A 123036-nucleotide genomic window follows, 5' to 3' on the forward strand; every position below is an offset into this window, starting at 1 on the left:
TCTGTCACCCTCCCGTATATATCCCCCTCCTTATTAACTCATTAATTAAGCTGGCGACCTCCCGTCGCCTCACGCCCGTGGCTTCCGCCGCTATCGCCTCAATCTCCCGTCAACCTAGCGCCTGTTCCCCGCCTGCATTTGCAGCCAGCCAATCACTGCTATGCATCTTCATTGGCCGTCTCCTTTCTGTTGCTCTTGTCGGGGAGGCTGACCCCCGTCCCCTCGCTCATGTGGGATCCACTGCTCCCCTCTTCCGTGTCCTGGGGAGGGTTACTGCTCACCGACCCCCCCCCCCCCCCCCTTCGCTGCGGCCCCTCGGGGCATGATTCGGGCTGGCGCGTAGCCACCAAAATTCGACGCGGCTACCTGCCCGGCGCCGCGCACCGATCGTGCACGCCGCCCGTCTATCTCGCGCACACGTTAAGCAGAGGCGGCACGGGTGATCTCGCGTGCACGATGCCCGTTTACCTTGCGTACACGTTAACTACGAGCTACACGCAGCGGCAAATGCACACACGCGGGTAAAATAGACGCTCGTGCGCAAACACAGGATACCACAACGAGAAGGCTCACCGCACATGCACTCCTCTCCGCACTCGCAGGGATGACACAAGGTTTATTGACTAGTGGCGATTTATTCTTCGCGAATAACGTAGCTAAACTACCCGAGTCAGTGTGGGCCAGCAGGGCAGGTCTAACCTATCTCCCATGGTCTAGGACTCACTCTGTCCCGTCTCTCTCTAATCACTCTCCCTAAGGATATCCCCCTTAATCTCACCTTTCTCCTATGTACTCACAGTTCGACTCCGAGGTGTAGGAAGCCGTGGGAAGGCGAGGCTGCACGTAGTCCTCGCTGGGAACGGGGCCTGGCTGCGCTGCGACTCGTCTCACGGACGATCCAGTAGCAGGCACGATGACTCCTCCAATCCTTGATTCCAGAAGAACCCGACTGCCCTGCCCCTACGTTCCCTGCCCTTTTTATGGTCCCTACATCAAAGATAATGTGCCGCTAATCCGCTGGCCTCTCGTCCAATCAGGAGCCTCGGATTTCCCGCTCCTCGCTAATCCAATCGGTGCCCTCTCCGACGTCCACTTTTTACACACGCTGTGCAAGTGGAGGGCCCCCTGCCTTGCCGCCACTCGCTACTCCGGCCCACCCCCTACCGGCCTGCTGACCCGTGTGTGTTTTGGGTGCTTCCTATCCGCGGTGGCTCAGCAGCCCCGTCGTGACCATGCAACTACAACCCGAGTCACGGTGCCGCGGTGTACGCTAGCCTCGGGGGAGGTCGCCCAATTCCCTGGTCGCAGGAAACCGTGAAGTTTGGTCCCATGAGAGGGCTTCTGGGTGAAAACCTGTCGGTCAGGTGACCTCCCCTCGGGGCTCTATGTGGGTGTGTGTGTGTGTTCATGTGGGGGGTGGTGAGGGAAGAGCAGCGTCGGCCCCGTCGCTCGGAGGTGGCGGCGTCGCGGCCACGGAGTCGGCAGGACGGCTCCGACGGAATCTGTTGGCGTTCGCTGGTTCGCCTTGGAACCCGACGTTGCTTCACGACCGACGAGTCCAGAAAGGCCCTTTCACAGCAACGTTTCGCACGGCCCCTGGATTCCCGTGAAGTGAGGACGGCCGTCGTGTTGCAAACGTCGCCACCGTCCCCTGTGTACCCTCGGTCCATGTTGAGAAGAAGAATGGAGGGAAGCCGCTCCGACGGAGCGGCTTCGCTGCTGTGGCACCACACTCTCTCTCACCACACCTGTTCATCTCGATGCGACCTCACTGTCCGTAACTCGCACATGCATGCACACCGCTTGCAAACCCCCGCGCGCGTTACTCCACTACACACGTGTAGTGGGCCCAACTGAGTCGCAGATGTACTTCTTAGAGGCAACACATTTATTACACCAACACGAATACACAAAGGGGTAGCTGCCCATTTACCAGATAATAGCCTAGGGTGTTGGACCACCCGGCTAACTACACTAACACACTGGGAGTTAGCTAGAATGGACCGGACCCCGGCTCGGGTCCCGGACCACGTGTTGGAGGCTTCTTCTTGACGTAGAACGTAGATCTTCAGATGACGGTAGCAACGATGACCGCAGTCCCTGCGGAGACCCGGCTTATATGCTCCTGGGTTGGGGCGGGCTCCACCCTAGGCCCCACCTACCTTCGAGAGAGTTCTGGCTCTCTCTCGACTTTTCTCGGGACAACCTTCCCCCGGACACGTGACCACCCCTTAGCCCCCATCTGGGGGCCCCCTGTAGACTTTACCAGTCACGTGCCGTCGGGGTCAACCAGAGTCCCATGGCCCAGGGTAACCCTGTCTCTGGGCTGACACTCTCCCACTCCCTCCGGTATGAGACGGCACTGCACGCCAAGTGTGGTGCCACTGCGCTATCCCAGCGCTCACCAAGCCCTCACTAGGGCTGGTACTACACCCACCTACGGGGTGTCTACGATGACGGTGCATCGCACGCTGTGCCTCGCTAGAGCCGGCAATACTCGGTGACATTCACGATGTCGCTACATACGTGATGTCCGCGATGTGAGTACATCGCACGCCGTGCCCCTCTAGGGTCGGCACCACACAGTGACATCTGCGATGTCACTACACACGCAAACAATTCTGGACGAGCTTCGACAGTGTCTCATCAGAAAAGTCAGGCTTGTTTTAACCAATGCTGATATATAAACTCACTGATGTACATCGGCAAGGACCCTCTCTATAAGAAATGGACCCTAATTTTACATGAAACTATACAAGTTTCATTTATTAGGTATAGCCCTGTGAGCCATGCGGCTCTTAAGTCGGGTGCAACCGCAACAAACAAAATATGAACACAGAACATCCCAAAGCGACGACGCGCAACAGAAACATCCTGGAATAAACCAGCAAATATTCCACACACAAAAAAAACTTATCAAAACGCTGTGTGCAAACATCACTGTAATACATAACACGAAATGTTAATTTAGCATATTTGTGGAGAATATTAACTCGTGGTTTGGTAATGTGTGTACATCACCATGCCACGCATACAAGTTATGTGAACACGTATGCATCAACCTGTACAATGAACCCGAAACCAAAATCTGAACCCACTGAGAGCATCAAGCCAATAGAGCATGTAATACAGAGGGATTCATGTCTTGCTCGACGTATTCTGGAAAGCTGCTATGCTGGCTTGGCATGGAGATTATCAAACATTTTAAGACAAGAACAAGGAAGTAAAATGTAAGTACTTATCGTCCTTTACGGCATTTGGAAACCCTAAGTGCTACTCTCGCACGGTACCACCGCAGTATCACGTGAGGACTAAACGAGGCCAGAAAGATGATGTGGGGAGAAAATGTCACTCCCGTCACGGCGATCCGGAAAGTTCTGGCTGAAATTAAGGACTGGCCATAACTGTAACGTGTACAACCCATTTGTCAATCCACTGCTGGATGAGGGCCTTCGTGTGTTGTGCGGGTCATGGGGATTTTTGACCATACTTCACGTTCATCGGCTCCAGTTGGTGAAGGAGAGGAGCATGAACGTGGATTTTGCTGCACTGGTTTTTCCTGAGCTGCAGCGGCAGTCTATAATACCTGTTATTATGCACGGTGGTCGTTCATTCACGCCCTATGCAGGCTTAACGCCTGCATAGGCTTCTGAGATCGGAGGATATCAGGCGCATTCCAGGTGATTTTGTCATAGGGAGAAAGTACAGAAAGTATTCACACCTCCGCTTAGCACGATTGGCTGCGTACTGTGCAAAAAGAGTTCAACATACATATTTACACTTTTGCAGGACAGTAAATCTACACATGCTCATACACGCGGGTGAATGTATGGTCAAATAAATACCCACGACCCGCGGGGTGTGGGGAAGCACTCATTCAACAGTGGATTGACAACGGGCTGTACGTTATTATACGCATACCATGTCGCGGTTAGTGTGTATGGATGTCACCTTCACATGACCCCTCCCTCCCTCTTTGCACTCCACCAAGAGACACGAGAGTGAACAATGCACACAAGTTCATGTTCTGTTTTTGTAACATTGATGGACACCTTGTAGTATGATGCACACTCAAGCGACTTCGTAAACCAAGGACAGTGACGGAGTGACAGCCAAGGAGTGGAATGCGTCAGAGGACACGTCCATCGGGAGAGATGGAGCGATGAAATCATCTCGTGTGGCAGGTGCTTGGTATATTATTACAGGTCACTTCTGAAAAAGAGCTATATAGCTCAGTTGGCCTTACCTGGTAAAAATGTTGTATAGTTTAAATAAAAAAACTAGTTGAACGTTTTACATCGCAGGATCATGAGAGATGGTGGTGGCGACTTGGGGAGGCCTTCGTCCAGCAGTGGATTAACCATGAATGACTATGATGATGGCCCTTTCTGCATCCATAAACAATATGCTTCAAAACAAATAACGGAGCCGGTTTTTCATCGACTGGGTTTGGAATCTAAATAATATTTTCGGGTTATCGGCTGGTTGTATTCCCATGACATGACCTACAAACTTCCCGATTCATAAATGAACACACGTATTTAATGGTACATGCCTGTGATCCAGAGACTTGGAGGTAAGGGTTGGTGGATCATGCAGAGATTAGAGAAACGCCCGATCTCGCTGGTCTGTGAGGAGTGGCCAGGAGATGGCAGTAGAGAAAAGTGGATTCGTGAACCTGTGCGTGTGGACTTTGAGTGTTATCCCCTCGTTTGCATGGGGGGTCTTCTCTGGGAACTCCGATTTGCTCGCACACACAAAGTGCCCCTTGTAAACAGAACTTGTCAAGCAGTGCAATGCAGGACCCTCCTGAAAAAGAGTATTGAAATACAGCGAGGATTTCTAAACATATACATTCCAAATTTTCATTTATAGCTTTCGTGACTGCAGTGATTCATATTCTTGGTTCTTTCGGTAAAGTCACGTTGAAAGGAAACAATAAAATATATATAAAACAATAAAATTCTCACGACGTTTCGACTGCACATATATTTTATTATTTTCTATTAACGTGACTTTACCGAAAGAACCAAGAATATATACATTCCACTATTAATATTCAAATATTACAATCCTGAGTGAATAAAAAACATAATGAATTACCAGCCTAAGTTAGTGCATACAAAAACATATGGAAGCACTGTACTGCACAAATAAAGGTAAAACACGTGTTACCCAGAAGAGAACAATCCTACAAAATCCGTTGTTGGACTGCACTTAAAAACGATGACGCCTATCTATGCTCCCCATCTTCACCAATCCGCATTGACCAACGTGGTGAAGTATGGTGAAGTGACCCCCATCACCTACGTGGCATGCAGAGGCCCTCATCCAGCAGTGTATTGACAATGGGCTGTAAACTATGATTGTTATATAAGTTGACATTATGCGAGCATGTTAACAAGAAATGTTTTACCAATAGATGGCCCAAGTCTCAAGATCTAGTATTGTTTATGAGGGTATGACCATTTCCTTGTGAAATGAAACCAGAGGTACCGCAGAGAACGCACACACACGAGGTGATACACACACACGAGGTGATACACACACACACACGAGGTGATACACACACACACACGAGGTGACACACACACACACGAGGTGATACACACACACACGAGGTGATACACACACACACGAGGTGATACACACACACACACGAGGTTATACACACACACACACACGAGGTTATACACACACACACGAGGTGATACACACACACGAGGTGATACACACACACGAGGTGATACACACACACACGGGGTGATACACACACACACGGGGTAATACACACACGGGGTGATACACACACGAGGTGATACACACACACACGAGGTGATACACACACACACACGAGGTGGTACACACACACACGAGGTGATACACACACACACACGAGGTGATACACACACACACGAGGTGATACACACACACACACGAGGTGATACACACACACACGAGGTGATGCACACACACACGAGGTGATGCACACACACACACGAGGTGATACACACACACACGGGGTGATACACACACACACGGGGTGATACACACACACACGGGGTGATACACACACACACGGGGTGATACACACACACACGGGGTGATACACACACACACGGGGTGATACACACACACACGGGGTGATACACACACACACGGGGTGATACACACACACACGGGGTGATACACACAAGGTCAATGCAGATAGGTACCGCTTGAGCGGACACGTAAAACAAAACAAAAACATTTCTTTATGTTAATAAATTCGTATAACCTCAACTCCAATTACAAAAGTATATTCACTCTGATACAAAATCTATCACACGCTTAGTGGTGATGTTTGTCACGGGTAGCTTGGCATTTCGGACCTTTTGTTCTTGTGCTGAGCAACCATCGTAAAAAAGTGAACCATGCAAGAGGCGCAAAAAACTCGACCTTTAAAAGCGATAGACTGCAACTCACCTGTCACGCAGGGCTATGGCATGCGTACACAAGGAAGTGCGGTGCTATTTTGCAAGTGGAGATTTGAATACCGCATGCAAACGAGGTGCACGGTCGGGTGCATGGAAAGGAATTCAGGTCCAGAGTCCCGTGCTTGCAGCGGCTAAAATTCACACGCGCCTCACCGGCGGCACGCACGGTGCTCTGTGTTTAACACGGCCACGCTCTCCACTTCTCTTAAGATGTTAACTGCCTCGCCTGGTGTACAGGAGGCCTTGGGTTCGATCTCGACCCTGACGCCTGCTGTATATTTGGAGTTTGCGTGTCTCTCTCTCTCTGTGGTCGCGTGGATTTGTCTCCGGGTCCTCCAGTTTTACCTTCCACATTTAGATACATACGTTTAGAGCATTTGGCTGCTATAAATTTACACGTGATAAGCCACTATGTTGAGCTATCATTTGTGAGCTCTATAGCTCCGGAGGACCTTGCCTGCTAAAATAAAAAAATAGTTTACTATACCATGCTAAATAGCAGGGTGGAGTGTTATCGAATAACCTCCACAACCCGCTTGGCTTGGGGTGCCTTTCATCCATCAGTGGATTGACAAAGGGCTGTACATGTACATCAAAGGTTCACGCCTGGGCTACGTGTCATTCGAGGGCGTTCCCCAGACAAGTGGACAAACAGCTATATCGAATAGGGGCAACAAATACTGCAGGTAACTGATTGTGAGGCCGATGCAGGCCGATGACATTTAAATACACGGATACTGTGTGTTGCATTATTTTGCTCTATCATTGCATGATTGTCATGAGCCAAGGTCTATCTACTGCTGGTCAAAGGCCTCCCCATCAAGCTGTTTCCATCTATATATTGTCCCTGGGATGCTACAATCCATCTCGCACCTGTGGGTAAAAATGTTCCATCGTCCACAGTGATCTTATTGTTCCATCTCCCGCAGTGGCTGTCCTTAGCCATGCAGTAACAAAAATATTAACACAATTAAAACTCGGGTTTCATTCTCTTTCCCCAACTATATCCGAACTGTTCTACAACGACTTCTACAGCGCCGTAACATGGCAAGCCATTACAAGGGTGCTGAACAAACAACAAAAATATGAAATATCACTCACTAGTCCATTGCAATGAGAATGAAATTAAGTACTCACCCGTGGCTGTTGGCAGGTGGTTTCGGAGTGAGACTCTGAATGACGACAGCGACTCGGCAGCTCTGACGTGCAGCGGCAGAGCTGTTCCAGACACGTGGGCTGGCGATGCCAGAGTTCCTCTTACAATGAATCGAAGACGTGGGAAGTACAGATGTATTCCATACAAACGTGTCGGACCTGTGTTTGAGAATGGTCCGCAAAGGGAGATATCATAGAGCTGCTTCTGAAATATCTTCACTGTGACCTCTTATCCACCGACCCTGCTGCAAATAGTAATATTTGTGATGCTAATTTTAAATTGTAAATGCGGGAATTAGCCAAATTAAGTGCAGAGCCAAACGCAATGTAGTGGTCTTGTCTGCAGTCATTGGTTAGAGGGGTGCCGCTGTTGCAAGATGTTAACTACCTCGCCTCGTGAACAGGAGGTCGTGGGTTCGATCCCGACGCTGACACTTGTATATTTAGAGTTTGTTGTTCACCCCGTGGCCGTGTAGATTTTTCTCTGGGTCCTTTGTTTTTTTCCCTCCACATTTAGAAACATGCGTTTAGATTATTTGGCTGCTATAAATTTCCACTTGATAAGCCACTTCGTTGGGCTATCATTTGCGGTCACGTCGCTTCTGAAAAAGAGCTATATAGCTCAGTAGCCTTTACCTGGTAAAATAATAAATAGTTTAGTTTAGGAACCTGATTTAGTCACTCCGCTGGAGGTGAACCCAGGTTCTCAGCGATGCCAGCTCAGTGCTTTGAGCTGAGGCATCCGGCCACCTCACAGCATTCTAAATTTAATACAGATACAAATATTGATACAAAGCTTCCTTGTTTTTACGTGCTCATCTCTGTTGGCAGCCCTGAATCAGTTGTAAAAAAAAATTCACATCCCTCTCCAAAGGACATTGGTTGCCGACTTCCCACAGTAGCATTAATTTGAATAATCCGGTGAGATGATCAGCTGATGACCAATTTAACCATGACGCCACCCAGTGACATATTATGTATCTAGAACTTATTTCGTAAGGTACGTAGCCAACCACGCTAACCGGAGGTGCGGGGGTAGGACAAGAAACTAAACACAAAAAGCAGTTCTAAAGAAATGATACAGGTTTTTGGGTTAGATTGCGTAAATATATAAATGTGTCGTTAAACCCGCCACCGCCCGATACAGCCAACTAGTAAGGTTTGTCACGTAAACAGAACATGCCAATTCGTTACTAGTACAGCACAGCGGTGTGTTGGAGAGCAAAGCTACATTTACAATCTGAGTACGATGTTTCAGGTGGTGGCGGGTTTAACGAGACATTTTATGAAAAATAACTTCAATCTAGAAAACTCTAGAAAATACATTTCTTTAAGACTGCTGTTTGTGTTTAGTTTGCCACATCGTCTTGAGACTCATTTTAGGAGGGTCCTGCTTTGAGTTGTTTGGTCATTTCCTGAAGTACTGTACTGTGTTTTTAGAGTGCTGCTTTCGTGGAGGAAACCAACATGCCAAGAGAAAACCACGCACAAGGTAAGGATATGTCATCAACCATTTTCTATCTACTGCTGGATAAAGGCCTCCCCATGTAATTGCCATGCCTGACAGTCCAGTGTCCGCTACCATCCATCTCACTTCTTTGCCTGGGCTAACCTCATCGATCCATCTCCATGATGCACGTACTATTAGGTGCGTTGAAAAACTTGTTCACGCCACTCATATGTATTTAAATTCTTACATTGAGGAAATGTTGCCAAGTTCATTCAATTCATTTACCCACAATACTCTAAAACGGTACTTTAATTGAATACAATATTGCATGTTTGATATGCTTTGGGTCTTTCGGTAAAGTCACGTAGATAGGTTCAAATAATATAACAAAAACTAGGACGTTTCGATCGCAACACAAGCGGTCGTCATCATCTTTTCCTGATGTTGTGATCGAAACGTCGTAGTTTTTTGTTATTTTCTTTCAACCTATCTATGCAACTTTACCGAAAGACCCAAAAAATATGAATTCCTGCAGTCACGAACGCTTTAAGTCAAGATTTTGCTTGTTTGAGTTGAACAGGATGCTTGGACAGGATGAAGTGCTCTTACCAATAACATCTGTTCAGCAGGGTTATTTGAACCTTATGGCGGGACCCCGGGGTCCCGAATAAACGGAAGTCAAAATCGTAATTAATTTATTTTTGGCGACTCCATCCCACCGCGCACATGAACGCCGTGACCCGCCTACGCGGATCGTTCTGTTGTCGTGTCGTGTCCAAGCGCAGCGGCGAGGACGAATGCGCAGAAGAGCTGAACAAGCGAATGCACTCCATGCTTGGGTATGGGCAGGATCATGAGTCTTATCCAAAGCTGCTCAAACTGCCTACACGACTTAAGTCCTTTATTTGTCATAACGGTAAGCATAATACAGTGAAACTGCTCTCTTATCTTCATTATTATTTGTGACCTACCAATGTCTGCAGTCAGGATCAATCGATGACAATCCTATTACCTGCAGATATTTAACAGATGAGATGCGTTGCACCGTTAATTCCTCCTGTTTGATAATACTTCTCTTGTCCGTATGCATCTGTGCAGATAGGTTTTTTTTTGCGGTTAAGCCATAGTCCCCACATACCGCTCGTATCAATGCGGATAAGAGGAGCGGCGACCCACTACTCTGTAGAGTAACATTGGTACAAACGGTTGTTACAATATAAACAGCGCATTGAAAATGCGTAATATGTTATGTACTGTTTACAAAGCGTGTTCACAAATCCACACTGAGAAACACGATGATTGACAGAGGGGTGTAAATTATTTCTTCGATAGTGTATTTAAATAGAGGTACTACAGGTAAGTAGTTTTCAGTTTTAAAGGCATAGTTTAACAAGACGACACTTGCCACCATCCTTCAAAGCCGTTGGTGAAAAAAAGCAAAGTTTTTGTTTACATTATAATGTTTACATTATAATATAATATATAATATAATGTTTACATTATAATATAATGTCTATGCGAGAGCCGGGGGCTTATGGGACCCCGGGTCCCGCCATAAGGTTAATTTGCTGAACGAGCCTTCTGCTGATAAGACCTGAAAGGCAATCAATGGTTCAAAGTTTGCTTGTTTAAACAAATTCTGCTCGGTAATACCGTATTTATCTGGAGATCCAATCGGCTTACCCACTACGATGTAATGTATTCTGTCTGTTCAAGATGGGGCCAGGTGGTTCAGAGGTCAGAACTCTGGGATGGCACTATTAAGACAGTGACTATTTTATTTTTATTTTACCAGATAGGGCCCACTATTTTTCAGAAGTGACCCGGCCACAAATGATAACTCAACGAAATGTATCGCATCAAAATTACTATAAGCAAACCAGGCTCCCAAGTATAGTGCGTTGTGGTCTCGGCCTCGTTACAAGGACTTATTACACGTGCTGTACCAAATACATTTTAGATCTCACATTCACATGTGATTGCACTTAATGTCCTATGGATAGACTCGCCCCCATCATACCAATGTGGAATTCCCACCACTGGCTCGCGGCTGTAAGCATCAGATGAGCATCACCTCAATTCTCATATAAGCAGAAAATTACAACGTTTAGGTTTGCACTGTTTGGACTGTGTTTTTTTTGTCTGTCTCGCCTGTATATTGTCAGTACTGTCTCATTTGTTTTCTTCCGTTCGTTCCGACTGCTGTAATTAGCCCAAATTGCAAAAAAATATTTACAATTTGGAGTAATCGAAACTAATTGATTGTTTTCGTGCAAGGCTCAAAGCACGTTTCATGGGAATCAGACAAACTTGAACCATTTGTAATCCATACGTGCCGATTAGTGGATTCTAGATTTAAAGCTTTCGTGACTGCAAGGATCCATACTCTTTGGTTCTATTCGGTAAAGTCACGTAGGTAAAAAAATAAAACAAAAATCACGACGTTTCGGCCACAACACAAGTAGCCTTCATCAGGTGAAGGGACCAGACTGTCTAATTGAAAATTTGGTACAACATGGACTAGACCCCGATACACCTGCACTGGTTAGGCACTGCCTCAACAATACCTACTTTACTTGGAATAGCACCTTCTACAAACAAAATGAGGGTACCCCCATGGGATCCCCCTTGTCACCAGTGATAGGCAATATTTTCATGGAGAAATAGGAATCAGACGCCATCCAGACTTCTACCCTCAGACCTTCCCTGTGGAAGAGATATGTAGACGACACTTTCGTCATTTGGCCACATGGCCTCCCGGCTTTGAACCTTTTCCTAGACCACATTAATTCCAGACATCCCGCCATCAAATTCACCATGGAAGTGGAGAAAGATGGCAAGCTACCATTCTTGGATGTTCTGTTTGAGAGGAGACCTGATGGCTCACTGGAGCATTCTGTCTACAGGAAACCCACCCACACAGATTCCTACTTGAAACCTGATTCCCACCACCACCCGATGCAAAAGAATTATCTCATCAAAACGTTATACCACAGGGCTCATTGCATTTCGGACCAACAGCACCTGACCAGTGAATTAAAACATGTACATCTGGCCCTAAAAAGGAATGGATACTCTGACCGTACCATCCGCCAAGCTGTTTCTCCCTCCATACAGAAACAACCACTTGATACTCTGATCAAAACGATCACACTACCATATATAGCAGGCGTTACTAAAAAGATCTCCAAAATTCTAAACAAACACAAGATCCTGGTCCGGTTCAACACAGTACACAAAATCCGTGACCTGATCCCTTCCGTGAAGGATGTCATTCCTGACTTACAGTACCCCGGGGTTTACAAATTGAGTTGTACCTGCGGTGACTGCTATATCGGGGAGACGAAACGACATGTCTCTGACCGAATTCGTGAGCACAAATCAGATTTGAAACACGGCAGAACGAATTCTTCTGCCGTAGCTGATCACTGTTACAACACTGTGGGTGATCACGATATAATTTTCTCCGATACCAAGGTTCTTTGCAAACCCACGGGTTTTTATCAGAGATTTGTTCACGAGGCAATTCAGATTTACAAACACAGACACAATTTCAACCGAGAGGATGGTTTCAAATTAAGCAACCATTGGAAAGATGTTCTGAATCAAACCAAACATTAAACTAATTTTCAATGGTACAGTATCTTTTTTCAAAAAGTGGTATCCCAAACTTTCGCAGCTGCTTAAATTCCCTTTTCACACCATCAATATGTAAACTCCCCCCTCCCCTCCCCCCCTCGCCGACCTGCACATGTTCACCCCCTCTACACCGTTCATCATGCTAAGTCCGCCAATTAAATGCTAATTTTTATGCTAATTCCTTTGTCAAGGCGCTCTGTTTCCTCTCACACAGCTTAAAGGTCGCGGTCTGAGCTTGGCTGTGTTCACTCCAGCACTGTCCTCTAGACAGTCTGGTCCCTTCACCTGATGAAGGCCACTTGTGTTGTGGTCGAAACGTCGTGATTTTTGTTGTTTTATTTTTTACCTACGTGACTTTACCGAATAGAACCAAAGCGTATGGAGTAGTGGATTGACATCGTGTAGGTTCATTCAAATACCACTAGAGGTCGCCATACGCCTAATAAACCTGTAGTGGTACCGTATTATATTTATAGTTAACTATTCACACGCCAATTTAAAAACTGGTCATCACAATTTTTAAAAAATGTAATTCTCATGGTGTAAAGTTCAGTCTCCAACTCTTAGCATCCACTCTGTCTCTCTCGCCTCTCTATTTAAGTGATATGAAGAAAGTCCACTTCCCGAAATGTCGCCTGTTCTATATTTCCCTTTAAAGACCACACAGTGAGACATTCCTGACGAATGTGTTGACGTTTGTGCTGGTGCACCACTGCCAAGGCTCCGTGACCCCATACGAGATTAGTCGACGTGGGGCGATTCACCCCCAACCCCACGGCGATTCAAGCCAAAACTTGATTTATTTTGTATTATTAGGATTTATAAAAAACAATTTAGGCCCGTAACAGCGCTGTCGGTGACGTTAAAATGGGACGGGGACAAACTGGGGGCCCTCAGACCGGACGCGACCAGTCTGTATAAGACGGGGGAATGTAACGGGGGTGTATGGGGATGTACAGTACATGTATCGATTTATCTTCTCTTTCACGTAAAGAAATCGCGTCGGGGAGCCGATGCGCTTTAATCTGGGGTGAAGGGATGGCAAGGGAAGAAGGGGGTGGTACATTCAACTTACGGAGTAGTCCCAGGCCCGCAGGGGACGTGAGTCGGGGGTGTAAAAGGAGGGGGAGGGTCGCCTTAAATTATCACCACGAATGCGGTCGTCGTGAACGTCCAAGATTCCCCACCATCTGCCCGAAAGTCGCCCTCGTCGAGACACGGAGGGGTTCATTTCCCCTCCGCTTCGGTTCCTGTCCCAAGACCCCTTGCCTAATTTATTAACTTCAGGTTTTGCGCCAAAGGGAACCGTTTGGCATGAAGCTTATTTTCCTTCCATTTCAGTTAATGACTCACATGTTCTATGCTCGCATGTACAGTGAACATGTTATGCCACTGTTTCCAAGTAGTCAGTATGACATTTCTGGCAATAATGTTAAAAAGTCTGGAGCAATGCATGCTGATGCCTTGTTACCATGCCAGGTTTAAAACCCCAGTCTCCTCACGGATGGGGAGAGGTTCGTGCCGCACAGGCCGTTGAAAAAGCTCGAGATGCCCTGGCAGAGTTTCATAACGTCATGGCAGAGCCTGGAGGCCTGGGAGTAGGTTTGTATTGTGCCCGGGGCACTGGACAGGCTGAAAAATCCTCCAATAAATTTCCCCCTTTTGTAATTCAAGTATGCTCCCTGAATGAATTTAAATTGAATGAGCTTAAGAGTATGGGTTCTTGGGCTGCTTTTAGAGGCCCGCCATATCTGTGCCCAAGTCTGCGGGGGAATCTCGTGATGCACGATCCATTCCCAGAGTTTCTTAGCTGCTGAAGCCCCTTCTCCCTGGAGCCCAAAGGCCTCAGTCTGTAACTGTCCTGAGGTGTCTCTAACCAAGCAATGATGGCGTGAAGAGGTCGGCGATGAGAACAGGACAGTGACACAGTCGTCGTGCACGAATGGGTTACTGGACAAGAATTAACCCTTCACGGGGCGGATACTGACGACGCACCTCCGATGAGCATGGTTGGCTGCGTATGGTGCGAAAGAAATTAAAATTACACACAGAGTCGGGCATGCGGTGCAAAAATTGTTCCCCTCAAAACTACATTTGAAAAAAAAACTCAAAACCTTCGTTTGTCAATAACACAGTATGTTTAGCCTTAAACGGAAATAATAGGCGACGTTTAGGGCAACGGTCCTTCTTTATTGCACAAAAATACACATTATGTAGGTCAAACCTTTTCACACTTGGAAATCACAGTGACAGAGATTGTGTCCACACTATTGTCCACATCAGAGTTGTGGATGTGAAAAGTCCCAAGTCTCATTTCAAGACTATCTAATGGGTAAACTTACTGGTTGTGTAAAAATTACCCAAAACAACAAAAATGCTGGTCGTGTTGGGGTTATTTTTTCTTGTGGGTTGTGAAAGTTTCAGTTGATAATGCTTGCCACATCAACACAAATGTTTGGTTATTTACAAATACCAAGGTATGGTACAAATATCAAGCTCGTGTTTCTTTCTTGGAAGCGATGTGCACATTGCTGTACGGTATTTGTTTAGCACTAATCGCACATCGCAGCTGACACAGCCGTGGATTAACGAATAAATCTTGGAACGTATCGTGACAAGCCTGCTGAAGCAGCGAGGAATGTAAAAAAACATTTAAAAAAAACACTGCGTGGTCCAGATCCGCGTCTGTCACTCATTGTTTATAATTAGTATAGAAGTATAGGAAGTCATAATTCCTCATATCATGTTGTCGAGATGGCGACGTCGTATAGTAGTCTTAGCCTCAGTCAACAATAACTGCACACACACAAAATCGATGCCATTAAATCGAGTGTCGCTCGTAATTTGGATAAATTCCAGGTCTGAAATTGAAAGCATTGGTGTTTAGTGTTCAGCGATGAACAATGTCAACAGCAGACTTTATGGGCCAGTGTGAGTCCTACCGAGTTAAAAACAAAAATTTAAAGCAACTTCAAGTAGTTTTTTCTGGAGAAGTCATGTGGGGGAAAAAAAACTGTTTGGCAACCACGTGTTCTTCAACGAATGGAGCTCACTGCTCTGCGAGATTGCCAAATAGCTTAGGAAGATCGTAATTTAAAGCCAACAGCGCATTTTTTCTCGGCTGGGGAAACAGCCCTAAAAGAGGGGGGAACAATCTCCCGTTTTTACCAAGTTACAGGGTCTAAAGGCGTTTATTGGAAAAAAACACAAAGACTTGCGATCATGGCTTATGATGATGATTAAATATTTATCCAAGCCTTGAGAGCAAATTAATTCCTTAGATTACACATTTCGGGAAGATGCACTCCGAACGTGTCCCCGGGATGAATAAAGTTGTGCATTTTATTTTAAACTAAATTCAACTGAGCTGTACATCTATTTTTCAGAAGCGACCTGGCCACAAATGATAGCTAAACGAAGTGCTTTTTCAAGTGGAAATTTATAGCAGCTAAGTACTATAAATGCATATTTCTAAATGTAGAGGGAAAACCGAAGGACCTGGAGAAGAATCCACGCGACCACAGGGAGAGAGACACGCAAACTCGAAATATACAGCAGGCGTCAGGGTTGGGTTCGAACCCACGACCTCCTGCATACCAGGCGAGGGAGTTAACATCTCACCACGATGGCACGATTATGAATCAAAGCTATACAAGTCTGGTCTCTCGCACCACACGCAGACACTGACCGGATCATAAGGTGCACCAACAACTTTGCTTCATTTTGTTTGCATCATATAAACCATAGAATATGGTAACTCATAGCGCCCCCCCTAAAATATTATAATCAAGTAAACATTAAAATAAACGTTGGTCCACAACACGGAACTCGAGCAGAATGCATGGTAATCAAGAGCAGATCGAAACCGGTCCAGAGTTGACTCACTTAAAATAAATGCTGCTTCATAATATTGAACTGTATTGGTCTGGAGAGCCAATGGACTTGGTGGACTAAGAGATATTATTTATTGACAACAAAATCAGTGTTTGCCGATTACAGTATTTGCTTTTAGTCAATCTGCCTCGTGTCCCTCCCAGTACGTCATATATTCCCCACATCACCGTAACCTCAAAGATTTAATTCATTCGTGCTTAAAAATGTCACTGCTGTGTTAAAGGGTTCGTCCATAAATGACGTCACGCACCTGGGGGGGGGGGGGGGGTCAGACATTTGTGACGATGTGTGACGAGGAGGGGGGTTTGAGAAATGTGACGTCACATCAAAATGCGCAACTTTAAATAAGTATAGACAACACTTTTTACCTAATCAAAGACTTTTTAATTCATATTTTCTCCTACATCAGAGTGCAGCGCCACATTAAATACGCACTATAATGACAATAGTTTAAAGCGATTTGAAGCATGTTTTATTTTCAAAATGGAAACATGGTTTTGGGGGGGGGCAGAGTTTTATGACGTCATATTTGAGGGGGGTCTGACTTTTTGTGACGCCGTGTGATGAGGCGGGGGGGGGGGGTCAAAAATCGTCCCAAATCGCGTGACGTCAATTATGGACGGCCCCACAGCTGTTTTTCAGATTCAGCATAACTTGACCTTGCTTTGAATGATCGTATTGTCATAAAATGTTCCAGTCTTTTTTATATTCAAGAACCCAGAACACGGACATCACAGATTATGAACATGTTTCAAACCCGGAATAATACACCCTCAAATGGGGGGCCGTCTGGAGGCACGTGGTCTCACTGCCTTGTCACAGTAGGAGCAACGAATGGGCGCAGCAGATTAACGGGGTAAGGGGAAGAAGAGCACTTTCCCCAACAGTCTGTTAAGGGGGGTCTTTGTATGACACCAGCGCACACCTTGCTGTGAGAACTTACAATGACGATGGTAACGCACCTCCAATTAGCACGGTTGGCTACGTACGGCGCGAAAGAAGTTCAACATACACACATGCGGGAAGAGGGGGATGAAGTAGACTAACGTAACCAAACAAAACAAGAAATAAAGTAACTTTAAGCGCGATGTCTTGGTTTAACCTTTCTGTTTCCCCCAAGGAGCAACGGTTTTCAAGTGCTTACTGCAGTGTCAGGAGTCCATCTCCTATGTTTCACAGTGGTATTAATACATTTTATTTTAACACAGCTTTTCTGAGCAAAGGCCAAACAGAAAGCCCAGGACGACAAGTGGATAGTAAGCCAGCAGCACGAATCACAAGATGTAAAAGGGCATAACAGGTTTGCTGAATTGAGCGAGGGAAGGTTACACAAGAGCTTGTGCGCAACAACAAGAGAGACAATGATGGGAAGAGGAATTTCAAAGAGGAGCATTGAATACGCAAATGATAAGTGTTGTGACCTGTAGTGTAGTATGCACTATGTTGAACTTCTTTCGCACCGTACGTAGCCAACCGTGCTAACCAGAGGTTCGGGAGAAGGATAACAAACTAAACACGCAATTTAGTTCTAAAGAATTTGTCTTCAATCTAGATTTAAAAGTGCGTAGCTCCAGTGGCTTCCTAATATAGTACCGGAAGGAAGAGCATTCCAGACGGCCGCAGAATGCGCGCGATGCGGTGACCGAGTTGGTGGTTGAACACGGGGCGTGTGAGACGACAGTCCCGTTTGATCCGAGTCCCCAACACGGGTGGAGGATTGTAGACGATGGTTTAACATTACAGTACCATCAACGAGATTGTAAATACTACGTCACTCTACATGTATCAGCTTTTATATATCGCTGGCATTTTAATCTCAACTGAACAAACTAAGTAAAGGACATGGAACTGAAACATGCATATAAACACGCGTGTTCACATTTAAACCATCTTAATCTACACGTACATCGCTTTTGTCAATCCACTGCTGGATGAGGGTCTCCCCCACGCTGTGCGGGTCATGGGAGGTTAGTTGACAATACTTCACCGCGCTGGTCAGTGCAGGTTGGCGAAAAATAGACTGCAAAGAAGCATAAACGTACGGTAGAGCAATGGATCTTGCTGCGCTGCCCTCTGCTGCACAAAATGTAGCCGCTCAGCCACCGAGAGGACCTGTTAATACGAGTCGTGGTAGCCCATCCAAGCACCATCCAGACTCAAGCTTGATTAGCTTCCGAGATCTAAAATGATGGAGCACATTCCGGGTGATATGATCATACTGTGATTCGATGTATATAATTAACGATGGCGAAGTATAATCAACCCGGCCAGGTGATCTCAGCGGTACAGCGAGATGTTCTAGTTCAGATGCCACCTCCCCCCCTTCGCCAGAGGAATGTGGAATTCCCACCACTGACTGCAGTAAACAGGAAATTAGAATTTGGAATGGACAATCCAACATCAATTGAATAATCACATCACTCAGCAATAATCAACAATTGTCGAGGTATATTCATGCTAACAATTATCTTACATGCAGGCTTCGCTATTGAGCCATGTCTGGTAATACTGTAATGTTTGCCACCATGTTTTATGTAATCTCTGATAAGTGGATGTAATATCATGCAATGGTGCTTAATTTGCTGCTAAACTGGCATGACCTGGTTGTCGGGGGCGTGCAGGTGAGGTTTTTCGAATACAAGTGCACCACACGAGCTCACCCAACCAGTTGGTGGTGGCCTCACAGCTTGAACATTGTCAGTTCAGCTCCCGGGTATATCTGGTGGTGGGTGTCTTCGCCTCTCGCTTGGTCGATAGCGATTTCTTTGAAGTTGCAGACATGGACTCAACCCTCTCCTGTTTCTCGTTGCTGCTGGCCATTGTGCTGCTTTCCGATCTACCTGCAGGTAAGTGTTGGTCTGTGGACTAACCTGAGGATCGTGACAAGAGCACACTTATGCGATACCTGTACACCTACAGACCATACCAGCCGTTGTTTTAACTTTGCATGCATCTAATATACAAATACGGAGTGCTCTTGCCAATAACACGTGGGAATGCAGAAACATTTGTTTGAAACCTGTCCAGAGTTAGATTTCTTATACGAATGCTGCTTTGTAATATTGTGCCGGAAAGCCAATAGGCTGATGAACTAAAGATGTTTTTATATACATGTGTCATACCACCACAGGTCGGGTGCCAGCTGGTCAACTTGCTATGCAGACAAGACGTGCTGTAGATAATATATCACATTCTGTGCTGTCCGTACATACAGGACTGCAGACAATCTGTAATTTATACATGCACTGTTTAATGGATGGGTTTATGGAACGTTGGTCGAATGGTTTACGCTTTGTGCTGTGAACCCCACCGTACCAGAGTTTGATTCGCAGTCATGGCTAACATCAGTGGCGAGTATTATCTGAACGCGGCCTGGACACTCCTCTTCTCCCCCTTCACATATTCTTAACCAACACTCGCTCACCTGCGTACTTAAATGCGTCAGCTTCAACGGTATGGGGAGGCCTTCATCCAGTCATCCAGCAGTGGATTGGCAAAGGTGCTGTCTGTACATTGTTAGTGTCCTTAGAATAACGTGGTTGGATGTACCGCGTCTCACATCGAACAGGGTCTTCTTTGGGACCCCTAAAATGTAACTGAATTGAGGGGGATCAGGGGGGAAGTGAAACTCTTATTAGGGATGCTCACAACCTGAGCAGCACGCAGAGCAATGCGGACAGGCCCGCTGCAGTGCTTGAGCGAGTAACATTCGCTGGCTTGTGATTGCTCAAATCCAAATCAAAGTGTATTGGTCGCACACGCAGTTAAGCTGATGTTACAGCGGGTGAAGGTAAATTCTGATTTTCAGCTCCAAACCATTGCAATTGAATGGCTAACAAAGAATGAATCAGAATTTTGAAAAAAAAAGTGTAAAAATATGGAAATATCCGATATATAAATGCACTGTGTATACTCGGTATATAAATTGAAAGTGTCCAGTGTTCAACTTCGTTCTACACAAAGGAGAGCAGCGTTGACTGTTTTTTTGTGTGAGAGACTGCGTGGTGTTTGTGCGAGCACAAAGGCGCTGCGGTGACGTCCCCGTCACTTGGTGGCAAATGGCGAGTATTGGTGTAAACATGTCTCCTTAAGTTTCGATTTAAAGCTTTCGTGACTGCAGGGATTCATATTCTTTGTTCTTTCGGTAAAGTCACGAAAACCACAGCAAGAAAATTTTAAAATGTTCTTGCTGTGGTTTTCACACCTAATGCTGATTTGCTTGTTGCAATCGAAACGTCGTGAGAATTGTGTTGGTCTTGTATTATTTTATGATTTCCCTTCTACGTGACTTTACCGAAAGAACCAAGTATGTCTCCTTAAGGTGCAGGTCCAAGTACAGGGCAGATAGACAATTAGTGATGGCTGTTCAGAAGTCTAATGGCCTGGTGGTAGAAGCTGTCTTGGAGTCTGGTCCTAGACCCGATGCTCCTATACCGTCTGCCAGACGTTAGCAGAGCGTACAGTCCGTAGCTCGGGTGGCGGAGGTCATTAATGAGCTTCTCGGCCTTACGACACCGAACGGTGGAATTGTCCTGGAAGGCAGGCAGCGTGCCCCCTGTGGTACGTTGGGCTAACCGCACCACCCTCTGCAGAGCCTTGCGTTCGAGGGCCGTGCAGTTTCCGTCCCAGGCGGTGGTGCAACCTGACAATGCTCTCAATGGTGCATCTATAGAAGTTCGTCAGGGTCTTAGGGGCCATGCCGAATTTATTCAGCCGCGTGAGATTGCAGAGGCATTTGTGCCTTCACCGCACTTTCGATGTGGTGATGTCAGGGCATTGGTGATATGCATGCCCAGAAATGTTAAGCTTTTGACCCTTCCCACTAGCCCTGTCGATGTAGATGGGGGGGCGTGCTCGTCCCTCTCTCCTGTAGTCCACGATCAGCTCGTTGGTTTTGTTGAGGGAGGTTATTTTTTCTAGGGCTCCAATCTCCTCATTGAAGGCTGCCTCATCGTTGGTGATCGGGCCTACCACTGTCGTGTCGTCAGAACTTAATTGAGTTGGAGTCGTGTGTGGCCACGCAGTTGTGGGTGAACGGGGAGTGCAAGAGGGGGCTGAGCACACGCCCCTGGGGGGGGGCTGTTGATGAGGATCGGCGTGGTGGAGGAGTTGCCTACCCTCGCCACGTGGGGTCTACCTGTCAAAGTCCAGGACCCAGTTGCACAGGAGGAGTTCAGACCCAGTGCCCTGAGCTTAGTGACTGCTTGGAGTATACTATGGTGTTGAATGCGGAGCTACAGTCGATGAACAGCATTCTCACCTAGGTAATCTTCTTGTCCAGGTGGGATAGGGCAGTGTGTAGAGGAATGACGATTGCATTGTTCATAGATCTGATTTTAACTGAGTGCTGCGGGGAGCGGTAGTCATTTTGTTCAGTTACCTTGGCTCCAGGAACGATGGTGGCCCTATTGAAGCACGTGGGGACAACAGACTGGGATAGGCAGAGATTGAATATGTCCGTAAACACGCCAGCCAGCTGATCTACACATGCTCTGAGAACGCGGCCCAGGGATGCCATTCGGGCCGGCATCCTTGCGAGAGTTAACGCGCTTGAAAGACTGACTCACGTCGGCCACAGAGATGGAGAGCCCACAATACTCTTGAGCAGCGAGGGCCCGCATAGGTGGGTTGGTGTTTTCTTGAAGCAATTAAAAAAAGGTGTTCAGCTTGTCTGGGAGTGAAGTGTCGGTGTCCGTAAAGCAGCTGGTTTTCTCTTTGTAATCCGTGATTGTCTCTGCAGTCCTTGCCACATTCGTCTCGTGTCTGAACTGTTGAATTGCGACTCCACTTTGTCCCCTGTGTCTTTTTGCCTCTTTGGTTGCTTTTCGGAGGTCGTAGCTGGCCAGTTTGTTCGTCCATGTTCCCGGTTGTCCTGTGGTTAAAATTGCGGTGGTTTGTACTTCTGGTTGTTTATAAATGTACTAGCAGGAAGTACCCGGCGTTGCCCGGGCGAAAAAGGCAGACACACACATGGACTGACACACAGACATCGACCCACACACATAGAAACACATCGACTTAGACGCACACACAAACATATGGTTAAACCCAGGGTGGATCATTAGCAGACCAGCCTAAATGTTTCCAACCGGCGAAGATGTTCCATTGGGTGGGTGCACGTTTCGCAAGCATACAGAAGGTAGGGGATTACCGTGGCCGAGAAGACCTGGAGCTTCATGTGGAGCGAGAGACCAGGTAGCTTCCACACAGCGTAACGCAGCCGATGAAAAGATAATGGCGCTCAACTGATTTGGAGTGAGACCTCTGGTGTTAAACCGGAACTGGTCATGAGCACACTGGCCAGGTATGGGAATCTCTCCAATCTCTCCACAACTGGCGCATCAGAAATTGTGAGTTGTGGGGGTGGATTGTCCGATGGTACAAAATACCCAGCCAGGTGCTTAGATTTGAAGGGGCTGATGGTAAGGCCCCACCTCTTAGTGCCAAGCTCCAGGATCAGCAGCAGTGCCACCAAGTCCTCCTCTGAGGTGAGCAGGATTCACCAGAGCATCGACATACATTACATGGTTGATCAATAGGGAGCCATCCCTTGACCGTACCCGGGCATCGATCAGCCTCCCATTGTATATGTACCATATGGTAATTCCTCCGGTGCAGCCATTGAAGTCTTCACGAACTACGTGGTCAAAATATGTTAAATAATGTGGGAGCCAGAGGACATCCCTGTCGCACCCCAAGGTGTAGATGGAATGGCTCTGACTGACGGCCACGTAGTTTGACGTGGGGCCGCTCACCATCATGAAGGTCCTTAAGGATCGTGAGCAAAGGGTGAGGGACTGCGAAAGTATGAAGAACAACCCAGAGGCCAGGCCTACTGATGGTATCATAGGCCTTGACCAGGTCAATAAAGCATCCACATTCACTCACACGCACACATGGACCTACAGACACGCAAAGAAATGGACTTACACGGACTCACATGGAGCCACGGACACAACGCGACTAACACGCCCATGGACTGACACACACAGACATATCGACTTGCACACAAACACATGGACTTGCGCGCGCGCGCACACACACACATGGACTGACACACGCATAGACATCCACTTTAGATACACGCACATGGAGTTACACACACATATGGACGTAGACAGATAACAACAACAACAACAACAACCGCCATTCGCCACTAAGTGGCGGTGACGTCACCACGACGCTTGTGCCAGGCTATGTGCACCCTGAGGCCACGTGAAGTGTCGAACGCCCGCTGGCAGGAGGTCACGGGGCAGACCCAGGTGCCACGGGTCGACTGACTGAGATGACTGGCTGATGCACCACCTGTGCCCCCTACTGTGCCAACCTGCTGTGCTTTAGCCACCCGGCGCTCCGCTCGCTGTTGTGAGCGTCGCTCCTCCGCCCTCCGTTGTTGTTGGAGGGCGACTGCCTCCAACTGCCCAGTAGCATCCTTCACGAGCCTCCTCCACAGAGGCCGATCTTGACACCGCTGGTACCAGTCATCGGCAAGTCCACTCAGCTCCACGTCCTCCTGTACCACATCACTCCATCTCTTCTCTAGCCCGTGCCGCGCCCGCTTAGCCCCCTCAATCCGGCCAAACAAAAGCTGTTTCGGCATGCGGTGGCTGGGCATGCGGGCTACATGACCCAGCCATCGCAGCCTTGCCTGCCGGAGGAGCTCACCGATGGGACCCTGCCCAGATCTTTCAAGGATTTGTGAGCTCCTCACACAATCCAGTCTGGTTAAACCCAGGATGGATCGTAGGCAGGCCAGCCTAAATGTTTCTAACCGGCGAAGATGTTCCATTAGGGGGGTCCACGTTTCGCAAGCATAGAGAAGGGAGGGAATGACCGTGGCCGAGAAGACCTGAAGCTTAGTGCGGAGCGACAGACCAGGTAGCTTCCACACAGCGTTACGCAACCGATGAAAAGATATTGCCGCTCGACTGATTCGGAGTGAGACCTCTGCTGTTAAACTGGAGCCAGTCATAAGCACACTGCCCAGGTATGGGAAACTCTCCACTCTCTCCACAACTGCCCCATCACCGATTGGGAGTTGTGGGGGTGGAGTGTCCGATGGTACAAAATACCCAGGCAGGTGCTTAGTTTTGGTGGGGCTGATGGTAAGGCCCCACCTCTTAGTGGCATGCTCCAGTCTCAGCAGCAGCGTCTCCAACTCCTCCTCTGACTGAGCAGCTATTACCAAGTCATCAGCATACATAACGTGGTTGAGCAATAGGGAGCCATCCCTTGACCGCACCCGGGCATCGATTAGCCTCCCATTATATCTGTACCATATGGAGATTCCCCCGGTACAGCTATTGAAGGCTTCACGAACTACGTGGTCAAAATAGATGTTAAATAATGTGGGAGCCAAAGGACATCCCTGTCGCACCCCAAGGTGTACAGGGAATGGCTCTGACTCCCGGCCACGTAGTTTTACCCGGGCCCGCTCACCATCATGAAGGTCCTTAATGATCGTGAGCAGAGGGTCAGGTACTCCAAAAGCACGAAGAACGACCCAGAGCCCAGGCCTACTGATGGTATCATAGGCCTTGACCAGGTCAATAAAGCAGAGATGTAGGTCTTGTTGGAATTCCCTACACCTCTGCTGTAGCAGACGGACAGAAAATATGGCATCTGTGCAGGACCGCCCTTTCCTGAAACCGCATTGGGGCTCCGCAAGCCTCTCCTCAGCGTGCCTGGCAAGGCGATGCTGAATAATCCTTGCCAGGACCTTTCCCGGCACACTGAGGAGTGAGATGCCCCTGTAGTTGTTACAGTCTGTGCGGTCCCCCTTCTTAAAAAGGGGGACCACCAGGGCATCCTTCCAATCCTGCGGAACCCGTCCAGTGGTCCAGACTGTTGTTATGATGTCATATAGGGCAGTCTGTGCACAAACGCCACCCTCCCTCAGCATTTCGCTTGGGAGATCATCTCTGCCCGCTGCCTTTCCTGGTCTCAGACTCCGGATCGCCTTCAATACTTCCTCAGCAGATGGCACCTCAGCCAGCCACTCACAGGGGGTGACTTCATCCAATATTTGAGGCACCGCAGCCTCAGCAGGGTCATCCTCACTTTGTGCCGCGATGTTTTCCTGGCTGAGGGATTTTCCCTCCCCCAGGACCTCACAGAAATGCTCAGCAAATCTGCGAACCTGTTCCTGGGGGTCAGAAATTGGATCACCGTTTTTTCCCCTAATGATGGTAATAGGTGTGGCGCTGCAGGTTACTTTTTTGATGGAGTTAAATAGAGATTTGTGATCACGGGTCACTGAGGCAGACTCCATCTCCTCAGCAACCCGCGACCACCACCCATCCTTGCAGCGCCTCACGGCTCTCCGAACCTCCGAGCGAAGGCTGCGGTAAGCCTCCTCATTCTCTGACGTGGGATTCTGTAGCCGATGACAGTGGGCCTGTCGCTTTTTCTCAACCATCCTGAACAACTCCTCTGTCATCCAGGGTGTCTGGGGAGGTCTGGACCGCGTACCCAAAGCAGCCATTGCAGCTGCATGAGTCACAGTCCTAAACCTCGCCCATTTACCCTCGACATCAGGAGGAGTCGGGGACGATGCCAATCCCAGCCGCAAGCGATGATGAAATTCTCGCTTGCAACTTTCATCAGATAACTGAGACCAGGCCACTTTAGGTTGGAATGGGGTCCTGGGTGTACACCCACCACCGGAGTGGAAGAATGGCAGGCGCATCTTACAGATGACTAGTCGATGGTCAGAGGGCAGATCAGCTCCACGGTAGGTCCTGGTGTCAAGGACATGGGCTCGCATTCGCTGGTCCGTCACTATGTAGTCCAGCAGATGTTCTTGCTTGGACCCGGCATGCATCCATGATGTTGTGTGGATGCGCCGATGCCGGAACAGCGTGTTGGTAATTACAAGCCCATGGGCTGCACAAAAATCTAGCAGCCTCCTACCGTTGTTATTGAGCTGATCTGGCCCATGCCCTCCAATCACTCCAGACCAGGTGCCAGTATCATGACCAACTCGGGCATTGAAGTCACCCAACATGATGACTCTATCCCGAGGGGCCACTTTAGCCAGCACCTGTGACAGGAGGTCATAGAAGGCATCTGACTCATCGGCTTTGCCTGCATCCCTCCACGGATGTTCATCTTCGGTGGGGGCATAAGTAACCACGACCACCATTCCTCGCCTCCGGTTGATGGGAAGGCGAGCCCAAAGTAGCCTGGGGCTTACAGCTTCCCACACCTCACCGCCACGCTCCCACGCCCCCTTCATTCTTTTGTTCAAAAGAAGACCCACACCCTGTTGTTTGGCAGTCTGCTGCCCCGAGTAGAGGACTGTCCACCCCTCATGGTGGCAGGAGCCAGAGCCGGTCCACCGGACCTCCTGAATGCCGCATAGATCCAGGCGGTACCGGTCCAGCTCCCGACAGAGGAGTGGCAGCCTCTCCTCTGCAGTGAGCGTTCGAACATTCCACGTGGCCAACCGTAGTGGCTTTTCGTTGTTTCTGGAGTAGCCCCGAGGGTAGGTATTCAATCTCCTGGCTCCGCCAATTGGGGTTTGGCCAGGAGACGTCATAGACGCCTGGCCCCCCGGGGCCTCCGGCACAAGCTTAGTTGTTACATATTTCATTCGTAGTTTCGTGGTAATTAATTGAAGGTGGAGGGGTTACCAGCCCCTCGCACCCGTCCAGAGCCCCCGTTTAGCCCCTGTGGTGGACACATATGCCATGAGGGGAGGAGCCAATCAAAATTGGATCTCCCCCCACAGCGCTGTCCACGACAGAGTTGCCCGTCCGGCACCGCGAGGAGGTAGGGGGTTGTAGACAGATACAGCGACACACACACACATCGACTCGCACATAAGTGGACTCGCAGAAAGATTGACGTAAACACACATGTACTTGCACACACACATCGACTAAGACACACACATGGACTTACACATACATAGACTGACACACACATTGCCCTACACACACATACACATATGGACTGTGTCACACAGACATCTACTTTAGATACACACATGGATTAACACACACATATCGACTCGCACACACGCATTGACTTACACACACATCGAGTGACACACACACATGTATGGACTTACACACGTAGACTAACAAACACACATCTGGACTGATACACACACATCGACGTACACACACACACACATCGACGTACACACACACATGGACTTACACACACAAAGCGACTGATACACACACACAAATGGACTGACACGCACACTTGGACTGACACACAAACACTTGGACACACACACACATTGGGCGTTGTCCAATCGTAAAAGACAGACACACACATGGGCTTAAACACACATACATCGACTCGCACACACACACACATCGACGTGCACAGCAATCCCCGATGATGGCACAGCTCTCAGTATCGCAGTACTCCGTATGAGCAAATAGCGTGACATGAGCAATGTAAACAATGGAAATGCAATGAAGAAATAAGCAGAAAGCAGTGTAAATTAAAGAGCAGCAGTACGCACAGGTAAGTTGAGAAGTAGGCTACAGTTTAGATTATAGACTGCCAGTACGCCGAAGCAATGACATAAAAAGCTGCCAATACAGGCAGCAGCTGAAAAAGCAGAATACAGTGGACATGAAAGGCTGGGAGTACACTGAGTGAGGTAAAGAAGCAGGCAACAGATTATAGACTGGCATACTCATAATGGTCAAAAGGAAAATTAGCAGTGTAGATAATAGAGTGGCAGTCCACTGACGTTAATTAATCAGCAGGCAGCAGAGCACATGACAGACTGGCAATACACCGTCGCAGCGTGATGAAAGCACAGCGAAAAAAGGGAATATTTATCAACCTAATACAAATTTTTTGTGCACACAAATATGATTGTAATATCTGGCTGTTATTTGTTTCAAAATGGTAAATAATGAACCCGAGTTCTTATCTGCACACAAACATAATTATTGTAATGTGGCAACTTATACGTTTCATAATAGTAAGCAATGAACCAGAGTTCCTATGTGCACACAAATTATTATTGTAATATCTGGCAACGTATTTGTTTAATAATAGTAAACAATGAACCTGAGGTTCTTGGCGTAAGAAGCAAGGAAATTTGTACTTGCCATAGGCTTGGTCAGGCCTAGGCCGGTGCGGAGCCCCCGTCCTGGCCTACATTGCCGAGCCGGGAGAGGTAGCACGTTGGCAGGCAGGGCCACTACCCCCACACCCATCCCCCCGGCCGTGCAATAAAATAATGGTAATTAAGCACTATATTATTATCTACGGACTCTGTAGAAACTGGACGTGTTTTTTTGGGGGGGGGGCGAAGAGGACATGAGACTGTGAAGGAAAATCCGCAGCGTGATGTGTAATATTTATTGCATGTTAAACGCGTAAAATGAAATGTCCCCCGTGAGCTCGACCGAACGCGCATCACTTGGCAGGGTCCGGCCCCCCCCCACGCAATTGTCGTCAGTTGGTACGGTCGATGTGACGCAATAAGTAAATAATAAAAATAAGAATGTCACGAATTTGTTAATTAAACTACTTGAAAGTTTAGGGATGCGAAAACGGAATAGCCTATTCCCACCCCGGGACTTAGGGCGTGCTGCCTGGCGATTTTTTTTGGACGTCAAGCCCACCGTCCGAGAGCCAAATCCCTCGCAAGCGCGCACGCGTGGAGACTTTTATATACGAGATATTAAATCGCATTTTATAGTTTTTTAATGAAACTGTATATATAAAATAAGACCTTTTTTTTACAAACTGTAAATTTGTTAATTATTGACCTGAATTGAAACATGGTTATGGAGTATTTGTCAAATAAAATGGCTATACCGGGCGGGGCACACCAACTATAAATGAGCCTGGTATTTCTAAGACGTCAACAATGTATGGCTGTATTGTGCAAAGGCGACCCTCTCCACCTGCCTAACAACTCTCCACTCCACCACGTTGCCCTTGATCAGCATATGGCGCGGCCGTGAGCGCCACTCGCCTGCGCTGTGGCCGGGGCTGGCTGGAGGTGACGGTGCAGCTGGAGTTGCTGGGCGTGGGGGCCCAGGCGCTGCGACGGGGAGGGTTGTACCTGGGCGAGCCGGCATGTCACGCCACCGGCCAGGAGGAGGGTGGCTCCCTTGTCCTCCTCTACAACCTCAGCGCGTGTGGCACCCAAGCCTCGGTAACATGATTGTTTTCATCCCCCCCCCTGAACACCTCCATCTGGAGTTTTCATGATGGGACTATTTGTAGTTTGTGTAGCTTCCCCCCCCCCCCCCGACCTTGTGCATGGGTTGACGAATGTAAGTTTCACCCCCACTTCCCCCACATCCAAAAAAGGTTGAGACCCATTGATATAGCAAAAGACCGTCTTTTATATAGCAGTGTTCTTCGATGGAAGGCCCACATGCCACTGGCGGCCCCTGGTGGACATCAGTTTGGCCCCCAATAATACATATCTATGCCTCGCTGTGTGCTGCGGTGCACCACTATCCGAATAGTTAACCTCGCATTCAATAAACCTTCAGAGCCAGGGTGAACATCCGACTCCAACGTATATAATGCATAGAACTAGGTGAAACTGATGAACAAACAGCAGGAAATGCAGCATCAGTTAATACTTGCAATATCGATACAAGGAGCATCATAACATTGTCTGAGATGACATGAATCTCAATAGGGCCTGGATGGACCAGCCACTTACATTAGCACTGAATAGCTATACAACAAGAGAATAAGCTACTGTGTTAAATAAGGTCACTTTGTGTAATCACCGTACTGCAGCCTAAATTTACAGTGCTGCATATAACACTGAACCGTGGATGAGATGCATCTTCATCCTTGCTCTCAACGCATTAAAGTTACATGGGCAAAAGTCTGGCTCGACTTATCCAGCTACAAGTAACATTCACAATGCAAGTGGCAAGCTTCGTTGTTAACTAGGCCTTGTATTCATCATTACAATTTAACAGCATCATAAAGGCATTTACAGCATTATAACGGCAATCTTAACATAACAGCATTCCCAGTATTATAAGAACATAAACGAACTTGCAGACAATGCTTCTTAAAGTCCCACAATGAATGGATGCACCTGTCTTCACTGATATGCTATTTGTGCCTCCATTCGGTACTCTGTAATGGCTGACACCCTGTCTCATGAACTAGAGAATCTTAAATCGAAACTTACTGGTCACGTGACCAAACTCGACACCATCAGGAAGTTCCTGTGTAATCAATGCCCCTTATATCTGCCATGAGGCAGAACAATACACATGTAAAAACACCCCCCATCATCGTGGCTGTGCCAAACCCCAATGGTTTAAAATGTGTGGCCCTCATAGTCTTATCAGCTAAAGTGTCTACAAACTAAGTTGCATCTGTGGCAGTAGTTACATTGGGAAAACTAAGCGACTATGTCTCGGACCATGTTTGTAAACATAAGGCAGATCTGAAAAACGGTAGGACCAATACCTCGGCCGTGGCTGATCATTTCTTTAATGCGGTGGGCTTACACGAAATTGAGTTCTCCTAAAACGAAGGTACTTTGCAAATCCACTGGCTATCAACAAAGATTCGTTCATGAAGCCATCCATATATGCAGACACAATTTCAACCTAGAGGATGGGTACAAACTCGGCAATCGTTGGAAGTATGTTATCAACCAGTTCAAGTCATAACTGGCTGTAATGTTTCCATTTTTAAACCTGGTAACCCTTTAATTGATGAAACCCAGCACCATCATTACCCACTACTACCATCACTGCTAGCAGCAACCTCCACCATCAGCAGTGTGGGTGTGTGGAGCGAGGTGCAACGTTTACCTGGTGGCCCTTTGATTGGTGGAGACCCACTGCCGGTGTCGTTTTTTTCTACATTAACATTAGCTGCCCCGCCCATGCTGCTGACACTTGGGCTATGCCCATCTTTAAACCTTTATAAACAGCTTTCCTTTATAGGCTAGCCCCCTTTTCCTGATGACGACTGCTTGTGTTGCAATCGAAACGTCGTAGTTTTTGTTATTTTCTTTTGAACTTATCTATGTGACTTTACCAAAAGATCCAAAGAATAAGAACAGTGTTATAACATGGCTATCATTGTGGATATAACATCTCGTAAGAGGCCTTTTCCAGGTTAACTATTTACTTTTTGGTTCTTTCGATAAAGTCACATAGAAATAAATTAAATAATAGAATACGATGTTTCGATTGCAACACAAGCAACGGCCATCAGGTTGAACTAAATTTGAGAGGGAGACAAAACACAGACACAATATAGACAGACCCAATACCTCTGTCGAGGCCTTAAATAGAGGGGGGGGTGCAGAGAGTGAGGTGGGTCTGCTCGAACAGCTGCTGGAGCAGAGAAATTAGTATGTCAATGAAAGACCCAACAAGACTGGTACATTTTAGAGTTGTGGAAATCCACCTGAAAGTGGCCGGGGGAGAGCGAATGGATCTGAGATCCTGGTAATTTTTAGAAGGAGGAATAGGCCGTTTGAGAAAACAAACTTAGCAAAATAATTTTTGGAAATGCAATGCAACACAGTCGCCTAACACACAGTTAACGCATAGCCTGGTTGATTACGATCACTGCTCCAGCAGACCCACCTCTCTCTCTGCCTCCCCTCTCTCTGCCTCCCCTCTATTTAAGGCCTCGACACAGAGGCATTGGGGTCGTTGTGTCTCTCTGTCTGTCCCTCTCTGCTTGTGTTCTGTCTGTCTCCGTGTCTGTTTTGTTTCTCTCTAAAATGTAGTTCTACCTGATGACGGTTGCTTGTGTTGCAATCGAAACGTCGTATTCGATTTATTTTCTTTCTTCGTGACTTTACCGAAAGAACCAAAGAGTAATTCCTGCAGTCATGAAAGCTTAAAATCAAGTTTAACTATTGAAATATTCGTAATGTGTTAATCTCGGTTTGAGAGTTTACATTGCTTAATTCTAGATTTAAAGTTTTCGTGACTGCTAGGATCCATACTCTTTGGTTCTATTGGGTAAAGTCACGTAGGTGAAAGTAAAATAACAAAAAAAAATAACAAAAAATCACGACGTTTCGGCCACAACACAAGCGGCCTTCATCAGGTGAAGGGACGAGACTGTCAGGAGGACAGCACTGGAGTGGAAGAAGCCACACTCGGATCACGACCTTTAAGCTGTGTGAGAAGAAAAACACCAAGCGCCTTGACAAAGGAATTAGCATATAATTTAGCATTGAAATAGCTGAGTGATTAGCTAGTAACTGGTCACAGAAATAGCTATGTTAAAGTTAGAGCATATACATTCACCGAGGCACCTAGTACTCAAACAGGAGAATTTAGTGAAACACAACCACGCTCAGACAGCGGGGGAAGGGGGGAGGGGGAGTTTACCTATTGAAGGTGTGAGAAGGGAATTTATAAGAGCTGCGAAAGTTTGGGGTACCACTACTTGAAAAATATACTGTACCATTGAAATTAGTTTAATGTTTAGTTCGATTTAGAACATCTTTCCAATGGTTGCTTAACCATTGGAAATCTGAATTGCTTCATAAACAAATCTCTGATAAAAGCCAAGGTTCTTTGCAAACCCACGGGCTTTTATCAGAGATTTGTTCATGAAGCAATTCAGATCTACAAACACAATTTCAACCGAGAGGATGGTTTCAAATTGAGCAACCATTGGAAAGATGTTCTAAATCGAATTAAACATTAAACTAATTTCAATGGTACAGTATATTTTTCAAGTAGTGGTACCCCAAACTTTCGCAGCTCTTATAAATTCCCTTCTCACACCTTCAATAGGTAAACTCCCCCTCCCCCCTTCCCCCGCTGTCTGAGCGTGGTTGTGTTTCGCTAAATTCTCCTGTTTGAGTACTAGGTGCCTCGGTGAATGTATATGCTCTAACTTTAACATAGCTATTTCTGTGACCAGTTACTAGCTAATCACTCGGCTATTTCAATGCTAAATTCTATGCTAATTCCTTTGTCAAGGGGTACCTCTGTGGATGTGTATACTTTAACTTAGCTATTTCAATGAGCCATTTCAATGCTAAATTATATGCTAATTCCTTTGTCAAGGCGCTTGGTGTTTTTCTTCTCACACAGCTTAAAGGTCGTGATCTGAGCGTGGCTTCTTCCACTCCAGTGCTGTCCTCCTGACAGTCTCGTCCCTTCACCTGATGAAGGCCGCTTGTGTTGTGGCCGAAACGTCGTGATTTTTTATTTTTTTGTTATTTTATTTTCACCTACGTGACTTTGCCCAATAGAACCAAAGAGTATAGTTTACATTGCCTTTGCCAAATGAATTGTGCGGTGAATCAACGCATGAGCAGCGGCGAGCTCTGCTTAGCTAGCACTGTGTCCTGGTGCAGTTGCACTGCCTGCGCACTGGACAGCTTCACCGCCTGCTTCGGCAGTATTGTCGTGGTTACTTGGCGTGAGTCTTTGTGCCGAGCCAGAAGAGAACGTACAAACTCGCTACCAAAAGGCGCCCGAGTCGGGAAACAAACCTGGGTCCTTGCTGTGGGGTGCAAGTCTTGCCACTGAGCCACCCAGCCACCAATTGGTCCAAACATTGGATTCATTTCACAAACCATGTAATTAAATGTCACGGGGCTGCAAAATACTACTTTCTGTTTTTTTGTGGTTTATGGGCTAAATATTTACTTCCCAATTGCTTCCATCACTCGCTGCACATGGCACCCATGTACAGACCACGAGAACATTACTTGTTACTGTATGCACGGATCCAGTATTAGCCATGGCCTGGAATGCAACTCAAATTCACTTCCCCTCCCACAGCACTCCCTTAAAAAATGAAAATCTTACCAAACATCCCAGAGCAGAACCTCCTCGTGAGTCGAGACTTGTTGACACTTGGATAAAATGCATTGCTCTGAATTCGAGAACTTGACACGAGATTGGAAAGTGTTTTTTTTACACGAGCCTCCAATTTAATCCGAGCGTTTGATTTCTGAGAGCCGAGCGTGATGTAATTAATTAGTTGTCTCATCACTTGGATCAATTAAAAAAGTGTACTGCTGTAAAGGCACCCTAAGGCTAAATTAGAAATTGTTTTTTTTCCACGACAGATTTTTGCCCTGTTTTAGGTTTTGGAGCACTGTATCGTAATTGTTCACTCTTTACCAACCTAAACTGACCAGCATGGTGAAGTATGGTTCAACAACCCATGTGACCTAAAAGACATCGAAGTCTTCATCAAACAGTAGATTGACAAAGGGCTGTACGTTTTTATTACCACAGCGTTTGCTCATTGGTGGCAAGAGAATGAGTAAAATATTTCATTCCCTTCAAATTAAAAAAAAAACTTTTTTTGGTTGGGCCTCGTAATGATCTGGCCAAATTATTTGTCTTTCACACTCCCAGCCGACACGGCCACAAAAATGTAATTGTTAGTAATAAGTGTTAGCGACCCACCATTACAGTTTCATCTCACCAGTAAGTTGAGCAATTCACTCGACCAAATTATAACAATTCGATATGCAACTAGTCCCTTTTAAACATCATCAGGACAAGATCCAGGAAAGGTTCATTGTGGTGTGGTTGTCTGCGAAGGTATAATTGACGTGTTTTTTTTGTGCTGTATAGAAAGAAAGGCTTGTCGGGCTCAAGCTGCCCATCGTTTGTGGTTGTTGACACTGACTGATTTTGGTATGGTTTCAGGTGGAGAATGATGACATCGTTTACACAAACTACCTGCATTACGAGCCTGCCGCTCGCAGTGACATCGTTAGAGTCCACCGGGCGAGCGTCTTCCTGGAGTGCCGATACCACAGGTCCCTTACCCCAACACTCGCAAATACTGCGTCAAAAATATCTGTCTGTGATGGGGGGGCGACACTAACTCTCGTAGAGAATAAAATAACACGGTTTTAGGATAAAGTTGTGCTGCTAATAGGGAATTGCCTGACAAGATTGGGCAGGTTCATCAAATGGTTACTCAAAATATCTGGACACAAACAAAAATCAAGAACCAAGTCCGGATTTGCAAGCGCAAATATCCAAGTGTGTTCTGCCCTGAAAGTTACCCATTGACTTCCATATGGCTGTTATGAATGATAAATTCGTATTTAGGGAACGTTACGGCATCCATGTGTGGCCGTGAGTTTTCCAAACTGACTTTCAAACGTCTTATTCATTCAACTTGTTTAATCAAGTAAACGGATGGTAAGAATATGGACTAGGGGACAAAATATGAGTAGAAGGAAATAAATGACAACCAAATATGCTGCGCAAAGCAATAGAAGCAGATAATAATATTTATAGAGCTCATTTCGGGTATAATGTTCAAGGCCATTTCAGACGTTAAGATAAAATAACGTTTACAATGTCATCTATTTTATGGCACAAATGAAAGCAAAACGGTAACAATTATTTAATGGCATAATAACATTGAAAGGGGCATTTATAGAAATGGGCCATAAACCTTCATTTCTATAATAGCCACTGGAGGCAAGTCTTCTGACACGATCGGAAGAGTTCTATGGTTGCGAAGTTAAACATATCAGAATTGGAATCTTTACATTGGAGGAATCTAAGCTATTAAGCTCTTTTTAACAGATGTCCAGTAGGGTCGGGTCAAAGTTATAAGAAGCAAAGTCAATTTTATGGTAAAGTTTATTGTGGAAATACGTGGCGCTATTCTGGCACAAATCTGCTACTCAAAGAGCTACCTGTTCCTCTCGAGTGTGTCCCTTGAATGCAGAGCAGGGGCCACGAGTATCAGGTGACCTCCAGTGCGTGGTGAGGCTGATAGGGGGACGATAACTCCGACCGGCCATCTCTTGCCATTTTTACATCTAGGGTAAGAACATCATTATCTAGAGTAACATAAATAATAGAATATTATTTTCTTTCTACGTGATATTACCGAAAGAACCAGGTAATTCCTGCGGTCACAAAAGCTTCAAATCAAGTTTAAAGTAACGTAACTAACTTGATCGAGAGGGGGGGAAATAATCTAAACCTATCTTGAGCTTCCATGCATCCCTAAACGCATGTTATCGTGACATTCAAACTATATTATAAAAAAAAACTTTAGTGTACTTGGGCAGGACACATCACTAGGAGGGAATGATGGCTGATTGTCAACAATAATGATGCAGTGGAAACTAACTAATGGAAAGTGTCTGAGAAGATGGCCAACGAAGAGATGGAGTAATGAAGTTCATGTGCTGGATGGATTGTTGCATTGGACGATCGTGAATGTTGGAGGTAGCTTGGGTTGGTCACGGCTAATGATGACGGATTATTTCATTGTGCTGTAGTATTTGTCAAGGATGCCGAGTAGAGTTGAGTGGCACCCACCGTTGTCCTAACCAGACCCTGTGGTGTTTTCAGGGGGATGCCCCCCCCCCCCCCATGAAGGCTGGGCCCTGTGTCCCCCTTTTATAAATCATTTAAAAATCGAGTACAAATCTCCGCACAAATTAACAATCGGCATCACAGCATTTACTAGTGTAATGACGCTTGCACGTATTCAGAGCCTTCTTTATTAGACAGAGCAACCACAGTAGGGCCCAGCTTCTTCCTCGAGTCTTGAAGCACATCCTTTCCCCGAACATCTCTCCTCCCTCCTGTGCCCTACCCTTGTATACCTATTTGAGCCCCTTTCTCGCACTACTCCTTTCGGCAAATCCTCTTCCTTCACTACGAGTTGTCAACCATTGCCTCAATGCTCAACCTTTGCTTTCTGCCTTTTTCAGGTCAAATCTCTCCTCCAATTCCTTTTGAACCTTGCCTCCCGACCAATCACCTATGGAGGCCATATTTTTTGGGTCTTTCGGTAAAGTTCCATAGATAAAAAAAATGACAATAAAGTGAATAAAAAATATCACGATGTTTCGATCGCTACACAACAATCGTCATTAGGAGAAAGAGGGGGAAAGCTGCTAAGGCAGGCTGTTTTTAAAGGTTTGAAATGGGTGTAGCCCAAGGGTCAAACGAAGTGGGCGGGGCTAGTGATTAAGTGAGAAATTTGCATGTAAAATGTAAGATCGGCGAGCTACACAAGGGCGCAGAGGTGGCTATTGTATTGTGAAAGATTAGCATGTCAATGTAAGATTGCAGAGCCGCCACCACATGGAGGACACGAGCAATGGTGGCTGTGTTAGTGTGAGACATTTAACCTGTTGATGTAAAATCAGTCAAACAACTGCTAACATTGGAAGGTAGGATGGAAACATCACAGCCAATTATGACTTAAACTGGTTAATAACGTCCTTCCAATAATTGCTCGGTTTGTACCCATCTTCTTGGTTGAAATTGCCTATTTATATATCTGGATGGCTTCATGAACGAATCTTTGATAGCCAGTGGGTTTGCAGAGTACCTTTTGTCTTGGAGAAATCAATTTCGTGAGACCACCGCATTAAAACAATGATCAGCCACGGCCGAGGTATTGGTCCTACCTTGTTTCAGATCTGCTTATGTTCACGAACACAGTCCGAGACATGTCGCTTAGTTTCCCCAATGTAACACTGCCGCAGACAGCTTGGTTTGTAGATGCCGGGGTATTGCATGTCAGGGATCACATCCTTCACAGATGGGATAAGATCACGAATGTTATGTACTGTGTTAAATCAGACATATCTTGTTTGCTCATGATTTTGGAAATATTTTTGGTGACCCCCCCCCCCTGCTATGTATGGCAAGGTGGTCGTTTTGATTTGGGTCCTCAGATGGTTCTTTCCCAACAGTTGGTGATAGCTTTACGGATTGTGTAGTCTGAATATCCATTCCTCTTGAGGGCTTGGTGTATGTGTTCCAGTTCACTGGCTAGGTGGTGATGGTTGGGAAATACATCGCGCTCTATGGTGTAGAGTTTTGAGGGACTTCTTCTGTGATGGATGGTGATGGAAGTCAGGTTTTAGGTAGGCATCCATATGGGTGGCTTTCCTGTAGACAGTGTCCCATTGAGCCATCTGGTCTCTTTTTTATTAAAACATCCAAGAATGATAACTTGCCATCCTTTTCCACCTCCATGGTGAATTTGGTTGGGTGTATGGAATTGATGTGGTTGAGGAATTGGTTCAGAGCTGGTAGGCCATGTGGCCTATGTAGGCCTCTGCACCAAAAAGAGGCCTTGGCCTACTTCCTGATAGTCTTTGCCTGCATGTTTGCTTTGGGTGAGTGGTCTGGATTTTCGGTTATTACACTAGTAAACAGGGGATGAGAGCAGAATGTATGATGAGCCAAAGGAGATTGCATTATTACTCATCCAATTTCGTAGCTAATGCACGTTTTGAGGCCTGTTTCCCGTTAACTGCCGTGCCCCACTTCCCCCTTCCAGAGTTCATGTATGCCTCCTCCACTGACCTGTTTGCGCGAACAGCATTCATCATGGTGCCGCATCTCCATCCTGTTCAGTTCTCTGCAGCTGCAGCTAAACACATGATGACATACATTTCTGCAGCTGCATACGAAATAAATTTCACTACGGATAACGACTAAAGCTTATTTGAACGGCCTCCCGGACATGTGAATTACACGATGGGCTGTAATGGGCTTGCGTTTTGTTAAAATTCTATACGTTCTTGAATGGCAAATCGACATGTTCGACGTTGTATTGCATCATGGTTCTGGCATGTACTGGGTTTAAAACTAGTTCGAAATAGGTGCTGATAACCACAAGACATGCTACATGTGCAACATGGAGAGGTGCATGCTTGGGATGCTGCCACATCGGTATATTAACTGGTGCAAACGTTGGTCTACTGGCATGTCGTGTGCAGTGGCGTTAAGTGTGGATGCTTGCACTTCTGCGGCCGTCTGGAATGCTCTTCCTTCAGATACTAGGAAGCCACTGGAGCTATGCACTTTGAAATCTAGACTGAAAACCCATTGCTTTAACTGATTATGGTTTTTAGTTTGTCCTTCCCACACACCTCCGATTAGCAAAATGGACTCTGTATGGTGCGAAAGAATTTCTACATTCATATATATAGTGTCCATTTTTAGTGTTTTTTTTAATTATCGGTATTTGAACCATCCTGTGTTAAGCCACTGACCTATCTGCGCGAACGGCTGTCAACGTTTGGCAGGAAGCACAACGTGACAAGTGGTGACGTTGCTCCAACGTGGCTGCCCTACACCAGCGAGCGCGTGGTCCAGCAGCGGCTGCCCTTCCGCCTGCGAGCCGTGAGCGGTAAGCGAGCAAGCATCCTTGGGCTCCAATGAAGTGGAACGCAACACTACTTCATCTTGCTTAGAGTTTCAGTGATACTGCCAACTCTCCAGACTGCCTCGTAGAGACCTCACATAAAACCGAGATGGTGTGTGTTAGTAAGGTAGATGGCGTAATTGTGTTCTGGGTCAGGTACTACACCTTGCCAGTCCAGAAGCCAGCTTGTTCTGGAATACGTTTTACCTCCAAGATGGGTGACAGCCAGTTCAGGATGAGTCTCTTAGAAAGTTTGCAGAGGTAGCAGAACAAGGAAATTGGTCAAACTAATTGAACATACTGAGGAGCCCATCCCGTGTTGGGAACTCATCACCAAAGTTCTGATTCTGTTCCTGTTAATTTTTATGATTTCCTGCCGTCATATTGTATAAGTGACTGCATGTCTTTCTGGCAGCTAATTGGCTCGTGTAGAGTGGACATGATGACATCCCTAAACTACTGAAATGCAGTCTTACTCCAACACCTGTGACTTCCTTAGATTTTTTTCTGGCATTTGAATCTTATGACAATCCATGTCTACCAGATTTTACGAGCTTCATCTGTAGCCAGAACTCTAGCATTTAATGTTTCTCCTTTGGTTGCTGGCAACAGACGACTGGCTCAGCGATTACAGTGGCCCGTACCGGCAAGGTGATGATGTGCATGTGGAGGCTTCCGTGGACCTTGGCCCCCACCTCGACTTCCTGCTGTTCATCGACGAGTGCTTGGCCATGCCCTTTCTGAGCCCCGACGAACCCAATGCTGAAATGCTCATCCAAAACCACGGGTACAGTCTCCTACCCCTCTTCCATCCCTACAAGTGTGGTTTATTTTTCTCATGAACGTCACTCCACTGTTTAACACGTAGGCTTTCACGACCAATATCATACATAATGTAGGTTTTTTTGGGTTAGATTTGCGTAAATATGAATGTGTCGTTAAACCCGCCACACCAGATACAGCCAATTAGTAAGGTTTGTCACATAAACAAAACATGCCAATTCGTTACTAGTACAGCACACCGGTGTGTTGAAGAGCAAATCTACAACATTTCCAATCTGAGTACGATGTTTTGCCAGTAATTACAACCGGCATCATCAGGCAGCAGCCAGATTGTCCATCCACTAGTACAGCACACACAAATATATTTACGCGGTCACTCCACTGATTCACCTGGCAGTCGGTTGCCTCGTAACTCTTATGTCACTGCTACCATGGCCAGACCACCCACACTTGTGTTATATAGTAGGTGGTAACTAACAGCTCTTGGCTCAGCAGAGTCTATAGACTTTAGCTATACAGGGGATCGTAGCTTTTGTATAAATGTCAGCATGCTTGCTGATACCACCTGCTTCAGCAGTTGTGTGTGTGTGCGCATGTGTATTTAGGTGTCTAAAAATCCAAAATGGGCTCAACCCAGGTCGCTTCCAAGCAAGGCTGAGGCCGGATCAGTTGCGGTTTTCTTTCAAGGCCTTTGGATTCCAGCAAAACTCATCCAGTCAGGTTTCATTGCATCTACTTTGTTATGCACACTCCAGTTTGTCTCTTAATACGAGTTACTCTGCAGTTTTTTTCATTCTTAAATATTTGGGTTAGGCCATAATGATTTGACAATTTTCTAAGGCCCTCCACAACCCGACGCAGCCAAACAAATTAAATTCTCATGCGGTATACAAGTATTTATCGAAGCACCAATTGCTATCGTTTGAGCTTTGCTGGGAAGTTCAATACCAATTCCTTTGAACTGCGCCAAGCACCTTGAGGAAAATCCAGTCAAACCAAATTTAGGAATTGGAGGCTTGGGAAATGTTCAACTCATCAGTAAACTAAAACGGTAGTAATTGACACGTTAAATGCTTTTAAAATTGAATTTGGTTACTATGTTACCAACCCAAAAATGATTCCCAAATCGCGTAATATCAGCTGTGAAAACCGTTGCATTATGTATGCATTATTTTATTTGATAATGTTACACGTCAATTGAAGTCACGCAGGGCAGTTTTAATTCACTGCTGGATGAGGGCCTCCCGCACTGCAGGGTGATGGGGGTTGTTTGACCACACTTGCTTCACTACACTGGTTAGTGTGGGTTGGTAAAGGTGGGTGGCACATGTATGTTGGAGCATTGAAGTAGAGTGCAACATTTTGCTGTATTCCCCTCTTCTGACGATGTAGCTCTTGACCAGCCCCCAAAAATTTTGTGTAATATATAATGGTGCTCGGCCAGCAATGCATTATCCAGCCTAATCTTTGCTTAGATTCTGACATCGAGTGCATTCAAAAGTGACTTGGGGTTTTGTCATAGAAACCACGTGACAAATCAGTACACCAGGGTTTTGTTAATTCCCGAAAGTAGTCAACCTTATCTGTTCATTTGCTTAATTCTTTATTCTTTTAGAGTCTCAAATGCAAATGTCTTTTTCCATCTGGGTCGTGTGTTTTAAACAATCTCGATACCCCAAAGCCAAAACCTGGTACAACATTTGCTTGCTTAAACAAATGCCACCTGGAAAATATAGGTCTGGAAAGCCAGTAAGCTGCTGGACCAAACATACTTGCCCCCTGGTCCTTCAGATTGGAGGGGGTTGGACGTGGAGCTAACAACCCCACCCTGGAAAAAACAGAACTGTTATGGAAACTGCAACAAGAACACATTTAATACCCGGACCCCCCCAGAAGGCAACTAGCCACGGAATTGGCAGTATGACTGTCTCCAATCAAAGCCCTCGGAGGGACGTTGGAAAGGTGAAAGGCGGCCTCCTGGATCCAAAGCACAACATCAAGGTTGGAGCCTGGAACATACATTCCATGTACCAGACATCCAAGATGGCCCAAATTGTCCGAGATATGCTACCAAATTGACATTTTAGGTGTGAACGCGTGTCACTGGACTGGATCGGGTAGGATAATTTCATCATAGAGATGCACCATCCTTGACTGGCAGGAAGGATGACAATCATACAGGGCGTGACCATTGTCATATCCAAGAACCATGACAAATTGCATGTAGAATAGGAACCAGTTCGCGCGAGACTAAGAGCATGCTTCAATTCTACATTATGCAAACTAGCAATCATTCACTTCTCCTGGACACCAACATAACATGCTACTTATTACTGGAGACATGCCAAGTGAGGAATGACAACTTAAACCAGTGGTTCTTAACCTGGGTTCGATCGAACCCCAGGGGTTCGGTGAGTCGATCTCAGGGGTTCGGCAGAGCCCCCGCCACGGAGATCCGGACACACTTGAATTATTGTGTAAATTTGTGATGACACACACGGCCCGCTTGGCCATCACTGGCTGCAGATGATCATGCTACACTGCTTGGCCAATCAGCGCTGCGGGGAATTTAGTGCGTACTCGGTAGTCAACGTGTGACTTGTTGTCGTACGTCGTGTGATTTCTTTAATATTTTATCCATACTAACTATGTCGGGCAAAAGAAGAAAGTGGTCGGACGAATATGTACAACATGGATTCTCATGTATCACGGAACGTGATGGGAGTGAGCGTCCTATCTGCATGATTTGCAACGCCAAGTTGAGCAACTCTAGTCTTGCACCGGCAAAACTAAAGGAACACTTCTTGAAGCTGCATGGAGACGGGGAATACAAGAACACAACACTTGCTGAATTCAGGGTGAAGAGAGCCAGATTAGATGAAAGGGCCACTCTGCCTGCTCTTGGAGTTGTACCTGTTAACAAACCGATCCTGACAGCATCGTACGAAGTTGCTTACCTGATCGCAAAGCAGGGCAAGCCACACACCATTGGTGAAACACTTGTGAAACCAGCTGCATTAAAGATGGCGAATCTGATACTCGGAACAGCGGCCGAAGGTAAATTATCCCAAATTCCCCTTTCAAATGACACCGTCAGTGACAGAATAGAAGACATGAGTAAAGACATCTTGGCTCAAGTAGTCGCGGATCTGATTTCAAGTCCGGCAAAATTCAGCCTTCAACTCGACGAAACCACAGACGTTTCTGATCTAAGCCAGCTTGCTGTTTTTGTACGCTATGTGAAAGACGACATGATAAAAGAAGAGTTTTTTATTTTGTAAGCCTCTTACAACAACAACGAAGGCAGCCGATGTGAAGAAGCTTGTGGATGACTTCTTCAGAGACAACAATCTTTCATGGGATATGGTTTCTGCAGTTTGTACGGACGGAGCTCCAGTCATGCTGGGAAGAAAGTCTGGTTTTGGTGCGCTAGTAAAGGCCGATGCACCACACATCATTGTGACGCATTGTATTCTGCACAGGCATGCGTTGGCAACAAAAACCTTACCTCCAAAAATGGCAGAAGTATTAAAAACTGTGGTGGAATGTGTGAACTATGTGCGAAAAAGTGCTCTGAGGCACCGCATCTTCAGTGAGCTGTGTAAAGAAATGGGCTCTGAATTTGAGGTACTTCTGCTCCATTCTAATATTCGGTGGTTATCCCGGGGACAGGTGCTGAATCGTGTTTTTGCGTGTGGAATTAGCCCTGTTTTTGCAAGAGCACCAACACTGCCATGCAGATTGCTTCAAAAATCCTGAGTTCATTCTCATTTTAGCGTACATGGCTGATATATTCGCAGCTCTCAATCATCTCAATCAGCAGATGCAGGGTGGTGGAGTCAATATCATGGAAGCGGAAGAACACCTGAAGGCTTTTCAAAAAAAGCTACCGTTATGGAAACGACGAACAGAGAACAATAACTTCGCAAACTTCCCGCTTCTGGACGACTGTGCAAGTAAGATCGAAGATGTGTCTGGAATCGGAGATATTTCTGTATCCACGGAACTGAAGCAAACAATTGCCACGCGCTTAGATGAGCTTGCAAAGTCTCTCGACGGATATTTCCCTACAAGAGAGTCATATCCAGCATGGGTGAGACAGCCGTTCACGTTTGCTGTTGAAACAGCAGATGTCAATGATGAATTCCTCGACGAAATCATTGAAATTCAGCAGAGCCAGGTTCAACAGCAACTCTTCAGAACAACAACGCTCTCAACGTTTTGGTGTCGACAAATGAACAAGTATCCAGTTATTGCTAAGAAAGCCCTGGATTTTTTTATACCATTTGTTACAACATATCTTTGTGAGCAATCCTTTTCGAGGATGCTGGACATAAAAACGAAGAAAAGGAACAGACTTTGCTGTGAAAATGACATGAGAGTGGCACTTGCCAAGGTGAAGCCACGCATATCGGAACTGATCTCTCAAAGGCAACAGCAGAAGTCACATTGATTTCCAGGTATGTAATTTGTTGTGAGTTTATGCATTGTGTTGGTTTTATTCTTTGAACAAGGTAATGTTCATGCACGGCTCATTTTGTGTACCAGTAAAAAACATATCTATGTCTTGAATTTGAAAAAAATCACATTTTATTTTTCACTAAAGAGGGGTTTGGTGAATGCGCATATGAAACTGGTGGGGTTCGGTACCTCCAACAAGGTTAAGAACCACTGACTTAAACCAAAAGTGGAGCATGGGCAAATACGGATATGGAAAAATGACTGAAAATGGTAAAACTTGCCAACTTCAGCTCATTTAAACGGCCTGGTGATTGGAGGGACTTTTTTCACAAAAAACATACAAAAGCTAACACGGACATCTCTGAATAGAGATCAAAATTAAATTCATCACTTTCTCATAAATGGCAAGTGGCGGAAGTAATTTTTTGATACGAGAGCAAATAGGGGAGCAGACGTGTATAGTGACCACCATCTCATCATCGCAAGGATCGGACTAAGCTGAAGAAAACACGAGACCCAAAGCCAGGACGAAAATTTACTATCCAAAGACTAAACAAACCCAGAACTAAAACAGAAGTTAAAGCTAGGACTTGGGAACCGGTTCCAAAACTTCAAGATCTCAACACCACTGAAGAATAAATGGGATAATATCAAGAACACCTATAGAGGCAAGCAAGACAATTATAGGTTACAAAAATAACTCAAATGCCATTTGACAGACTCCACCTGCAATGCAATCGAAAGATCGAAGGCTAAAGGAAATCTACTCGACACACAATCTGCGCGGTTAAAGGAAAAGAGGAAAATTGCATACAAATCATTGCACAAAGTAAAAAAGAAAGCAAAGCTTAACTTGCTGAGGAGGCAATGGCTGTAGAGCAAATAAGCAGTCTACAAAATCACAAACTTTGCGGAACAAGAAAACTCCTATTCAAATACAAGGAAGGCAAGACCATTGCCACTAAGAAAGCCTAGGCAGAAAGATGAGTTGAGCATTATAACACCGTCTTAAAAAACCTCAAGCAACTTCATTACAAGATGTTATATATACTCTTTGGGTATTTCGGTAAATTCACGTAGATGGAATTTTTTTTAAAATCACGACGTTTTGATTGCAACACAAGCAATAGTCTTCAGGTGAAAAAATACAGCAGGTGAACTGCTGAGGCAGGAGAAATGTTATCTATATGGCCCACCACTACAGATTAATTCAGACTCCCCCAAACAAAGAAGAGGTCAGCAAGGCCATACCCACAATGAAATCCAGAAAGGCTCCAGGCAATGGCACCATCCATGCTGAGATACTCGAAGCTGTTCGGAGACTGCGGCAAATGCACTTACAGACCTGTTCCAACGCATATGGGAGAGTAACAAAATTCCAATGGACTGGACAAAAGGCCTAATCGTGACTTCCTAAGAAGGGAGATTTTTGAAACTGAAGACAAATGGCAAGGCATTGCACTCCTTTCGCTTCCTCGCAAGGTCTTCTGCAAAGTCCTGTTAAACAGGATTAACAGTGCCCTTGATCGGACCCTGCGGAAAGAAAGCTGGTTTTAGGAAAGGGAGAGGCTGCATGGATCACGTGTTCACTATAAGCAATGTCATAGAGCAGTGCCTGGAATGGCAAGCCCCACTACCTCGATTTAATCGATTTTAAGAGATTTTCATAGCATACAGTCTTTGAACAATCCTACTGACATGGCATCCCACTAAAACTCATTGAGGTGATCAAGAGCTTTACGAGTCTTCTTTGGTTCTTTCGGAAAAGTCACGTGACTTTACCGAAAGAACCAAAGAAGATGAATCCTTGCAGTCACGAAAGCTCTAAATCGAGCTTTATGAATGTAAAATGTGCCATCCTGGTCCACAATACAACCTCGGGCTGGTTCCCCGTCACATCAGGGGTACGCCAAAGATGCATCCTTTAACCAATTAGCTTCCTGGTTGCCATGGACTGGGTTATGAGATGCACCACAAGAGACTTCCCAAGGGGAATCCAGTGGGGAGGGACCCCCTTCTCAGTGCTTGAAGATCTTGATTTCGCAGATGGCATAGCTCTGCTGTCTTTCTAAACAAACCCATATGCAGGAGAAAACAACTCGAGGCAGTTTTACTACGCCTGCAGATAAATGTAGAAAAGACAATGAAAAACAACACAACAATCAAGGAAAAACCACGAACAATTTGTTAGTTTTACATACCTTGGCGCTGTAATAAGCAAAAAAACTCCACCTCCAAAATACATCAAGGCAAGACGCCTTCTTCCAACCTGAGAAACATCTGGAAGTCTGGCCAATACAGTTCAAAGAAAGGTACGAATATGTAACATGTGAAATCGGTATTACTGTACAATAGTAAAGGGTTGGAGAACCACCAAGATAAACGTGAACTCCCTATCGACGTTCCACAACTGCCTGAGGAAAATCTGCATCTTCTGGCTAAACAATATTTCAAACCGGGACCTGTACATCAAGACCAATTCAAGATGTACAAGATGAGACGCACCAGAGGACTCGGGTGGCTGGGACGTGCTTAGAACGGAACCCGAGTCATCATGAAAACTGCTCTACGGTGGACGCCACAAGGGGAGACCACCTGGCGACGCACCGTTCAACACCAACTAAAGACCATGGGCCTGTCTTGGGGTGAAGCAGGGAAAGCTGCTAAAGGCCGTGCGGCATGGTGTGGACTTGTTGCTGCCTTATACTCCATAGGGAGCAAAGAGGCATAAGTAAGTAGTATATGTGGAGGCACATTACGTCGTGCTGCATGTATGTCATTACCCACTTTTTATATGGATGGTGATTTACATTTCAACACTGAATCCAAATTGCCATTGCAAAAAGTGTAACAAGTTAAATCTGAAGGAACTGACTCTGCTCTCAACATTCCTCGTCAAAAACGTAGTTAATGTGAAATTAACTTAACAGAAATTGCAATGGGAACTTTGAGGGAATTAAAATAATATCAGCATTGTCGGGCCCCACTGCTAGATGTCAGCTTTCTGCATGATGCGTTTGGTTCTATGACTCATACTGGTCCATTCGATGTGACGTTAACTCCCTCACCTGGTATGCAGGAGGTTATGTTCAATACCGACCCTAACACCTGTGTATTTGGAGTTTGCATTTTCTCCCTGTGGTCGTGTGGATTTTTCTCCGGGTCCTCTGGTTTTTCCCTCCACATTTAGAAACATGCTTTTAGCCTGTTGGACTGCTATAAATTTCCACATGATAAGCGGCTTTATTGGGCTATCATTTGTGACCAGGTCTCTTCTGAAATATATATATATATAGCTCAGTGGGCCTTACCTGATAAAATACAGTTCAAACAGAATTCACTTTACACCGTGCTTTCATACAAATCAACGGAGAGTCAATATCCTCAGAGTTCATACAAATAAACAGGTTACACAGCCTCCAACACAACGGCCTATTTATAGCACTCATAGTTGTGGCCGATGTAATCGTTTGCATGGCCTTAAAATATCCTTAAGAAGATACGTTTTAGAATATGAACATTGGTCACGCTTCAATTATGCCTTGGCAATAATAACACTGAGCAATGAAGGATTTTTTTTTCGTGGTGTATGTATATGTATTTTTTTCCAGGCAAGGCTCACGAAGCTATATAGCTGTCAGAAGCGACCTGGCCACAAATTATAGCTCCAAAGCCGCTTATCACGTGCAAATTTATAGCAGCTGAATACTCTGAACACGTTTCTAAAATGTGGAGGGGAAAAACCGGAGGACACGGAGAAAAATCCACATGGCCGTTGAGAGACATGCAAACTCCAAATATATACTGGTGTCAGGGTCTGTATCAAACCCACATCCTCCTGTATACCAGGTGAGGTGGTTAATATCTCCCCACCGTGATACCCTTATATAATAATACATTTGAGTAACAATATTATAATGTAGTTAGGAAGGCCAGACTGAATTTCAATGTTTTGGCTCGTAACATTTTATGGGAGTGTACGCACGTAAAACAGAAAAGCAGAGTATTTAGATAAAACCCACATACGAGGGGATTTCGTCGAAAAGGTCCAAGCGGATGCGTTCATGAACACCTTTTGTCTTGCTATCTGGCCACCTCGCAGCACGGCAGGTGGGAGGTTCACAAATTTCTGATCTGACAACCCTTGCTTCTAAAGTGCTGGATCTCAGGTGTCACCACATGCAGTTTCAATAAAACCCAGAGTTGTAACATTTCACCTATGTAAGGCTTAAAGAAGATTTTACTGCACCTCTGCTCTGAAGAAAGATAATTCACTAGAAGTCGGTGTGTAACTAATTTTCATTTAGGGCGGAGTTTTTAACAAATGGTTATTTTATTGCTTGTGCTCTGGCAATGTAGTATCACATAGATGTTTAGCGTGCAAAAATCGCACATGTTACAGTAACTATGCATGTGCACACGACCAACGTTCCTGAAAAATTGCAATGTAATTTAAAGAAATGTAGATAGGGGACGTTTAACGAATCATGACCTGGTCACAATTTTTAATTCGGTACTTTCATTTGCGTAGGTCTCTGACTGCACTAGAGAATTGGAATTTTTTTAATGACCTTTCTCTGACTTGATTCGAAGCTTTCGTGACTGCAGGAATTACTCTGTTTTTTTCAGTAAAGTCACGTATAAATAAGAGAATAAAATAACATAATAGCGTACGACGTTTCGGATCCAACACAAGCAGCCATCATCAGTCACGAAAGCTTCGAATCAAGTCTGAACCATCTCTACGAGGAGGTATTAGGTCTGTGTCTTTGTGTTGTCTCTGCTTGTGTATCTGCCTTTGTGTCTTGGCTTGGATTTGTGTCTCTGTGCTGTCTCTGCCTGTGTGGGCCTTGGTGTTTCCGTGTGTGCTGCTGCACCCCCTTTGCTCCATGCATACCTCATGCTAATTTATCCTATTTTCTCTCAGCCTTACTTTCTCTGCATATTTAAGGCGACTTCACTGTGTGCGTGTCTGTGCTGGTTCGCTCTACTTGGATGTCTGTGTGTGCGGTCTGTATTTGAAATTTCACACTTAACTTACAGTTTAGCAATCTTTGAAATAGCGTAATCAACCAGACTACGTTAATTGAGTTTTGACCGACCGTCTGTGTTGCTTTATATGGTTTCCAAATTTTGCTAAACCCTGTGTTTGGTATGCTTCTCTCTCTGTGTCCCCTGTTGTTATCTGTGTTAGTTCCCCCCCTACTTGGGTGTCTGTATATACATCTGGGGTTGTGTTTTCTCTCTCGTAAATTTAGCTCTTCTGTACCTGATGGCTGCTTGTGTTGCAACCGAAACGTTGTACGCTATTATGTTATTTTATTATCTCATTTATACGTGACTTCACCGAAAAAAACAAAGACCTTTCTCTGCTCATGTGTTTGGGTCGAGCATTGGTTGCTCCACGTCGCAGGACAAACCCGGCAAGCGGTGTTTGTTGCTGGTTATGGCGAACGTCGGCCAGAAGCGGTGTCAGAACCCCTTTCCACCAATCTGCAGAAACGAGCGTGGTTAAATATCGTTAAAAAAAAACCCCAAAAACTGACACTGCTTGGATGATTTGATCCACGTAAGTGCTTGGACTAAGGGCTATGCATGTACATGCATACTCCTCATCACTAGGCAACGCGGATGTGTACATGGGTTCATCCCGCTGGCAGTGACTCGACATGCAAAACTAGAATTTGTAAAGGCGGACAATTCCACAAACATGATTAATTATTGAAGAAAAATCCTTTTTGGGGTGTGGAACAAAAACAGAACTTGGGACGACCTGGCACACTTTTGAAATGAGTTCCGTTTGAGGATTGCGACATAAATGTGGCCTTGGGACAGTTGGGCAAAATGCGCTCGCATTACAAATCCATTCACTGTAATGTAAGTTCTGTGGAGAGGTATTGTGTACTTCCCATGCTGTCAGCTGGTAGTATCCCACGTGTCTATAGGGGGCGGAAGAGTGACTGCCCAGTGTCGAAGGACTATGGCCCAAGGGGCCAACGATAACCCCTATGGGATAGTGGATCCAGGGACGCAGACCCCAGGAGGGGGCTGGGGGATGACGTCTCCCTTCCAGGTCCTGTTAGAAGGTTCTGGGAGGAAGGTGTCTCCAGGGTGGAGGGAGCCACGGACCTGTATAGAAGCCAGACCTCTGAACGGTCCTGGCAGTCATCCACCCGAAGATCAAGCACCTCCTGAAGAGAAGAGCCGTACCCCTGGCAAGGGTCGGCTCTAATCTATACCAGTGAAGACCAAGCTTCACTCAAGAAGGGTTAGAATAGCCAGTGGGCGGCGTATTAGTTTATCGGATGTAAGGGACCGTTACTCCCCTTTTAGGGATTAATTGTTAATAAAAATACGTGTTGCCTCACTCTGGTTATTGACCCACTACATATACAAGCTACCGAGTGACTACTTTCTGGTGCATAATATATAAACTGATTATAAATGTGTGCTTACACATGTAATTTAGATAATTAAATACATGATCTTAACGAGGTGAACCCCAGAAACCAGAATAAGTCCTTTAGAAAATTAACCTGGGGCTACCTAAATGGCACTGATAAAAAGTAAAGTAATTAAATAAATATAAATCCCCCAAAAAGCAAATGCAATACAGGAACAACCGTTAATAAGAAGCCACTGGAGCGATGCACTTTTAAATCTCCGTTCTTTAGAACCGGTTTTTGTTTTGTCCTTCCCCCCCCCCCCCCCCCCCCCGCAGCTCCGATTAGCACGATTGGCTACGTACGGTGCGAAAAAAGTCAAGCATACGTTTATACAATAGTACACAAACTTAAATCAATATCAAACACTTGTATAATAAGCCAGCCCAAATGAAAAACTTTATAAAATTCTTGTACAACAATTTTTTTTTAACTTTAAACCCATTTTAGGTGATTATTGCACGAATAAAATTAGGATTTCTGGAATTGATTGCTTATCAGCATCATGGGCCACGACAATAACGAGCAGCAACATCCTAATAACCCTGAAGGAGACTTTTCAATGCATGTCTGAACTTTTTTCGCACTGTGCGACACCAACTGTGCTCATCGGAGGTGCGGTAATTGTGCATTTAAAAGAACGTGCATATCAAAGAATGTATAATTTGAAGAAGGAACATTCTTCAAAATGTCACGTATTATATACTTTAGTCTTTTAAGGCTGCAGTGTCAATGGTTAATGAGGTTTTTTTCTTTGTCGCATATGGATCAAAATTGTGAACTGATAGAAGAAACAAATGTTACAAAGTGCCAAACAAGCAGAGGGGATGCGAGATTTTAAATTGCAGACAATGGATCACCACGCGGGTTGGAGAACGCTCGCAAAGTTAGACGTCACGTTGACCGTTATGAGACGCAAGGTGGGCTTAGGTGAAGGACATGGTGGGGGGGGGGGGGGGTGCTTTTATGGTTCATCGTGCTGTTAAAATCCCAGTGACCTGATCTTAACGCAATTTGGCATTTGGAATCTGAATCTCGACTGGGCTTTTGTTCAGTCTCAAGTGTTGATGTAAACGCTTTGTGGTATTTGCCCACAAATGGCTCCCCAACCGAAGGAACTCTTACCCCTAGGGGGTTGCACATGACGCACCAGGACGGCACGTCAGATAGTTCGGTGGTGGTCGGCGTGGTATGGCTATGCTGGGTTGCCAAGCATGAGTCGCTGTGCTTATGTGCAAGTGATTTTCTAAAGGCATCTTTTCACCAGTGTGGAATTCCGCGAAGTTGTGCGCTTGGGCACCTTCATTCTTCCTCGTGCTTGGTGCTCCCTAGTTTTTAATGGTAATTTAACATTTGAATAAATTAACGAAAGTAATTATTTTAATGGAATAGTTTTCTGTACATACCCGGTAGGCGGTATGAGGACTTTATAGTTGTGGTGGTGGGGTACACGGCAAGCAAAAAGGTTGACGCACCATAGAGGGCTCTGAAATAAATCTTCATGAGAAACGCAGGAAATTTCCAGGCTGCACCTGTACCTTGTTATGTGCACATCAGATGCTTTTAGCATGTTGTAATTTCCTAAATTACCATTTTGCATAACATTTTGTTATTGTAAAACATGCCTGCAATACAGTACTAAACGTCTTTTTCTTTTGATATAAGATTCTTACTGGAAGTGCAATACATACGAAATGTATGTATGTTGAACTTATTTTGCACCATATGAGGCCAACCATGCTAATCGTCCTAGCCGTATCCGATAGTAGATTTCCACACTAGTCCTGTGGCTTTCCAGACCTCCGTGGTTACTGTGGTGATCAGGCCTTTGCCCAAAGGTCCTGTTCGGCAGCAGGTTTTGGCTATAAACTACTGCTAACAGCATCTATTGAAGCCGATACCACTGCTGATGGACAGACAGCAGAGTTGAAGTTGTCAACCCTGAGGCACAAAAAACCAGAACGTGTAATGGAATTCAAAAAAATGTAGAAATTACATGGACCAAAACCCAGCTCCTTTTAAATATTCATGTTCCAAGAAGACGTGCACATTTTTTCAGGACGGCTACCTCAAGAGGAGGACTCCTGGAAACACCAATCCTACCCCAATCCCATGTGTGAGGAGCACCTCCTGAAAATTCTCGATTTTAATCCTTTTTCACTTTTGACTAACGCATCTTCCCCCAAGATGAATTAATTAGCCTCGGATGGTCTGATTTTTTTTATTATTTTACACAGGTGCACATCGTAATTTCCCTTAATTTTTTACTGCCCCCATGAGGGCCTGTCTTAAAACCTTAAATTATCTGGAAGGTGGTTGGCCAATTAGTTGTATGCTTTGACGAAATTGGTCAGAACCAACTCCCATTAGAGGCTTAAAGAAAAGTGGGCTTGGGAAAATATAAAAAGTATGCCGATTTGATAATGGCAGCCAAAGTAGGAGAAACATGACCACCATGCACATGGAACGTTGAGGTCAGCATGTGCTCAAGTGAGATTTCCTGTCGAATCAAGAGGGATGCTAATGAGATGGGCCTTCATCCAGCAGTGGATAAATCACGGCTGTTGGTATAAATGGACAGTTTGCACGATGCAGCAAGAGATGAAAATAAGCCGGTTTGTGGAACTGGCCCTTTGAATTCTACGGGAAATTGGTAGAGCCTGTTATAGAAATGTCTCAGTCTCGGTTTACCCTTGACTCGGTTTTTCACAATTTTGAGTCTCAGCCGTACAATGGATTCTCATGTTTTTGTTTAACTGAAAATGACTAGGTCCCATTTTTATTGCAGTGACAGCTGCTGCCAATGTTGGTTCTGGTATAAAATGGTTTGTCTTTACCCACAGCCTTTTCAGAAGCAAGCAGAAAACTAATAACTATGCAAGATTATTATGAACGCATTTACTATGGGGGTGTTCACAAAGTGGCATTATATTATTATTTTGCTGCTTTGAAAACTTATTTAGTAACCTCCCTTTTCTCTAAAAGTGGACTCTCCCTTGCCTGAGTGACATTTAAATGTTTCTAGTCCTTGGTTTCTGTTCTTTCTCTCAGTTTCTGGGGTTTCTCTCTCACTTTCGGGGGATTTTCCCAATTTGTTTAATTCCTTTCACTGATTTAATCATTTGGTTTAGGTATGTACCATGTGTCCTAAACGCAATGGTCCAAAATCCAAATCATGAAATGTCGTTGTCCCAGTTTCTAGTGTTGTAAGCGATGACCTCTTCTAATTAACCCTAAGCCTACCACTCATTTCCGCTTCTATGAAATATAATTGTGGAGAGAAGTGTAAAAACAAAAATAATCTCTTAACGTAGGACCTCTTGAACAAGTACTATACTGCCCTTTATCAATCCACTGTTGGATGAGTGCTTTCACACCACTGTTGGTTGTTGGGAGAATGCCCAGTCACTGCAGAGATCTTAGACACTGGAGCATAGCAGTATTGTGCAAGAGTTTGCTGCACCGCGTGCAATGGGCTTGGGGCTGATGTTAAATAAGGGGACTGCATGTGTCGTGTGCGTGGTTTGTGCTAGGTTTATCTGCGATGCAACCTCAAGGTGGCAGAACGAACATCTTCCAATGCTGTTGACAAGGCGTGCACCTACTTCCCCGAGGGGTAATGCCACCGCCCCTCATTGCGCTCAAAGCATTCAGTTGGGGCACTGGCGGCAATGTTAACTACCTCGCCTGGTGGTTCAGGAGGTCGTGAGTTCGATCCTGTACATTTGGAGTTTGCATGTTCTCCCTATGGTCGTGTAGCTTTTTCTCCCCCGGGTCTTCCGGTTTTTCGATTCCACATTTAGAAACAACATGCTTTTCGAGTTTGGCAGCTATAAAATGTTGACAAGCCACTTCCACAGTCTGGTGGGATTGCTGATCAGGTGAAAAGGCAAAAATGGACATACAAGGGCACTTGTGTGAAGGATAGCAGGGGGCATTTGAAGATGCTGAGGTACATCATGTAAGCACGTGTATGTATGCACATCACAACTATCACTTAGTCTGTACCAGTGGTGGGCAGCTTTCCAGCTGAATTTAGCCCAAAACCTCCATTTGATCCTTGGCCACAAGGCCTTGAACTTCAAAACATCCTGCACAAGACATTTCTCCACTAACCTTTTCCAAATGGGTAGAATGTCCTGCTTTCAAGTGTCCTTTAATTGATCTTGCAGATGACGTGAACCCATTGAGACTCTTGAAACGACACTGCCTCTTACAAGCTGAGAATTTTAATAACAATGTTTGAATACATTTAAAGTAACAAATGTGGACTAAATTTGACAACTCAATACAATGTGACGAAGGCTAATTAAGAAGGTAAATTGTAATTAAAATAAATATATGAAATGTGTAAAATATGGCCTTCGGAAATGAAAGTTATTGTAAGCCTCGCCTTCAATGCTGCAGGCAAACTGGCGGTGTATCCTGTCTTGTAAGAGTAATCTTTTGTACGAGTCATCTGGCACGCGTGTGTAGGTTGGATTTTCAGTCGGCTCGCCAAGGGGTTCATTGCACCTCTTGGCGCGATGAACCCAGTCGGCCAAATGATTCCTACTTATGGCCAACATTCGTGATGATTATTTGAACCAGTCATAGGCCTCCCCTAGGTCTACTCCGCCTCAAATGAGTACCTGGTATGATGTGTGAACATCGCCACGAGAGACGAAGGCGACCCAGGCATAGTGCTTGCCACCCAACCACTAGTGTGCTGTGCCGCCCTTCATAAGTGCTCACTAATGATACTTTCCTCAACGTCTGTTTAGGATATACATGACATTTAGCTCGTGTGTTTTGCAGATGGATCTCCCCAGATGGCAATAACCAAGTATGCTCATGCTGCAACAACCTCTGCTCATCGTCTGCCCCTGCCAAGGCTGCACCTCTTCCACTCGGTAATGATTTCCCCAAAGTCATTGTCATCTCAAGTCTGTCAGGTGGTTGGGCAGGTCACGGAGGTTGTGGTTTGCACGAAACTGTTTCAGTTTTCAGTTTCATTTATTAGGCTTTACCCTGAGCCATTCGGCTCTTGATTTGGGTTCAACCGCAACAAACAATATTACAAGATGCACCACCTAAAATGAATTGTACATAAATCTAAACATCACAGACGTAAACAAAATCCTACAGAAAAAGCACAACCCATCCATGCTGCGTACAAGTGCAAAAAAAAACATTTCAACGTTTGATCCCAATAACAATCATAATAGAATAGATTTATTTTTATCTTTATACTAAATAAAAAATCGGGCCAAACCAAGCCCCTCTAAAACTAACTAAAACAATGCTATATAAACAACGTAACAGTTTTCCCAACAAATGTGGTTAAAAGTTAACTAGTGACACAGAACACACCACTAAAACCTAGCATCATTTGCTAGCTGTACAAGTCAATCCATAACAGCCGGATTAACAATAGCAGCAGCGCACTATAATCAAAATAATAATAATTTCATACATCGGTCATCTATAGCTATATTTATGATTTAAGGTCACCGGATAGCAGTGGCAGCTCTGGTTGTACGACTCCTCTAGATAATTTTTGAGTGATCGTCTTGTTGGTAACGATCCAAGCTGGAGTTTATTTGCGATAGCATTCCAGACCCTAAGGGCATGTATAGCAAAAGCCCTTTCTCCAGTATTTGTACGGCAATAAGGAATGCGAAGCTGGGAAATGAGCCAGATCTTGGCTCATATTTGTTTTCTGAAACAATAAGGAGATCCATGAGGTAATCGGTGGATTTTTTTGTAAGTACATAATAAATAAATAAAAATCTGATGCATAAGACGTCGATCATTAAGAGATGTTAAGTTTGACCCAATGTAGAGATCTCAGTGGTGGGTCCTATATGGGCAGTTCAATGCAAATCTTTTAATGTATGAACTTCTTTCACACCGTGCGTAACCAACCACGCTAATCGGTGGTTCTGCTGGTTGGCGCTCGGGCGAAAACATTTCAGAGGATCAGGTTTGGCAGTCTCAGACTCCAAGATTCAGTGTTCTACTCGTCTGAAGAACCTCGGCACCATACTCGACCATAATGTCCTTTGGTCACTACATGCAAAATACAGGCCTGAAATTTTAATATTGATGCTCTACGACACATTCAACCACTTTTGAGTCGTGATGTAGCCAACACGGTGGGATGTAATATAGTATCAACAAGGCTCGATTATTGAACTCCCTACTCTACGGGACGTTTGCACAAAGCATGAGCAAACTACGGCATGTACAAAATTATTTGGCACGTGTTGATGGATACTGCAAGATTCGACCATGTCCATCCAGTGCTCGCCAATCTGCATTGGCTTCGGCTGCCGAACGAATATAGTTGCACTCATTGCACACAAAGTGCTTGCCACAAACGAACCACGATACCTTGCCAATCTCTTCATAGGAGCGTACACCACTATGCAAACTCCGGTCATCCTCGCAGCGGCTTTTGGCTAACCATTGAACAAAGATGGTCACTAAATCCTGTACTTTCAGTTGCCCTTCGGTAGTCATCTGGAATGTTCTTCCTTACAATTTATTAGGAAGTCGGGAGCTATGCACTCTTAAATCTAGATTGAAAACGAATTTCTTTCCAACTTTCATTTATTTTGTTGTCCTTCCCCCGCACCTCCGATTAGCACTTGTACATAATATTTAAACTGGAACTGATAATCCCCAAGGTGAGTAACTGAATAACAAGCGTGTTTGGCATCGGGCATGGTTGGGAAAACGGTAATAGAAAGAGGCCCTCCAACTAACATCCCTATGGCTCAATCTGACCATGTGTGTCAGCACCGAGCCAGTAACTCTTAAGACCCTAGGTTCGAATCTGTTCAACCGCCTGTTATTAAACCAGGTTTATACCTTAAACAAAAAGGAGGTAAACGAGTGTTTAAAAGCCAATTAGTGTGGTTTCACATGAGAGGCTAAGCAGTGGCGTCACGAGGGGGGGGGGGGTGCGGACCACACTGGGTGACACCATCAGAGGGGGTGACACCAAAATTACTCTATACAATTTTTGTGCAGTGTTTCAGCAGAAATTTATTCTTTATTTTAAAAAATATCCCTGTAATAACAAACATTTTTTGTAAGCCCAGCTTATATTGATACAGTACATGTACCTACAAGGCTAAAACTCGTTGCTAATTTACTTTTTAAACCTTCTAATGCGCTCCGGTCAGAGCAGTCATTGTTACCCAACTACAATGGCGCTTTGAATCACGTGGATTCGTCTGCACGCGCTACAAGCACGTGCTGTGGTTAACGTCACTGCTGGTGTTTTATAGTCACTGATTTTGTCATTTTCTGGTTTTAGCTACAATATTGTGGTAATTAGTATTTGTGAACCTATATCAAAAACTTTTTTGAGAATGAAGTAGTAATTTAAGGAAAAGAAGAGAAATCTAAAAAGGCTTCTGCTCTGTTACTGATAATGTTGTAATTCAATGTAGAAAGATTTTGCAAAACAATTGTGTTTAGTGTTAACAATCTATGAAATGTAATCAATTCACAACTATATCACATTATTCTATGATTAAAATTGATAATAAACTTGCATGTATAGCAATTGATTATATAACTAAATGGAGAAATTGACAAGTTGGGGGGAAGTGCTACGTGACCTTGATACATGTTTAGAAATATAACTTAAATCTTAAATTCATTTTTTTTATTTGAGTCTTTTTTAATTGTCTTTAAAAACATCACTGTCTTGCAAATATATCTGATTTTAATGTCGTTCTCAAATGGTTTTTACGTTTTTTTTCAATTCTATTGTTTTCTTACCGAATTTTCACTTTAGCCACATGAAACTATGCAAAAGTAAATACATTTAGCCTTTATGTATGATATTGTAATTTAAAGGTGTAATTTTTTGCGAGTTTGTCACTTGCTATTATATTCAGTGAATTACGATTTACGAGTAACATAAGTACAAAAGACCATTACTAATGATTCCGTATGGTCTGGTACGGGAGGAGGGCCATGGGGGGGAGACACCATGAGTTGCTGCGCTGGGTGACACCAACCCTAGTGATGCCACCGAGGCTAAGTAATGTGAATGGACAGCGCTTTTACCAGTGAGGGCCTATTTATACGGAGCCGATGCTTTGAGTCCCATTGGCAGCATAGTATATTCTGGGTATTTACTGTAGTTTTTGCCATCTGACCGTGGTGTAGTGGTGGTCCGATGGCTCAAATCACAAACCCTTACAATCTTCTTGAATGTCTGTTCTAATCCCACGTTTTGGTCAACCGTGATTTGTATGCATGTTAAACTGCCGCACCGTACGTAGCCAACCATGCCAACTCGATTTTAACTGGATTTCTAAGTGTATGGAGTTGCGTGCATCGACTAGAGGCCTACATTTAAATAGCACTGATATTTTTTAACTACTATACAAAAAATGACGAAACTTCCTCTTAGAAACCCAATAATTTAACCCTGGATTTGAAAGTCGTTGGTCTCAACCCCAAATTTGTTTAAGCACTTAATTTGGTTCTGAGAATAAAAAATAATAATGAAGTGATTCACCACGCAATGAACACTCTTTGCGGAATACAAAGTGCATGTTTCTAGTGTGGGTAAAGGTTTATCGACGTGACTTAAGATGTAGTTCTGCAATGTTATCTTACAAGGCCAATGTGATACAAGAAAGCGTTGTGCACTGCTAGCTGTTTGTGTTCGGAATAAAACAATTTATTTGTTTAATTCTGCTGGCTGCAGGTTGTGGCCTGTGAGAGAGCATTCAGAAATGCGTCCCACTAACCTAGGGTAATGTTTTGCAGTATTTATCCCTTGTCGACAGCAGTTAAAACTCCTTGTGTTTTGTAAAAGCATGTTATAGTAGTTGCCATGCTGTTATGCAGTAGTTAAACTATGATTGCAATTAAAATGTAAGCCTCTTAATGCATACCCTATAAGCCAGCATGAAATATTTTACAGGACCGTTTTTCTGTATTACTCGTGACGTCATGTGTACGAACTTCTTTTGCATGGTGCGTAGCCAACCATACTAACCAATTAAAACATATAGCCCTTTGTCAATCAACTGCTAGATAAAGGGCTCCCCATGCAGGGTCCCCTCAGGGGGTTTTGACTTTACTTCCCCGTTCTTCAGTACGGGTTGGTGAAGGGGTATGGTGGGAGTAGGCGGATGGAGCTGGACTGGTTTGGGTATTTCTCACCACTGTTAGCCGTTGCCGTTGTGCAGAGCCAAGTTTAATTGGGGTGTTTTTTTGCGCAATCAATGCCTGAGGCCATAACCGTTGCACCATGATACATTCCAGCTACATCACAGCAGGCGACTTCAAGCCGACATAACTCAGGATTTCAGTGGCGCTAGTCATTGCAAAACTGCAAATTGTTAGGATGGTCCACGCCCGGCTCTGGGTTCTCCTGGGACCCCACCCTCTTCCCTGAAGGTCCACAGTCGTCTTGCCAGGATGATGGCATGCAGCAACATCCTGGTGAGTGGCCCATTAAGTGCCCCACCGCCTGTCAATTCTGGGTAAAGAATATCATAATTGGTATTTCCAAAAGAGAACCTTTTCCTAAAATATTTCCTTTTTCCTCAAACTTGTAAATGTAATTAAGTCACAACTGATTTCTTTTTAGGCATTGTGCCTATGACCCCTGTTCATGTCAGATCTTGAAAGCTAAGCTGGTTTGAGCCTTGATGCTGCTTGGATGGGCGACTGCCGTGCACACCTGGTGGTGTTGTCGGCTGCATAACTACATTGTCGGCAGCAGTGGAGGACAGTGCAGCAAAGTCTATTGTATTGCGCGTCTATGCACTCTGCCGAAAGTCAATTTGGTAAAAAAAACTCAACGCATTCATCAATACTGTGGCGTTAAAAAGAAAAGTTCTATAGATGTTTAGGGCAGTATCCCTTCGTAGCACTTGAAATTATGCTATGAAGAACCTTCGCTGGGTCGGGTCAGGTAGCCTCCACTTGGGTCCCCTTAGCCCCCCTTAGCCGGAGGGATTGTGAGTGGTCCCATTGATGGGACACGCTAGCCCAGAGGCCATACCTCTCTAAGTATCGGGTAGAGGGGCCGTTACCCCTCTGTTAGGAAACGTGTATTCCACAGTTAGTAAATAAACATGTTGCCTCAAGTACTGCGTCTCCAGTCTCCTGGAACGCACTACATAAATAACCCAACCTGTAATGGATACCTATTGTCCTTTATATGCATTCATTAATTCCCCCCCCCCCACACACATCGCTCAAGAAGTGCTCAAGTGATATCATCACATCTACCCCTTTATTTCAGGAATGAAACAGGAGGATTTCTCCACATATGGCTGTCGCCGGATGAAGCTAGTTGTAATTACTGGCGAAACGTCGTACTCGGTTTTAAATCTCGTGGCTTTGTTCTCCAACACATCAGTGTGTTGTACCAGTAGAGTAACAGCGCTGGATGGCACCATGCTGTAAGTGAAGTGCCGGCCCTACAGGACACGGTGTGTGGGTGCCGACCAAAGGGGAAAGTCGTGCGAGGCCATGGCACTCTAGTTGACCCGCGAGGACACGTGACCGGTTAAGATGACTGGCCCCCAAGAGGAGGCTAGGGGGGGGGTCACGTGATTGGGACCCAGATCCTTCCCAATGGTTTTGGAAGGTGGATGTGGCCAAGGTCAGGGCCGACCATGCTGCAGAGAATATAAGCCCAGTCCCGAGAGGGACCGGGGTTGTTAATCCTGGGAAAAAACCCTTCGTCTACGATCTCCATTCTACGAGTCTTCCAGCACGTGGACACGGGTAAATGCTGTTGGACCCGGGTCCATAGTAACAGTTACGTGGTAACTAGTGTGGTAATTGTGGTAACTAGTGTAGTTAGCCGGGTAGTCACCACCTGATGTTGTTATTCTGTTAGGGGGAAGTTACCCCGTGTGTTGGAACTAAATAAATGCACTACCTCAAGTCTACGTCTGCGACTGTTGAACCCACTACACTAGTAACGCATTGGCATCTTCTGTTTACATGACAAACCTTACTAATTGGCTGTGGCGGGTTTAATGAGACATTTATACGATCTAACCGAAAAAAAAAACAGTGGATGATATTGGTCACGAACGCCTACGTGTTAAACTGACTTATGTTTTTAGTTCGTGTAATTTTTCCATTATATTCTACAGTTATTAATAAACTTGTATATGCCGTCCATTCATTATCAACATAATTTGGCATTCAAACACCGCTATAGGGATGTATGACACAGCATCAACAATACGATGTTGAAGTGCTTCAAGTCCCTTTTTTCTCGTGTAGACTTTACTATTTAACAAACCTCAGATTAAAATCGAATGGTGTTAAGTCGGGTGAACGGGTGGCCTTTTAATGAGATAATGGGGTTTCTCTTGATGCAGAAGATACCAATAAATATTCACAACAAACTACAATTTTAAGTCGAATGCATATATTCATATATGATTTGTAATCATCACGCATGACAATCCAACTCTTCAACTTTCTTTTTGGTATATTCATTTTCAGACACCCTTATTTCTTTGAGGGTCGCGGTGTAAATGACAACCGAGTTTCTCTGCTTGCTCACCACTGCCAACGCAGCAGAAGCATTGGCAAATAAGTCTAATCATTTGGTCGGAGGGAATTTTTGTTGTACTTTTGACTTGATTAACAGACGACCTCGTGGCTGTTGGCTAAGGGCCCCTGACCACACCCACCCAGCTTCGTATCTGTTTAACTTTCTAGGTTATATCTGTTTATCGAGTTTCAGTTGTAAAAATATTTATCATTTTGTCTCCCTTGTTGCGGTTCAAAATACAGCGTGTAAGTCGCTGCATTACAACTAAGTCCTCATTTCTCTGGTGTTAATATGGATTAAGTCATGGCCCTAATTCCGTGTCGAGGTTGCCTGTTCTCCAGGTGCGGCGATTGCCTATGGTGGACACGAGCTCGCGAGAGGCTCGTAGACATCGTGCACGAGATCGATTTCGACTCGACATGTTCCATCGTTGGTCGCGGCGTGCCGAAATAGTGCTCGGGTGATTTGTTTTATTTTCAATTTGTGGAAAAGGCGACGGTTCCTGCTGCTTGTGGGGCCGTGAGCTTCCCAATGGCGAGTTTCTTTGGGTTTTCCACTTTCATCCCACATGGTTAAACACTCGTAATGAAAATGGTTAAATATCCCAATGCAGCACTTTCCTGGCTGAAGCTGGACTTGTTGAGGCTTTCCTGAATATATAGAGCTATTCATGAAAGCCTGACCAACTTTACAAAGCAAGGTTTAAAGAATGAATGCCTTAGCTTTGTCTCAAACGTCTGGGGCACAATAACTCGTACACGATGAACTACTATTGCAATGACGTCATCTCACTCTGGGACTCGCAGCTTTAGAACGGCATAATCGCTAACGTATGTACGTTTACCTTATTGTGTACTGCGAATTAAATCTTGAACTAAATGCTTTCCTGCATACAAATGCTATTTATGGAGTTGTAGGATCCATGCATACCCATGGTTTTTCTTCCTTGTGTTTTTGTGTGTGCAGGCATTGTGGTGAGCGGCTACGTGGGCCTGGGCCCCCTGACCGTGAGCGGGGACCAAACGGATCATCCCGCCATCGACAAGCGCGACCTGCTCCGCTTCGGGAGGGCCCATGACCACGCCGGTGCAGTCCGCACCTCCATCACCCGCGTGGGGGCTATGCAATTTTTTTTTTTATTAAAGCACTTTTAGCAATTTCCTCTTTGCAGCTTTACACACCATGACGGTGCACCTCTGTCAGCCATGCTTTTGGAAAACATCTTTTGGAGCTTGGGCTTTTTCTAGCCTTGGCCCTCTGGTTTGAAACACTTTCTGCCTGTAGAACTGCACCCGACCGCTGCCATTCTCCCATTTGGCAAGAAACTAAAACCTAACTTGTTTTCCTTATTTTATGTAAACTGGAGATATGTGTTTGTGTACATTTTACTGTACATATATATGTTGAATTTCTTTTGCACCGTATGTAGCCAACCGTGCTATTTGGAGATGTGGCAAATCTGAGGTACGGTGTTCTGAAGCCCTTTGAGGTCTACTGTACCTTAAAAAATCCTAAATAATAGTAATACGTTACCGATTTTAGATTCCTTTTTAGAGGAGCCTGAATAATCGGCTCCAATAACGTAGTCAATTCATCAACTGAATTGCTTGATCTGTCCCGTTCTAAGTACGTCATCGATAGTCTTCCAAAGTGAAAACATAGACTGTGACCTCATTAAATCAAATCTGCATATCTTACTGCAGGTCTGCCCACGACCGTAGCAAGTGGAAATTAAAAAAGCCTGGCAACATTGCAGAAACCCTGACCAGCCAATCGAATTTCCATTTGGATTACACCTGGAAATAATCACACCACTGTCAGACTCAGGCCTGCTTGCAGGCCAGGTGCAGAGTTCTTGTTCTGCACATGGACAGCTGCCACTGGGGGTGCCCTTCTAAACGTGAGCCGTTATGAAAGCTGTATCTCGTGTAAAGTGCTCTGACAAGCCCTGGCATTTTGGGTGCCCTTAGGCTACACTCGTTTCAAACCTTTTAAAACAGTGCTTCAGCAGCATACCATGCTTTCCCACCTGATGACGGACGCTTGTGTTGCGCCCGAAACGTCGCGATTTATTTTATACCTACGTGACTTTACCAAAAGAATCAAAGGAGTAAGGATTCGTTCATGAAGCTATCCATATAGACAATTTCAACCGAGAGGAAGGTTATAGACTCGGCAATCATTAGTTGTCATCAACTACTTGGGTCATGACCTGACTTTTGTTTTCTTGTCAATCAACCTCCAGCGTCAGCAGTGTGGTGTGTGGAGCGGGGTGCAGTGATTTCGTGGGGGGCCCTTTTACTGCATTGGCATTGCTGCTGCATTGGCATTGCTGCACGGCCCATGCTGGTGGTGCTGCTGATACACTTGGGCTACACCCATCTCCAAACCGTTATAAACAGTTTGCCTTTAGAGGCTAGCACCTTTTCCTGATGACGACCGCTTGTGTTGCGATCCCAAACGCCGTGATATTTGTATTTACTTTATTTTTATTTTATCTATCCACGTGATTTTACCAAAAGAACCAAATAACATAAAACTTTCGTGACTGCAGGAATTCAAGTCAAAATCAAACCGGTATATCAAGTTTCTCTTGGAGACGTTGCCCTTCCCCTTGCCAAATTGATCGGAACGCTGTTCAAAACTTGGCAATTCAAACTGCGCCAAATGGTTTCGCTGCATGTCACTGGGTCGTGTCTTGTCACGTCGTTAATGCCAATCGAATACCTTAGGAAAAGTGCAATGTTGGATATTGCTCCATAATCCTTGCACCTGCACGATATTTCCTCATTTGGTTGGCTATGATGAAAGCATGTATTACAGCTGCCAATTCACTGCTGGATGGAGGCCTCCCTGCAGTGTGTGGTTATGGGAGCTGTTTGATCGCCTCCTTCCACAGTGGTCGCTGAGAGTGAAGGGTTGGCACTGGACGGGTTCCTGTCTCGATCTCTCACACAGGTGTTCACCGTGACTACCAATTCAACCTCAGCTTTTTTTTTTTACAACTCGGCCATGAATCTGGTGGTGCTGTGGCATTCAGAAGACTGCGAAATTTGCGGGGTTTTTTTTGTCGCCATTCAGACTCGAGCGGTGAGGCGGCTGCGACAACGGCGGCGGTGGTGTTGCCTCTCGCCGTGACGGTGCTCGTGGCTGGCACTCTGGCATGGAGGAGGAGGAAACTCCCACTACCCCGTGCCCTGATCCCAGCGTGCTGGCGAATCTAGCACGGACCGCTGGAACTTTCCACTCGTCCAGAGGCATTCACCAGCAGGCAAAGCACCCCTGCCGCCCTCCCCGTCATGGTTTGGCCGGCACGCGTGTGCCATTGGAGTGTCGAGTTTGGGCTTTTTTGTGGTATTTGCGGGTTTTGTTTTGTGGTGTTACAAAATATGATGGTGCACCTGTCTGTGGTATTTGCCTTGGGAAAAAAAATAAACAAACACACAAATTGGTCTTGTTGCTCTCGCTTTGTAGTTGCTGCAGTAGTACCCGTCAGACGCTTGTTACAATTTATTGGCCTACATTTTTTGAAATCTAAAATAACTTGACCACCTTTGCCTGTCGTTAGACATACTATGCAAACCGGCAAAAAATGTGCATCTGATAGTTTCAGAGGTTTTAAATAGCTGGGAATGTTCCCGTGGACAATGCGGATGTGGCATGCGTGTCTTTTAAGAATAGAAACGCGATCTATGTGCATCCACGTGCCAAAATGATGTAATGTGGTTAATTTGCATTCCAAAAAACCCATCTAATTATAGCCCTTGATCAATCCAAGGATGCCTCTTCGTTTTAGGTATTGTTTGAACATACTTCACCATGCTGGGCAGTGTGGGTTGAAGTGGGGGAGGGAGCTAGAACTGGTTAATATATTAAAATCTTTTTATTTGGCTGGGAAATGAACTCTGGTCACCGGGCCCATACTGGTCCACTTATCACTGCACCACCACTATACCGTATTTGTTAATTATGACAGTGGTAAATTATGTTTCACCCGAGAGTAATTGGATTATAGTCTTTGCTCTATGCAATTAATATCATTCTGCTGCAGTGCAGATGAGTTGCCCAACGTGTATTGTACTTTAAACATCTATAGACATCCCCCCCCCCCCCCCCCCCAATGGGCTTGATGCCAAATGTGAGTGCCGACACTTTCCAACTTGTTATTGTGGTTAACCTAAATATAGTAGCAATGAGGCATATATATGCATACTGATTAGGAGTTTGTTGTATTAGTTGGAATTATTTAAGCTTGCTCTATCGATAGACTGGATATGTATTTGTCTTCATCTTCCGTTTCTGCCTTAAAGCCTCGCCTCTTCTCTCTTGCCCATTCTCATCCTCTTTTTCTCCCCTTGCCCCTCCACTCATTCCCATCTCTCCCCTACCCTTTCGTGATCCCCAAGTACCCCTCAATCGCTGTCACTCATTCCTCAATCCTTGTACCGCCCCTGTCAACTGCATCCTTTCATTCTGTCATTTAAGCTTTGCCAAGCACCTTGAATGAAAGCGCACAAAAAAATAATTCGATTGACCAGTCTGAACATGCATTGTATCCATTAGCGGTGGAACGACGCATCGATTAGAGTAAAATCTGCTCTTAAACATGCGATTACACGAATGGGATCGTTTGTGTATCAATCTTCGCTTGGCATACATGGAAGAACTCTCCTTATCTGTCATGATGTGGGGGACCAGTATCCCAGATTATATTTGCAATTTCACACTAGTTTACGGTGGGTAGGAATTGCAGCTAATTCTGGCTAAAGGAAGAATAGCAGTGTGGATAAGAATAATTTAGTTGTGCTATGTATTCGCTTTTGATTCTGATTCTATGGAATCGGTTTCAGTTTTCAGTTTCATTTATTTGGTATAGCCCTGTGAGCCATTAGGCTCTTAAATCGGGTGCAACCGCAACAAACAAAAAACATGAACAGGAAAAACATCTTAACCGAGCACAGAGCGGCAGCAGACGGCACCTCGAGCCCCCACCGCGCGTCCACGAGAAGTTGCCCGGTCCACGCTCGCGAGGAATTGGCGCGCAACAACCTCAGGACACGTTGCTCCATTTAGAAAGTGTTTCTTGCGTGAACGGTTGAGTAACACTGGCGCGCAAGGGAATAGAACGAGGGAATGGGGCGCCGCGGGTGGGTGAGGTGGGGGGGACAAAGAGTGAAGGAATTTCGAGAGGGCTCGTGTGACCCCTCTTCTCCCCTCGTCCTTCCCTCCCGGTGACGCAGTGCCGAGGCGGGCGGTGGTGGCAGCTCGCGATTGACGTCAGCGCGCGGGGTTTTGTGCGCGAGCTCGGCTCCCCCGAGCTACCCCCCCACCGCGCTGCTCCATCATTCATCACGTCCCCACCATCATCACGCCATTGGCGCTCGTGCTATCAGGCTGCTGTGTATTCGGCCTTAATTGGCAGAAGACGCAACCCTGGGTGGGGGAGGGAGGGGGGAACACAGATCGCGTAGAGAGAGAGAAAAAAAAACAACTCAACACATTGATCAACAGCGCCGTCCTTAAATGGGGTAAATATAAGGGGCGACGTTTCGGGCAATGGGCCTTCTAATTAGCAGGACAAAGTGGCTATGACCTAGTGGTCATTGCCCGGAACGTCGCTTATCACAGTATATTGTAATTCCTATTGAAGAGCGGTGTCAGTGACGAACGTGTTGAGAGGCTATTGTGCTCGTGCGCACGGCCGTTGTGTTTTGGTGAGGCCGCGGAGGGTACGAATGGGGAGGGGAGAGGCAAGGGGAATGGTGACCGTAAAGTTGCGGCCAGCGCCGTCTTCACCGTGGCGATCTAACGCCGTTAAACCCCCAACCCCCTCCCCCCCAGCGTCTCGAGGGAATTTAAATGCATTGACGTCACTGCTGCACTATGACGAAAAGCTCGGCCGGGCAACGCTTTTTACAGTGTGTGCCAATACCATCGTCCTTAAGTGGGGAAAAATACAGTGCATATATAATGGGCGACGTTTCGTGCCAATGGCCCTTCTAAACAAGCCCCCCCCCCCGCCATGGTTTTAAGAGAGCAAATTGTGCGACTGGTCACCACCCACAACAGACCGTGGAACATCCCACGACTCAATGCCCGATTTCCAAATCATGTGACCCCCCCCCCTCTCCAGCCACTAGAGGCTGCTATATTCACCAAAATGTTAAAGAATACATTATGGATGGAGGAGGAATTCATTCTGAAAGTACTCATGCCGTCATCATAATCAAAATAATGGCTCAACTATTGTCGCCTTACATTGTTTTGACAAGTACTGAGCACTGGCCCAAAGACCCAACACGTCAATTAGCCAGAAACAAACTTAACTTCTTGGAGTTAAGGCGTTTATAGACTTGAGACTGGGTGGAAATTCCATGGTCGAGCAGTGCGAGGAAAGAAGGATAAGTGTTTTGCATGGGGCGAAATAATACTTGAGTCGCACGCCATGTCTCTTTGAACAAAGACAACTAAGCGTTCCACTCATTCAAATTTCTTCACGCCCCTAAAGCAAGCACATGATTCTAATAATCTCATTTTTTGTGACATTTTGCTGCAGGGTCTTTGCCAGAATATGGTGTTTTTCTCCGTATTTGATGTACAACCACTTTCAATGTGCGGCATGTTCATGCCCACGCCCATACATTGCATTATCACGATGCAAGTGTGTAGGTCGTGTGAGGTGGATGTTATCATATTTGGAATGTTTGGGGAAACTTAACTTGCATTCCACTTGCAGCCTTTTCAAAAACTGCATTGCTGGGACATGTCTCGTCTTACAGAAGAAAATGCCATTTTTAGTTCGCAAATTTTTTGTTGTTAACAAAATGTCATCCCTCGTATCTGTGCTTTTTTGTTCCTGCTCGCTGGCTTTGAGACGACGTTCGCACGCTCTTTTACCTGAACGTGGAAAATCGTCAACTTTGAATGCTTTTTGAGAGTCGCACGATTTTGGAAACTCTCATGGCTTAGACTGTAACATATACAAATCTTAACAAAATAACTGTCTGATTTAAAAAAAATGCCAGAGGTGGCAGCTGCTTGTTGAAATGGGTGGTGATGGTAATACCAAGCTAGCCTGTACTGTTATGCAGCGCTCACATCTGTGCCGTCCGTCCCTGGGTTTAATTACTCATGGAATATTTTCTTGGATTTCAGTGCTTGATGACAGCTTCGGATGCTTGCTGTGCAGCTGTTACAGATCTTACAGGAGAAGGCAACGGAGTGGGACTTTCGGGAGGGTTTACAATGGATGGACTTGAGGCGGAGTTGAGTACCTAACTGTATTGCATATCATTATTGTCGGATAAGGTGAATCCACTGATGGCTAAACGCCTCCCCAAGTCGCTGCCACCTCTCGAGCCTGAGATGTAATAATCCAAAAATTATATTGCATGGATTATAAACCAAAATTCTGATTTACAGCCTTTATTAAGAATGCCTCAATGCTATGTCAGTCGTTGGGATAGTTTGACCCCACCTTGCCTATCGCCTTGCTTATCACTACCGAAAGTAACAAGTTAATTCAAAATAATAACTGGGGTTATGTTAACCAAGAGAAGCGAAGCATCCGTTTTGGCCAAATGGAAACACTTCCCCAGAAATAAATATTTTTAGTGGGTGGGGTTTGTCAGATAATCAGTGTGGAAAGTGTCGGACTTGAATTTCTGGGTGGCTGGCGATTAATTAGTAATCTGCCTGTGGTAAACATTTTTGAAAGCGTTATTTAAGCCTACGGTTCCCAAACACTCCCTCCGTTTACAAAGGCCACAGTCCGCAGTGAAATTGTCAGTACGGTGCTAGCAAGTATTTTCATACTGGTAGGAACCTCCTGGTTCCACCAGCCCATAGGGGATGATTGTGTCTGTCCGTCGTGCATCCAAAAATGGGAGGTGGGGAGGGGCTGGGTGGGGAAGGTGGCCACGGCACACACGAGGGGGTGGGTGGCCACCAACCACGTCTGGCCATCTTCACGACATTTTTTCCTCCACGTGGAGAATCAACAACATGCGTTTGGAGTACGTGGCTGCTCTCAATCTCTACATTATAAGCCGCCAATTCGTGGGTATTGTACTCAATTTTTTTTAGCAACAGCTTTTTTTTTCTCTCCACCATCCCAGGTCCCCACCCTTCACGCCGGCTTGTGCCGGCCCTCAGTCGGGCATATTTGCGGAATACACCACGTGGTGCCGCCGTTGACCCTGGCCATTGACCGAGCAACCCTACCAGCTCCCTCCGCAGGAATGTGTTTTTGTATGACACCAGAGAGAGCCTCCGTTATGGCGTTGTCTCGCCAATGCTAGGCCAAAGGCCGCCATAAAGTGAGGACAAGGCAAACACCAAAGCTTTCATAGCTCGCATTAAGCTGTTAAAGCTATGGGGCTCTTTCCCCAAAATCAAGACTTTGATAAAAATAAAAAACGGCTTTACCTGTTCATTCCACAGCATACAATATATATTAAATTATATTTCCATTGGATTTCCAGAAGAGTCCGGATGACATTCAATCATGTTATTACAGGGTCTGGGGCCCAAACTCATGTCTTGGCTGAGTTTGCGTGCTAGGCTGCCTAGGGGACAAATCAAATTTGGGGGGAAATTATCTCGGGACAAATCCCAGGTGTGTGTGTGGCGAGGGCGTATTTCTCCTCGCCGATTGATGGTCATGGTATGACATGGTACAATAATGGTTTGGAATCGGGATGTACATGTGTACCCACCCAAAGGGAAGATGTGGAGAAAGGGTCATGGAAGGGAGTATAACTGGGCCAAGGGTCTTGGAAAGGATCCATTTTGTAGCTCCCAGAACCAGCGAGATGGTTAAATTTTGACTTAACTTCCGTGAGTGTACTGGCAGTCTATAACCAAAGAGTATGGATCCTTGCAGTCACGAAAGCTTCAAATCTAGAAGAGAATATATGGATGGCTTCATGAACTAATCTTTGGTGATTGCCAGTAGGCTTGCAAAATACCATTTGTCTTAGAGAAATCAATTTCGTGTGAGCCAGCGGCATTAAAATGATTTGGTTCTACCGTGTTTCAAATCTGCCTTGTGCTCATGAACACGGTCCGAGACATGTCGCTTAGTTTCCCCAATGTAACTGCTGCTGCAGATAGAGCTTAGTTTGTAGACACCGGAATATTGTATGTCAGGAATCTTGTCCTTCACAGATCACGAACTTTATGTAGTGTTAAATCGGACCTGGATCTTGTGTTCATGATTTTGGTTAGCCCTACTATGTATGGCAGGGTGATCGTTTTGATTTGATCCTCAGATGGCTCCCTCCTCACGGTTGGGGAGATGTGGCTTTGCAGATTGTGTAGTCAGAATATCCATTCGCCTTGAGAGCTTGGTGTGCGTGTTTTGAGTTCACTGATTATGTGTTCATGGTCGGAGATACAGTGAGCTCTATGGTGCAGCGTTTTGATGAGGGAATTCTTCTGGGATGGGTGGTGGTGGGAATCAGGTTTTAGGTAGGCGTTGGTATGGGTTACTTTCCTGTAGACAGAATGGCTCGGAGCCATCTGGTCTCTTTTTGATTGGAACATCCAAGAAAGGTAGCATGCCAACCTTTTATACCTCCTTCCCATAAAGAAATTGACTGTCAGCCTTTTACGCCTCAAATAAAAAGAAACGGTATCACTTCATCAGAACCAGGCTACAATCTACATTAGAGACTGCCAGTATGCTCACTGAGGTTAAGAACCAGGCTACAGTCTACATTATAGACTGCCAGTACACTCACCGAACTTAATAACCAGGCTACAGTCTACAGTATAGATTCAATGGCGGAGCCAGGATTTTCAGGTAGGGTTTGGGGGGGGGGGGCAACCCCTCCAGCAATGAAAAAGGATCGGAGTTGTTAAGGACTTGTCCATTGCTTTTTATTCGACGCGTGTGTGGCGATGGCATTGCCATCGATTGAAATCGAATTTGAACCATGTGTGATCGGCATCGTGCTCGCTGAAGGAATTCCTTCAGGGAAGTCGTGTACTGTATACGCAACTGCGCACAATTCTGCGAGTCGCTTATAACTGCTTTGCCGTTACTTATTGCCAATTATGGACTCACACTATTGTCCTATCATCTCATAGAGTCCATGGCACGTAATAATATGCTACACAGTGGCAGTGGGGGTCGCAAAATTCCGATTTATTACTAATGAACCCCAATGATCCGATCGAAATTGCCACCCCACCTCCCCTCACTGGCTCCGCCAATGTATAGATTGCCAGTACGCTCCGATTTAAGAACCAGGCTACAGTATACATTAGTGTTTTTTATTTTATTTTTATTAACTTTTTAAATTATTTCTCTAACAACGTGACTTTACCGAAAGAACCAAAGAATAAGCTGGGTGGTTCCAGAAGGGTGGTGTGGGTGGGGCCGGGCTTCACTGGAAGAATAAAAGGGGGCAAGAGAGGGAGCTTGGGGCTGTCCGTGGGAGTCGGGTCGTCTCGTCATTGTTGCTGTCATCGTCGCCGTGGTCGCTGCCGTCTTTTGTCATCACTCGACGTCACCACTGCTATATAGTTAGCCAGCTATCTAGTCGGTCAGCACCGTCGTTGCTAGGCAGTCGGTGTTGTGTGACGTGCTAGCAAGTGTAAGAGTTATGAGAAATAATAAAGAAGATGCCTCTACAGTTATTGTCTCCGGAGTCGTACATTATACATGTGTACTGGATTATTAATATCTGTGGCACGGTCGTGTGCTTTTAATAGCATTAATAGGTGGCCTGGTATGAAGAATGTGCGCATTCCGATCAGTTTTAATTTTAATGAGTTTTTGGTGATAAATTATTGAGTTTTTTTAAGTAAATGTTTTAAAATGGTCAAAATCATTAACGATGGGTTCATATTAAAGTATCTTGTTTAAGATGGTACTATAAAAATAGGATAATCACAATTGAATAGTACGTGCCATGGGTAAAACGCTAATGGCTAATATCGTTCAGATGAGCACCACTGAGCGTGATATGCAATAGGTGCTATGATAGCTATAACTGCGTGAAGGGTAGTGATGAGGCTGGTTGTCTTCATTAGTAATGTACAGTTGTTGCTGTGGCCATTATGGGAATAATAGCAAGTAGCTTATTGGAAAATGTTGCCGTGTTTATTGCACGTAACTCGGGCTATGTAGTTGTATGGACCAAATGCAGTTCAAGGACTTGCGATACGCTGTTTTGCTGTTGTAATTAGGTTTTCTGGTGATAAAATAAAGACCTTTCTGCTGGAACTATGTTAACGTGGTATAATCGTTAGCGCACTGAACTTGAAATCCGTATCCTGCTGCAACTATGCTTACTCGCAACCATAATCCCGACCGTTCCATTTATATTCTCTTCACTGACTTCCCATCGACCCTTGAATCAAGTTGAAGATCAGACTTCGTGATTTCAAAGTTGTGCATGGACTTGCCCCCTGCTTATCTTTCCCCTCTTACATCTTCATACACCTCGTCCTGAGTTTTTGTCATCCAGGCTGCAGTTGCCGACTAAACCTTGGTTCGCGTGCATTCTCAGTTGAGTCTCCCTTGGTTTGTAATTATATTCCCATAAAAAATTTGGCAGATCAATTCCCTATCATTGAAATCAGGGCTGAGCTCCTCATTGTTTACCTCGGCCTTTAGCTGAAAGATGCTGGTGCTGTATGGGTTGTATTTGGTCTGATGGTTCGGTGCAGAGTGCTACTGCGCCCCACTCCCCCTACTTGCAGCTGTCATTCTGAGGGTTATGGTTGGCGTGCAGAGCTGGGAAGTTCTTCTGGTGTAATGGCCTCTGGGTCTGGGACAGCCACGTGTTCTATTAACATTTTGACTACATCTGTTTATTGGTAAGGGTGACTCTCAGCAGGTGCTAGGTGCGGGGTGGGAGGATCGCTCTTGCTGATCTTGCAAGACTGGCGCTGGTAGAATTCATGTCTGTATTGTTGCCTCCTGGGAGGAAACTCTTGGCTGGAGTACTTATGTGTGTTGGCTACGTACGGTGCGACCGAAGTTCAATCGTGCAAATTGGAGGCGCGAGCGAGGAGCTGGGGAATGCTCCAGCGTTTGCGCTTTGGAGAGCTGTGTGCTCGTCCTCAGAACCCACTCTGATTTCAGGAGCACAAGTGTTGACTGGCGCGGTCATCCCTGCACGAGTGGCTTTTGGCTAGCTATCGAACAAAGACGATCACCGTATCGCGCACTTTCTGATGCGCTTCTGCAGCCGTCTGGAACGCCCTTTCTCCCACAGTTATACTTTAAAATCTCGATTGTAAACTAATTTCTTTAGAACTGTTTTTGTGTTTAGTTTATTGCCCTTCACTCGCACTTCCGATTAGTATGGTTGGCTCGTATAGTGCCAAAGAAGTTCAACGCACATACATGATAAGTGTGCGTGTAACCAGAGCACCCATTGCAAAAAAACACAACACTCTTGTCTTGTTTTATCTCTTTCCTTTTTCCTGTGTCTTCAAGTTTTAAATATATTGGTTAATCTTGGTGGTTTTATAGTTCATATATAGCTTGACATGACCACCACGTGTTTACACCGTGCAATATGGCCATCACATGGCATGCGTATAGGGCTTTATGGGAGTCGTGCCTTCCAGTTTACGTGCGGCACACATCTGTGTGTATGTACGTTGGACTTCTTTTGCACCATACGTAGCCAACCGTGCGAGTCGGACGTGCGGGGGAAGGACAACAAATGATATACAACAAAATCTATTGTGTTGATAAATATAATTGTTTCCAGCCTGCAACGCACGTTTCCATTGTGATGGGGGTTCTCATCATTTGCAGAGAATGTTCTATTTGAGCCTTCGAGGTGGCAACATTGGCTGCACTGTGGGAGTGAGAAAGTGGCGGTACTGTTTATGTTTGTGATGTGTTGGCCTGCTGAGAATTTCTGGAGTGAAGTTAGCCGCTTGATTCTACTGACGTAGCCTCTGCGGGGTTGAAGAGTTTGTGTGGGACCGTCACTGGGGAAAATCGGCTTCACATTGTTTAGCTCACATTTGTTGCTTTTATATAAACAAACTAAAACTTTTATTTCACCAAATAAAGCCCACTGAGCTATTACCTCTTTCAGACACTCCCTGGCCATGAATGAAAGCTCAACGAAGTGGACTATCATGTGGAAATGTATAGCAGCGAAATTATCTAAATACATGTTTCTAAATGTGGAGAGAAAAACCGTAGAACACGGAGGAAAATCCACACGACCACGGAGAGAACATGCAACCTCCAAATATGCAGGTGTCACGGTCGGGATCGGACTCACGACCTCCTGCATACCAGGCGAGGGAGATAACATCTCGCCTCCGTGGCGCACGAATTATGTACATTTGCATGTATGCATATTTTCTTTTTTTTTACAAAAAATAGTATTTTCATTTATAGGATGCTTAAATCCCTTATAACTTCAAAGCGCCTTACATGACATCTCATCTCTGCCATTGGAAGATAATCCTCAGTGGCATCTGTGCCTGCAATAAGGGGTGATGGTTCCTATGTGTAATTCAATAACATTGGGAAAGGAGAATTACAACTTAATGTTTAATTCGAGTTGAGTGTTTTTTCCTTCCGCCACATGTTATTCCAATTTCGATTTCAGTGTCACGTCGTCATGAGACAGTGTCCATTCCAATCTCAGAGCAGTGCAACTGCCTCGAGTTAGAGAATGAATCACAGAAGTAGGTATCAGAGAGCTACTTCTGAGATCCCTTCAAGTGATTTCTGGTCCACTTGGTAGAGCCCAGCACTTTTCCATACATTTTTCCAATGAGATTTATAATAGTTGCATAAAAAAATGTTACTAATATTCGACTCTCAGAGCTGGAATGGAGACGAATTAAATTGGGGGCTGCCTGATTTTAAACCCCAAATCTCAGCAGTGCCATCTCAGTGCTATAAATTCTGACCACTTGGCGAGCCATCTGTATCATCGTGAAGCCCTCTGAACTGCTTTGGGTTGACCCAACATATACATTCATCATGAGACCTTTGCCAGTTAATGGAGACATGATTCCTTGTAAAATGTTTCAGTTTGGGGTTTTAACATCTTAACATCTGTTTTGTTGCCAAAAAAAAGGGGAAAACCTATTTTCATATACATTCACCTTGCACAGTTGCTTATATCTGAAAATGACTGATGGCCATTTGCGCTCAACTTTGTGTACAGAATTTATATTTTGTCTGTAACGCCATAAAGTATTGTTGTTGTTTGACAACATCGTCGTTATGACCTATTTCCTCTTTCTTTATCTGTGTGATGTTGCATTCGTTTTTGATCATATATTCTTTATCTGTGTGATGTTGCATTCGTTGATGATCATATATTTCAAGGTGCTTTTGAGATATCACCGAGTGAATAAATGCAGATCCTTGCTGGTGTGAAGTGAAGAGCAATTCCTTTGGATAAACTGGTCCCGACCATACGAATGTGGAATTTCCATCACTAGCTCAGAGATGCCAACAGCAAGATACACTGACTTTTAGATTAAGATGTTTAAATTTCTTCCCAAACTGAAAAAGTCACTATCATCGTAAATAGCTTGCCACGGTGTTATCTGTACAGTATATTTATGTTAATGTTTAGACTCCAGAGGATATGCACAGTGACGAAAATTGTGGTTCGGAATACAAATGGTTCAAAGCAGCATTGATCCCTCCCTAACAGGGCCCACCTTGTAAAGATGATGGTCTTGCCCACGCTCCTATACCATCTACAAATGGTTCCAACCTGCATCCAAAAGCCCCTATTCAAGACACCCCCACCCCCCCACCTCCTTCGGGCCCATGGTCTTCCCTGAGTGTGAGTTACCTTTCCCTGTCCTCCTTCTCTCTCTCCATACAAATCCTCATGTCCCTATGCGTGGTCCCCGCTTGCCTGAGACAGTGAGTCCGACCCCCCCCCCTCTACGTACGATCCTACCACGCCCAATTCGAGTTTCTGCTCGCGGAATTTGTTCCCTTCCAATGGCGATCGGCGTCATTGTACCGGGCTCGCGTTGTGTCACAATGAAAACATAAAAAAAGACAATCCACTCCCACTGGCGGAGCCAGTGGGGGGGGGGGGGGGGGGGTCTCCTTCGTGCCCCCCAAATGATCCGATAAAAATCCCTAATTTCGATCGGATCATTGTGGTTTATTAGTAATAAATCGGTATTTTGCGACCCCCACTGCCACTGTGTAGCATGTTATTACGTCCATGGACTCTATGAGATAATAAAACAATAGTCTTGAGTCCATAATTGACAATAAGTAACGGCAAAGCAGTTATAAGTGACTCAGAATTGTGCGCAGTTGCGTATCCAGTACACGACTTCCCTGAAGGCAAACACCTTGAGCGAGCGCGATGCCGATCACACACGGTTCGAATTCGACTCACGATCGATGGCTGCGCTATCGCCGCACACGCGTCAAATAAAAAGCAAGGGACAAGTCCTTACTAACAACTCCTATAATTTTTCATTGCTGGAGGGGTTGCCCCCCCTACCTGAAAATCCTGGCTCCGCCATTGTCCACTCCCACATCGCCTCCTTCATATGGAACCACAAATTAGCGTGAATAGGTTACCAATCCCTAACCCTACCTAGGAAAGAAGGCACCTTGCCCTATCGGACTTCTTTAAGTACCACAAAGCAATCACCCTTTGGAACATTAAGCACTGGATCAACCAGTTAAAGCAAGGGGCAACGAAATCATGGGGGGTAGTTTCTGTGAGCCTGTTGTCACTAGCTGGGTTCACCTTATCTCCCACTAAAGATAGAACCCGGGGGATTAACCCTTTATAGACGGTCACTTGCACATTGGGGATATGCAGGGATAGACGAATTGCATTTCCCACCTCTATACATAGGCAATCCCCGCTGTGGGGTAACCCCTCATTGAAAATGGGAGGTTCGGGGATCAACTCGTCTAGCTGGAAAGGGACTGGCCAGGAAAGGATAGATGACCTCATAACCAAGGGAGGGATATTGAGTCATTCGAAGGGCACACCATGACATGCCACAGTCACATTTCTTCAGATGCCTACAGATCGGGGATGCCATTTCCAAAGCCCCGGAAAATAATCTGGATCATTCTGCCCATCCCATCCTGGATTGGCTGGGGGACCGGGTAAGACCCAAAACTAAAAAGATTTGGGAAAGGCTTATTTAATGAGACATTCTTCACCCCCCAGGTCACTGCTGCTGAAACTCGTACAGTTCAAATTCATACATGGGACCGACATGACTACTGACAGTAGAGCCAAATTCTCCAACTTTTCCCCAGACTGCCCTAGATGTCCACAGGGCACGATGCAGACATATCTATTACAACATTGTGGACTACTTTAAGCGAATATGTGGCACAGAGTTGAGCCGTTCAGTGAACTCAACTCTGTGGACCTTAAACTAAAGGGAGCGTCAAAGCACCAGCACGCTCTGCTCCAGACCTTCTACATTGTGGCAAAGAAAACCATCCTGGTCAATTGGAAAGATGATTAATCCTCCTCCCAGGGACTCTGTCATAGAACTCTCCTCGCCGTGCCAAGAATGGCCAATCTTAGCCACATACTAAAGGGGAAGGAAGGGAGTTCAGTACAAGGAATTAATAGCCAGAATAATGGGGGTCAGGGAGAAGGGATGGACTCTGTATACTACACAGCCTCTGTTAATACACGAGAATTGCTGCTCCTGGGAGAAAACAAGAATAACAAAACTTGGGCTTCATGTGTATGTTATTTTATTTCTGGTTCTGTTTAGTTACATTGTTCTCCATTTTCCACATCCTTCCATCTCCTTCCCCCCCCCCCCCATAAATATCCTGCTCCCGACCATTACCCCTACCGCAGGAGGGCAGTGAGCCCAGATGCCCCCGGTCGGTCCCAAATTTTGAGGGAGTGTTGCTCTGGATTTAGGTCATGCTATTTGCTGTTTTAACCCCTCTTTGGAATCTTTTTTGTATTCTGAGTTCTTAATTAGCAATAAAAAAGCAGAAATGCACAGTTAAGGAATGCGTGAATTCCTTAACTGTGCATTTCTGCGTGAATTCCTTAACTGTAATTTATTCAAATATTTGCGATCGAAGATGCAATATTCACTGCGAGTGGTAACATTCCAATGAGGAAATGATGGATATCATTTACTTTTGCATGGACTTGTTTCAGCAACCCATCCATTTTCTGAGAAACTCATTGAATATGTATGCGTCTGATATAACAGTTTCGGCAATATAATATCGATACGATTCGATGTCAAATATAAAAAATGCGATGATGGGCAAGATGCCAGTTTATATTAGCTTCACATTGTTATCGTCCTGTTTTGGTTATTTGATACAGTGAAGGAAAAAAGTATTTGATCGCCTGCTGATTTTGTACGTTTGCCCACTGACAAAGAAATGATCAGTTTAATTTTAATGGTAGGTTTATTTGAACAGTGAGAGACAGAATAACAATAAAAAATCCAGAGAAACGCATGTCAAAAATGTTATAAATTGATTTGCATTTTAATGAGGGAAATAAGTATTTGACCCCCTCTCAAACATAAAGATTTCTGGCTCCCAGGTGTCTTTTATACAGGTAACGAGCTGAGATTAGGAGCACACTCTTAAAGGGAGTGCTCCTAATCTCAGCTTGTTACCTGTATAAAATACTCTTTGGTTCTATTGGGTAAAGTCACGTAGGTGAAAATAAAATAACAAAAAATCACGACGTTTCGGCCACAACACAAGCGGCCTTCATCAGGTGAAGGGACGAGACTGTCTGGAGGACAGCGCTGGAGTGGAATAAGCCACGCTTAGATCACGACCTTTAAGCTGTGTGAGAAGAAAAAGACCACGCGCCTTGTGATCGCGGCATCTTTTGAGGAAGGTCAGCGTCTCGATGAGTTGCGACTTCTTGTCCCGTTGTCTGTTAAAAGCTCTAACAGATAGGTGAAAACCCTCCCCATAAAGGTTATCAATTCTAGATTTAAAGCTTTCCTGACTGCTAGGATCCATACTCTTTGGTAACGCGTGGTCTTTTTCTTCTCACACAGCTTAAAGGTCGTGATCTAAGCGTGGATTCTTCCACTCCAGCACTATCCTCCAGACAGTCTCGTCCCTTCACCTGATGAAGGCCGCTTGTGTTGTGGCCGAAACGTCGTGATTTTTTGTTATTTTATTTTCACCTACGTGACTTTACCAAATAGAACCAAAGAGTATGGATCCTAGCAGTCACGAAAGCTTTAAATCTAGAACTGTATAAAAGACACCTGTCCACAGAAGCAATCAATCAATCAGATTCGAAACTCTCCACCATGGCCAAGACCAAAGAGCTCTCCAAGGATGTCAGGGACAAGATTGTAGACCTACACAAGGCTGGAATGGGCTACAAGACTATTTCCAAGCAGCTTGGTGAGAAGGTGACAACAGTTGGTGCGATTATTCGCAAATGGAAGAAACACAAAAGAACTGTCAATCTCCCTCGGCCTGGGGCTCCATGCAAGATCTCACCTCGTGGAGTTGCAATGATCGGGAGAACGGTGAGGAATCAGCCCAGTACTACACGAGAGGATCTTGTCAATGATCTCAAGGCAGCTGGGGCCATAGTCACCAAGAAAACAATAGGCTAACTCCTCATAGTAGCGCGACTATACACAACGATAGGGAAAGTCCTTAAAAATTTTAGTATTCATACCGGACCGCACTAAAGAAACATGCCCAATGGCCAAAGTGGAAATCAATTAATTAATTGGTAAGATTATACAATTAACGAAATGTCCTGAAACAATAGTGTACATGACCGCCCCTCGCTCCCCCGTCCACCGGTGGCCTCCCTCCAGTATCGTCCGGTCACGTGACAACAGGTCAGCCAGAGTGTCATGCCCCAGAGTGACCCTGGCTGGCTGACGCTCGCTCTCGCTCCCTCACTGGGAGCCGGCACCGCACGCCACTCGCGGTGCCTCCGCGCTAACCACAGCGCTCATCCAACCACCGCTAGGGTTGGTACTGCAGCCCGCAACCCGGGCTGTTCGCAATGACATTACCGGCCGTGGCTTCGCAAGTTTACGGCACCACACAGTGACAAGTACAGTCACTAGACATGTACCGAAAATACCTCAGGTCCCCCAGCAGGGAGGCTGGGTCGGCATGTGTGTGTGTCAAACACACAGCGCTCTCGGCTGCACAGTCAGTCTCTCTCCACTGCTGGGGTGGTTGCTGAGTCAGCACGCTGCCCACGCTTGCGGCGGTACCGTGCTGGCCGGGATGATTGGTCCGGCACCATCTGCGTCGATATGCGCGATGGTCCCATCGCCAGATAGCGCTCGCAGCTCTTCCGCTGGGCTGCAGCGCGTCACCCCCCTTAGCACCAGACACTGTTGATCCTTGCAGACTGTGGAACGGCTTGGAGACAGCACCTGCCGTTTCCCCCCCTCTCCACGAGAGTTATCTGGGAGTTGTCTGTACGACTCGTACACTGTTCAGTGGACACGCTACAGATCAAGCTATATCGTCCCGTGTCAGTCTCTGATCCGACCCTCATCTATCTTTCGCCTGTGGGTTGGCAATTTCCTGGGCACTCTCACGAATAGTGGTTGCTCCAAGTTTTCCCTCGAAGGGGTTGACTTTGATCAGAGCACAATCGGAATGATCGTCACACTATGATCGTATTTGGAGGCTGTTTACAGCGACCTCGCCATCGGGGATAGTCTGGTTCACAACACTCTTCCCCACGTTTTGTATTGTAATGCTGCGAGTACAAGCCTTGGCTTGCAGTCTCTCCAAATTGTGCACGGGTGTGCTTACTATCGCCATGTTTTCCGTTCACGTTTTGAGCAGAGTGTCTCCGTCCTCTCATCACGAGTTGAAAGTTAAAAAAATGCCTTTACACCCCTTTTAGCTTGGTGCAGTACCACTTTTCGCTGTCCTTGACTATGCAAGCGACTCAAAGTAGGTTTGGAGCAGCGTTCGCAGCACTCACGTCGCGGTTTGGAACTCTTGCATGGTATTGATATATTAGGGGGAGACGCCTCCCTCGCATAACAATTTCCTGCTATCACGTGCTATGTTAGCTCCTAGAAGACAGGCAGTTTGCGAGGCTCTGATCCCCTGGAATGCATATTATCTTGGTAGTGCGTGATTGACATTTCGCATTGTATCTCTTCTGAATGACCTTAGGTCTAATATTCTTATAATTATTATTTGGTTTATGCTTAACCAAGATTTGTAGCATACCATCATTGTTCCCAAGGATATCCCGAGGGTCCTATTCACCTTTGTTGCCCGTTGGTATTACCAGGGATCTGCGCTTTTTATTCTCAAGTTATTTTTTTTATATCCCGAGGTTGAATGTAGCTATACTTGGAATTCTACTGTTGAAATGTTAAACCCCAGTCAGTGCGTAATGATTAACCACCCTTGAATGGATTTCCCGTGTTGTTTCCTTTATGGAAGCCTTCCCTTGAAGTCATCTTGGGATTTCCCAGAGAATCTCATGAGCCCTGCATTGGGTTTCCCGTTTTTTTCATGACCTTTTATGACTTCCCAAGCCGGCTTATGAGTAATTAACCTCCAGATGTCTTTTGTGTGGGCGAGGTAGCGGGGGTGGGGGGGATTCACTGCGTGTTTGTGCCACAGCGCTAAATCCCGATCAAAATTATAAAAAAATAGACAGAATCACTCTTAATATACATTTTTGGAAAAGGCATATATCCAACAGTCCCCACTTTTTAAAATTATTAGTGGTCGAGTGGCCACTGGTTTACATTATGAGACCTTTGCCAGTAACAAGATATAGTAATAGGTTTTACCGTTTTAACTGGCACAAAAACTGACACCTTTATTCAAGGCATCATGTTTGCAATAACCACAACACAAGCAGTTAAAATGCAAACAAAAGAGACAACTCTGATAAGAATATGCACTGTCCTTGAATTTGATTGGTCCACACCCGAGACGGCTTTTTTAGAGCCTAGTCTCCACTGGTGTTCGACCAGATGATGCAAAAAGGCGTACAACTCAAAAACAGCGCACTATCAGAGTATTGAGGGCTCGGGGTGAGCATTTACATTATGAGACCTCCTTTGCCAGTAACGAGATATAGTAATAGGTTTTACCCTTTTAACTGGTGTCAGTTTTTTTATGACCACTGGTTATTTTTAAACCAAAACAAAATGCCTTTTCCATTATGAACCAACAATGATCCTAATTAAATTTCGGGACTGCTATTTTTCTTACAACGCATGCGTACTTATCACGAACTTAGCCTAGTTACATTTGAATTGAGCAATGCAATTGTCAAGACATCACAGAGGATGCTGTCATTTTGGTTATTCGTTTGTAGTTCCTGAGGGGTGTTTGTCAGACATTAATTCCTCCTTTGTTCTTGGGCTGGAATGGTATGTGGCCTGTGCCTGCGACCATCTTTTTTAGTTCTGCATTCATCATGGACATGTGGTACGCAAGTGTTAGGATGGCCATCGATAATATGATCATTCCTGTTGCTCCAGTGATTCCAAGTCCCATTTCTTTGTTTTGTTGGTGTCCGGAATCTTCGGATGCCCAGGTGAGGTCCGTTATGTTCAGTTCCGAATTACTGATGGCTAATATTACTTGTGACCTCTGAATATGTTTACTGTTTCTACATCCGCTTGATGTAGGCCCTTGTCCAAATTATATAATACCTTATCCCCTATGTGTAGAAACGTTCCTATTGGTACTGTGACCAGTGTAACGGGACTTGGTATCGGAACGTTCATGGTTACTGAGTGTCGATCTTGGGATCCTTCTTTCCCTCCTCTGTGGATCTAATTTGACATGCTAATTTCCACGTAATCTCTTTCAAACTTTCTGTTTTTTATGGCCTTTCCTGATCATTACCAATATACTGATGGCCAGGCACTTAAGAATAACTCATTACCTTTTCCGACAACATCATCACATCATTCTCCTGGATCATCGTTTTTATGGCTCTGATCAATTGCCTACGGTTTACTGGTTCGTTTTAGTATTTTCTTATGTCACTCTCTTTCCACGTGGCGTGAAATTGTGTTGCACATAACTAGAATCAGCGCACACCACAGTTTTCTGTACTCGACTGTCAGTTGCCACCCCCGGAGCAATATGCGCATTTGTCCACTCGGCGAGTCGATTTGATTTTGTGTCCCGTTGGGTCCCCCTTTGTGCTTTTGAGTGTGCTGGGCTTCAACACAATTCCCGATCTGTCATGAATCTTTCATTCCTCCATTTCAGCACGCCAATCTACATCCATCATCAACGTGTCAGTGCATATTTTTCGTATCCAAAGACCAATGCCTGCTTTCCTCAAGGCGTGTCCCTGTACCACGTTTCTCTGCCCCATCCATAGTACAATCGTGAAAATCCGCGAGACAATGGGCGACTTTTCCAATTGGCCTGCTTGACATGCAGCTCTGTTGTATATATAGGCCTTTTTCCAAAAAATAATATTACAAATAATTCTGCCATTTTTTATAATAATAATAATCGATAATGATGCATTGTTGACCAAAAGTGGCAGTGAGGTTACCCATAACATGGTAAACATGTGGTAAAGCGGTAACATAAGTAAGACAATGCACAACCGTGCTCGAAACCGCTGCCTAGCGTTTCCCAGGAACTAAAACAAAAATCACAGTAACAATAATTGATAAGAACCGATATAACATGTTGCCTTAATATTTTTTCTCTTTTATTATTTCAAATGTAACCATGCTAAATTTGTGACATGTAGACGCGCACTTGAGGACAGTCGATGGTTCATGATGTAAAAAGGCATTTATTTTGTTAAAAAATAACCCGTGGCCATTTGACCACCGATCATTTTTAAAAGGGCGGAATGTTGTATATATAGGCCTTTTTCCAAAAATTAATATTAAAAATAATTCTGCCATTTTTTAAATTATAATAATCAATAAAATAAATAAACACCCTCAAACCCGCTACCTCCCACAAGCACCAAGCATCTGGAGGTCGTAAAAGGCCATTAAATAATCAACTCTGGGGCAAAGGGAGGTTAACAACCATTTGAAAAATCTCCAGATTGCCAAAGGAATGCATGCCATGACCTGCTTGGCGCTTTGGACAGTTCACAAACAAATATCCAGAATCACAGGCACAGACATAGAGCACAGGGCAAACGGACATTATAACTGATATATATATTTTTTGTACGGAAAAAGTTGAAGCTTGGCTATAAGAATAAGTCGACATGATAGACTGCAGTCTATATTAGTGGCTTTATTATTACTTATTTTATTTCACCCGTATTCAACTCATATATTGTTTCTTATTGTATATTTATATCTATGTAACTTCATCAAGAAAACCAAGGAATATGAATTCTGGCAGTCAAGAAAGTGAGGGCTTGGTTATATCTCCAGCCTCAGGATATCTCTGACCTCCGGAATATAAAGCACGGATCCCTGGATGCAGACAGGGAGCAAAAGTTAATAAAACCCTTGAAATACCGGAGGTAACATCTAATGACATTACAAATCTTGGTTAAACATACACCAAATAAGAATCACAAGAGATTAGACCTGGGGTAACTCATTAGAAGTACAAGAAAATGGGTCAAACACACAAGACCAAATAATATGTATTCCATGAAATAAAAGTCTCCCAGGCCACCTTTGTCTTCCAACAATTTGACACAAACACATGGTAGCCATAAATACGTATGAAAGGTGCGTCCCCTCCCTTAGCAGACCCCACGAAGAGAGGGATTGCAAGTGCAAACAAACATCAATTTGATGTAAATTAGCCGCCTGGTGTCACCAAGAGAAGAGGGGAGGGGGGGCAATCAGGCGCGGCCACGGGGGGAGAGCATGATGGAGTAGGCATCTGTTTTTGTCTCTCGCAAGAGACGCGTAGAGGGGAGATTTTTCAGATATAAACAGCAACACGACACACAATTTTGAGCTCGACAAGGGAGCTCGACAAGGGACAGCTCAGCAAGGGATAGCTCGGCGAGTGACAGAAGAGGGCAGCGAGCGGCAGGCTCCGGGGTGAGACTCTGCAATCAACCAGGAATGGGGAGACTTGCAGAGTAGCGATGTGTCACCGAACACGAGTTTAGAGCTGATAGAAGAAGTATCGCTCAAAGTCATTCTATCCTGAGTGCCAGCTCCCACCAGCAGCTACAGCCGAGCAACAGAATAACGAGCAAGGGTGTCTGCCACCAGCGAACGAACTGCACGCACAATCGGGTATCGACAAAGAGCACGGGGCAGGAGGGAGCGCGTGCAATGCAGCTCCTCCGGCAGTGGAAGGAGCCTGCTGCTGTCAGCGGACCAGCGGCGAGCGCGATCGAGCATCTTCAAGAAGAGGGCGCGTGTGGCGCAACTCCTCCAGCAGTGGAAGGAGCCTGCTGCTGCCAGCGGACCAGCGGCAAGCGTGATCGAGCATCTTCAAGGACAAGCAATGTGTCGACGCAGCTTCTCCAGCAGTGGAAAGAGCCTGTATCTGCCTGCGGACGGGCAGCTAAACCGACGCCCCGAGCAAGAAAAAGCAACGAAGCCATTGTAAGACACGCCCACCGTTGTAAGACACGCCCACCGTTGTAAGACACGCCCACCCTCACACCCTCACTGCTCCGCAGGGGACAAACACATATTTGATACAAGGGATGCCCAACCTCGGCGTTTTCTTAACGCAAGAAGATCAACAACACTCACACATTAACACATACAAGAAGACTCATGATAAGTTTGTCAATTATTATCTGATAACAAAAACATTGCGGCCCATTGAGTTACATGGATACAGTCATTTAGACGTATTTTAGTCGTATTTTGTCTTCTTCTTCTCTTTCTTTTTAATTGCATAACTATTACCAATGAATTCATTGATGAAACTAAACGTTTGTAAACCTATGTTACGAATCTACACTCACAGGGAGAATATTGTGTTGAAATCGTTCTTTTGATCACAGAATCTTGCCCGCAAACTAATTGAAGCCTCAGCCATTGCTGAAGCAGGCACACCATTGTTCCAAGACATTTCGTAATTACATAATCTTCCCAATGAATTCATTGCCGTATACCTTTGCCTTCGGGAAATGTTTCTTTATTGCCCTTCGTATGAATATCGTTGTATGAATTTTAAGGACTTTTTCCTATCACCGTATATGCTCGCGTTACTCTAAGGAATTAATCAATTATTCTGTTACCCAGTTTAACAACGTGATCATTGAGGGTTAAGTGTATTGATCGATGAGGAGAACATCTCCAGGAGTACTGTGTTGAAAATTCCAAGCATAAGAGTTCGCATATTAGAGTGTTATGTATTTGTTTAGAAATTAAAATTGCTTAACCCAGAAGTGTTTGTGTGGTACCTTCCTAAGGTCATGCATAATAATCTTAATTATAAGAACTGTATCCTGTGATGAGATTTGAATTTGGAGACATGATATAAAGACACTAAGACATAATCAGGAAATGTTGAAGCAAGAATAATTGTATTATACCGATTGATAATAGGAACCTAGACAACGAAGCCGAGCTTAATCTAACATACTTACAGCACACCTGCATAACTTCATACAATTCATTGTATGATCCCGATTGATACTACCCTCGTCAGCGAGGCAGGGCCTAATTATCATAACGGCTTTCATCAGCATAATCGCACACACTCTTTGGTTCTATTCGGTAAAGTCACGTAGGTAAAAAATAATAAAACAACAAAAATCATGACGTTTCGGCCACAACACAAGCGGCCTTCATCAGGTGAAGGGATCAGGCTGTCTCGAGGACAGCGCTGGAGTGAAACACAGCCACGCTCAGACCGCGACCTTTAAGCTGTGTCCGAGGAAACAAGGTGCCTTGACAAAAGAATTAGCATAAAAATTAGCATTTGATTGGCCGACTTAGCATGATGAACGGTGTAGAGGTGGTGTACATGCGGGTGAACATGCCGGTTGGCGCGGGGGGGAGGGGGAGTTTACCTATTGATGGTGTGAAAAGGGAATTTTTAAGAGCTGCGAAAGTTTGGGGTACCACTACTTGAAAAATATACTGTACCATTGAAAATTTGTTTAATGTTTGGTTCGATTTAGAACATCTTTCCAAAGGTTGCTTAATTTGAAACCATCTTCTCGGTTGAAATTGTGTCTGTGTTTGTAGATCTGAATTGCCTCGTGAACAAATCTCTGATAAAAACCCGTGGGTTTGCAAAGAACCTTGGTCCGCGGTCTGAGCTTGGCTCTGTTTCACTCCAACACAGTCTTCGAGACAGTCTGGTCCCTTCACCTGATGAAGGCCGCTAGTGTTGTGGCCGAAACGTCATGATTTTTGTTGTTTTATTTTTTACCTACGTGACTTTACCGAATAGAACCAAAGAGTATGGATCCTTGCAGTCACGAAAGCTTTAAATCTAGAATAATCGCACACATTCGCATAAATAAATACGATCATCTCTCTAATTTGCATAATTTATGCACATAATTACATCGATTAACATATTTGCAGATAATTATGCATTTTTCCAATTTCATTCAATTTTTATTATTTTTATTCAATTTTCAATACCGGGCATATACAACAGCTCCCATCCTCACGGTGCTGTGTGTGTGTTGGGGAATGTTTTTGTGTTTCAACTCACGCTCATCATGTTTTCTGTGCGTATTGTGTGAGTTATGTTTTCCTTTGAACTCATGCTCATCATGTTCTGTGTATGTGTTGTGTGAGTTAATTTATTTTGTGTTTTGCATCCCTCTGGCGATCAGATTTTACTCCCACTCCCTGCTGTTTGTCATCATCCAATGTTGGATCACACATCAATGCAGTTATTTTTTTACGCTCAATAGGTGTGTCAATTACTGGAGTGATGCTTGCGTTCTCTGCCACGTTATCTGAAATGATACCCGATGTATTTAAAGTTTCCCAATCATTGCTATCCTTCGGGCTTGCCTTGCCACTAGCAGCCTGCAAATATTCTCCAAGGGGGCTGTCATTTTGCAGTAATTCAGTGGGTAGTGCTTTCACTGGCAGCTCATTCTCAATTAATGTGGGTGATTCACCACGTGTTTGTGTCACATTTGGGATCTCAGTTGAGCCAATTTTTGTTTCTTTATTTCCTGTTTCTCTACTCCCTCATGGTATATGTTGAAGTGTGCTTCGAGGCACCGTGCGACTTTGAGCGAAGACAGGTCGTCGTCCTCCGTGGCTGGCATGACACCCGCAGCTGTAAACTCCTGGACGAAAGGAAGCCTTTTCTTCAAAGCGCGGTCTTGAGACAGCGCTTTTGGCGGGAGGTCCGTTATGGCAGGATTTATGTCCCGCGCGTTCGGTGAAATGGCGGGCTCTAGCGCGGCTCGCGCCTCTCCGGTTTCCCGTGTGCGGGAAGCGGCAGTGGTGAAGGTTCTGGGACGTGGCTTGGGTGTCCTGTTTTTGTCCTCCTGCTTGAGAACGGCGGCCAGAGCTGCGACGGTGGCCAGGAGGTCGCCGAGGAAGTAGTTTCTTGTTCGGTGCTCCCTCCCTGGTGGTGGCAGCGTGACAAGATCCGGGTCCCCCCGCTGCATCGTCGACAGGTCCTCTCCTCGCTCCATCTCCGGGGCTTTGGCACCCGGAGCTGTCTGGGGAATCAAGCCATCGCCGTCTTCCTCGTCCGAAGACGACTTGGTGAGTATCTTACACTTTGTTAACATCTGTACGCTAAGCTATCACCTAACTAATATCTTCTTTGGTTCTAATAATTTACACTTCTGACTCCAGTTGTGGTTTACATGGAGACACACACTCTGGAGTTGGAGGCAACACATTTATTAACAACTTCCCTGACGAGGTAACTCTAAACGTAGCTGGTTCTATAGTTAGGTGTAGCTACCCTGTCAACTATGTGAGTTGCGGGTTAACTATTACGAATGGGTCAGTCAGCTTACACGCTGCCTGATCCATGATGCTGAGTGAAGACCGAGACCGAAGACGACGAGACGCGGGACCTCAGGATGATTCCACAGACGAGCCCCGATCGCTGTCCGGGGCTTTCCCTTTATCCCCGTGGCCTCGCTCTGCCTCTGGCCACGCCCCCCTCTCGCATCCTCCAGAAGGCTCACGGCTCCCCATCACGTGTTCTCGAGCCCCCTTCCAGACCCCCTTGCTACTCTGTCTCCAGGACTACGCCCCCTAGGGCCTGCTCGCATGCCACACTCACTACAGCCCCCTAGATAGGTTCGAGGCGCCTAGCAGCACTCCTGTGATAGTGCCTGGCGCTAACACTATAGTGACACATTTAACGTCACTACACATTTACAGAGATACTACTCAAAGGTATACAGACAATGATTGACACACACACTGCAATGAAATGACATAGTGCAATGCTATTTACCTTATATTCTTAGTTTTTTCGGTAAAGTCACGTTGAAGAGAAACAACAAAATAACAAAATATATATAAAACAATAAAAAATTCTCACGACGTTTCGGCCAAAACACAAGTGGCCTTCATCAGGTGAAGGGACTGGACTGTTCAGGGGACAGCGTTGGAGTGGAGACAGCCAAGCCCAGGTCGCGTCATTTAAGCTTAGAGTCGCGACATCTCTTCAGAAAGGTGAGAGACTCGATTAGTTGAGCCTACTTATCCCGGAGTCTGTTGAATGATCTTAAGGTTGTGTGGAATCCCTCCCCATAGAGGCGGTTAAATTTCGATTTAAAGCTTTCGTGACTGCAAGGATTCATCTTCTTTGGTTCTTTCGGTAAAGTCACGTAGGATGCTGCAGCATGGAGGCAGCGAGTGGGCAGCTCAAATGTGCCACTGTGCCAGCACGAGAAATGGCGGAGTTCCAGTCCGCGTGGGCGGCCATCACTTTGCCCGCCGTGAGCGGGGCGCTAAAATCGCCCACCATTTTGCCGCCCGGGCGGGAAACGCTTCCCGCCAAATTTGAGTTACTGTCGGCGCCCCGGGCGGAGGTGCCTTCTCTTCAAAAGCGGCTGCCTTTTGTCAAGGAGTTTGTGGCTGTGAGGAGCGACTGGAAAGCTTTCCAGTGCCGTTTTGCTGCTGCTTGCACCCTGGCAGGGTGGTCTGGCGAGGAAGCGCTGCGGGTTTTGCCCACCACGTTGGACGACGACTCCTTGACGGCATTCGAGGCCATCCCCGCAGTGGACCGAGTGACGCTGCCTTGAGCATGCGCCAAGATGGCTGCTATTTTCAACCCGCCATCCAATGCGCGTCAAAAATTCGTGCTGCGAAGGCGGAGGGAACCTGAGACACCTCTTGCCTTCCGCAGTGCGTTGCTGTCCTTGGGCCACGCAGCATATCCGCGGATGGAGCAGATGGCGCTGGACTCTCTGGCGCTGGAGAAATTGCTGTCGCTGGCCCAGGAGCTGGGCATCTCTCTGCCTGCCATGGAAGAGGACGACTTATCATCTCTGAAGGTAGCCCGCTGCATCCAGGTCCATGTCAACTTGCAGCGGTGGCCCGTGGTGGCCGCCTGCGTAGGATTCCTGGAGGACGAGGACAAGCTGGAGCGTCAAGAACTAGAGTGAGCCTGCGCTTCATTTAGGGCGAGCAGGTATGGAGGTTGTGCCTCAGCAGAATTTCGTTGTTTCACCTGCAGGATCCCAGCGCCTGATCCCCGCAGACTGACCGACGGCACCTTCTACAGATGGACCGGGGGTGACGGAACGGCCGTCATCTTCTTCTTCCTCGTCTTCTTCTCGGGAGGGGCCGTGTTCATTAGGCCATGTACGCATCGTCCCAGGGGTCCCCAGGAAGTAAATTCTTGTCCTACCTGGGGGCCCAACGAAGAGGACCCGCTCCAAAACTCCAAAAGTGTTAGGTTTCGATAACTCGCCCCTTTTTAATCCCTGGGGTATGAGTTCATTACTGTGGGTTCTCGCCGGAAATTGTTAATTCTCCCTGTCGGTTTTATATTGTTCTTGAAGCTCCCCACTACGTGGTTGAGTGATATCACCCAGGATGACTAATTCTACTTTCACGGGGTGGGGGGGGGGGGTGATGTATTGACATAGAACTGGTCACGTAGCAGCATAGCGCTGGTTGCTGGCAGGGAAGGGGATCTGCAGCTTACAGCAGCCCTGACTGACAGCAGGCCAGGTAATAAAGCAGAGAGGGATCTAGGGGAAGGGTCACAGAAGGGGCACACCAAAAACCCGATAGTAGGTTCCAGAAGGGGGCGTGGCCGGGGGCGTAGCCAGGCCACGCTGACAGTATAAGAGGGGCCCGGGAGGGGACCTCAGGGCTGTCATCTAGAGTGGGATCCCGTTGTGCTGCTGGAGTCTTCACTGTCGTCTCTGTCTTCACCATCTCGGCGTCGCAAGTCAGGGAGTTTACCAGCTGTCCTGACTGGGAACTGTAGTTACTAAGTGTTACTGTCAGGCTGTGTTAATAAACAGAGTAACTCATATTCTTAGTGTCTCTGAGTCAGTCATTACACATGTGATCAATCACCCCCAATGTGCTGTGATGACCACATTCAGTTACATCCTGATGACGCCAAGTGTAAAGTTCAGTCATTCCGTTGAGAGGCCCAAATTCCAGTTAAGGAATTTCATGAATGCGTGTTTCCAGAGAAAAAGTATTTTTATAGCATACCTCTACTTCCGTTTCTTCTAAAACATGTTGACAAACTCATTAAGTAGAGTCACGGTTAAAGTCTTAATAGCTGAACGCACCTATGACAAAACGCCCAGAATGCACCCCATTCCTTCAAATCTTGTAAGCTAAGAAGGAAACATTTTCTTGGCTCGTGTTTGGATAGGCGACCACAATGCATAACCAGGTGTCATAGGATTCAGCGTTACGTTGTGTGAGCAGGGGAGGGCAGTGCAGCCAAATCAGTTGTATTGCACTACTACGATCCCCGCCTTCATCAAACCCGTGCTGACAGCATGGTGAAGTATGGTGAAATAACCTTCACTCTCCCACCCACGATTTGCACAGCATGGAGAGGCTCAAATCCAAAAATGTAATGACAAAGGGCTCTTACACGCACACATTGCGTTACAAATGTAGTGACTCTCGGACAACTTGCACTGTAGAGGTATATTTATTTATTATTTAGGGGGCTTCACGCAGGTAACTTGAACTTGAGCAGGGATAACGCACAGATCACGTGGGTCAGGGATAACGCACAGATAACTTGGGCTAGGGATGGGACGCAAGTAGCGGCAGTCCGAAGACAGCGATGGCGTGAAAACAGTCGACCCCAATCCCATGGCTGCCTCGAACCTTGCCTTTCGCCTCCCTTTTATTCCAGGCGTGGCCCTCATCCCGCCCCTGGCCACGCCCCCTTTCTCGAACTCCCTAGACCATTCCCAAACTTCCCGTATGGCTCCCCTTCCGTGATTATCCATTGTGACCACTGGGCCACATACTGTTCCTGCACCCGCACTGTCTCCACACACGCACTGTCTCTACACAAATCCAATTTCCTTCTACCAGTGTCTTGTGGAATGCAATGTATGCTGCACGCTTCACATTATAAGGTGGAGCTTTTTTCCTCTGTTTAATTTTCCACAAAGATTTGAGGTGTTTCTTATAATCCAGGAAGTGTGTGTATATGTGTGTGTATGTATGGGGAGCGGTAGTGTAGTGGTTAGCGCGCTGCGCTATAAACCTGGCGACCCGGGTTCGATTCCCGCTCACGGCCAACACCAGTGACAATTATCTAAACCGGTCCCGAGCCTCCCCTAGGTCGACTCAGCCTCAAATGAGTACCTGGTGCGATGTGTAAACATCGCCACTAGGGAGACAAAGGCGGCCGGGCGTTGTGTTGGCCACCCACCCCCTCGTGTGCCGTGCTGGCCTTCATAGGTGCTTGCTAACAGCACTTGCCCCTACAGTCTGTTAAGGCTATATGGGGGATCTTTGTCTTCGTATGGGGAGCGGTAGTGTAGTGGTTGGCGCGCTGCGCTACGTTTCCGGTGACCCAAGTTTGATTCCCGCTCACGGCCAACACCAGTGACAATTATCTGAACCGGTCATGGGCCTTCCCTATGCCGACTCAGCCTCAAGTGAGTACCTGGTATGGTGTATAAACATCACCACTGGGAAGACAAAGGCAGCTGGGTGTGGTATTGACCACCCACCCCCTCGTGTGCAGTGCCGGCCTTCATAGATGCTCGTAAATAGTACTCGCTCTTACAATCTGTCAAGGCTATACAGGGGATCATTGTCTTAATATGGGTGGACACCTACTCAACAGTCTTCATAGACTAACCAAGGCATTCTGAAAATCTAAAGATTGTTTTGTAAATTATTTAGGCGGTATAAAATGAAGCGTAAAGCTGGGATATCTTTTGATTTAAAGCTTTTGTGACTGCAGGGATTCATATTCTTGGTTCTTTCGGTAAAGTCACATAGAATGGAAACAATACAATGAAAAATATAAAACAATGAAATTCTCACGACGTTTCGACTGCAACACAAGCAATCATCATCAAGTGTGAAAACCACAACAAGAAAATTCTAAAAAGTGGCGTTTTTTTAACGTTAGCACCACGGATAGCGACTTTTCAGTATGTTCAGATGGACGAGTCCATCTATGTTCGAAAAAGAGGAGGGGGGAGACGAAAAATAATAAATGCGGTCTGAAAGCCACCTTAAGCGTGATCAATTAATTAAGACCCGAAATGGTTTATCAAATCCTTCCAATGATTGCTAAGCCAGAATCCATCTTCTCGGTTGAAATTGTCTCTGTGTTTGTATATGTGGATAGCCTCATGAACGAATCTCTCATGGTAGCCAGATGGTTTGCAAATAATCTCTGTCTTGGAGAAGTCAGTCATGTGAACCTACTGAATTATAACAGTGATCTGCCACGGCCGAGGTGTCGGTCCTACCATGTTTCAGGTCTGCTTTGTGTTCACGAATGCGATCCAAGACATGTCGTTTGGTTTCTCCAATGTAACTACTACCACAGAGGCAACTTAGTTTGTAGACGCCAGGGAACTGTATGTCCGGAATCACATCTTTTACAGAAGGAACTAGATCACAGATTTTACGTAATGTGTTGAATCGGACCTGGATCTTGTGTTTATTCAAGATTTTGGAGATCTTTTTTGTGATCCCTGCAATGTAAGGTAAAGTGATGGTTTTGAAAGACTCCTCAAGAGGGTCCTTCTTCATGGTTGGAGTGATAGCTTTGCTGATTGTGTAGTCGGAATAACCATTAGCCTTAAGAGCTTGGTGTACGTACTTGAGTTCACTGGCTATGTGTTCCTGGTCGGATATGCATTGGGCTCTATGGTGCAGTCTTGATGAGGGAATTCTTCTGGGTTAGATGGTGGTGGGAATCCGGTTTCAGGTAAGCATCCGTATGGGTAGCTTTCCTGTAGACAGAGTGGCTCATTGAACCATCAGGTCTCTTTTTAATTAGAACATCCAAAAAAGGTAGCTTGCCATCTTTTTCGACTTCCATGGTAAATCTGATGGCTGGGTGTATGGAATTGATGTGGTCGAAGAATTGGTCGAGAGCAGGCCGGCCATGTTGCCAGATGACAAGAGTGAAATCGCTGCAACCCTTAAAAACGCTAAGATGTTAGCTAGCAAACCTCAGCAAAGATGAGCGTTTTGAATTAGATAAATTAAAAAAGAGGGATGACATTGTCATCCTCTCAGCCGACAAGGGCAATGCCACGGTCATCATGGAAAAAATAGAATATAACAACAAAATTCAAGAATTACTCAACGATGGCAGCTATACAAAAATAAAAAGAGATCCCACCAACAGCCTCGTCATAAAAACGAAGAAAATCATTTCTGATTCAACCGCATTAATTGATCAAACCAAACAGTTCTCGTTGAAACCTTCTGCTGCCAGGCCACCAAGATTATACGGCTTACCAAAAATACATAAAGTAGATACACCCCTTCGTCCCATCGTCTCTACTATCAACTCCCCCACCTACATACTGGCTCGTTGTCTGTCTGAAATCCTGCGGCCTTTCACTGGAAAAACCACCTCTGCGGTACAAAATTCTACTCACCTGGTATCGACAATCAAGGGTATTTCCCTGTCCCCAGACGACCTGCTTGTCAGTTTTTATGTAGTTCCCTTATTCACCAAAGTTCCTGTACCTGACACCATCGCAATCATTGAAGACTTTGTTAATCAAGGACTAAACACTGAGGTACCCCCCCTGGTAAGACACTGCTTAACCAATTCATACTTCACTTGGAATGGAACTTTCTACAAACAAACTGAGGGCACCCCAATGGGCTCCCCCATATCTCCGGTTGTAGCCAACATTTTCATGGTGAAATTTGAGACTGACGTCATCCAGACTGCCACTCTTGCCCCAACCTTATGGAAGAGGTACGTGAATGACACATTTGTCATCTGGCCACATGGCCGGCCTGCTCTAGATCAATTCTTCGACCACATCAATTCCATACATCCAGCCATCAGATTTACCATGGAAGTCGAAAAAGTTGGCAAGCTACCTTTTTTGGATGTTCTAATAAAAAAGAGACCTGATGGTTCAATGAGCCACTCTGTCTACAGGAAAGCTACCAATACGGATGCTTACCTGAAACCAGATTCCCACCACCATCCATTCCAGAAGAACTCCCTCATCAACACTCTATACCATAGAGCCCAATGCATTTCCGACCAGGAACACATTACCAGTGAACTCAAGCACGTACACCAAGCTCTTAAGGCTAATGGTTATTCCGACTACACAATCGGCAAAGCTATCACTCCAACCATGAAGAAGGACCTTCTTGAGGAGCCTTTCAAAACCATCACTTTACCCTACATTGCAGGGATCACAAAAAAGATCTCCAAAATCTTGAATAAACACAAGATCCAGGTCCGATTCAACACATTACATAAAATCCGTGATCTGGTTCCGTCTGTAAAAGATGTGATTCCGGACATACAGTTCCCTGGCGTCTACAAACTAACTTGCCTCTGTGGTAGTAGTTACATTGGAGAAACCAAACGACATGTCTTGGATCGCATTCGTGAACACAAAGCAGACCTGAAACACGGTAGGATCAACACCTCGGCCGTGGCAGATCACTGTTATAATTCAGTAGGTTCACATGACATTGACTTCTCCAAGACAGAGGTTATTTGCAAGCCATCTGGCTACCATGAGAGATTCGTTCATGAGGCTATCCACATATACAAACACAGAGACAATTTCAACCGAGAAGATGGATTCTGGCTTAGCAATAATTGGAAGGATTTGACAAACCATTTCGGGTCTTAATTGATTGATCACACTTAAGGTGGCTTTCAGACTGCATCCATTATTTTTCGTCTCCCCCTCCTCTTTTTCGAACATAGATGGACTCGTCCATCTGAACAAACTGTCAAATCGCTCTCCGCGGTGCTAACGTTAAAAAAAACCCGCCACTTTTTTTTAATTTTCTTGTTGTGGTTTTCACACCTGATGATGACTGCTTGTGTTGCAGTCGAAACGTCGTGATAATTTTATTGTTTTACATTTTTATTATTTTATTGTTTCCCTTCTACGTTATTTTACTAAAAGAACCAAGAATATGGGATATCTTTCTTATGACTTCACTATACTCAGCAAAGGCATTCCACTGGGTCCTGTGCTTGGTCCCGTATTTTAATCTTTATTAGTAATGAATGTAACTGTATTATATATTTATTTACCAGCTAAGGCCCACTGAGCTATGAGCTCTTTTTCAGAAGTGGCATGGTCACAAATGACAGCTCAACGAAGTAACTTATCACGTAGAAATGTAAAGCAGCCAAACACTCTAAAAGCATGTTTTTAAATGTGGATGGAAAAAATCACAGGACCCGGAGAAAAATCCGTGCGACCACAGGGACAACATGCAAATTCCAAATATACAGGCACCAGGGTTGGGATCGAACCCACGCCCTCCCGCATACAAGGGAGATAACACCTGGCCACCTCAGAGCCTCTATATTACGTTGTATTATATACATGCAGATGATGTTCAGATATCCTCACACACGAACATCACACAACCACGGGTTAAGGGTCACGGGAGCGTTGCCGTGAACGATACACAATCTGATTATTGAGTGGAGGACACTGTGATCGAATTGGCCCCAGAAGGATTAACCATCTTAAGTCTCCTCTTCATACAGTGAGGGAAAAAAGTATTTGATCCCCTGCTGATTTTGTACGTTGCACACTGACAAAGAAATGATCAGTCCATAATTTTAATGGTAGGTTTATTTGAACAATGAGAGACAGAATAACAACAACAAAATCCAGAAAAACGCATGTCAAAAATGTTATAAATTGATTTGCATTTTAATGAGGAAAATAAGTATTTGACCCCCTCTCAGTCAGAAAGATTTCTGGCTCCCAGGTGTCTTTTATACAGGTAACGAGCTGAGATTAGGAGCACACTATACTCTTTGGTTCTATTCGGTAAAGTCACATAGGTAAAAAATAAAACAACAAAAATCACGACGTTTCGGCCACAACACTAGCGGCCTTCATCAGGTGAAGGGACCAGACTGTCTCGAAGACTGTGCTGGAGTGAAACAGAGCCAAGCTCAGACTACGACCTTTAAGCTGTGTGAGAGGGATTAAGGTGCCTTGATACTTTAGACAGGACTCTCCTACAAGTTCATTTAACGTTAACACAAAAATGTCACCTTCTGATTGGAACCACGTAGACAACATGACTGCTTCTTCTGCCGATTCACTTTCAATCAAATGCAAAGCTAACCTAATTGCTAAATTCAACCACCTATCAAAGAAAAACCCGGTTCCACAGATCACAAAACTAGACTCTAACAAAATTGTTATCAATCAGAGCAGCACCCCGATTTCGGACAATCTGAAAACAGTATTGGCTAAAGGACTAAATTTCGCTGTCACCCCAAGACATATACCGATAGATTATATCATTTATCAGGTCGATGTAGCCCTCAAAGGTATAGGACACATCCAAGCAGACGTCGCGAGAGCTGAAATAGCTACTATTCTTAAGAATGCTAAGAAACCCGTTAGCAACATCAGCAAAGATGAACGCTCTGAACTCGCGAAATTAAAAGAGAGACATGATTTAGTCATCCTCTCAGCCGACAAGGGCAATGCCACTGTAATTATGGATAAAAACTCATACAACAATAAAATTCAGGACCTACTCAATGATGGTAGTTACTCAAAAATTAAAAATGACCCTACTAATAGCCTAACTATAAAAAGCAACAAGATCATCACAAGTTCGACCTCCCTAATTGAACCAACTTAACGTCCCTCCCTAAAACCTTCTGCTGCAAGACCCCCTAGATTATATGGTCTTCCGAAGATTCATAAAGAAGGCACTCCACTACGACCCATCGTATCCACGATCAACTCCCCTACCTATAAGCTAGCACGTTTTCTGTCGGATACCTTGCTACCTTTCACTGGCAAGACCTCCTCAGCACTACTTAACTCAGCCCAATTGGTTTCTATGGTCAAAGACGTTGTACTGTCCCCTGACGATATCCTTGTCAGCTTCAATGTGGTCTCCTTATTCACCAAGGTCCCGGTACCTGATACCATTGATATAATTGAAAATTTGGTACAACATGGACTAAACCCCGAGGTACCTACGCTGGTCAGGCACTGCCTCACCAACACCTACTTCACTTGGAATGGTTCCTTCTGCAAGCAAAATGAGGGTACTCACATGGGTTTCCCCTTGTCACCAGTGATAGCCAATGTTTTCATGGAGAAACTTGAATCGGACGCCATCCAGACTTCCACCCTCAGACCTTCCCTGTGGAAGAGATATGTGGATGACACTTTCGTCATTTGGCCACATGGCCTCCCAGCTCTGAACCTTTTCCTACATCACATCAATTCCAGACATCCCACCATCAAATTCACCATGGAAGTGGATAAAATGGCAAGCTACCATTTTTGGATGTTCTGTTTGCGAGGAGACCTGGTAGCTCATTGGGGCATTGTCTACAGGAAACCCACCCACACAGATTCCTACTTGAAGCCTGATTCCCACCACCACCCAGCCCAAAAGAATTCTCTCATCAAAACATTATACCATAGGGCTCATTGCATTTCGGACCAACACCACCTGACCAGTGAATTAAAACATGTACACCTGGCCCTCAAAATGAATGGATACTCTGACCGTACCATCCGCCAAGCTGTTTCTCCCTCCATACAGAAACAACCACTTGATACACTGGTCAAAACCATCACACTACCATATATAGCAGGCGTTACTAAAAATATTTCCAAAATTCTAAACAAACACAAGATCCAGGTCCGGTTCAATACAGTACATAAAATTCGTGATCTGACCCCATCCGTGAAGGATGTCATTCCTGACTTACAGTACCCCGGGGTTTACAAATTGAGTTGTACCTGCGGTGATTACTATATCGGGGAGACGAAGCGACATGTCTCTGACCGAATTCGCGAACACAAATCAGATTTGAAACACGGCAGAACGAATTCTTCTGCCGTGGCTGATCACTGTTACAACGCTGTGGGTGATCACGATATAATTTTCTCCGATACCAAGGTTCTTTGCAAACCCACAGGTTTTCATCAGAGATTTGTTCACGAGGCAATTCAGATCTACAAACACGGACACAATTTCAACCGAGAAGATGGTTTCAAATTAAGCAACCATTGTAAAGATGTTCTAAATCGAACCAAACATTCAACTAATTTTCATTGGTACAGTATATTTTTTCAAGTAGTGGTACCCCAAACTTTCGTAGCACAGGCGGGTGCACTGCCGGTGCCGATCACAGTGCTACACCTTTCATCATGCTAAGTCCGCCAATCAAATGCTAATTTTTACGCTACTTCCTTTGTCAAGGCACCTTAATCCCTCTCATACAGCTTAAAGGTGCACTGCCGTGTGCTACACCTTTCATCATGCTAAGTCCGCCAATCAAATGCTAATGTTTACGCTAATTCCTTTGTCAAGGCACCTTAATCCCTCTCACACAGCTTAAAGGTGCACTGCCGTGTGCTACACCTTTCATCATGCTAAGTCCGCCAATCAAATGCTATTTTTTATGCTAATTCCTTTGTCAAGGCACCTTAATCCCTCTCACACAGCTTAAAGGTCGTAGTCTAAGCTTGGCTCTGTTTCACTCCAGCGCAGTCTTCGAGACAGTCTGGTCCCTTCACCTGATGAAGGCCGCTTGTGTTGTTGCCAAAACGTCGTGATTTTTGTTGTTTTATCTTTTTACCTACGTGACTTTACCGAATAGAACCAAAGAGTATGGATCCATGCAGTCACGAAAGCTCCAAATCTAGAATAGGAGCACACTCTTAAAGGGAGTGCTCCTAATCTCAGCTTGTTACCTGTATAAAAGACACCTGTCCACAGAAGCAATCAATCAGATTTCAAACTCTCCACCATGGCCAAGACCAAAGAGCTCTCCAAGGATGTCAGGGACAAGATTGTAGACCTACACAAGGCTGGAATGGGCTACAAGACCATTTCCAAGCAGCTTGGTGAGAAGGTGACAACAGTTGGTGCGATTATTCGCAAATGGAAGAAACACAAAAGAACTGTCAATCTCCCTGGGCCTGGGGCTCCATGCAAGATTTCTCCTCGTGGAGTTGCAATGATCATGAGAACGGTGAGGAATCAGCCCAGAACTACACGGGAGGATCTTGTCAATGATCTCAAGGCAGCTGGGAACATAGTCACCAAAAAAACAATTGGTAACACATTACGCCGTGAAGAACTGAAATCCTGCAGCGCCCGCAAGGTCCCCCTGCTCAAGAAAGCACATATACATGCCCGTCTGAAGTTTGCCAATGAACATCTGAATGATTCAGAGGACAACTGGGTGAAAGTGTTGTGGTCAGAAGAGACCAAAATGGAGCTGTTTGGCATCAACTCAACTTGCCGTGTTTGGAGGAGGAGGAATGCTGCCTATGACCCCAAGAACACCATCCCCACCGTCAAACATGGAGGTGGAAACATGCTTTAGGGATGTTTTTCTGCTATGGGGACAGGACAACGTCACTGCATTAAAGGGACGATGGACGGGGCCATGTACCGTCAAATCTTGGGTGAGAACCTCCTTCCCTCAGCCAGGGCATTGAAAATGGGTCGCGGATGGGTATTCCAGCATGACAATGACCCAAAACACACGGCCAAGGCAACAAAGGAGTAGCTCAAGAAGAAGCACATTAAGGTCCTGGAGTGGTCTAACCAGTCTCCAGACCTTAATCCCATAAAAAAATCTGTGGAGGGAGCTGAAGGTTCGAGTTGCCAAACGTCAGCCTCGAGACCTTAAGGACTTGGAGAAGATCTGCAAGGAGGAGTGGGACAAAATCCCTCCTGAGATGTGTGCAAACCTGGTGGCCAACTACAAGAAACGTCTGACCTCTGTGATTGCCAACAAGGGTTTTGCCACCAAGTACTAAGTCATGTTTTGCAGAGGGGTCAAATACTTATTTCCCTCATTAAAATGCAAATCAATTTATAACATTTTTGACATGCGTTTTTCTGGATTTTTTTGTTGTTATTCTGTCTCTCACTGTTCAAATAAACCTACTATTAAAATTATAGACTGATCATTTCTTTGTCAGTGGGCAAACGTACAAAATCAGCAGGGGATCAAATACTTTTTTTCCCTCACTGTATGTATTGCTATTATTATCATCTAAATATTATTTATTACCGAATTTCAACTTCAAAGGAAATTATTTGACCAAGTTAATGTTTATTGCATATACAAATAACTTAGTCTTTTACATATTCAAAACAAATTATCAAAATCTTAGATATTCCATAGCACTATAGTCCATTGCATCGAGGAGAAAAAAAAACCTTACGTGGCTCTCACTATGGAATTCCATATAATAAAAAACGATAAGTCTCCTTAACATCGGATATTGTAAACGGTGAGAGCATGCCTGCTGCTTTCTCACAGTTAGCCAAAACACTTCCTCCATGAGCCAAGGTATCGGTGGAGGTCTGGAACCCATTTCAGCTGCTACCATTGCAGCTGCATAAGTCACAGACCTGAACCTCACCCATTTTTCTTAACTCCGATTAGCATGGTTGGCTACGTACGAAAGCTTTAAATCGAAAAATACAATACATACGTTCTCCTCAGTATCAGGAGGGAGTGGGGGGGCGATGCCAACCCAAACTGCAAGCTTTGGTTACATTATCACTTTCGATTTAAAGCTTTCGTGACTGCAAGGATTCATCTTCTTTGGTTCTTTCGGTAAAGTCACGTAGAATGAGAATAAAATAATAAAATAAAACAATAAAATTCTCACGACGTTTCGGCCACAACACAAGTGACCTTCTTCAGGTGAAAGGAACAAACCTGTCGGGACGACAGAGCTACAATGAACGCTGCTAAGATTCGCAGCGTCTTTTAAGCTGGTTTAGAGAAGTGAGGCACCTTGACAAAGAGGTTTACATATCAAACAGGAGAATTTAGCATTGAAACAGTTGAGGGATTAGCTTGTGACTGGTCACAGAAATAGCTATGTTAAAGTCAAAGCCTACACATCCACAGAGGCACCTCGTACATGGACGCCAAAGGGGCTGCAACAACTCAACTATCATACATTAAACCGATGTGAAAAAAACCTAAGTCTAAATTACATCAATATAATGAAATGTACTCAATATATTCTTCAATAAGCAGAGCTATTAACAGCAACTGGGTATACACTACACTATATAATGAATACCATATAGTAAACGGATAAAAAACTAAAATATAAACTACCTCAATGTTATATGCTTAGTTTTTTCGGTAAAGTCACGTTGAAGGGAAACAACAAAATAATAAAATATATATAAAACAATAAAAAATTCTCACGACGTTTCGACCATAACTCAAACGGTCATCTTCAGGTGTGTTGGTTTGCATAAATTTATTTTTAAACGGCGCATTTATTTATTTATAAAAAAACGTTAGCGCCACGCGCAACGATTTGGCAGTTTATTTAGGACTAGTCCATCTATATTCTGAAAAGAGGAGGGGGGAGACGAATTTTTTTTATATATAATGTATGCTGTCTGAAAGCTACTGTAAGCGTGAACAATCAATTAAGACCTGAAATGGTTTATCAAATCCTTCCAATGATTGCTAAGCCAGAATCCATCTTCTCGGTTGAAATTGTCTCTGTGCTTGTATATGTGGATAGCCTCATGAACGAATCTCTCATGGTAGCCAGATGGCTTACAAAGAACCTCTGTCTTGGAGAAGTCAATGTCATGTGAGCCTACTGAATTATAACAATGATCTGCCACAGCCGAGGTGTTGGTCCTACCGTGTTTAAGGTCTGCTTTGTGTTCACGAATGCGGTCGGCCGTGGCAGATCATTGTTCTAATTCAGTAGGCTCACATGCCATTGACTTTTCCAAGACAGAGGTTCTTTGTAAGCCATCTGGCTTCCATGAGAGATTCGTTCATGAGGCTATCCACATATACAAGCACAGAGACAATTTCAACCGAGAAGATGGATTCTATCTTAGCAATCATTGGAAAGATTTGATAAACCATTTCAGGTCTTAATTGATTGTTCACGCTTACAGTAGCTTTCAGACAGCATACATTATATATATAAAAAATAAATTCGTCTCCCCCCTCCTCTTTTCAGAATATAGATGGACTAGTCCTAAATAAACTGCCAAATCGTTGCGCGTGGTGCTAACGTTTTTTTTTATAAATAAATGCGCCGTTTAAAAATAAATTTATGCAAACCAACACACCTGAAGATGACCGTTTGAGTTATGGTCGAAACGTCGTGAGAATTTTTTATTGTTTTATATATATTTTATTATTTTGTTGTTTCCCTTCAACGTGACTTTACCGAAAAAACTAAGAATATGAATTACTGCAGTCATGAAAACTTTAAATCAAAATTTACCTCAATGTTATCAATAAACTCTATATATTCTCCAATCAGCTGAGCTACCAACAATAAGTCGTTATATATCACGATGCTATATGGCGAAAAAATGGGTGGATTCTTACCCTCCACATCAGCACCACGGACCGCTACGAGCCCCGTTCAGACGGACGAGTCCATCATGGTCGGAACAGAGGAGAGAAACAGCTGCGAGGCGCTGTTATAATCATGTTATAAACCATACCATTAACCGTGGTGTGAGAAGTATTAAGAGTCAATGCCAGCGAAAGAGCTGCGGTCTGAAGGTCACCATAAAATAATTAATTAAGAACCGAAATGGTTTAAAACATCTTTCCAATGGTTACTAAGCCAGAATCCATCTTCTCGGTTGAAATTGTCTCTGTGCTTGTATATGTGGATAGCCTCATGAACGAATCTCTCATGGCAGCTGGTTGGCTTGCAAAGAACCTCTGTCTTGGAGAAGTCAATGTCATGTGAGCCCACTGAATTATAACAGTGATCTGCCACGGCGGAGGAGTTCGTTCTACCGTGTTTCAAGTCTGCTTTATGTTCGTGGATGCGGTCCGAGATATGTCGTTTGGTTTCTCCAATGTAGTTACTACCACAGAGGCACTTTAGTTTGTAAACGCCCGGGTACTGTATGTCTGGAACAGCATCTTTTACAGATGGAACCAGATCACGGATTTTATGAACTGTGTTGAATCGGACCTGGATCTTGTGTTTATTCAGGATTTTTGAGATATTTTTAGTGACCCCTGCAATGTAGGGTAAGGTGATGGTTTTGAGTGGCTCCACAAGAGGATCCTTCTTCATGACAGGAGTGATGGCTTTGCGGATTGTGTAGTCGGAGTTGCCATTAGCCCTGAGAGCCTGGTGTACGTGTTTGAGTTCACTGGTAATGTGTTCCTGGTCGGATATGCATTGGGCTTTATGGTATAGAGTCTTGATGAGGGAGTTCTTCTGGGATGGATGGTGGTGGGAATCCGGTTTCAAGTAAGCATCTGTATGGGTAGCTTTCCTGTTAACAGAGTGGCTCATTGAGCCATCAGGTCTCCTTTTAATTAAGACATCCAAAAAGGGTAGCTTGCCATCTTTTCCCACCTCCATCTGCTGGCTGGGTGTATGGAATTGATGTGGTCCCGGAATTGGTCTAGAGCAGGCTGGGCATGTGGCCAGATGACAAAGTGTCATCCACGTACCTCTTCCATAAGGTCGGGTGTAGAGTGGCAGTCTGGATGGCGTTAGTTTCAAATTTTTCCATGAATACGTTGGCTACAACCGGAGACAGGGGGGGCCCCATTGGGGTGCCCTCAGTCTGTTTGTAGAAAGTTCCATTCCAGGTGAAGTATGTGTTGGTTAAGCAATGTCTCACCAGGGGGGTACATCAGTATGCAGTCCTTGATGAACCAAGTCTTCAATGATAGCGATGGTGTCAGGTACTGGAACTTTGGTGAACAAGGACACCACATCAAAACTGACAAGCAGGTCGTCTGGGGACAGGGAAATGCCTTTGATTGTCGATACCAGGTGAGTAGAATTTAGTACCGCAGAGGTGTTTTTTCCAGTGAAAGGTCGCAGTATATCAGGAAGAAAACGTGCCAGTTTATAGGTGGGGGAGTTGATAGTAGAGACGATGGGACGAAGGGGTGTATCTTCTTTGTGTATCTTTGGAGGGCCATATAATCTTGGTGGTCTGGCAGCAGAGGGTTTCAACGTGAACTGCTTGATTTTTTCGATTTAAAGCTTTCGTGACTGCAAGGATTCATCTTCTTTGTTTTTTTCGGTAAAGTCACGTAGAATGAGAATAAAACGTGACCAGTCACAAGCTAATCACTCAGCTATTTCAATGCTAAATTATCCTGTTTGATTTGTACTAGGTGCCTCTGTGGATGTGTAAGCTTTGACTTTAACATAGCTATTTCTATGACCAGTCACAAGCTAATCACTCAGCTATTTCAATGCTAAATTCTCCTGTTTGATATGTAAACCCCTTTGTCAAGGTGCCTCACTTCTCTAAACCAGCTTAAAAGACGCTACAAATCTTAACAATGTTCATTGAAGCTCTGTCGTCCCGACAGGTCTGTTCCTTTCACCTGAAGGCCACTTGTGTTGTGGCCGAAACGTCGTGAGAATTTTATTGTGTTATTTTATTTTATCAATTTATTATTTTATTCTCATTCTACGTGACTTTACCGAAAGAACCAAAGAAGAGAACTGTTTGGTCTGATCAATTAATGCTGTTGAATCAGATATGATTTTGTTCGTTTTGGTAACCAGGCTGTTGGTGGGATCTCTTTTTATTTTTGTATAGCTGCCATCGCTGAGTAGTTCTTGAATTTTGTTGTTATATTCTGTTTTGTCCATGATGACAGTGGCATTGCCCTTGTCGGCTGAGACGACGAAAATATCATCTCTCTTTTTTAATTGAGATAATTCAAAGCGTTCATCTTTGCTGATGTTGCGAGGTGGCAACTTACCGTTTTTGAGGGTTGCAGCGATTTCAGATCTTGCTACGTCTGCAGAGATGTGACTCAAGCCCTTGAGTGCAATGTCGACATGGGCAATGATATCATTAACCGGTATGTGTCTCGGTGTGACAGCAAAGTTTAGACCTTTAGCTAAAAGGGATGTCAGGCCATCAGAAATGGAACTGTTACTGCGATTAATTACGACTTTGTTAACGTCTATCCTTTAGGTGTGTGGATCCGATTTTTTGCTGGAGAGGTGATTGAATTTGGAAATCAAATTGTCCCTACATTTGGTCGACATAGTGGCAGCCGAAGAGGTAGTCATATTGTCTATATGTTCCCAATCCGATGTAGACATAGTTGCTGTCAATGTTAAGTGTGATTTGTACAGTGTCTTGTCTAAATGATCCAGTTCGGTGTGTGTAAGTCTGATTTTTTCTGAGATAAGAGCGAAGCTAGTTCTAGCTAGAATTCGTTTTGCATTGAAAGAAGTTGCAGCAGCAGAGGTTAGTGTAAATGCGGTTGGTATTACCTTAGAGTCGCGGCATCTCTTCAGAAAGGTGAGAGCCTCGATTAGTTGAGCTTTCTTGTCCCGGAGATTGTTGAATGATCTTAAGGTTTTGTGGAATCCCTCCCCGTAGAGGCGGTTAAATTTCGATTTAAAGCTTTCGTGACTGCAAGGATTCATCTTCTTTGGTTCTTTCGGTAAAGTCACGTAGAATGAGAATAAAATAATAAAATAAAACAATAAAATTCTCACGACGTTTCGGCCACAACACAAGTGGCCTTCTTCAGGTGAAAGGAACAAACCTGTCGGAACGATAGAGCTACAATGAACGCTGCTAAGATTCGCAGCGTCTTTTAAGCTGGTTGAGAGAAGTGAGGCACCTTGACAAAGGGGTTTACGTAAAAAACAGGAGAATTTAGCATTGAAACAGTTGAGGGATTACCTTGTGACTGGTCACAGAAATAGCTATGTTAAAGTCAAAGCCTACACATCCACAGAGGCACCTCGTACATGGACGCCAAAAGGGGCTGCAACAACTCAACTATCATACAGTAAACCGATGTGAAAAAAACCTAAGTCTAAATTACATCAATATAATAAATGTACTCAATATATTCTTCAATAAGCAGAGCTATTAACAGCAACTGGGTATACACTACACTATATAATGAATACCATATAGTAAACGGATAAAAAACTAAAATATAAACTACCTCAATGTTATCAATATACTCTATATATTCTCCAATCAGCTGAGCTACCAACAATAAGTCGTTATATATCATGATGCTATATGGCGAAAAAATGGGTGGATTCTTACCCTCCACATCAGCACCACGGACCGCTACGAGCCCCGTAGCGGTCCGTGGTGCCGCAGCTCTTTCGCTGGCATTGACTCTTAATACTTCTTACACCACGGTTAATGGTATGGTTTATAACATGATTATAACAGTGCCTCGCAGCTGTTTCTCTCCTCTGTTCTGACCATGATGGACTCGTCCGTCTGAACGGGGCTCGTAGCGGTCCGTGGTGCTGATGTGGAGGGTAAGAATCCACCCATTTTTATCGCCACAAAGCATCGTGATATATAACGACTTATTGTTGGTAGCTCAGCTGATTGGAGACTATATAGAGTTTATTGATAACATTGAGGTAGTTTATATTTTAGTTTTTTATCTGTTTACTTTATGGTATTCATTATATAGTGTAGTGTATACCCAGTTGCTGTTAATAGCTCTGCTTATTGAAGAATATATTGAGCACATTTATTATATTGATGTAATTTAGACTTAGGGTTTTTTTTCCCATCGGTTTAATGTATGATATTTGAGTTGTTGCAGCCCCTTTGGCGTCCATGTACGAGGTGCCTCTGTGGATGTGTAGGCTTTGACTTTAACATAGCTATTTCTGTGACCAGTCACAAGCTAATCCCTCAACTGTTTCAATGCTAAATTCTCCTGTTTTATATGTAAACCCCTTTGTCAAGGTGCCTCACTTCTCTCAACCAGCTTAAAAGACGCTGCGAATCCTAGCAGCGTTCATTGTAGCTCTGTCGTCCCGACAGGTTTGTTCCTTTCACCTGAAGAAGGCCACTTGTGTTGTGGCCGAAACGTCGTGAGAATGTTATTGTTTTATTTTATTATTTTATTCTCATTCTACGTGACTTTACCGAAAGAACCAAAGAAGATACATTATCACTTGCAACCTTCAGCGAGCCGCGACGAGGCTATTGTCGGTATGAATGACCCATCAAGATGACACTTTATCCAAAACCTTGGACAGGTCATAGAAGGGATTTGCCTGTATTCATCTACCGATGTTCATATTCGGTTGGGACATAAGCCATCACCATCATCCCTCGCCTCCTGTTGATTTGGAAGGCGAGCGCACCACAGCCTGTGACTCACAGCCGCCCACACCTCACCTCCACGCTCCCACATCCAAGTCATTGTTTTGTTCACCAGAGCCACTTCCCGTTGTTTGGCAGTTTCCTGTCCCAACTGGAGGAATGATCACTCCTCGTGGTAACAAAGGCTCGGAGTCACACAAACACAGATAACGACATGAAGACAGAGAGACAGAGATATAACATTTTCATGAAATTGGGCTTGGGCAGGACACGTCGTGAGTCACTACTAGAGAGATTCGTAGACTGTAACACCTTCTGGCCAACTTTCCGTTTCTCTGTCTTTGTGTATCTGCGTGTGTCCCCCGTGTCAGTGTGTGTTTTTGTTGCATGTGTATCTCCGCCTCTGTTAGGCGGAGAGAGACACGTGTATTTGTATGTCTCAATCATTGTGTGTTGCGTCTTCCGTGAGTCTGTATCTGTGTGTGCGTGTCACTGTATTTCCGTCTCTGTATCTTAGATGGAGATACTGAGACAGACAAGTGAAGCACCACGTGTTTGGACACCAATGTTTCACCGACAGCGCTGCGTTTAACAAGAAAGTTTAAAACCCGCGATTTTATTCGTGGATAAGAGGAGCCGAGCGACACATGTATCCTATAAACTGCCGGGTTATCCGCGATTTTTTTTACCCCATTGGATAATGTGATCAGTGATATTGGTCCCCATTTCACCGCAGATCAGAGTAGTTCTCTCGTATCTCTGTTTAGTGTTTGCGTAACTACGAGGCTTTGTCATTTGTGTCGTAATCAATTAGTAATTTATGCGCAAATGGTCCTATTTGGTCCCATGGTCCCATTTGCGCTGCGGATAATTTAATATTTAGCTTTGATTTAACATTGGCAATATGTTCGATCCCTCATGAGTTGCAGTTGCTTTGGTGACATTTTTGTGACCTGACGCTCCTGCGAATGAGACTCCTGCTGGCCTTGTGATTGCTCACTTCGTTAAACAGTCAACTTACTTAGGAGGCCAAATTTGTGTCACTTAGTGAACACCGAGGTGCGTCTTACTTTCGTCTAAGACGGAGATTACGGTGTTATACACGTCAGATGAGTAAGCCTACTTTAATCCCATATGTGTAAATGTTTACTTTAACGACGGAAGAGATTGCCGATATATATTAAGAAGGCCTTCATCCAGCAGTGGATTGACAAAAAAGGGAAGAAGGTCCATATTTTAAACCCCGTAGTCTCCGGATTATAGGACGCGCGGGAAGATAAGACCCACCCCAAACTCGTGCTCGGTGTCAGTAACATTATACAAACCTCGTCACACGGATAGCTGCTGGATTCTAAGACGCATCCACAACTTTCCTTTTAAATACAGTGGAAAAGTGCGTCGTACAATACAATAATACACACAGACAGCTACTGGATTATAAGACGCAACCACAACGTTTATGTAAAACTATAGGGGCAAAGTTCGCGTCTTATAATCCGGATAATACGGCAGTGAAATTGGAATCGCACACACGTAAAGCCGTCCAGGTTTCGCTGATCATCTGGCTTTCGCTTTCCCCAATGGCCAAGTGTGTGTTTCGTCTCTAGATAGCTCTGGCGCTGTGTTTGTGTGGTCACGTGCGGTGCATTGGCACGGTGTGTTTCATTGGCCGGGGGGAGTGGTGGTGCAGTCATTAGCGCGCTGCGCTATGGACCTATTCAACCTGAGTTCGATTTATGGCCCGCAGCTAAAATCACCGACTTTCGTTAGTCCTCATTGGCCAGCATGGTGAAGTATGGGCAGATAACCCCCCATAACCTACACAACATTAGGGAGCCTTCAATCCATCATTGGATTTACATAAACGTCAAAGTGATTCTCAAACAATGAGGCGGTGCTCATCTCCCGTTTACACCCATGAGCCTGTGGTTGAAATTTCATATTCCTATGGCGAGATGCCAGTCTAACCGTAATATAACCACGTTTGACTTCCCCACAATCGTATTGACAAAGATAAGAATGTGATTTACACACAAACAACAGCAGCCACGAGTTGTCCGCTAAGAGGCGCGGACGCCACTACATCCCTTGTGCCAGGCTAGGTGCACTTTGAGGCCAGGAAGGTGTTGTATATATAGGCCTTTTCACAAAAAAATTATATTAACAATAATTCTGCCAATATATATTATATCAGGCGGCTGCGGCCACGGGAAGAGAACGAGACAGAGGGCATCTGTATTTTCTCTCGCGCAGAGAGGGGAGAATTTAATATATAAGCAAGGACACAGATCATGCAACTGAGTCTTGCTGTGGCAAGCTCCGGGGGTGGGCCCCGCAATCGACCAAGGATGGCGAGGCTTGCAAAGAGGCGATGTGTCACCGAGTATGAGTTCGGCGCTGACAGACGAAGCATCGCTAAAAAGTCTTATTCCACATTGAGTGCCAGCTCCCACCAGCAGCTGCAGCAAGAGAGAAAGAGAGAGAAAGAGTGACGAGCAACGACAAGCAATCAACCTGGAGAAAGGGCGGAAAAGCGCCAAGCATCAACCAAGCAAGCATCGCACAGGACCAGCAGCAGCAGCGGCTAACGACTACCCACGAGCATGCGGACTCGGAAGCCGAGCACACTCCTGCAAAGATGAAGTCTACAAGAGAGTGTGACCGGCGCAACCTAGAAAAAGTGTCGGCACCGGCAACCAGCGAACGAGCTGTGAGAGCAATCGGGCACCTTCAAAGACAAGCGTCGTGCCGACTCAGCTCATCCAGCAGCAGTGAGGCCTGCAGCTGCCGCCAAGAGAGAGAGAGAGAGCCCTGTGTATGACAAAGACGAAGGTCCCCCATTTAGCCTGAACAGACTGTAGGGGCAAGTGCTGTTAGCGAGCACCTGTGAAGGCCGGCACGGCACACGAGGGGGTGGGTGGTCAACACCACGCCCGGCCGCCTTTGTCTCCCTAGTGACGATGTTTAAACACCGCACCAGGTACTCACTTAAGGCTGAGTCGACCTAGGGGAGGCCCGGGACCGGTTCAGATAATCGTCATTGGAGTTGGCCATGAGCGGGAATCGATCCCGGGTCGCCGGGTTCATAGCGCAGCGCACTCATCGCTACACAACACGCCCACACACACACGCCTCATCGCTCAGCAGGGAACCAAGGAATTTTTGGTACAAGAAACGCCCCACCTCGGCGTCTGCTTAACGCAAAGAGTTGGGCAAGGAGAAAATACACCAACACACACATAACGTACATATCGGGACTAGTAAGATTATTCCAAAGTTCTCTTTGTGTTTCAAAAAGGGTGGCCATCCTAAGGTGGTGCGTTAACTATTAGCTGATCGTGAAAAGCATTGCTGTCCATTGAGTTAGGTGGATACGGTCGTTTAGAAGCATTTTAGTAATTTGTTTTCTTTTAACGCATACCTTACCAATGAATTCATTGATGACACACTAACCATTTATAAGCATCTATGTTACGAATCTACACACTCACAGGAATGATATTGTATTTCGATTTAAAGCTTTCGTGACTGCAATGATTCATCTTCTTTGGTTCTTTCGGTAAAGTCACGTAGAATGAGATTAAAATAATAAATTGATAAAATAAAATAACGCAATAATATTCTCACGACGTTTCGGCCACAACACAAGCGGCCTTCATCAGGTGAAGGGACGAGACTGTCTGGTAGGACAGCGCTGGAGTGAAAAAGCCACGTTCAGATCACGACCTTTAAGCTGTGTGAGAGGAAACAAAGCGCCTTGACAAAGGAATTAGGATACAATTTAGCATTGAAATGGCTGAGTGATTAGCTTGTGACTGGTCACAGAAATGGCTATGTTAAAAGTTAAAGCATACGCATCCGCAGAGGCACCCCTTGACAAAGGAATTAGCATAGAATTTTTCAATACTAAATTCTATGCTAATTCCTTTGTCAAGGCGCTTTGTTTCCTCTCACACAGCTTAAAGGTCGTGATCTGAACGTGGCTTTTTCACTCCAGCGCTGTCCTACCAGACAGTCTCGTCCCTTCACCTGATGAAGGCCGCTTGTGTTGTGGCCGAAACGTCGTGAGAATATTATTGTGTTATTTTATTTTATCAATTTATTATTTTATTCTCATTCTACGTGACTTTACCGAAAGAACCAAAGAAGATGAATGATATTGTGTTGATATATTTCTTATGATAACAGAATCTTGCCCGCGAATTTATTGAAGCCTTAGCCAATTCAAAAGCATTTGCTAGACAAGCAGGCACACTTCCGCACACCATTGTTCCAAGACATTTAGTTAATTGCATAATCTTACCAATGAATTCATTGAGGTCTACTTTTGCTTTCGGGACATGTTTCTTTATTACTGTTCGTATGAATATTGTCACATTCATTTTTAAGGACTCTTTCCTGTAGCCGTGTACGGTCGATTTACTCTGAGGAATTAGCCGATTGTTCTGTTACCCAGTTTAACAAACGTAACTATTGCGGGTTAAATGTACGGGTCAATGAGGAGGACATCTCCAGCAGTACTGTGACATTCCTAGCATAAGAGTTCGCAAGATAGAATGTTGTGTTTTTTATTTATGAAAGTTGCTTAACAGAAGAGTCTGAGTGGTGCCTGTGGAGAGATCTGAATCTTGAGACCTGACATAAACACAATAAAACATAATCAGTAAATGTTAAAGCGAGAATCATTGTATTATCCTGATTGATAATACAACCCAAGACAACGAACCCGAGCCTAATTAGCAATTACATACACTTGCATAACTTAATACAATTACACCTTCATTGTATTATCCCGAATGATAATACCACCCTAGACAACGAAGCCAAGCCAAATGATCAAAAATGCATAAATTAGCATAATTAGATACTTCCATAGCTTCATACAATTATACCTTCAGAATTAGCATAATGCATAATTTGCTTAATTATATTGATTAACATAATTTCGGCAACTTATACTATTTTTTTCATTTAATTTTGCTTATTTTAAAAAAAAAAAATTTTCAAGACCGAATATATACAACAAAGGTCAAGGTAAAGCGGGACGTGTTATGGGTGTGATGACTGAGATGACTGGCGGACGCCCCAACTGTGCTGCCCCACTGCGCTACAGTAGTTTGCTGCGCTGCCAGACACAGGTTGACGGACAACATACGCGAAAAGAAGGCAGCTCTCAATTACTCCTGTGCGTAATTTTCAAATTGTATTATGAATCATGTTCCTATCTTGCTTTCGCGCTTTCAGTTTAGATTCATACGTGTATATGAAGAAAACAGTTTGCGGAAACAGAAGTTGAATCAACAACCAATAAACCCCAACGTGATACTTCAAAGAGAGAGGTGGGTGGCAGAAAATTTGTAACAGCCGAGTCGTCTATTATGAACCCTGTTTTCGGTATGTATTCAACCCACTCAGACAAGTCAACTTTCCATGCCTTAATCGCTTTTGGTTTGCTCAGTGTTTTGTGCCACGAATCCAAACCCTGGGTATTTTTGTGTGTGAGCGTAAATAGTTGATGTGACGATGCAAAGCATACCATGAAGATACCCCAATCACGGGCATACACCATATATAAGAGGGCGTTTTCCTGCACTCCACACAGACGGACAAACACGAGATACCAATGCAAGCAAACATTATTAGTCGAAGTTTTAATAGAGCTGTGCTGAACGGTGATCAAACCGTAGATTAAACTTGAGTGACATAAATAACTTGTTAATATCGACGTATTTTCCCCAAGAGGACCCTGTGATTAAAGTATAACCTCAATCCAGCAATCATGCGTAAGTATATTCACTTTTTTCAGTTGTTTTTTTTGTTTGAGATTGTTTACAATATTTGATTGTTGCATCGCGAGACCGTGAAAGGCGGTGGGGAGGAGTGCATCGATTGACCATGACACCTTCGATTAGCACGGCTGGCTACGAACGGTGCGAAAGAATTTCAACATACATTAATTCGTACGACAGGTGCTGTGGGCGATATTAATCTTTGGTCTTGTCAATTCCGCACAGAGGTCACGCGTGCATCGTTTGTTTCCGTGCCTTCCACAAACATACGCACACGATTATCATTCATTGACAACGTGGTAACGACCATTAATACGCTTACACTTTCATCAATGAGTAATATAATGTTCCTTACACGCAATTACATTTTAATAATACAATTGATTAACTATTTATTTATCAAGCCACTGCTCCGCTGAAGGGGATGTGTGAAGCATAACCGGGTCAGCTATCACGCGTCACCACTGATGTGGGCCACAGCCGTAAGCACTTCGTCACTGTCGCAGCACAGAGTGTGGTTGTGGTGTGTACACATCGCCACTAGGGAGACAAAGGCGGCCGGCGTGGTGCTCGTCACCCACCTCCTCATGTGCCGTGCCGGCTTTCATAGGTGCTACTCGCTCATAACACTTGCTCCAAAAGTAAGTTAAGGCTATAATGGGGGATCGTTGTCTTTGACTGATAATTATATACTTCACGTGGAACGTAAATGCGGTACTCTAAAGACACGTCTCTACAGCCACAGTTTAAACCAAAAGTATATCGCAAATGCGTGAATATTTATTTTTTACATCCCTCTAGTTTTTTTTTAGCAAATCGGAATGTTGCAAAGCGAGCAAAATGTTGAAAATTGCAAAATGTTGCTGTGACTCACCTTTCATAGCTCTTGCAAGTATTTTGAAACACGGTAAAACGAATTCTTCTGCCGTGGCTGATCACTGTTACAACGCTGTGGGTGATCACGACATAATTTTCTCCGATACCAAGGTTCTTTGCAAACCCACGGGTTTTTATCAGAGATTTGTTCACGAGGCAATTCAGATCTACAAGGACAGACACAATTTCAACCGAGAAGATGGTTTCAAATTAAGCAACCATTGGAAAGATGTTCTAAATCGAACCAAACATTAAACTAATTTTCAATGGTACAGTATATTTTTCAAGTAGTGGTACCCCAAACTTTCGCAGCTCTTAAATTCCCTTTTCACACCATCAATAGGGAAACTCCCCCCCCCCCCCCGCGCCAAACGGCATGTGCACTTGCATGTACACCACTTCTATGCTAAGTCGGGCAATCAAATGGTAATTTTTTATGCTAATTCCTTTGTCAAGGCACCTTGTTTCCTCGCACACAGCTTAAAGGTCGCGGTCTGAGCGTGGCTGTGTTCCACTCCAGCGCTGTCCTCGAGACAGCCTGATCCCTTCACCTGATGAAGGCCGCTTGTGTTGTGGCCGAAACGTCGTGATTTTTTGTTGTTTTATTTTTTACCTACGTGACTTTACCGAATAGAACCAAAGAGTATGGATCCTTGCAGTCACGAAAGCTTTAAATCTAGAATATTTCGGAAAGGTATTCCACGCACGTTTCGCAGCAGGTGGCGCATTTGACGTTAAATGTATTATTGTTCAAGCCTATGGGCGGCGCCAATAGGAAGATAATTTTCATATCAATCAATTTGGCTCACGCTCCAGAATTTTGGTCAATGCGGCCACCCAGCAATGTATAATGTAATGTAATATACAGTACAAATCGTGCTGATCAGCGCGGTAAAATATGGTCAAACATCCCCCCATGATCGACACGGCGTAGGTTCTGGGGAAAGGCCTTAATCCCAACACGAGCATTAGTAATATCAACGAGTTTAAACCGATAATTGTTATTTTTTTTTATGTAAGATCGTCGAGGGTATAATGCCGATTTTCAGCTATACCCTCCGCCACCCCACAGAGCCAATTAAATGGAGTTGTCACATCATGGGCAAATTCGCCAATTGATTTGGGTTTTCAGCAAAGCGCAGTGTTGCAAAGCGATAAAAATGTAGATTTATTTTTGTGTGGCGGATGTAAATGCAGAGCAACAAAAAAAGATAATTGTATACAACGTCTCACTGGAGATTGTATCCAGCGTCAACATGTGTGCGCAGCAGCTCTGCTCTCGCGTGAATGACCTTCCTGGCCCGGATTTCATCTCGGCCGGGTCTTTGCGGATCGGCCGGCCACACGATAAACTTAATTCCGCGAACGGCACTCCACGTCTAGTATGTCTCTTTCACGATGGCTGTGGCTACTATAGTTATGTGCATCTCTACTTCAGTCGAGCACCGAACCTGAAAAAAAATATTCAATGAAAATGTAAGCCCAGTAATATATTCACTCGAGCGAGTGTGGTTGCTGTTGGTGTGGTGTTAGTGTGAGCTATCTGATGCGTTTGCCTGATTGCATCTTCAGCAACTAAATTGTCAACTCGCTCCCTCGATTATCTGGCGTTGCCGGCTGCTACTGGTCTTGCCGGTTCCTGGAGCTCGTTGCAACACCAGCGACAGCCGGCAACGCGAAATACTCGAGAGAGGAAGTGGCCGGACAATTCAGTTTCTGAAGATACAAACCAGGCAAATGCATCGGAGCAGAACCATATAGCACAGCCGTGTGCACCTATGCACAAATATTGTGAGATTGTGTGTGTGTACAGCCGCGAGTGTTTAGTATTTTAGTCAGTGGTGCTAGCCACTACATATCTAGTGAGATAAGAGAAAGCTGAACAAAATATATGTAGTACCTATTACTTGCCGTTTGCACCAAGCCAGACACCAGCAACATTTTATTTTCAGAGCACGGCTTTGTTAGCGGACGTATAATCTTTGGGAATGCACTTGTGTGCATCATCACGGTCATCATCATCGTCTGCCTTGTTAAACCACAGCTATAGTCTGGGGTTACCGCGTAAAGTTTTGCTGCAAGACGAGACGCTTCGGCCGGTTTGGAACTCTGTTAAGCAGGGCCCACCATTCACGTAGTTTGCTGACAACGTCCTGGCGTGGCGCGTTTACTGCTGCCACGGTGGTGGGTGCTGCGATGACAGACGGGCAGCGGCAGACCTGAATGAGCACGAATCTTCTCCCGCAGCGTGTCAAGCGCAGCCCCCCCCCCCACCACCCCCCCCCACCACCCCCCCCCCACCGCCCCCCCCCCACCGCCCCCCCCCCACCGCCACCCCCCCACCGCCACCACCCCACCGCCACCACCCCACCGCCACCACCCCACCACCATCGACCTGTCTGATTGTGTGGGTGGAGGCGATGTTGCGCAGAACTGGCATTAAAGGAGGGGTGGGGGGGGGAGTCGGTCAATAATTCCTGAGATGAGAGAAGAGACATGGACTATGATACAATATAAACAATATTGGAGGATTTTTTATTTAAAGCTTTCGTGATTGCATGGATTCATCTTCTTGGTTCTTTCGGTAAAGTCACGTAGAAAGGAAATAATAAAATAATAAAAATAAAACAATAAAATGATAACGACGTTTCGGCCACAACACAAGCAGCCGTCTTCAGGTGAAGAAACACAACTGTCGGGAAGACAGCGTGTATGGAATTGATGTGGTCGAGGAATTGGTCTAGAGCAGGCCGGCCATGTGGCTAGATGACAAAAGTGTCATCCACGTACCTCTTCCATAAGGTTGGGCGCAGAGTGGCAGTCTGGCTGGCGTCAGTCTCAAATTTCTCCATGAAAATGTTGGCTACAACCTGACACACGGTAGGTTGGGGTGCCCTCAGTTTGTTTGTAGAAAGTTCCATTCCAAGTGAAGTATGTATTGGTGAAGCAGTGTCTCACCAGGGGGGATACCTCAGTGTTTAGTCATTGATGAACCAAGTCTTCAATGATTGCGATGGTGTCAGGTACAGGAACTTTGGTGAATAAGGAAACTACATCAAAACCATCAGGTTTACCATGGAAGTCGAAGAAGATGGCAAGCTACCTTTTTTGGATGTCCTAATAAAAAAGAGACCTGATGGTTCAATGAGCCACTCTGTCTACAGGAAAGCTACCCATACGGATGCTTATCTGAAACCGGATTCCCACCATCATCCATCCCAGAAGAATTCCCTCATCAAGACTCTGCACCATAGAGCCCAATGCATATCCGACCAGGAACACAGCCAGTGAACTCAAGTACGTACACCAAGCTCTTAAGGCTAATGGTTATTCCGACTACACAATCCGCAAAGCTATCACTCCAACCATGAAGAAGGACCCTCTTGAGGAGCCTTTCAAAACCATCACTTTACCCTACATTGCGGGGATCACGAAATAGATCTCCAAAATCTTGAATAAACACAAGATCCAGGTCCGATTCAACACATTACATAAAATCCGTGATCTGGTTCCGTCTGTAAAATATGTGATTCCGGACATACAGTATCCTGGCGTCTACAAACTAAGTTGCCTCTGTGGTAGTAGTTGCATTGGAGAAACCAAATGACATGTCTCGGACGGCATTCGTGAACACAAAGCAGACCTGAAACACGGTAGGACCAACACCTCGGCCGTGGCAGATCACTGTTATAATTCAGTAGGTTCACGTGACATTGACTTCTCCAAGACAGAGGTTATTTGCAAGCCATCTGGCTACCATGAGAGATTCGTTCATGAGGCTATCCACATATACAAACACAGAGACAATTTCTACCGAGAAGATGGATTCTGGCTTAGCAATTATTGGAAGGATTTGACAAACCATTTCGGGTCTTAATTGATTTTTCACGCTTACGGTGGCTTTCAGACCGCATCCATTATTTTCGTCTCCCCCCTCCTCTTTTCCGAACATAAATGGACTCGTCCATCTGAATAACTGCAAAATCACTCTCCGTGGTGCTTACGTTGAAAAAAACGCAACTTTTTTAAATTGTATTGTTGTGGTTTTCACACCTGATGATGATTGCTTGTGTTGCAGTCGAAACGTCGTGATAATTTTATTGTTTAATATTTTTATTATTTTATTGTTTCCCTTCTACGTGACTTTACCGAAAGAACCAAGACTATGAATCCCTGCAGTCACGAAAGCTTTAAATCAAAATAGATCAATATAATCAATGTACTCAATATATTCTCCAATAAGTTGAGCTATTAACATTGAGTAACTGGGTATACGCTACACTATATAATGAATACCATGTAGTAAACTGATAAAAAACAAAAAATATAAACTACATAAATATCATCAATAAACTCAATATACTATCCAATCAGCTGAGCTACTAGTAACGCATCGTATAATTAAATGGTGGGTTTGTCTATGGCAGTGTATAGTACGGTGTATAGTCGTGTAATGTAGAAAAAAGTTTAGTTGGAGGCATATCAATATAATGCATATTAGAGCTTATATTGGGCTGTGTATACAATATTATACAGTGTAGTTTAGATTGGAAGGTATAATATTGTAATGTATAGTAGTCTAGTTTATAGCATAGTAACGAGGCACAGGACAGAGTAGCGCACCGTGGTTGTTTCTCTCTCTCTCCCCCCTCCTCCGTTCCGAGCATAGATGGACTCGTCCGTCTGAACGCTCGCCGCTTTCCGTGGTGCTAACGTTGAAAAGAAACCGCTACTTTTTTCGACATATAATTGTAATGTATAGTGACGTATTGCTAGTAGCTCAGCTGATTGGATAGTATATTGAGTTTATTGATAATATTGACGTAGTTTTTTTTGTTTTTTATCAGTTTACTCTATGGTATTCATTATATAGTGTAGTGTATACCCAGTTACTTAATGTTAATAGCTCAACTTACAGGAGAATATATTGAGTACATTGATTATATTGATGTAGTTTATATTTAGTTGTTTCATATCGGTTTATTGTATGATAGGTGGGGAGTTGCAGTTCTTTAGCGTTAATATACTAAATGCCTCTGTTGTTATGTAAACTCTGACTTTAACATAGCCACTTCCGTGACATGCTAAATCCTCACATTAACATCATGCTAATCTCCCAGTTACATGCTAATTTCTGACTTTAACATCCTGCTAATCTATCACATTGACTTAGCTACTTCAATGCTAAATTCTTCTGTTGATATGTAAACTCCTTTGTCAAGGCGCTCTGTTCCTCCCACCCAGCTTAAAAGACGCTGCCAAGCTTAGCAGTGTTAATTGGAACGCTGTCTTCCCGACAGTTCTGTTTCTGCACCTGAAGACGGCTGCTTGTGTTGTGGCCGAAACGTCGTGATAATTGTATTTTATTATGTTTTATTTGTATTATTTTATTATTTCCCTTCTACGTGACTCTACCGAAATAACCAAGAAGATGAATATTGGAGGTGTGGTGAGACGAGAGGAGAAAGTTGCTAATAAGTGACATATTAGAGAGGTTAATAGACGATTTATATAAATTGGTGTGTTCCGGTGCTGGGTGGATTAATTATTACATCACAGGATCGTGATAGGTGGCGGCGGCGGCGGTTGGAGAGGAGGCGTTCATCCAGCAGTGGATTGACTACGGCTCTCTCATTTGATGTCGGGTAGAACCGTGTTGGCATTCGGTCGTGACGTGACATTATTTTTAATTCGCCAATATCTATATCAAAATGATGAAAATATAAGAATTAGCATTCTTTCTTGTTTAATATTTGTGAGACAAGGCCCACGAATCAGGCTGACTCGAGTGTAGGCCAATCAG

The 123036-nt window shown here is 44.9% G+C and overlaps 1 protein-coding gene and 1 long non-coding RNA gene across 3 annotated transcripts; one reads left to right on the forward strand and one right to left on the reverse strand.

The window, feature by feature from the left end:
- Nucleotides 1-2748: 2748 nt before the first annotated feature.
- On the reverse strand, nucleotides 2749-19041 carry LOC142931181 (uncharacterized). The gene is made up of 2 exons (XR_012947160.1): nucleotides 7614-19041; nucleotides 2749-4809 (listed from the first exon to the last, which is right to left on the reverse strand). It is a non-coding gene; the product is annotated as an uncharacterized LOC142931181 (long non-coding RNA).
- A 219-nt stretch (nucleotides 19042-19260) lies between these two features.
- On the forward strand, nucleotides 19261-66413 carry LOC116953238 (zona pellucida sperm-binding protein 3-like). 2 transcript variants are annotated; one of them, XM_032973230.2, is made up of 10 exons: nucleotides 19261-19460; nucleotides 29544-29755; nucleotides 35235-35347; nucleotides 39614-39717; nucleotides 40345-40519; nucleotides 41121-41235; nucleotides 54953-55035; nucleotides 56217-56311; nucleotides 63928-64047; nucleotides 66043-66413. In XM_032973230.2, the coding sequence occupies exons 1-10, from the start codon at nucleotides 19394-19396 to the stop codon at nucleotides 66183-66185; spliced, it is 1227 nt and encodes a 408-aa protein (XP_032829121.1). In that variant the 5' UTR covers nucleotides 19261-19393; the 3' UTR covers nucleotides 66186-66413. The 2 variants fall into 2 exon arrangements, with proteins under 2 accessions (XP_032829121.1, XP_075930853.1); XM_076074738.1 differs by lacking the exons at nucleotides 63928-64047; nucleotides 66043-66413 and adding an exon at nucleotides 61687-62336.
- The last annotated feature ends 56623 nt before the right edge of the window (nucleotides 66414-123036 follow it).

Source organism: Petromyzon marinus, chromosome 50 (assembly GCF_048934315.1).
Source record: "Petromyzon marinus isolate PM22_M1 ecotype Great Lakes invasive population chromosome 50, UKy_Petmar_22M1.pri1.0, whole genome shotgun sequence".
Lineage (NCBI taxonomy): Eukaryota > Metazoa > Chordata > Hyperoartia > Petromyzontiformes > Petromyzontidae > Petromyzon > Petromyzon marinus.

Bases quoted from the DNA above. Each gene is read 5' to 3' on its own strand.
- LOC116953238 (XM_032973230.2), top strand. From the start codon at position 19,394: ATGGACTCAACCCTCTCCTGTTTCTCGTTGCTGCTGGCCATTGTGCTG. The intron at 39,718-40,344 runs GTAAGCGAGCAA...TGCTGGCAACAG, and splicing joins CCGCCTGCGAGCCGTGAGCG to ACGACTGGCTCAGCGATTAC. The intron at 64,048-66,042 runs GTGCAGTCCGCA...GTCGCCATTCAG, and splicing joins GAGGGCCCATGACCACGCCG to ACTCGAGCGGTGAGGCGGCT.